Raw genomic sequence first — 104,310 nt, forward strand, 5'->3', positions numbered from 1 at the left:
CATTTCCGGACAGAAGACTAGAATAAAACCCATATCCCAGTGCTGATCTCTTGCATATCTGACATTGAGGCCTCTTCAGACTTGGGGCTGATCCTGAGCCTTGTCCAATATATGGTCATAGCTCTGTAATATAGTTTCTACCCTTTCCATCCTGTTGTCTCTCACTGCCTCCAGTGAAATGCCCTGTACTATTTCTTGGCTCTGGGGAACCCCACCACCATCGAAACAACTCTAACTCTTGAACAAAGGGGATGGGGATTATTATAAGTGACCTCTTGCCTTTAGGGACTTCTTTAGGCCCTTGGCCACCCTATGACAGAAAATTCCAAAGTCAGAAAATGTTTCTGTCCACTTGCAACCCCAGTAAGAGACTGACCATCTGCCACTATTTTATCCAGTTGGATTCTCATCTATTCTGTCCTCTGATGGGAGGTTTCTGTTGAACCAGAACAGCAAGGATGGGACTGCCTTTCAACTGGTGTGTCTATCAGTGTAATGATGGAAGCCTTCTCATAGTGGCCTCATCACCCATCACTGACCGCAAAGTGAAAAACATGCCTTCACAAGTAATGTCAGCCGCAAGGGCTTAGACTTCTTAAGGGTTTTCCATTTTCTTTTTGAGTTGAACATAGTCTAATATAGGATAGGGAGGGAAAGAAAATAAAATATTAACAAGTAATAATAGTACATTCCCTATAATTAGGAGCACAGCTACAGTAGGAGCAAGAAGCAAAAATTTAATACAGTACCTGAACATCTCAAGTAACAAGTCAAATAAACTATGGTTCAATTATTTACATTGAATGAAAAGTGGTATAGAGCATAGATGACCTCAGGCTAGTAGTAAGGTTTTATTGGAACACAGCGATTCTCATTGACTTACACATCATCCGGGGCTACTTTTGTGCTATGATGGCAGGGTTCAGTAGCTGTGAGATTCTGTGTGACACACCAAGTCTAAAATATTTATTATCAAGCTCTTTATAGGAAAAAGTTTGTCAACCCTTGCTCTAAATAATGAATACTTTTCTCTTAGAGCTGACAGGAAAGTGAATTAAACTGGTTTTTCTTTGTATCATAGAAGTAAAGGCTTAACCCCAATTAAGGCATTGGAAGTAGGGAGTAGTTGAAGCAGGGCTTCTATATATCCTGCTAGATCCGAGGGCATTTGGTCCTAACTAATAATAGAAAAAGTAGCCTTCCACCTTCCAACCCTCAGTCCAGTTTACTGTATTAAGAGATTGGAGTCAAGACCCCAGATGATAATAAAGAGTCTCTTTGCTTGCTTCCTTTGGGCAAATACCTCCTCAGAGATCTTGTGGGAAGGTGAAGTGATGAGTCCAAGGCAGAACGGGGCACACCCAGGATGGGGTATACCTGAGTTTCTCAGTCAGATACTGCCTGGTAATACTTTAATCCCATGATATGTTTGTGTGCATTAATGGAGAAAGCTACTGAGTTTGCTTGCTGATAATGAGATAATTTAACTTTATTGTCTCCAAGTAGGCTTATCTCACTGCCACAAACTCAAGGCCTATAGTGTCCCAGCAAATTCTGAGGGATGAGTGTCCATTTCTGATGCTGCCCATTGCCAATCCTACCTCCCCTCCCAAATTCTGAGTGAGAACCCCAGCCTGCTGTAGCAGTTCCATAAAGCTGAGGGGTTGGCATTGATGCTAAGAGATAGGGTAGACAGTTAACTTTTGTGTGTGTGTGTGTGTGTGGTCAATTCTATTTTTTCTTTAATTGAAGTATGTTTTCATTATATTCTACTTAGCTGTATTTTTTTTAATGTTTGTAGTTTATAGTTTTAAAAATTGTGATTAGGAGGTAGGAGATCTTGAGTCTAAAACCAAGGAAACTGGATACTTTAACTTTACAGGGATTTATCCCTACTCCCAAATATAGATCTTCAAGTTTGCCTCATTTGAGTCCTTGGACTCAAGTAACAAGAAGTCAGCTTTATTATTTATTAATTATTGTGCTAAACATTTTATATGAATTCTCTTTTATTCCTTATACAGCCCATGAGGTTATTTATTATAAGGAAAAGTGATGCTAACCTGCTAAAGTTACCCCACATGGAGACAATGGGGCTAAGATTTGTTTCTGCGTTCCATGCTGCACGGTCTTTTTGATGTCAGTCCATTATAAGGGCCAAAGTTTCATATTAAAAATAGCTCCACTTAGAATCTGGAAGTTTCACAGACCGGACAGTGGTAAATCCAGCTTTAAGTCAGTTTGTAAGCTTTCTGAAGTAATGTTTTTCTTCCATAACCATTTGATCTTTAAGGAAATGGGTACCCAGGGTCTTTGTAAATAGATTGAACAACTTCCCCAAGGGGTGCTTTTTAATACAATTCCTTCATTTAACCTTGAAAAACAATATTTGAGATAGATAATTGTTGGGTTTTCTCCCCAGTGGCCATTTTCCTTTTTCCTAACAAAACCCCAATCTTGCTCAGGTATGGGTCATCACCTGCTTAATGGATTAGTCCCCTGCCCTAGGGAGTGACTGTTGGTTAGTTCACATCTTTCATAGTGATTCTGTACCCCTTGCCAGGGATTGGTTTAAGCATGGTCACCAGATGCAACCCAGGACAAAAGACAAAAATGGCAGTCAACTAGGAGGCTTTTGTAAGATTTACTAACTCTTGAAAGAAAAAATAAAAGGCACTAGATGAGGATCGTCCCTTCCTACTTTTGGATGTCACAAATGGGATGTATTGTAGTACTTGGAACCAGAGCAGTTATTTTGTAATCATGAGGGGAGAACCAAGAGAATCATACAGAATCCTGGGAGCTGTTGCACCTTTGAATTTAATCAGTGTTGGAATAACCTGTTCTGGATTTCCGTTATGAGAGATAAAGAATTCATTGTATTCATTATGATTTAAGACATCTTTATGTATTTTTACCACAACAAACTGATTACCTTGACCCTCTCCACAAGACTCTTCAGAGGAAGGTGTAACAGAGAAAAGCAAAGCTAAACGGATGTTCATTCCTTCAAAACAAAGCTCCAAATGAGGTCCTCTGTTTTCTGATTACAGAAAAATAGGAGCTGGTTAAGAGTGGAGTTAGTCTTTCAGTTTGAGGCAGTAAAGAGACAAGGGTTTCTGATATTCCTTAACAAGGGGCTGAGGAAAACTCTGTACCTTGCTAAGTTAAAGGAAGCTACTTTATATCCTGGAGCAGTGCCCTTTCAAGGAGGAATTCCCTGGGTTCTAGGAGCTAGTCAACAAATGTTTTCTAAATAGATGTGTACTCTTTCCTAGTAGGAACAAAAGATCACTCCAAAGAGGCTTGAATCTTCAAAGTAAACCCACTATTAGACAATCTCAGTGCTAACATTTTTCATCCCTACATCTTTTTCACCAACCATTTCTCAAAAGCAATTTGCTTTCTCTCCCGTCTTTCATGAAGACTGGGCTATCTGACCAACTACAGTGCTTGTCTTTATTCAGTCTTTAAATACCTCTTAGAAGCGGCCTTATTTTAAGTGAGGTTTGTCTTTGGTATGCATGTATACCACCCCTGGGAAGCCACGGGGCTGGCAGTCTACTCTCTTGGGATTTCACATAACCTTTAAAAATTTCCAACAAGCGTTGGAATTTTTCATATTTGTATTGTTCTTTTTAATTACTAATTTATATTAGAACAGCTTCCTGATGATTCAATATAATTTCTATTATATCTACTACTTGTATTAGCTTCCTATTGCTGTTGTTACAATTACCCAACTTGTAGCTTAAGATAACACAAATGTATTATCTTAAAAAGTTCTGGAGGCCAGAATTCCTAAAGTCAAGGTGTCAGCAGGGCTGCGTTCCTTCTGGAGGCTCTAAGGGAGCATGTTTCCTTACCTTTTCTAGCTCCTAAAGGCCACCTGCCTTCTTTGGCTCATGGCCTCATCCTCCATCTTCACAGTCAGCACCATAGCATCTTCCAATCTCTCTTGACCTTCTGCCTCACTCTTACAAGAACTCTTGTGATTACATTGGGCATCCTAGGATAATCCAGAATCATCTCCCCATCTCAAGACCCTTAAACATGTCTGCAAAGCCTTGATGCCATATAACATATTCATAGGTTCCTGGGATTAGGACTTGGATATTTTGGGGACGTTATTCAGCCTACCCTACTACTACTTCTATTATTACTACCACTGGCTAAAATTTGATTGTATACCATGAGCCAGGCACTATGCTGCTTTACATTCTTTATCTCAGTTAGTCCACAAGCCACACACTAAGATTGTGTAACTTTCTCAGACAGGCTTGTGACTAAGCCACTGCTCTCCGATGACAGTAATTCACTGCAAAATTGAGTAACAATGATTCACAAAATCTGCATTCCTACTCCTATCCAGCACTGACTTATATATGCCTACAAGTTAATTATAAATGAGACCACAAACTTGTGTTTTTAGAAAATGTAGTCATATGGGTAGAAATTTACATTTAGAAGAAGTTCAGCTACATTTATGAGTGGTTGGAACTAAAGCTTGTAGTTACTGGGTTCAGTTGGCTTAGATCATTGAGAGTAATTCTCATTAGATTTATGGCTGCTACTCCTAAGTGGAACAGTTCATTGAACTCAGCTTAGAAATTATGATTTAAATCCTCAACCAAGATACTATGAAATGCAAACCTTCAAGGAGGACCTTTGTCAGAAAAATGTGGGTTAATGCCCCAAATCCATCACTGCTCCTCAAAAAAATTTATAAACTGATGGTTACACAAGAATTTCATATTAGCATTGAAGAGTCTTGCATTATCATATAGTTGAATAGCACCTGTTTAGTGTTCTCTTGCCACTCAGATCTGTTAGATGCAGTCCTTAATGTGCTGTGAAACACTGAAGGGCAGCTGATGTATGTGGACATAAGGCCCCACAAATGACAATTTGGCACCTAAAACTTGTTATTTTAGAAGGGTTAGAGGCTCTTGAACACTGGGTTGAGCCTCTTAGCTGATTTGATTAAGGCTATTTTAGGACTGGATATAATCGAGATAGACATAAAACTTGAATATAGAAATAGTCTAGCCCAGTGGTTTCCAGCCTGTTGGCTGTAAACTTTAGCAGCATATGGGAGTTATCGTAAGGAGCCCATTAATCCATGTGAGCACTAAACGTTGCCTGTAGACTAAATATATCCTACATATCAAACGTAGATACTGTTGTGATGTTAATATGAATTTGCTTTAAAAGATCACTGAATTCATAGAAACTTTTGGTCATTTTTCATCTTATTAATTAGGTACTTAAGAACAATTAAGCCCATAAAATTCTGACCTCATCAAAGTGGGTGGGCATCTTTGCTCTGGTTTGGAGGATTTAGCAGTGTTCATGAAACACTTCTAACACACAAATCTTCCACATTCATCTAAGATTAAAGCCTTAAAAGAGCTGCCATCTGAGAGTTCTATTCAGGCGTTAGTCTCCCAAAAAATATGCTGAAGAGTGAGTAAAGCAATAAAATAAGACCAACTAATAATGCTGATGAAACTCTTCGATAACATCTTTTTCTACCTATGATGATGATAGCTTATGAGTGAGGTAAGCAAGCTAAGGAAAAGTACTGTTTTATTTCTCTAACTTTCCTGCAATAAGAGTACCTAAGTCAATAAACTAGATGGGTCTGTTTTTAAAACGCAACACTATCATTTCTAAGGAAAATGTTTCTGGCTTTTTTTTTTTTTTGATGTATACTTGATTTACAATGTCGTGCTAATTTCTGCTGTATAGCAAAGTGACTCAGTTACACACATGTACACATTCTTTTTTTATATCCTTTTCCATTATGGTTTATCCCAGGAGATTTGGTATAGTTCCCTGTGCTATACGGTAGGACCTTGTTTATGCATTCTAGATATAATAGTTTGCATCTACCAACCCCAAACTCCCAATCCATCCCTCTCCCTCTCCCTGCCCCACTCCCCCTTGGCAACCACAAGTATGTTTTCTGTGTCTCTGTTTGTTTTGTAGATAGGTTCATTTGTGTCATATTTTAGATTCCACATGTAAATGATATCATATGGTATTTGTCTTTCTTCACTTGGTGTGATAATCTCTAGTTGCATCCATGTGGCTGCAAATGGCATTATTTCGTTCTTTTTTATGGCTAATATTCCATTGTATATATTTACCACATCTTCTTTATCCATTCATCTGTTGATGGACATTTAGGTTGTTTCCATGTATTGGCTATTGTGAATAATGCTGCTATGAACACAGGGGTGCACGTATCTTTTTGAATTAGAGTTTTGTCTGGACATATGCCCAGGAGTGGGACTGCTGGATCATATGGTAATTCTATTTTAGTTTTTTGAGGAGCCTCCATACTGCTTCTGGCTCTTAATTTGTAAATAAACGCTATTGATTTGTACAGCACTTTACAAAAATTTGCATTGTAGGGTCTCAAAGTTGTAACATTCTTATCATTTGTAGTCTTAAAAAACCAAAAAAAAAACCCCTACAAAGATGAGTAAACTAACCACATGAAACCTTCTTACCTTCCTTAAATAAAGGAGGGAAAAAAACCCTGATTTAAACTGACCATATAGGACTGTTTGGGTATTGAATATATTCTTAAAGTCATTTTCAGACCTAGTATAACAAAAATTCCTCCTCAAAGATCAGTATTTCAGGCCCTAATAATTATTTTTATATGTAAGCCATTTACTAAAAGAGGTTAATAGCAAAATGTGGAGTTGGGTTTTAGAATTTATAAATACAAAGGCCCAATATTTATTAACTTTGCACACATAAACCTTCCTGTCTACAGAATTGTATGACACTGGAATATCTTAGTTTGCAGACTCCCCCTGAAAATCTTAACCATAGTTTAAGAGTGAGTTGCAGCTTTCTGAAATGGTGTAAATTACAGCTGTGCCAGTAGGGAGATAGATTTACTGAATGCTTTTCAGTATGTTTTAAATCCATGGAACCATTACAAAATTTAGTCTGATTCCATAGTTCTTGTTTAGTTAGAACATACAATACTATACATGAATTTAAAAATCATTACACTGGAGAGAAAGTACTGTCAGAGAGGCTCACGTTTACCAGTTGGGTCACTTTAGGTTAGCTGAAAGCGGAGGTGCTTGAGAGCAGATGAGATTTTTACACTTCTTTTATTTCCTTCAGCACTTGTTGCAGGGGACAACCTGGTCATAGTTTCTACTACAGCACTTTGCTGAAATAAAACTTGTCCCATTCCCTCAAGCACTTACCTGCAAAATAAAATATTCACTATTCTCTTGTGACTTACGGTTGACTGCCAGATAATGTATTTTTTGCTGATTATCAGAGCACAAGTGTTTAGGCAGCAGTTTCTGGTTAGGTCTGTTCATTCAGTCATTCAATCACACATCCATTCAAGCAACCGACCAGCATTTACAGATCACCCACTACGTGTTGAACGCAGCTGTCTTAAATGGAACCAAAACCACAAGAAAAAGTTTTAAAGAATTACCAGAACTTTTATTTTTGCTCAGTTTTATTAGAAAAATAAATATGTCATAAAGCTTTTTTTTTTCTTTAGGGAGAAAAAAACGGAACAAGTCTCATAAAATCAAATAAGCAACGGTAAGGTATCTTAACTTGAAAAAGATTGGGAATCACTGGTTTACAAGTTACAATTGAATGAAAGGACAACTGTACCAGCCTCAGTTGGCTGCTTCATGCCAATGGCAGCAAACAACAAGATCTACTAGGGCAAAATAAATTACTGTGTGGAAGCCCTGGTAAGTGCTTAAACAGGCCGAGTCACTGAGACATCAGGATAGATAGATCTTGCTTTCAACAACACAGAAGTTCCTGAAGGGTTGTGTGTAAATGAAATAACCACAAACATACTAGGGGAGCTTGGTACCTGAAAGAATTCGTGGTGAATTCTTCTGTGAACAACCACTACTGCTTTTATAAATCCAGGTCCACTTGCTTTACTTAAGGCGAAGTACACCAAGCTGCTGCCTCTCTGAGCTGAGGCAGTGGCATGTTCACCTAACACTGCTCCTGCTGGGCCAGGGGCACAATTTCCAAGTCTGTGTTTCTGTGAAGTAGTGTAAGATACAGAGTTGGCCAGGGAACCCAGCTGCACCTGGCAGAGCAGGCGGAAGGGTGGGAGCTCCACCTTGAACAATATTTCCATGTCAACAAAGACTTCTTTTGAGGGTCTACTTTGTGCAAAGCACAGTAAAAAACCTGACCAATTCAGTTACAGACGTACTTCCTTTCTCTAAAACCTTCGGTCAGGGCCTAGGTCTGGAACCCTAAAATAAAGTAATACTTCTAATTCTCCAGACTGGCTTTAACCAAATTAGATACGCAACTCCTTCAAACTGGGGTGGGATGATAATGAAAGAGACTGAGTTTTCCAATGCTGAAGTTTAACACGAGAATCACATTTCAGAGAACTAGTTAATGAAAAATTTTGCTGGTGACAAACTTTTCAAATGGTTCCTTTTTTTTCTTTCTTACTTCCTCTAAACAGAACTCTGAGTTCTCGGGTAAACTCTGCAGAACAGTTAAAGTCATTGATGTTCTCCGGTTGGGTGACATATTTCAGTCCTGCTGATAGAAATAGAAATTTCTTTCCACCCACCAGAATGTCATGAACTTATCCTACAGCACAGCAGTGATGCTTTGCACAGGGATTAAATATGGTAGTACTAGTTCCACTCAGTTTTAATCTTTGTAAATAAACAGAATCCTCACTTTGCTCACAGCCTCCGTTTCATTTGGCCAAACTTCTACCAGGCTTAAGCCACATGTAATTAGTTAGGCTGTTCAGTTTCTTTATAAAAAATGCTTCCAATAACACTGCTGCCTATATGTACAGGTGTGAATGAAAAGAGTATGCAATCTGTAGTCTTTTCCACACTGAGTACACTAACAACAATTAGTAAATAATTAAAGAATAAGTGGTCATTTTAAAACTTGTGTTTTTCCTTAAAAAAAAAAATTTCACTTTCTAGCAACTTAAAAAAAATGGGTCTTAAAAGTGCCCTATTAATGTCAATGCTGTTCCCCACTCTGGCCCACCCATCCAAAACCTGCTACAAATGCTGGATTGAGTTTATACAAATAATTTATCAGTACCAAGATTTTTCAAATGGAAACAGTGTTACTGACTTCTTCATACTGGATAACAAAATAAGGGTAACTCTGGTCATCATTGAAGATGACAAAAATCTGAGGCTCAAAGAAATTATCCACACAAGAGTCATACAGGTCACTGGTGACACTTCCGGGATTCACGGGAGGGGGCCTTCTCATGCCATGGCTGCCCATCGTGTATCTGCCAGTTAGCACTTTAGCCAGAAACATGAAATGGACTCCTTTGGAGGACTTCTTAGAAAAGTTATGCGAGTAGCTTGCCTTCTTTGCAAAATAACTGCCTTGTCCAAACATTGTAGCATGCTTTCCACAGACTCGAGGGTCAAAGTTGTGCTTGCAGATTCCATCTACCACATCCTGGGATGTTCCATGAAATAAATGTCTCTCATTTATTATTCTGTCACGGCCAAACATTTTCCTGTTCATATACTCCTTTTTCCTAAGGCAAAGAGTGGACAGGGAATTCAGAAAAATGAGTAGATCAGTTTAATAGGCATGATATAGTCATAAACTTCTTTTTATGGTTTCAATGGGGAGGAAATGTTAAAGTAGCTACCAAGGGCAAAATCTCATCAAAGATCATACTAAAAGTTTAAACTTATCTTTTCCACTGCAGACAAGAAAAGCCCTTTCCCTTTTTTCTCCATCAACCATTTGTTCACCTGCTCTCTCTTCCATTTCAAATCTAGTTCTCACATCTTCTCAGGGTGACTTCCTTATCTAATTCCACCAACCTGAGAGTCCCTTAATTCTGAGCTTCCTCGAATCTACATGTATCCCCTCTGAATTACATTAATTTGTTGCTGACTTGAGAGGCAGCATAGTAAAGTGATTAAAAACAAGGCCTCTGGTGCTAGACTGCCTGGGTTCAAATTCCAGCACTGTATCATATTAGCTGTATGACCTGTGGCAAGTTACCAAACTTTTCTGTGACTCAGTTTCCTTTCTGTAAAATGCAGATTGTAATAATCTTTCTTGTAGGTCTGTTATGAGAATTATATGTGAGTTAAAATATATGAACAAATATGACATTAAGTTCTATGCAAGTCTCTACTATTATGTTCTGCATTTGTCATTAGCTACATCAAGAAAAGCTCTCAAACTTTTCATACTGCTGACTCACCTTTTATATTTCTCCCAAAGAAACTGGTTTTGGACTCTCAGTATTTGCAAAATTCTATATTTAAACTCAGGCACAGTCTTATGAAAAAGATTATAAATGATTCGATAACTTTTGTCCTCTGCAGAAACAGGCACTTGGATGAAGTCCTGAGATGGATGCATATACACCCAAGTTTCAGGGTAAAAGTTTGCTGAGGTGACCCCATCTGGGCAGATGATTTGTGATGATGAGGTTGCTTCAAGAGGCGGAGGTGCCTGTGTGGGAACACCACCAAGTGTCCTAGAAGGGAGAGGGAGAACGTCAATGTACAACCTCAGCAGTAAGGTGCTCTACATCAAAACCTCCATCTCACATACAGTGCTCTACAGCAGTATCTAATATTATAATTTGAATAGCTTCAATGCTTGTTTAAAAAAACAACATAGAAAATGCTATCAACTAAAGAAAAAAAAACCTTAGAGCTAACACTGCCTGTATAGAGATAACCTATTATTAGCTTCCCCTGGCCTCCTCCTTGTGGAGAAAACTCTGGAATGTACTGCTGCAAGGCAAGCAAGCAAGTGCCAATTTATAAATATCTTTACTTTCTGAATCCTGGATTCCTCTTTTGCCTATATAGTTATGCTCCGTTTCAAGGGAGGAACAATTTATATACGTTCCTCAAACTTTGCTGTACTAAGCACAAAACGTATCATTGCTAGAGGTTGTGTACATGGGGAAGCATAGTGAGTGGAGGCAAAGTGAAGCAGGGCAAGAGGGAGCTTACAGGGAGATGACAGAAAATATTAAAAATAAAAAGCTTATACTTTGGTTTTTGTATAAAAACAAACAAATCATGGAGTAGGCATTGAAAGTTGGCATTTGCTTCAGTTTTAAATGTCACATATAACAACAAAACCATCAATACAATTCAAATGTTATAGCTTCAGATGTGCTTAAGATGGAGCTAATTACTTTAAGCCCTAGACACTAGAATATCCTTGAACCTTAAATTCAGGTCTGTTACGTTGAAGGATGAGTTTAGACAAGCAGTTACTTATTCCTGCCTGATTAAATGATTTAAATCATTTTTCTTCGCCATTTTCAAAACAGAGCAAAACGGAAGAAGCAGAGAGAAAGATAATCCTGACCCTGAGACCCAGATTCAGGGCTGGGGTACTACTCCACTCATAAGCATACACTGGTCACGGGGAAGCCCTAAGTCTGCCAAATCATTAGGAAACTGAAATTTTCAGAAGAGCTTTGGGACAAAGAGGTTACAACAATAGGTGAACATGCATCTAATCTCCAGGAGGATGTTTACCATCAGCCACCTTACACTAAGCACATACTGTGGACCAGGCACTTCACACCCAGTGTCACTACTCGTCATAACCCCACACAATGGCTTGGTTATTGGATACTTGGATACTGCTGTAGAGCACTTTTCAAATCAAGAAACTGCCAGCACAGCTAGTAAAGAACGGAGACAGCATATGAACCCAGGCCTATCTAGTTTCTAAGCACATACTCCTTGCATTTCCATATATTTCACAATTCACATGTACATATATTTTCTTCTTCTTTGTCTTCTTTTTTTATCTTTAAACAAGGCTTGAAAGTGATGGATGGATACCAGGATTGCAATTCAGGTCTGCCTGATTCCCACTACCATTGCCACTACCCCACAGCCTTTTGACTTTTAAGAGATGGCTTGCTATAGAGGTACAACCTGCCTCCTCTACCCCCCACCTCCTTCAAGTAGCTGCGCCTATGATTAATGTGCCTCAAAGTCCCTTTGTTAGACAGAGACAGAGTTCTGGGTGAATCCAGGGCTTGCAGAATCCCCCAGGTGCTTTTAAGTTCAGGAGCAGATCTAAAGGGGTGCCGTTTTCCCCAACCTTCATGACAGAGGGCACAACACTTCTTCTCTTCTGGAGCATTTTCACAAAGCCCTGACAGATTCCTCCAGAGCCTTCCTTCACTGGTACATTTTTTTGAAGAGAGGCCCCTACTGCTTTAATCAGACTCTGATAGGTCTGTAACTCCTTAAAAAGCCATCACCATTCTAGAGTAATGGTAGGAAACACAGACCATAAGCTGCTTATTTTTAGCTGTTCCCTCTATCCCTGCTCTGCAAAGTTCCCAGTATTGTTAGGGGTTGAAGTTACCAACAGAGGTTTCTGGATTGAAGGAGGAAGGTAAGATTCTCCCAACCACTGCCCAAAATAGGTTTTAGGCTGTCACAGCCATATTGAAAACGTGGCACTGACAATGGAAGAGACTGTTCCTTTTCCTTCTGCTAGCACTCCTGCCTAGAAATCAGTTTCACAAAATGAACGCTTCAAACGTCTCCTTTCCTTTTTCAGGGGACTGGGGAGGTCTATTATTTCCTTACACATGCTTGAAGATGAGCCCATCTATCCTAAGACATTAAATCAGATTTTATGTATTTGGTTAAGCATCCATTCTTACCCATGGATGCTTACTTATAATAAGCCAACATCTTAATTGGGCTAAAACATAAAAATGTATACAGACATCTGTCTGATGGAACTCTACACTCTGGTTGCCATGGGTTAAAAATACATATTCTAAGCTTACAAATGTAGCTTTATTTTCCAAGAATGCTGAGTTTGTATTCAGCTCATGGATATTCCAATGACATACTGCGAGCTTCACACCGTAACCAGCCTTCTTTAGAGAGGCAAAGTCAAAGGCTACGGCACTTGTACTCAAGGGCCTCTGAAGAACAAATTTTCCTAATCCAAGGTCACCTTTTATCATTCTCCTTCCCTCCCCTGGCCATTCTGAGAGACGTTTCCTAACCTAACTTCAGTGATGAAGTAAAAATTAATTTTATCCTTTTTGGGGAGGAGTCAAAGAAATCCTCTCAGGCCGTCTCATGACCATGAGGTGGTTGCACAGGGCAGATGTCCTTCCAGCTGAAATGGACTTCCAAACCTCTAAATCTGATATTTGTGTGCTTATGCAGCCTTAGCTCAAGTATTCTAAGAATATTAAAGAATAAGATCCTTTTTATCAGCCCTATTAAAAATCATCAAAGCACAGGAAAAAAATTTTAACTATGAGGAATGTTAGCTAAATGTGATTGTGGCAGCCATTTTACAACATATACATATATTAAGTCATTACGCTGTACATTTTCAACATATACAGTGTTTTATGTCAATTATATATCAATAAAACTGGAAGGGGAAAAAAAGCAGGGAAACCCTCGTTTAAAAAGAGCCAAGCTTTTGCCGTAATTCATGAACTAAGCCCCTGCCTCACCCTCCACCTCCCTACTCCAGCATTCCCAATTCTTAGGCATCTCTGGTTCCCTGATAATTGTGGCCTTTTTGACACCTATGTTTTTCTTTGACCCTTTGTGTTTGCTAACACTTAAAAACAAAACTTTCTTCCTGGCTAAGATCACAGTCTCTCTAGAAATCTACTTCTGAAATCTGCTTTTTGGAATTAGTCTCCCTCCTCTTTCTGCCCTCTAGGCCAGCCCCAGACTCTAGGACAAACAGGAACTGAAGGCTGCATTTACCCATTCCACCCTGGTGAACTTGCTGCTTCTCTGCTCTTTTCCTCTTGAAATGTCTGCACTATCTCTTTGACTTGCTAAGCTCCTACTTTATACCTGATCATCACTGTTCCAGATAAGAAGACTAAACTAGGAAGTTTTAAAAAGAAAAGAGTGACTTTCTTTGTTCTCTTGTAAGCCTATGTTATAAATAGGAAGGCTATATCTGTGGCATTAATTCTACTACTGCTCATATTATTTTTACAGTTCATACTTTTACAAAACAAGCCTAAGTTTAAAAAAAGGTGGGAGGAAGAGGGTATTCCATAATTACTTAAGATGCAAACAAATCAACTTTCACTATTCTGTAAAACTCCCCCAACAATGCAGCACTTGAATGAGCATTCTTCCTCTCTCACAGAAGCTGCATCTCGCTTGATTGGCTCAGCATGCCAAGCTGCCGGTCTCACTAATGAGTTCTACTATCTCACTAGGAGGACAATATGTTCCTAACTACTGGACGCTGACACTATCTCCAGCTGTGCTAGTGAAATGGCATTTTTATTAGTTTCTAATAATAATAAAAAAAAAACCTTACACTTGAACTAAGAAGAAAGCACATATTTACCTCAAGTTGATATATATATTTCTAAAATCTGCCTTATTAACAAATTGTTTTTGGGTACCTAGCATTTCAGGGATTTTTGTTTATATTTTGTTCTTAATGTTCCCGTTGCAATCTCAGAATTAGAATCATTAACACTCTGCCATAATGATCTGGGAAAAACACACTTTGGCCTTGGAATAAAAAACTACTAGTAAGAATACAAAAGAAGATTTTTACCTCAAAGATCAGCAGAAGAGACCAATATCACCCTAGACCTCCCCAGTTCATAAAACCAAGTAAACCTAGTAGCATTTTAAAAGTCAAGCTCTAAATATGGTGTATCTGACTAGAGTAGATAATGATTTCCCTAGAGATACTACCTTTCAGACATGGCCTTGCTAATGGTAATGTGCCCCAGCTTTTGGGACCTATGGAGATGTGCCACTGGGCTCTCTGGAGAGGGAAAAGAAAAATGGCACTTGGGAAAATGGAAGGAGAGCTCACCTATAATTCAGAAGGATGAGTTCTGTCTTGACCTAAAAGTATGACAGGTAATTTTAGTGCATATTATAGGAAGATGGGGCTTACTGAGCAAATGAGAATGCAAATTATTTGAAAAGGTGAATTCTTCCCATGCAAATTCACTCAAGGAAGAAGAATGGAGAACACCACCTTGAGGGACTCTCTCTCTACTTGCCAAGGCAGTTTACCTGGGCTGGGAAACAGTCCCATAACATGGAAGGGTATCTCAATCTTCCATGAAGGAGGCAAATGCAAACTCTGCCTTATTCCAGATACTGTATAAGTACTTTTAGCTGTGGAAAAATGTTAACTCTGCTTTTCAGTTCAAAAAATTCAATAGGATACTCACTCTTTTAGTGTTGGGTTTTAACTGCAGCTTATCTGAACTACATTTTTTGAAGAATTAAATCTAAAGATAACTCAGAATTTTATATTCTAGAGGTAATAAGTTAGTCTTTTACAGTCTTTTTCTCTTTGGCATTAAGTGTACATTTACATAAAATGGAAGCAAAGATGAGACTTTCTGCTGGACACTTACTGTAAATATGGAAGCAGTATAAAACAGGAACGGAAGAGGGGTCTCCTTTTTATCTCTCTCCTGAAGAATGAGTTGTGAAGAATGTAGTGGTTGTTCCACATCATAAATCGGACCTCTTTCAAACCCCGAGAGTTGGCTTCTTCAATCAATCGAATAACAGACTATGGAGCAGAAAACAGAAGGTAAAGAAAAAAAAAGCAAGTTAAAAAAGCAATAAATGGTAAATAGTCACTATAAAATATGAAAAATGTTAATGTAACTAAAGGTAAAAATAGTTAACTTTGCTATTAACATCAGAAGTGTTTCAATAAAGTACAGTGAGTCAAATTACCTCCTATTACACGTAGGAATTTTATTTTCTTTAAAGATTCAGAATAGAAAAATGCTTCCTGTTCAGAACATGGATTTCCACCTTATGAAACATGTGAAGGATTAGTCTATTCTATTTTGAGGCTATAAGAATGTCCTGGAGATTTTTTTTTTAATATTTCTTAAGGGATTTTCAGAACAGGATTAAAGATAGTAGTATATACAGTTCAAATAAACCAGTTAAGTTCCAAACCCAAGAAACCTCTCTGAGGAAAAACACAGGGACAGTCCAACTATTCTGAGGATACATTTTAAACAGCCTCTTATTCTCTTTGAAAGGTATTAGATCCTAGTGACTACTTAAGAGACAGAAATTTTAACTCAATATTGTGTTTTACACTAATTAACATACTAGGTCATTTTCTTTTGCTATTGCCTTAAAAGAAAACCTAAGGTAGATAAGTCAATTCTCCCTTTTTGTAATACTGGAAATGAACTTAATCAAATTGAAGAAGTCAGATCTTTGGAATGTGAAATTAATCTTTAAGTCCATTTCAGGGCATTTAAATGTGACTCAGAATTCTCACAGGCAAAATAAACCACCATCATTTTAAAACCTCGCTTTGTGATGGATGAACTATTCTTACCATCTCAGACTAAGGATGCATGTGCACATGTGATAGAATTTTAAATGACTGATCTGCCTGACCACAGTTCAGTAAACATTTTCAAGTACTTCTTCCAGGGGCTTAAGGGTGATTGTTTCCCCCTAGACTTCTAAACTGCTAATAGTGTAACACATGATCCAACCACCAGGAGCCAGATATAGCCAAAAGTTACACCAGTGCTCATCTCATTAAAATTACTCCAAAGGCGGCACTGAGTCTGAGTACTTACCACATTTAATACTGGGCTCCTATAGTATAAGATACTGGGAAGGGCTTCCCTGGTGGCGCAGTGGTTGAGAATCTGCCTGCTAATGCAGGGGACACGGGTTTGAGCCCTGGTCTGGGAAGATCCCACATGCCGCGGAGCAACTAGGCCCGTGAGCCATGGCCGCTGAGCCTGCACGTCCAGAGCCTGTGCTCCGCAACAAGAGAGGCCACAACAGTGAGAGGCCCGCGCATCGCGATGAAGAGTAGCCCCCGCTTGCCTCAACTAGAGAAAGCCCTCGCACAGAAACGAAGACCCAACACAGCAAAAATAAATAAATTAATTAATAAACTCCTACCCCCTACATCTAAAAAAAAAGAAAGAAAGAAAGATACTGGGAAAAGCATTTTCTGATAATGGTGGTATTCTATTTATGGGTTACAGATTAATGGAAAGAAATATATTTTCAGAAAAATCAAGAGAGAATAGCGTTACTCATATCAACAAGACTCAATTTTACATCCATAAGTTCTTTGATCTGTGGTTCTGTCTAGTCATCGTTGAGAAGGAACAGTGAAAGACAAAAATTTAAACGCACTTTTGGAAAAAAGAACCTGTAAATACCTCAGGATACTCTCTCCATCCAAAGTGGTCCCTACAGAAGAACTTCCAGACTGTGTGGTAAATAGAGTTGACATTGCTAGAGGGTGGTGTGGACAGCCTTCGTAGTTGGTCAAATTCAGTTGTTTCATACACATTCATGGCATTCAAGTCTGCCCAAAATTCTTGTCCTCTAAAAAGACCCAAGAAAAAAAATGAACTGTTAATAAATAATGGAAATATCTAAACATCTCATGTGATATTACAAATATCTAGTATAGCATACTGTAGAATTTTCAAAGCTTGTCTTGTTTGGAGTAAAAGGATATCATTCCTGGTTTTTTCCCCATTTCGTATATGCCTTAAGACCAAAACGTGCAAGCCATGGAGTAGGGATTGATTCTATCCCTTAACATCACAGGCCTAAACCAATCAACACAGTCCCACCCTCCCTACCACAGTGGGATGAGCCAAACCTGGTCTCAACCAATCAGGGAGTCAGCTCTAAGATGAAGCTGCCACAGAAAGCAGAGAGAGAAATGAACTTCTCTTTTTCAAGAGGCATCAGTTTTCGTAAGTCAACATAGGAATACACAATATTGTCTGATGAAAGACAGGAAAAATAAAATGACCCCAGATGAGGCAAGTACTGCTAATCTACCTACCCAACATTAATATTGTCCTTTATCCTGTGGGTAGAAAAAAAAGTTGACGAAACATGAGAAAAAATAGTTTGGATTACTGTAAAGTTCAGCTATGAGAATAGTTTCGTCATTCTGTTATCTGGTCTGCTGCTGCTTAATAAGCACTTTACGTGTGTGTGTGTGTGTGTGTGTGTGTGTGTGTGTGTGTGTGTAGGTCCTGCTATATAAATCAGAATCACTTAAAAAATTATAAAGGGTGGTCTAAAAAACGTGTTCCTTTTTTAATGGAACTTCATCTAGTGTTTGAAACATCTAAACCGTTAATGGCAAAATGTTCATTTTATTTTTCTCTCTTCATGTATATTTCAAAATTCCCCTAAGAAGACATAAAATAATAACATCACAGATATAAGCAGAGTGACTAAGCTTCCAAATACATTCTTCAACCACAGATTTCTAAATGACTGTCTATAACACACATCCAAATACTCCAGATCCAGTGGCACTCAGAACTGGCTCAGGTGAAATCCAGGTGTTTGGACAGATATTCCCAGTAATTAACATATTTCCTTTCAGTAAATCAAGATTTTGAAAAAGGTATTAATTTTGATCTATGGGTTTTGTTGGTTAGTATGATGCTCCAGACTGCTCTTCGAACATTTGTTTCAAGGACTGTTAATAAGTATTCTAGGCAAAAAGCATTCTGTGGTCAAAAGTTTGAAAAACTTGGTTACACAAAGTTAAACGATTTACTTACTGCAGCCACTCCTCAGTCCCTTTAATATGCTAAGGTAGATATATTGAAGTACCATGATGAGGGCTAGAAGGTACTCTTCTAAACCTATGACAGTGCTCTGTCCCTTTTACTCATGAAGACCTATTAACATCTCTCACTAAACACCCTGGCAAATATGAGGAAAGAAAGTATTTCCCACCCTCCACCCCAATGTTCACAATTTGTGAATCAGGTTCTATTTGAAAAAAGAAAAAAAAAGTCATATACCAACTGATGGTGCCATGGAGCACATAACTTGTAAAAAGCAGTATGTTCCTTAAAAAATTCCTAAAAAGCTTCCCAAAACCCTAATTTCTTGCTTAATTTCAAGTTAGGATTAGGATACCTAATTTCAACCTAACTAGTAGGATGTAGTCTTAAACGGAACATATAATTTTAAGTGTGAAATGGGAAGAAGACAATAAAATGTAGTTTACATCACATTTGAACACTACTTTGTTTAAAATTATTTATGGTCAAAAGGAATACTTAATCCAAAATTTTAAAAAACATTTCTGGGAAATTCTTCAAAAAAGAAAAACACTGAAAACTGGAACCCCTATATCTAAATTAAATTTCACAACAAGTTGCTTTAAACAATTTTTCCTTAACTTTAGGAGAATCTGATGTTATCACTGAGTGGAGAGATATTAACCTCCTTCTCCCTGTTAAGATCATTTCCAGTTTCTAAACAGATTTTCCTATTTTAAGTTTATTTCCCAGTAACTGTTCCCAATTATGAGTTAATAAATCCTCAGTATTTTCTTTCTGGAGTTCTTAGAAGAGCAGTCATTATGTTAATAACATACATTATAATATAAACAGCCAATGCTTTTTGCTATTAAAGTATCAGATTTTATTCTGGACATCTCTCTAGCAATTTCTGTTTACTCCTGTATTATTGAGACTTCATAGATAATGATGTGCATGAGAAAGATATCTAAAACTGCAGCTTTTGCTACGTTCTCTGTGTACTTCAGTCCTTTGGGCATTATGAAATTTTTATGACAAATCCTAATTTACTACAATCAACTGTTCTGTGGATTGATGTATCAAAGTACTGTTTTAGCTCTATTTGATTTTCAATATGCTTTAGTAGACTTGACAGAGACAAAACAACAAATCTGAAAAACATTATCTTTTTATAAGATTAATTTTACCACCTGTTCTCCCTTAAACAGGGAATCCTTAAAAAATCCAACGCCGGGATTTCCCTGGTGGTGCAGTGGTTAAAGAATCCGCCTGCCAATGCAGGGGACATGGGTTCGAGCCCTGGTCCGGGAAGATCCGACAGCCGTGAAGCAACTAAGCCCGTGCACCACAATTACTGAGCCTGCACTCTAGAGCCCGTGAGCCACAACTACTGAAGCCCATGTGCCACAACTACTGAAGCCCGCGCGCCTAGAGCCCGTGCTCCGCAACAAGAGAAGCCACCGCAGTGAGAAGCCTGCACACTGCAAAGAAAAGTAGCCCCCGCTTGCCGCGACTAGAGAAAGCCTGTGTGCAGCAACAAAGACACAATGCAGCCCAAAACAAAACAAAACAAAACAAAAACAAAGCCAAGAGTTTTTATTCTCCTCAATGTGCATCAGTGTAAAATTCATGCAACACGAATGCCAAATGTTCAACATTTACCACTCTTATCAAGCCATTGTTTCATGTTACCAGAAAGCAGTTATGAGTCGTGTGTGTGGAAATGGTGATGGTGAGCTGTAAGGCAATACACAAATAATTAAGCAGATGTAGTCCCTGACTTCCAGGGCTTCAAGAGGGAAATAACTAACAAAATCTAAAACCAAAGAAGCAGTACATTTGCCTATCTAAACTCATCGGTGGCAAGTACACTCTAGGAATGAGAGGACAAAGAATGAGAGGACAAAGAATAGAATGAGAGGACAAAGAACAGAATAATGCAGCATTATGGGAGAGGAGATGGCTGCTCCTCCAGGAATGGATAAAGCTCAGGAAAAGTAAGAGGCTTTTCAGTATCAATTCAAGATAGCTTTCTGTAAGAGAAAGAATTTTAGGAATAGTTTAATAGGAAATAATTACCAGTAAGTGAAGGTTGTGTGGAAGAACAAGAAAAAAAGAGTTCTTCCAGTATTTTGCTTGAAGCGTAGGGACAGGGAAGGACAGGAACAGGGAGCTGGAAAAGGAAACCTAAACAAGGGTACATAAGAGATGAGCAAATGTGAACAGGATATATAACAGACACTGTGAGAGATGTCGGGCCATGAGCTAAGGAGGTAAGTCCAGGGTCTCAGAGCCTTAAATAAAGGTTGGAATTTAGAGTATTGAGCAGATTGTGGTAAAAGGTCAAAGTAGTAAATACAGGATGTGTAAAAACTGAGCAACAGAGACAGTGCTAGAATGGGGGTGGAGGTGGGGAGGATATGGCTTCACAAAGGCAAGATGCAATCATCCTGGCAGATGAGAACCCTATCTGACTTAATGGTAGCCCTACTGAGGGATGGCCAGAAAAGAGTGAGTATGGGAGATAGCCACTGCGCAGTAGGATTTAGATTTCGTTAAATATATCATGTGGCTACCATCAATCAATCTGGACTCACCCAAAATATAACCTTATCATGATGAATTAAAAAAAATATTGTGAACAGATTGCTGATTTTTGTTTTGATGGGAAGAATGAACATGAACTGCTGAAATATTAACAATTCTGTGTCCACATGCTTCACCAACAAACATACCACTACATATACCAATACAAGAATCCAGATACAAAACTAATTAAAAATTCTGAAAAGAACACCCATTCTCATAACTTAGATGCTTTCTAACAGTGGTTTTCTTCCTACTTAAATACCTTGACATACCAACATTTCCAACATATATTATTAACACATAGAGCACCAACACCCACACTAAGTCAGAAAGTCTGCCCCACACACCATCATTTCTTCTATGTATATTTCAGATACTAAAAAGTAAAAAAGGCCTGCGATATAAATAATAGAGCCGTAATGAAAACCAAAACTATTAAAGAATAGTTGCGGAATGAAACAGAAATTAGTCAGGACATGATCTCTTTGCTGGATAAATAGTTCTTGGGACTATGCATTTGGGAGCTCAGGAGAGTGTAACCATTTTAGGCAATTTCTCTATAAACTGTCTGAAACCAAGAAAGAAATGTGACAACTGAAAACAAACGAAAGTAATCTTAAGTAGACACACTGATTAGGCACTGGACTACATGTTGGGATAAGAAGATGAAAAAAGCAAAATACCCAAAGTCAGTGGGGAGAGAGACAGACAAGCAAACCCTGTGGCACAGTGTGAAATGTGGCACAAAGGTGGTCTGGAACAATCCAGAGGCAGAGGGCCTAACTGTGCTGGGAAAGGGGTCACGCAAGCTGGTCAAGGAAGGTGTCCCAGAATGGATGAAATGGGAACCAAGTTTGGCCAGCCACCAGGCAGACAATGAGAGTCACCACAAGCAGAGTGACTGACATGTGTAGAAGCCAACCAAGCGAGGCACAAGAGACCCAGAGTGAGCAGCACATGCAGTTCATGTGGGAGGTGAGGGTGTATGTGTGTGTGAGTGGGATGATAAGAGATAAGACTGGACTGGATAGGCTGGCTGGGGCCAGATAATGAAGAGCTTTGTATGCTAGGTTAAGGAGTTAGGACTTGATTCTGTGGGCAGTAGGAATCACTGGTGGGTTTCAAAAAGGGTCAGAGACTTGCTTTTTTATAAACATCACTCCAACAGTAGTGGTATGGAGGACTGATTTGTTTATTTTTGGTAGAGGACGGTGGGGGAAGGGTGGAGACAGGCCCTTATTTGCTAAATATTTATTAGCATGTTTATTATTAATATTTATTATTCTATGCTTAGCCACCTATAGCTACTAGAACTGCATATAAAGCAAATGATGGTAGAGAACTCAGGAGGTAACAGTGGGGATGATTTGAGAGTATTTAAGAGTTAGACTAACTGCATGGAGGGGCTGAAGGGAGTAGAAAGGGTCCAGAATGTGTCCCATGTTTCTGATCTGGATGACTGGATAATGGTGCCATTAAATGAAACGGGACACAGGAGACGGAAAACATTTAAGTGGGAAGATGATGCAAATAAGATATAGAACTCAGACTTCAGCAAAGGTCAATTAAGTATAAAGTTTTCTGGACACTACTCTGTACAGTTTTAACCAGGTGGGTTAGACTTCGGAACCTTGGCTTCCTGCCCATAAAAGTTAACTGGTTTCTACAAGGATAAACCTGTGACCTCAAACTAATCAACACCCACCCTCATAGCTGGATTAATCAGACACAATTACTTATTACTGTGATGTAAAGTGAAAATGTCTCCCCAAACTAAGGGTCATAATGATAGAAGGATAAAGATCAAATGCAATATGGAGAGTATTTAGGCTCTTCTGCTACAGACTTGAGACAGGCATGACAGATGGGGTATGTTTGCTGCTGCTAAAGAAATTTCACAGGCGCACGAAATATAGCTGGCTTTTGATACCTGGCTTTGATGTTTCCAGGAACTCATTTAGCAATGTTGGAATATCTGGCAGCTTATAGATCCCTTCAAATATGTTACAAGGTGATGAGAATCAAAGCCATGGCATATATAATACCAACATACTTTGTGATAGCAGTGTAGTTATTAAACTTCAGAGGACTATGTACTCTTTCTGTTTTAGAAGCATAGTAACTGTCATTTATTCTGTTACTAATTAAGACTTTTGTTAACACTGACTCGAATAAATAGCACAGAGCTATCTGGGGAGGCAATAAAAATTATCTATAAAATTATCTATCTTTGTATGTTGCCTATATACAAAGCAATATCTTTCAATATGTACCAGAGGTTAAAATTCTCTACTTAACTTCTACACTATGACATTGGGCCCTGGTAACAACTGGGTATTTCCCCTTTGTATCCAGAAGTAGTTGTAGGCACAGACATACCTACAAATCAAAATTGGGAGTTTTTTTTTTTTTAATTATTTTGCATATGGCCCTCAGTACTTATGAGCAGACTAAGAATCAAATGTTGACTCACAACTAAACCTGCCCACCTCTAAGGAGACACTGACCTATTCAAGGCAGGATTACTGAGATTTTAGATCACTCCGTAAAACAATTAACATTAAACCTGGTTCATGGATTTACCTCAAAAGATTTTTGGGTAGGTAAAAATATTCCGTACTTTAAGAGTCAATGAGTTTCTGGGGATCAACTTTCTTAGGGCAAACTTCTGGCTGTGGGTGCTGCTCTCTTGGTCCCTCCTAGGACATCTTCGAAACAGGTGAATGAGAAGGCAGTAAGTTAATGAGTGGATGCTGTGTGGAACCACATTTATTTGTAAACCCCATGTTTGATTTACAAATTGTCAGACATATAATCTGTGGTATTAAAGTGATTCTAGAAGTGAACACAGTGAAATAGAAACAAGAGGATAAGAAATAGGAGAAAAAAGGCAGTGAGGTAGGCTTTCTAAGTGAAAGGATACTTGTTTTTAAGCTTTTATTATTCTATATTCTCCAAAAGCATGTGGGGAAGTAAACAAATACGTGTAACAGTTTATTCTCAAAAAATTTTGTACTAAGACACAGCCATGTGAGTACACCTGTTTCCTAAACCCCTAAATATATCATACATTGAAGTCCTCTCTACCCCATACAACCACTTAAAGCAAATTACAATAGCCACCTGAGGAAGAGAACCTACTAGAATACTGTTACGTTGGGCTTTTTTTTTTATTACAAAACTATCAGTTCAAAGCAAAGAATACAAAAGAACTTTTGAATACAATGTGGATAAGCCTAAAATCTTCCATAAATAAAAATTATGCTTATAAGATCAAAAGATCTCACTGCTATTTATGGAGGCACGGGCTTAAATTTGCACACTGAAGACATCAAAAATGTCATATAGCCTTAACTTTTATCCCAGTTCAGTCACATGTCCTGAGACTCCTAGAAGGTAACTTAAGTGAGACATACTTCTCAACCATGGCCTGAAAAGGAAGTGAAACAACTTCTACAAGAACAGCTGGGATAGAAAGCATGCAACAGATTAAAAAGAAATGTATCATGCCTTATACTACCTTAAATTATGCAGTTATTGTTTTTTAGGAAGAATAGAAAATATCCCCTTTAAGTGAAATATTTTTAAAACTGAGAGGTTTCTATCAAGAAAGGAGGTTAATTGTCTCAAAGTAGACAATAAAAAATGTCTGCTGTGTTCTCAGCTGATTAATTAAATTTTGTGTATATGAAATTTGACGTTTAAAGTGGGCTGAAATATATTTACTTATAAAACTTTTCTACATAATTATAAAATCAGTTATATGCAAATGCTAAAATTTCTTAAAAATAACTGTTTTCAAATAACTTCAAACAATTTGGAACTCATTTACACATAAATGAAATACTAATTACAATTATCATAAAATATATCCCCTAATAACCCCTAGTAAGATACAATCTATTAGCTTATTTCTGAATTGACTTTTAAAATTATAAACAAATCCTTTTTATTTAAAATTTTGCCGTGTCTTTTTCCCCAATTAGTACAGATAAACTAATTGATAAGTGACCAAATTAAAAATATACTCACTGATGGCTTATCATGAGAACCCAGATATAACTAAGAGGCTCTTAGCATGAGAGACTTAAATGTATACAAACTATATAAAGAATTTATCACTGAGAGTTTTTAAAGCAAATTTCCGAAAGAAAAATAAAAACTTCCTACAGAAAACATATTAAGAGAATTTTTTTTATTGTCTAGGTTTTGTAAACTATGACCACAAAACCTTTCAAAAGGGTCTTAAGTCAGTAACTTTTCCTAGGGGAGAGAGATTCTACAAAGCCAAGTTTCCTTCAATTTTATCGATTAGTTAAGACAGTCTAAATTAATTTTTAGTAACAAATTAATTGTATCAATAGAAGACTTTACACAAAGTTTTTGATGTGTGGCAGCATTTCTGACAATCCGAACATCAGAAGGCAAGCAAGCAAAGTTCCTCCTGTTTCACATACTCTACCCCCCCCATTCAACGATGTCTTTCTTTTATTACCTCGGAAGGCAAACCTGGTATTTCTCCTGTGCTTATTTTTATTCTCACAATGCCTGGAAATGAAAGAGCGAAGCCAGGTGACAGTCAGAAACCAAAGACCAACCGCAGCAGGAAATTACTTAAAGTATTTTGTGCCATTTGCCCTCCCTATGCCCAGATCAGCTGCAGGAGCTTTGAAGATCACAGGGTGCAGGCAAGATTCTGAAAGCACATGTACTACACTGCAAGCAAAGTTCACCCTGGGACCCCTACCCCTGTCATTCTTCCCTGACTATTCAGTGCTGGTAAAAACCTAGAGCAAAGAAAGTCACACAAACTCTATGGCTATATGTCAAATGAGAGGGACAGTTTAAGAATGTCTTAATCCGAAAAGGAAACAAAAAATTAATGTAATAAAGAGAAATTCCAGTAAATGTGGCTTAAACTAAACATTTTCCAATCTTTATGAGAAGTGCTAAGCTTCAACATAAGACTATTCACAAATTCTTCCTTAAGCTCAGAAGCAATAGCACCAAAACAAAGGATATCTATTTGCATAAGGAATACAAATTTCCCGATCTCTCTCTCAGATAACTTAGTCACGAGGGATTCTAATACACTCCTTACACAACATTTTGTGGCACACATACTCGCAAATCACTGGTTTCTGTAGAATGTGAAAAGAAACACTTGCTCTAGCATTCCCACTCTCATACATGCTTATCCTTTCATTGTGATGACCATGCAAAGGTTCTTTACTGGTCAAGTGGGTGTTACCAGTAAGTAAACAGCAATAGCAGAGAAAGATGGAGGAGACAGACACATTTTGTGGTGTGGTCACGGCAAACAGGAATGCTCAGTTAACTCCCTTCTATGCTTGTCTTAGCAACAGCGACTGGACAGGTCAGCAAGGAAAATTGGAATTTTCATAATCAGAAGTTTATTAATACAAGCAACTTCTAAAATTTGAGTGCCTGATCACAGAATTAGTCATATTTATTCAGAACAAGACTGCAATACTATCTTTTGCACAAATCAAATATATATCAAACTACCAAGCTAAATAAGTGGAATTTATTTTTACGTAAAATCCTTTATTTTCAAAGATTTCAAAATGTATTTCAGAACCTATCCCTTGTAATTTAAAATCCCCCTATTAACAAGGAATTCATCTACATTAGAAATTTGAGGCTTTCAGTTAATGTGTTGGGGACTGGGCTGGATTACGTTTAACACTTACAGGGATTTTAAATAGAGGCCAGTCTGCGCAGTATGATCCCTGATCCCTAGAAAGCACTGCCATAAATACAAAAATAATATTTGGTTTTGTTAAGGGAGTTCCTTCATATTTAAAAACATGAATTGTTTGCTCCTAGAAATGAACTTTAATTAGAAATATTTTATTCTTTTGTACAGTTTCTGTTTATGGTGTTGCAAAGTACAGTTTACCTCAAGGGCTTAAGCTATTACCTAACGATTTCAAGCCCAGAATGAAACACAAAATGGCTCAATCCTCAGCACTCTGGTATCTTCCAAAGATACAAATATCATTCATATTCACTTCCTTTTAGCTTAAGACTCTCAGACTTATTTAAAAGAGAAACTCTACTGCTTTTACAAAGGGAGTTTCTTACAAAACTTACCAGTGTCCAATTTGAACCAGCCTTACAGAAAGTTGTTCCAGGATAATCAAGAATCATCTTGTAACTCAAAAGTACTTAAGCTTTCCTTCCACAAAAAGGCAACTACAACTCACAAACAGGATACTGGTAATTATCAAAGGCTGATGACCTAGGTTAAGAGGATCTCAGGTCCTATTTTAAATGTGATCAAAATTATTACCATCAGACAAAGGATGCAGAATCTGGTGGTCTCAAATCAGGGGATGAGATATAAGAGGCCATAGGAAAACAGTCACCATCTCAAATGGCTGGATTTTAGTAGAATTCCATAAGTAGTCAAGGTTTGTAAGGGCTACATACTGCTTTACACCCTTTAGAAATAGCCCCCCCAAACCCAATATGAAACTAAGGATCACTAAGATCAAAGATGCACACAGATGGAATTTATGAATTTACCTTTGTTTTACGGTAGAATGCAAATCTAGAATCTAGAAATTCTAGTGTAACAATGGAAGTAGTTTTACAGGAGCACAGTAATCAGTCAAAAGTTGCATTTTTTGCACGTTCACATATGCAGAATGAAGTTTTAAACGCTGAATGGAGTTATTTTTTTCTGTTTATTTACAATAAAAAGTAAAAGCTTTAGAGTCAACTCAACAATAAAATGTATAATGAATGTATCACGCAATTATTTTTAGGAACTGTGAGATAACCTTGTAAGTTATCTCCTCCAACTGTCTGATTTAAAAGTTACACATCTTTGCAAGCTTCATTTTCATTACCATGAATATATCAGGAACAGACTGACCCCAACCTGAAGCCAGGTGACAGCTGCTTCAAAAAGTCTAATCTGCTTAGAAAGGGAATAAATGAATGATTGCTATTGATTCCCATGACAGCTCTACACAGACCCATTAACTTCCCTGGATTAGTATAGACAGAAGCCAATTAGTTTTATTTCATATGTAAATAGCATCATAAAGAGGTACAGAAAATAATTCACTGGATTGCTCTCTCCTAAAGCACAAGGCACATTATTTTGAAAGTCACTTCAAACACAGTTCTTGCTTATGGGGCTCTTGCTTTCTCTTAGGCAGGAATTTTTAAAATAAATTCAAACTCATCCAGCTGTGTATATTCAAGAAATACCAGAAAGTCACAAGGCATAGTAAGTTTCAGCTGTTCTCCTCTCTCCAGTATTATCAATAACACATAATGAGTTAGTTCATACATCATCACAGCTGTGCAGGCCAGAGCTAACTTGGCTAATTTAACTATTCCAGTAGAGTTCAGTCAGGAGCTTGCTCTACTTTAGATAATCCACTCTGCAAGTCATATAGAAATGAACAGCATATGCTCTTTATTTTCACTAATATGCAATTCTCCTTGTCTTCTTTCAGAGTTCCTGTGAAGTCTTCTAATGGTATTGTCCCTTGGACAGTTTTTAAAAGAACAAAAACTTCTAAGAGCCACCAGCAATCAAAATCACTCAAAACTAATTAGCTAAGACTATGACAACACTCTAGGCTTAAGCTATAAAATTTAAACTCCTTTTTTATCAATAAGCTTTAATTCTAAAGAGGGGAAAAGAACACTGTCTTCTGAGAAAAATTAACCATGGAGTCAGAGCTTGCAACTTTCTTCTTCATCCTCCCCCCTTTGCAGGAAATTCAGAATTAGAAATAATCACGAGTCATATTTTCACAGTAGGTGAAATTACCTACAAAATAAGGTCAGCACAGTGCCTCTTCCTTATGGGCGATAATAACTAGAAGACTATTCTGGCACACTTTAAAATGAATGGAATGTGAAAACCTATGGTGGTCGCAGTTGCTAAAGGGAGATTTGCACATCCTCCACAATTTCAATTATCCACAACAGTATTCCGCACAGCTACCGAGACCCTTTTAAAACTGCTTAGTCCTGCCATTTAATATCATTTTCTACTAAGGATGAGTGCCTAAACTGTCAGAGACTATGTTTTCTTAATGGAAAACACAACATTCGATGTTGTTTTCTTAACTGCTTATCTGGAATTTGGAAATTCTCCAAAGCCCATCCCGTGTGCAAAAGCCTTAGCATCTAAATATGGGGAGTTCATACATACAACTACTTTCCAGTTGATTTTGCAGATGTACAAAAGGAATGAGAAAGCAAAGTGGAATGGTATAATTTGGGGTGAAGGCAAAATTGGAAAAGAGTAATTAAAATAATTTCATTATAATGAACCAAGTAGGATTTTATTATTAAAATCCTGTTTTTACATGTGTTTTTAGTATCTAAGCATCTTGACTAAGGAGTTGGAAGGCACCTGTGAACTTATCTAGCTCAACTTTCCTTCCATTCACTCTTGAGAATAAAATGAACACTGCACATCTAATTTGGATTAAATTAGATGTTAAATCCATTTGCAAAAACCAAAGAATTTTATCTACACAGTTTGAAACTATGAACTTTTGTCTCTGCTAGAGACTCAGTACTATGAACTTTCCCCAAGTTCCACACAATGAACTATTATGGGTATAGTATATAATAATGATTTACCAAGTCATATAAACTGCTGAAAACAAGTGGGATAAACAACTGCCATTCATTATTCCTGAATCTAAAGACTGGTTCGACTTGGGCATATACACAGCTGAACACACACTTCCTGGTTATGTGCAATCTGCACAGATAGACCAGCTTTACAGGCCTGACCACAGAGATTAATAGCTTTAGCCAAATAATGTGGTAACCATGTGAACCTGGGCTGCTCCAGCTTGTTTGTGAATCTCTCAGCAAGGCTCAACATGCCGTTATCTGCATCTTGTTGCCAGGAAACACAACATCGCTTTGGAATACAAGGAAAACCAGGTTGCAATGACTACAGGTCAACTTCCCAAAAGCCTAATTTTTGACATTTAGCTATCTACAATCTTATAACATTTCTTACTGTAGTCCACAAAGAACTTCACTTTACTAGTAATTAACTGTTAATACTTTTTGCCATTTTTATCAGGGCAGAACCACGTATAATAATTCACTCATACTTCTCCTCTCAAGTGTCAAATAAACACTAATTTACTTCCTTAAAACTGATCTGGAAATCAAGCAGTCACTGCAACTAGTTTATAACTGATCCAACAATGAATGCGTATGGGCTTTTATCTGTGTCTATTCTTCAGCAAAGAAATTTTACCAAAGGATAAAATACTCAGTGTGCTGCTATCATAAGAGTTCCTGGATTTTCTGGGAATCAAAATATCTGTCTTGCCTTGCTCAAGGTAACAGAACGTAATGTGTTGGACAATAATCCTGCTAGTTTCTTCCTGAGCGATTCAAACAGAGAAACTTAATGTACCAAGATGCTGAAGTACTTAGCAGACTGGAAATTTGCTTTATAAGAGTGAAGTGGGAGGCCACTGTTCTGCACAGTTTTGCAATCTGGAGATGGAAGGATTAGAGTGGCTTTGAGAGTATATAAAATTAATTACCCTTGACATACCAATCAGAATTGCTAGCTCATGGGCAACAGAGATTTCGGACAATACCTTATTAAAAAGATTTTTAAGACAAAATGGAAAACATTTTTCTCTCTTCCAATGCTGGCTAAAAAGAATAAGTCAGAAGTACTTAGCTTTGTTACAGGATCTGAGAATTTTGCTACCCAAGCAAGACAGAATCTTGAATGCATTTACATTATCAAGAGAATGCATTTATGATCAGGAGAACTACATTTTTGATATAAGCTTTACTTTTATCCGAAGAGGTTTTCTACATAATAACGCCTTTAAACTTGGGCTTTATATTGTTTCTCATCTTGTTCCATATGTCGCTTTTGAAACACAAGACGCAAAATTCCAGTCTCATGGTAATTAAGTTGCTAAAAACACACATAGATCTGTGTACTATACAACTGAAATATTCAAAGAAAACCACCTAGCTAATACTAAATGGGAGCAAGAGAAGTTAAACAAAGACCAGGTTACTGTAATGCCAACAACGCTCTGGCACTGTTAGAACACAGAAGGTTAACATCAAAACTAATAGAATTAGACAACATAAAAATGGTTCACTGCCACCATTTGCCTTCTAACTCTCCAGACACTTGGGTAGTGTAACCTGACTTATTTGTGAACAAAGATGACCCTCCACAAAGTTTTTCTCCCGAACTTCTGGGTTAGGATGGTCAGCCTACTATTTTAAGTCCCTTTATACTACAGAAGAAACAACTTAGGAATATAAAGATCAATGCTTATTATACAGCCATTTTTGCACTAGCAACTTTACATGTGCAAGTATTATTTTCTCCACTTTCAAGTTCATTAAAGAAGAACTGAGATGTGGAAATCTCAGTTCCCTATCAGTACATAATGCTTGGACATCCATAAAAGAACCAAATTATTTATATACATATCTTGCCTACAAAAACATGAGAATAACTTTTTTTATGTAAATGACAAACAAATATGTCCATTAACATAAATTTTCCCTTCACTCACTGTTGTAAGACTCTTTCAGGTTTAAAAAAATACCCTGAGTTGTGGAACAATTTATTTTATCTGTAAGATAAACAGAATAATAAAATTAATGGTAAAAAGCTTTAAGGAAACTAAAAAAGATTTAACATGTTTGGGCATGATTCAGAAGTTTGGGAGGTACTTCGCAATCATTCACAGAAAAATTGTTTGGACTATTCAAAATGTAAAAAGGGCCACAAAAATCTCCAAATAATACTATTTTCCTTTAAAAAACAGGAACTACTCAATATACAAAACTTTAAAATTAGATAAGTTAGGCATTCGTAATTTATAAGATTCTCCGTGGATTTTCTTTCAAAAGCAAGCTCTCCTGTATGATTAAAATAGTATTTGATTCACAACACTCAATGTATATGCAACTTCTCAGTCACACACATATTGCACAGAGTGACATTTGAATTGTTCAAATCATAAAACCTTCATTGTCTGGTTAGATAAATAGCCTGCATTCAACTGCCATGAAAAATCAGGATAGCATACAGCCAAAAGAATAACAGTAGAAAAAAAAAAAAAAACCTGTTAGGTTACTACTGAAAGAAACTACCCTACTAAAGCCTCTTTACCTTCTCTATAGGATTTAATAATAGCTTTAAAGTAGTTATAAATACATACCCATACTTCATTCTCATTCTATCATTCTCTGGGTTACAGTAAAATCTTTCCAAGTGCTCCTGGGAATCATTGGATACACTCTGCCACTTCTGAGTAGTTGTCCTCTTGATCTGCCAATGATACGGCAAGACCGTGTGGTGCTTCAAACAATCCCTGCCATAAATACAAGTGCCTTGCAAAAAGTCCATGCAAATTTCAATTCCGTTCTCTTGGTGAGTGTGGTACTGTAGCTGGTTCACCAGCTCAAACACAAGGTCAAGGGAGGCCTCTTCACTTTTGTCCTGAAAGAGCTCAGTATTCAACTTATCACTGGTATCCAAAATGTACTGGATTGTAAAACTGTTGTCTTGGAAAACCCCTGGAACGTAATCCGTGACTTTGTCTATGCAGTCAGGACTAGCAGGAACATCACTTGAAACTGGGTGCAAAAGGTCAGCCTGGAAGTGCCCTGCTGTAGAATCTGCCACTGTCCCACTGATGGTTTCTGGTGGAAAGCTATGATCCTGGATTGGAACCACTTGTTCAGGATCATCAGTGGTAGGATGGGCTTCTGGTATCTGGCCCCCGACATTTGTTCCATCAGGAATCAGGACAGACATACTGTCTTCTGCTGGTGGACACGATGGATTGATTTCCAAAGGTTTTTTCACCATAGATTCATGTAAGCTGCTCTCTTCTGCACTCTGATTTCTAGGTCTAAAAACCCCATCAAGTGAACCAGATTCTAACAAAGTATTTAATATTGGTCTCAAAGACCTCAGGGTTCCGGCTCCCAATCTCTTCTGATCCTTTTTCTTAAAACAAGTCTTCAATGGAGTGATCTTCTCAGAGAGTCTCATTTGGCATGAAAAGTCATCAGGAGGAGAGGGAGGCTGCACTACACAGTCTGGCTCAGGTTCGGTGGTTTCCATTTCCATGATGTGGATTAGCTCCAATTGCTCCTCAGTCTAAAAAATCCTACCAGGAAAAGAAAGAATATCATTTACAAGCTGACAACAAGCGAATCCTATTCATTCATCAACGTGTTTTGTTCTAGTCTCTAAGTCCCTGAAATCATTCCTCTTATGCTGTATTTCACCTTTACAGGTCAGTTTTAAATTTTACTGAGAAATCAAGGCTCCAAAGCAGCCAAGGTTATTCAAAAGCCCACAACACATAAGGTGAGAGAGAGATAGTATCTTCCAATAGGCTCTTGACATTTATTTGTGGACTTAATATACGACTTGTAATTCTGCTGGGGTATGAATGTTTACAGTAAGTCTAGAATGGGGTGGAGGGTGAGGGGTAGAAATAAGTGCATCTAACGACAGTGGGGAAACCACATCTCTACTGCTTTGTGGTTCTCTTCACAGTTGTTTATGTATTGCCTATCTCATGAGGTGACAAAAACTATTTCTTTGTTAAAAAAAAAAAGTTTGTCAAACGCAGGAAAAACTGCAAAGTTAACTGTGAGTGAATTTGGGGTATAAGGATATACTCAGGAAACAGGGGCTTCTCAATCGAAATATTATATGGGAGAGAGCCTACTGAAGCATTTCTAGATTCAGAAACTTCCAATATATTCCCCAAGGATGTTAAGGGTCTACTTTTGCAATCCCCAAACATAACCACTACTGGAAGAAGAATATCAGGGCTTGTTAGTAACAGAAGCTACATCACCAACAACCATTGCACACTGTTTTAGAAACCAAACACAACTTCCTAATACAGAAAGGGGCCTCCTTCTCTTCAGAAAAGTTACATATACGCATTTTTTCAAAAAGACAAATGAAGGCATAGAAAAATAACACAAGAAAAAAAAAACCACCAAATTTCAGATCCCTAAAGAACTACTCAGTGACTAAAAAAGTGCTTTCTTCAAAGAATCAGACCCCTTGAAAGAAACTGGAACTTAAAGTAAAAAGCAAAGAAAACTTTGTAAAATGATGAATGGTGTCTCCTCCACAATCTAGCATTCATTAACTAATTCTGAAAATATTTACTGAGCATTGTGCCAGGTGGTAAAGGGGTGGTGATGAGCAATTAATCTTCTCCCTTGTCCAACAGACTGAAAGAAATCTTTGATGCAAGGACTCGTGACTTCATCAAGTATGCATCCCAGGTACCCAGTACAGTGCCTGGCACAATGCACATAGTGGGTGCTCCACAATATTTTTTTGCTGAATTACTGAAGAAAAAGCACCTATTAAATGCCTAGTTCTGTGAGGCTTTATGAGTCAACAATAGCGACAAAATGATAAAACTGAGTACCCAGAAAAATGAATATTAAAAAGAACTAATTGGAGAGATTCATAAATGTACATTTGTAAAAAGTGCTTAATGATCAAACTCAAAAAAAGTAAAAACACAGTATATAACAAAGTTTTTTTTTTTATAACAAGGTTTTAATGCACACAGTAAGTACAAAAAAAAGGTAGAAAAAGGAAAGTTCAATGTGAGCTGGCATTGTTAGGGAAAGCTTCATGAAGAAGGAGAGACTTGACATAAGACATAAATCAACTGGAAAGCAGCCAAACCAGGCGTTATTATTCATCATTTGGTGCTCTTGCCTCAAGGCACAATTGGCACAGATTGTGGTATTCCCTCTTCACCACACCAAACCGGCCTGTGCCTTCCCCCACACGCGCGCGCACACACACACACACACCACTCCTATCACACCCAATCAAGGCAAAACAGACGAAACCCAGTTCATTTATACGGGTGCATACACACACGCCACAACTTTTCCTATTTTTGCCCTCTGTCAACCTCAGAAATAAAACCGAGAAAGGGGCAGAGAACTGGAGGAGTGGCTGGAGTGGGGAAGTCACTAGAACCTAGTTCCTCAATTAGTTTGCATAACAGAGAAATAAAGATTGGAAGGACACCTTCCTCCAGTCCCCGCTGTAGGCGACCTACCGCTCTACCCTTCAGCTCGTGATGCCCCCGGTTCTCGCGCACTCCCGACCCCTCGCACCATCCGGGGAAACTGCCTGCTCCAAACTCAGCACTCCGGCCGGGCGCAGCGCAACGCTCGGGTCCGAGCGACGCCTCCTGCCGGCCACGGTAGTTTGCTCAGCTCGGGCCCCCGGGCCGCACCAACTCCGCGCAACGCGGCCCATCCCGTGTCTTCCCGAGCATCCTGCCCCCGCCTGCCCTCACACTCCCGGGCCAGCCTCCTCCCACCCAACGAGAGACTCCCGCCCTGGCTGCCCTCCCTTCCAGAAGCCACTCGTGGCGCCTTCCACAGTTAATTTCTTTCTCTCCTCGACCGACCTTCCCGCGAAGACCGTCCTGCGAGGCTCGGAGGCTCGACCCGAGAAGAGCCGAGGAAACGCGGCGGGCGCTTCTCGGGCCGGCGGGGAGGAAGGCGACGACTTCAAAGTTAAACTGAAATCAGCTTTCAAACTTCTGGGCTGCAGCCGGAACACGGGTCCTCCGGAAGGCTCCTCTCAGCGGCCGTGCCCTCCCCCTCGATCTGCGCCCCAGAGCGCGCAGGGTCTGCCCAGCGGGGGCAACCGCACAGACGCACCCCCGAGTCTCCCCGACCCAGTGGGAATGGGGAGACGCCGGCGCCCCAGACTAAACCCTTCAGCGAATTAACTCCAATTTATACACCTGCCAGAGGCCCGAAGTGACTAAGAAGTGTAAACCAATGCCGTCCTGATATTGACGGGATCCGAGTGAATTCAGTACAAAAAGGCAGTCTAAACAGCACTCACCCCGGATCCGTGAAAGCCGGCAGCGAGGCCGGCGACCCCTTCCGCGCCCGCCTTCCCAGCGAGGGTCCCTCTTCGGCCCCTCAGAGCCCACCCGGAGCCCTTTACCTGAACAGGCAGCCTGAGAAAACGGACCACAGGAGCCGAGTCGCGGTGCCGCCGGCTTACACTGTTCGCGCCGGGGGGGGGGGGGGGGGGGGGGTGTGTGGGGGTGGGCGTGGGGGACGGGCTCGGGAGTCTAGGGGTCGCAGGCCGGAGACGCGGCGAGCGGCGCTCGGGCCATTCCGCCGCCGGGAGCGCAGAAAACCGCGACTGCACTCCCGACCCGGCTCGCTCGCCTGTCACCTCGAGCTCTGCTTTAAAGTGGCTTCCGGTCGCCTCCTCTCGGCAGCCCCGTCGCGGAGGCGGAGCCTGAGAGGCAGGGGGGCTGGGGTGGGGTGAGGGGACCAGGAGCTCAGTGGGTGACGGGTAGGCGGCCCGCCCCGCGTGCGCATGCGCGCTTACTCGCGGGGAGGCGCGCTCGAGGTGTGCGTGCAGCGGCCCCGTGCTCCCTGGAGGGGGCGTGTCCTTTCGCCGCCAGCTGGGTCCCGGAGGGTCTACGTCCGCAAGCGTCTGGGATCGCGTGGCTGTGAGGAGGGGAGGTTCGCACCGTGCGGCGGGCTCCACCTACCTGCAGACAGATGGAGGGTCACTTTGTTCGGAGGAAACTCAGGCACCCGAGGGAGGATGTGAAACGGAACAACCCGTTTCTGTGCGGTTGGCTTTGTTTATTTGCCTCCTCACTAGAGGCCTCCTACCCCTGACGCCACCGACCCCGAGAGGAGGCGATCAGCTGCTATGGCCGTTGCGGCCAGACGGGGTCGCCCGCCCCGTTCCGCACAGGCAGGCCCTGCGGCGCACCATGGCCTGCGATTGCCCGACCTGGTTGCACGCATTCCTGTTTCACGGGAAACATTCTCAGCATTGCAGAAGGGAAACCTAGCTTTGGGTTTTGACAGTAGAAGCACGTATATGTGTCTTAAAGGCCACAAACACGGTAGAGACTTGTTTATTCATTCAACAAATTTGTCGAGTGCCTATTGCATGCCGGGTGAACTGTAGGCTTAGACTACAGCCCTGATCAGCCAAGACACCTTGCCTGTCCTCATGGAGCTTTCGGAGCACCATGTACTCACCTCTAAAATACACACCACCTGTGAATTTTCCATACTTTCTGGATTGTAAAATGCCCTGGATGGTGAGTCTGTTGAATAATTTTTCAGCGGTGGAGGAACATACACTACGTTAAATTCATATAATCGCCATATATGTGTGTGTGTCGGGCGGGGGGAGAGGCCCTGGTCAAAATCAAAGAAAATTAATCACGACTGTATCCCCAACAGCTGGCAGAAAAAGGAACACAGCTCGCAAAGAGATACTCTCTTCATGTGGCCTGAAATCTAAAGTGGCTTAATTCTGTAACTTGGAGGCATTCTGGGTTGAAAAAGTCAGCTATTACCTTACCAAACATGGAAGCCTGTAAAAAATAAGAGGTTGTAGTAATAAATATTAGGGTTCCAAGCCTTTCTTAAACTGTTCTAAACCAAACTGAGTGACATATCAGCAAAGAATAGATTAAGGGTAGTATCCTACCCCAGCAGGCTTATTACAAATGGCATCAGGGCAGGTGCCTTGATGCCATTTAAACTAAGGTGAGAATGATATGGACAGAATTCAGGGACTACTAAGTAAAAGTCAAGAATTTCCAGGCTTTACAAATTGTATTGAGACAAAATCTTGATGTGTGCCTACTCACATATGGAATTTCCTAGAATTTTACTGTTTGCTTTCTATTTGTTTCATCTGTTCTGTGTTCTTTTCTTTCCTTTCATGCCTTCTTTTGAAGTATTTTAAATTCTATTCCCTCTCAACAATTAGGTTACTTGTTATACATTCTTTATTCTTTTAGCAGTGTTTCAGTTATTTATTGCTGTGAACAAATGACCCCAAAACTTATGACTTAAAACAACAACTCTTGTTTGCTTATGATCCGGGATTCTCTGGCTCAGGAATTCAGTCAGGACGTAGTGCAGATGGCTCATCTCTGCTCCATATCTGGAGTCTCACTTGGGGTGTCTCAGATGGCTGAGGCCTGGCTCAACTAGGGCCACATGTCTTGGGCCTCTGTTCTGGCCCTTGGCTGAATTCCCTGGTTTTTCTCTACAAGGCTTCTTCATGTGGCTAACTTGGGCTTCCTCACAGCATGGACCCCTCTTGGGGTTCCAAGAGGGAGCATTCCAAGAAGACAAGCCTCACTATGCAAGCCTTTGCTTACGTTATGCTTAATAATGTGTTATTGGCCAAAGCAAGTCACACTACCCGGCTCAGAGTCTATGTGGGAGGGGGACTGCTTGAGGCCATGAATATTGGGAGATGCTTAGACTAAGAGCAGATCACCTTAATCCCCAATCAAGGATTAATAATTAAAAGTTACTCCCAGGATGTAGCTCTTTGGAATCCAACTTATTTTTCACCCTCCACTCCCCAGTTACTCCCCTTGAGGCAACAGAGAACTCTAGCTAGTTCTCAACCTTTCCATTACTGTTTTCAGAGTGTCAATTGGCCCAAATGGAAAAATGGCACCAGATTCTGGACTCACCACTCGTGGATCTAGACTTCTCAGACTGCTAGAATTTTACTTCTCCAGAAAATGTATCTTCCACATTGTCTGCCTCAGATGTGATCCCTGGAATATAATGGAGTAGTAAGATCCTCCTAAAGAACAGAACCAGGAATTGACTGATTAAGCAAGGGCGTGGAATCTTTGCTCTTTCCAACAGGATAGGAGATGTTCTATGGACCAGTGACCACTGGGTGTTTCCATCTTCGCCTTTCTGAATAGGAGTTTTACCAACATCATGTACCCTGTCTATCCATCATTACTTAATAGGAGTATTGAGGCAGATAACTTTTTAAATTGGTGCCGGTGCATGAGGATCCACACTCTTACTGGGGAGTACTCCACATCATTGGGACTCCTGAATCTTGGACTCTAAGCTCATTGCAGAGACTTTGGGATTTTTTCTTTCTTTAAAGGAGGGGATGAGTATTCCTTATATGAGAAGAAGGGAAAGACATTGCTTGTTACCTCTTTCTTATTAGAAAGATCCTGACACTTTTTTTTTGAGGAGAAGGGCTAGCAATGTGCCTAGCCGCAAATGCTTTTCCCTAGATCCCATACACTTTTGGGTGGCCATGGATATAGTTCTAGACACACGGTGAAGATGTCTAAAAAAGAACTTTTTTTCCTAATGTAGATATACCCCAATTCATTTCTTCCTTTTTTTTCTTCCTCCTAGAATATTAACATGAAGATGGAGATGGAACCTCATGACAAGAATGAAGGTGAACATGATGTGGAAAATATGAAGTCTATGCTAAGGATCCTGGAGCAGAATGAGAGGAGAAGCCTGGGTCATTCAGGCTGCAACAGCCCTAGAGTGGCTACCCGTGGACTTAGTAAGTCTGAAAAATAAACCCCAATTTGGTTAAACTGTTTTCTGTTATGTGTAGCTAAACATATTCTTGGCTAATACATAAACTGTCATAAGTTATCTTCTAACTAGTCTTCCTGCTTGCAGGCTCTACCAGTTAGACAGCAGCAGCATGATCTAGTATGTCAGAAATATAAGAGCTATCACAAAGCAATACATCAACTCCTATAGCATTTGCTGCCAATTCCAGATATGCCAAATTATATGATTAAGAAATACATGTTTATTAAAGAAAAAATAGAAAGTAGAGAGGAGACATAAGACTACCCATAGTTGAAACTTCTCAAGTCCCATTTTAACATTTTCCTATAGTTATGCTGTCTTATTTTATTCACAGGTTTTTCACAATAACATTACAGTGTATTCCTATTTTACCTAACACTATATTATAAGCAGTTTTCCATGTTAACACATGGAAACAAATAGCTTTTAAACAAATAGCTGTTTAACATTCCAAGTAACTATAATAAGTTTTACCTAACTCGTTTCTTGTCACTGAACTTAATTCACTTTTTAAAAAAATCATTCATTCACTGAGTATCTACTACATTCAAGTCACTGGATTAAATATTATCCAGTAAGAAGTGGCTCCTATTTGAACGCTCTTCACAACTACAAAAGACAAAACATAACATTCGACATATATAGCATATGCATGTGCACACTTTCTGTATGTGGCCCTAAGCCATTTAATTGCTTTTAAATATGCTTATAGGATTGAAATATTCTAATTACCTTTCCATGTACTCCTTTTATTGATCATTTCTGTTATCCTTGTCTGCTGGATTTGCTTTAGCGTGACTGATCAGTGCAGTATAGCACTTCCAATGAACAACTTATGTAAAAGCTGAGACCACCTGAAATTTCAAGTGACCAAAGACCTCCTGTTTTCATTTTTATTAACAGAATACGTGCTTCAAAGTGTTAATAACTCTTTCTTCCTTTCTGTTTTCACAATTATCAGTAATACTTAATTCCCCAACAACCTTCTGGTGGAAAGATAATCATTTCTGGTTACCACACCAAGAAGGAAACTGACTAGCATGACTCAGAGAGTCATTAAAGACCTGAGATTTGAAAGGAGAGGCCTTGGCTCTTAGCAATGCTGTTCTGAGAACACAGCCAATTTGCATAAATGGCAGATTGACAATTCCTTATCTGTGAGTGCTAAGTCCAAGCTATAATTTTTTCTATGTACATAAGGAAAACTGATTTTCTAACTCAAAGTGCATGTATGTACTGTATTCAAAGTGAAAGAAAAGACGAATTGATATTATGCAACTGAATTACTGATGTTTTAAAACATAAAACCTATTATTGAAAATTCTGTCTTGATGTTGTTACTAATGGGCCAACTCCTGGAATGTATCTGAAGGAAGATTTCCTAGTTTCCTGAGAGGCAGTTCTGCACCCTTGGATCCTAGAGTAAGAAAAGATTTTGGCTGAAATGTATTTACCTCAAGTGGGTCTTAAATATGGTGTTGGTGGGAGAAGACTGGAAAAAGCTACTAGAGAATATGTCACAGCAACTAAAAGTAGAGAATTTCATCAGCATGAATGGTGAATTAATTCAAAGCTCAGAGGTAGGTTGGTTTACAGCTTGACATGAACATGCCTTGATAAATGTAAACTTAAGATTCATATTTTCATAAAGTGACAGAATATTCGCTTTGCAGACCATTTCCAAGGTTTAAAAATATTTCTCATTTATAATCTTTTTCTTGAAACTTTTTTTCTCCACCTCTGATGAGGCAACAAGGTACGTATGTCTAGGAAAAGTGAAGGCTTACTAGAAAATGATACAGATAAAATATGAATAGGATGAATTCTAAAACGCTTATGCCAAATCACCAGCTATTCTGTTTAGCCAAGATTTGTATTTGTAAACTGCCCAATCATCTGCTGGACTGTTCTTATCTTCACAGGATCCATGACAGCCAAGTGTGCTCTTTCATCCCCTTCATTTTGGACCTGTTGAGTAATTCACACAGCACATAATCAAAGTGCTTTCTGATGTAACTGGTTTTGGTCTATATGAAATGATTCCTTCAGAGAAGTCCCACATTTTTTCCAGGCCATTCATTCAGTTTATTCATTTATTGGGTGTATATGTACCAGGTACTAGTTATGCAATGATGACTAAGATAATTCCTACTTTCTGTCAATTGTTTGTGAACTGACGACCCAGATCACCTGGGAAAGTTGGCTGCAGATTCCCCAGCCCCACCCTAGACCTCCTGAATCAAAATCTCAGAGGGCAGAGGATTCTGCACTTTGAAGATGTTCTAGGCACTGCTGCTTTAAGAGTTCAGAGTTTAAAACACTCTGGGGTTGGGGAGGTGGACTTGGAGCAGGGGTAGGTAAGTGCTGGGAGGGAAAGGAGATGTGGAGGGTATGGCCAAACAGGAAAACAAATAAATGCACTATAGTGTGGTAAGTGCTATAATAGAGTTACACCTGCAAAGTGCTAAGAATACATAGTGAGGAAGAGTTAAGCCTGACTATAAATTGTCAGAGGAGAGAATTACCAAGATTTCTTGAAGTATCTAGAATCATTATTCCTTAGAATGTTAAGCAACTCAATTGTTTCTTCTTGAAGTACTCCTAAATTTAATAAGAAAAAGTTTACTTTTTAAATAAGTGAATTCCCAAGTAATTAAAGATGATCTTGAAAATTGTATGCAGAGATCATCTGAGTTAACAGCATTTCTACTGTGTAAATTTATCCTAAGGATATAATTAGGGTTATGCACAGGTTTGATTACAAAGCTATTCCCTGCAGCAGATAAATTGTGTCCAACTGCTCATTTTCATCAAGTCCCAGAATCTGTTCTCCATGGACAACTTCCCTGTCCCTACTTTTTATATTGTCTTAAAACATTCTGGACCATAAATAGTTCCCAGTCTTGCTGTTCAGGCTCTGTAAAACCAGTACTCTATCCCTACAGTAAACACTGTTTCCAGTGACAAAAACAGAATTTAGGAATTTAATTCATCAGTAGCCCTGGCCAGCCACACTGGGCAAGATCATGTACAGAGCATAAATTTTAATGCTAATGTCCAAACTCAATATGATGATTTTGGCAGATTGGACATCCTAGCCATTCACTGAAAAGAGATAGCTCTGAAGTGCACTTGCCTTTCACCTCTGACTCCTCTACAGGCATATAGCTCCTAGACCATAGGTTTGCAACTTGGCTGTGATAATCACTTGAGCCACTGACTATATATATGTGTACACACACACACACCCTATATGTATACATCCGTTTCTAGTCTCTACACAAGACCAGTCAAACCAGAATCTCTCAGGTGGGGCTGGTACGTTGAATATAGACTGTCTTATTTATCTTTTCCTCTCTGGTTCCCAGGAGAGCACTTGACATTATCGGGTACTTAATGTCCTATTCACTCAACCCATTTACTGAGTATTTATGTTCTAGACATTTCTAAGTGCTAGGGATACTAGAGAATAGAACAAATGGTTAACTCTTATCAAATATTCTAATGGGAGGAGACAGACAGGTGATATCAGGTAGTGGTGAAAGCTGTAAAAATAAGACATGTTAAGGGTGGACAACCACATAATATATCACACAAGGACACATTGAGAGTAATTATTCACAATTATGTTAAGACGATGCCAATAAAACCAGGACTGTCCTGGATAAATCGAGATGTATAGTCACTCTGGGTAAGATGGTGCTTTTTAAAAATGATGTGCTGTTCAGGAAAGGCATTTCCTAAAGGGAAACATTTAAGCAGAAGTCTGAGGAAGATAAAGGAGCTAGCCATGAGGATATCAGGGGAAGAACATTCCAGGTAGATGGAATAGCATCTGAAGTAGAGGCAAGCTTGGCATATTAGAAAAAAAATCAGAGAGGCCAGTTTGATTGGAGTGGAATGAATGAAAGGAAGTTCTGCTGAAGAGGTCAAAGGGGTGGCCAGAGACCAGATCTCATATCTTTTAGGCCCATGGTAAGGAGTTTGTACTCCAACTTGAGACAGAAATCTATATAATTTACATTTTAAAAGGATTACTCTGGCTACTGGGTGTAGTAGAGCCTTGTAGGATGGCAGTAGTAAAAGCAGGAAGATCATTTATTGGTGTAGGCAAGAGATTATGGTAGCTTGGACCAGTGTACTAACCGTGGCAGTGGCGAGATGTGATTAGATTCTGGAAGCATGATAAGGGTAGAACTGAGAGGATTTGCTGTTGAATTGGACACAGTTTATGAGGGAAACTGAAGAACCAGGGATGATCCCTCAGTTTTCAGCTTAGCAATTAGGAAAATGGAATTGTCATTTATTGAGATGGGTGAAGATTGTGGAAGGCAGGCTTTTGGGAGCAAAGGGAAACAAGAGTGTAGTTTTGGACACATTAAGAGGAGATGGTTAGGGGCTTCCCCGGTGGTCCAGTGGTAAAGAATCCGCCTTCCAAGGCAGGGGACACAGGTTCGATCCCTGGTCAGGGAACTAAGATCCCACATGCCATGGGGCAACTAAGCCCATGCGCCACAACTACTGAGCTCACATGCCTCAATGAGAGAGCCCGTGCACCACAACTACACAGCCCACACGCCCTGGAGCCTGTGCGCCACAACTAGAAAGAGAAAACCCGTACACCACAACTAAAGCGAAGCCTGCATGCCACAACGAAAGATCCGATGGGCCTCAGCAAAGATCCCATGTACCGCAACTAAGACCCAACGCAGCAAAAACAAAGAGGAGATGGTTAGTAGATAAGAAGACTAGAGTTTAGGAGAAAAGTTGGGACTGTTTGCTATCATATCTAAGAATTTCCCCATTTCTAAACCTACATGGTGAATACATTGGTTCCTCCATTTGACATAAAGGTTAATTAGGAGGGCCTAAATATGTGTCTTTTATTTTATTTTATGTTTTTTAAACTTAGGGACCCTGGTGGGACTAGGGCTAGCTTTTATTTTACTTTTTTAAATATTTACTTATTTATTTGGCTGCGCTGGGTCTTAGTTGCAGCACACGGGATCTTCATTGTGGCATGCGGGATCTAGTTTCCTGACCAGGGATTGAACCTGGGCCCCCTGCCTTGGGAGCACGGAGTCTTAACCACTGGACCACCAGGGAAGTCCCTAAACGTGTGTCTTTTAAAAAGAGTACTGGGCTGCATTCTTCATTTGTAGATGAGGGAGATTTATTTTCACAAAGCCTGAAAGTGAGGTGTTGCCCAGTGGTGTCCACTCATTTCATATTTCTCCAGCTGAGGCAAGCTGTAATCCCTGTAAATCTAAGCTAATTTACAGTTCCTATTACCTAACTTGGTCAATGAAGACCCCATTTGGGGAAGCTGAGTAAGAAATTAGAGTCTAAAGAAACAGTTGACACTTGTGTGTTCTATGAGTTTACAGAAAGAAAAATCTCCAAGTCAAGCATATTACAGTATGAAAATTAACAATTGGTACAGGTGCATACAAGTTTCTAGCAATGTAAGCCTAAGTCTGGTTTTAAAACAGAAATCTATAGTATCAATTAGAGTTCCCATTATTTATTGACTTCTTGCCTACAAAACAGCTGTCTTTTATTTTCAAATGCAAAACAGATGGAAATTTACTCTGTCAGGGAAATCTATATTAAACAAAATATTTGCAACATTATTTGCCGTATTATTTTGACTTCATCACCTGCCTGAGACTCTGACTTTTTTCACTTTCTGAAGACTTAACTAAATTGGAAATCAAGGATCTGAACTGGCTTTTTCTCGATGATTATTGAAACCTAGGAAAACTCTTGGTTTCAAAGTTTTGTAAAGTCATCAAAAAAACAGTGTGTCTTTGGTTAAAAATAATGTCCTATAGACATGAAATCAGTGTGACCATAAGAGAAATGGAAACCGAAACTGTTTTTTTATCAGACTTCAAAGTTAAAAGCCAGGAAATTTTAGCTGCATCAACGAAACCCTACATGAGGACCTGTTGGTAAAAATAAGTGGGCTAATTGCATAGATAAGTGACCCAGAAAAGGACTTGTTGATTGACAATTATTTTTATTCATTCTTCTATCTTATTGAATGCCTGCCACAAACAGTTGCTGAGTGTGCAATGGTGAGCAGAACAGACATGATCCCTGCCTTCATATAGGATATGGAAGATGACAGGTTTTACTTGAATCGTCACTCAGAACGACCTAAACTTACAAACCTCACTAAGTTCTTTGCAGAAGAGCATGGTGCCATCACTGAGACCTGCCTAGGCTGGGAGAGCCAGGGAAAGCTTCCTTGGTGAAGAAACATTTGACTGAGCTCTGATGATTAAGTAAGCATTAACTAGCTCAGAGGGAGATGGGTGGGAGAAACGAACAGCGGTCAGGAGATGGGAACGGCAAGTGCAAAGCCAGAATTGTGAAGGTGTGGCATGCAAAAAAGAGTGAGTGGGTTTGGAAAGCAGAAAGTGAGAGGGAGAATGGCTGGAGATGATTTGGGGATGTAGACGTTCAGGCCTAATTAACAATTCTGCAGAAAGATAGGCAGTCACTGAAGTGTTTAAATTAGAAAGATGATGTGACCATACTTTATTTTTAAAAGTCAACTCTGGGGTCAGGAGAACTTCCACTTCTAGTAATGGATTAGGTAATTCAGGCTAGCACCTTACCCAGAAAACCCACAAAAGCTGGGAAAAAAATACTTTAAAAATTACTCCAAGAGCTAACACAAAGATTTAAGGTAATAAGACCTGAGAGAAGAAAACTCAGAGGTGAGCAGAACATTTCAAGCCACTTTTTCCAAAGAGGTGGCTAAGAAGCTGAACAGAACTTTTGACAGACTAGCAGGGATAGGGGTATAAAAACTGAAGTTCAGGGAAGGTCAAAGGGAGTGACGCCAGGTTTTGGGTTGGGACCCAAAGAACTGCATTGGGAGTGAGGGTAAACCAGAAATAGACCAGCCCTCCCAGCTTCAAATCCTCTCAGGTTCTCCAATTGGATTAAAATGATCTAGGATTGCTAGTGTCCTTAACCTCTTGCCAGAAGCAAACATAAATCCTCCTTGGAGAAAGATGTTATTGTAGGCCTCCAACTATTTGTACAATTATCCAAATGCAATATCTGGCACTCAATTAAAAGCAACCAAATAAGCATTCCAAACGAATGGGATATGTCAAAAGACACAGAAGCCAGATTAAAGGTCCTCCTACTAGCCAAAACAGGGCAATCTGAAAGATAAAAATAACGATGGCAATTCATTATAGCATACTGAATGAAAAAGGATCCATGAGTCAATTAAAATACTCAAAAAAAAGGCAGGGGGTGGGGGTAGGGTGCAAGAGAGGAAGGAAAGCTCTTCTTTACAGAAAAATGTCAGGTAATAAATGTAGATGGATTGATGGGATTAGAAAATCTTCATTTTGTAACCACCAAAATAATAACTGAGAAGGGAAGGGTTATCAATGGATGTTAACACTACTGGGCGAAAGGCTGGAAAATATTCACATAGTCTCTAAGTACCTCCTTATACAGTACTCATTAATAATTAAAGGAAAGAGGTAATCTGACAAAGAAATCTCACACACCACCTTAACCCAATGATAAAACTTAAATGACTACGAACAGACATTATATACCTTGTGATACGATGAACAAAAGAGGACAAACCATCATCTATGTAGTATTCTTGTCAAATGTATACATCTGTTGATGTATACAGGAGAATGAGACCTTAAGATATCATAACTTTGTTTTCTCTGAATTCAAGTTTATAAACTAGTTCATGAGACAAGCCATCCATGAAAATTATATTACAAGAATTACTTTGTTTGCCAAGAGTAAAACAACAATATTACAAAGATTTTCTTCAAATGCCCACCTGGTCATCCAAGACTCTAGCCCTCCTATATGAACTTATCAGTAGAAAGAGATACCACTGAAAGCAGTGCTTTAATGAAGACAGAGTTTGATATGGAAATCTCTAACTTGCCTGCTGAGCTATAAGGCAATTTAATTCAACAAAAAATTAGAGACTCTATTATGCCCTGGGAACTGGCTGAGCACTGGGCATATATCTCCACAGAACTTTGCTAAAAGGCAAATCTTCCCCTGGGAGATGTGCCTTTTTAAACTGCTGGTAGTCAGTTCACTTTGAATATGAGGGTTTTAAGTCTTTTCTTGAGAGCAGATTTTGATTGGGATAGAGAATGTGCAGGCATTTGAGCACCCAAGGGGTGAAAAGAGAGACTCTCCTAGAAACAACAGAATGAAGGGAATGGATGATGGAATTTCAGTCAGTCATAAGAATGTGTGGCAGGGTTGAGGGAGTTACTTAGAGTAGATTGGTTTTGTTTTTTTTTCAGAGAAGAGGATTGGTTGGTTACTTGGTTAAGGAGAGAGAAAGGAATAAAAAGGAGAGAAGGACATTACAGAAATTTCACCATACCTTACCATAGCTACCTGGGCACTGATTGGGAAATGGGAGGAGGGCAGGTGAAGGAAACAAGTTCTAGAACATAAATATCTAGATCTAAGCATGAGAGAACAATCACACAAATCCAAGTAGTGGGACACTCTACAGAACTCATTAAAGAATATGAATGTCAGGAGAAGAAAACAAAAAAAAAGCAGCAGAACTATTCTACGTTAAAGGCAACTAAAGGCTATGTTTGGCCTTTATGTAGCCATTGGATTTTAAAAAATGCTACAAAGGATATTATTCAGACAGTTGGGAAAATTTGAATACATAATGAATATTACATATGGTATCAATGTTAAAGTTCTTGAGAGTGGTAAGAGAGGTATTGTGATTACCTAGAAGAATGCCCCTGTTCTTAAGAGATAGAGATACATGTTGAAATATTTAGGGGATGAAGCATTATGATATCTGCAGAGTACTTTCAAATGGCTCAGGCAAAAAAAATATATATATATGTATACATATATGCAGTCCTCACTTTGCATGGTAGTACAGGACTCAGAAATGACTGTGTAAAGTGAAACTGTGCAAACTTATTTTTAATAATCAATGGGGAAAATTACCACTGTTGCATGACTTTTAAACAGTTTTGTCAAAACACTATGAACTCTTATGGTCAGTTATAAATGTAGGAAAATGAAATACTAGTAAAACTAATTTTTATTTAGTATACTGTAATTTAAACCATTAGAAACACTGAGGATTAAAATATTTTCTTTGTAAAACACTGAGAGTAGTTTGAACAGTTCTTCTGATCATATAACTAACTATATAGAATCTTCTCTGTGCCTTTGCAAATTGTCATACTCCTTTCTAAGTTTGGATCAGCTTGCATCCTTTTATCATTTGCACTTACAATGCTGTGAAATATCTCCAGAAGCTCTTTTAATGTGAAGTTTTTGCTAATGTCACTTCTCCCGGGACATCTTCATCCTTTTCATCACAACCACTTTCCTCATTAATCTTGATAGGTTTGCCTTCACTAAGCTCCTCTGGCTGCATATCTAGAGTGTTTCTAATGGTGGCAGTGTCAATATTCCCAGTTCTGTCTTCTACAACTCCATTTATGTTTGATTGGAATTTCACTTTTAGCATTATCACTTTTAATTTCTTTCCTGCACTTTCATCTTTTTTGATCAGTATCCATTTTTATAAAATGTCATGTGAGTTTATCACTGAGACACAAGGAGGCAACACAATTGCATGCTTTGCTGTCTGCATGAACTGAGTAACAGATGTGCAGTGACCAATCTGATGGATTTTTGAAAGAAGTGTCATGATTGGTCACTGTCACCGATCATCATGGGCATCTGTTCATTATGTAGCTATTTGAAGCTCTGGCAGGGAAGTCTTTACGCAATTACAGTTAGTATACCATGGTAACTGAAATTTGAATCATGTCATTGTGTAACTGCCTCTGTGTGTGTGTGTGTGTGTGTGTGTGTGTGTGTATACACCTATTTATGTGTGTGAATCTCAGTAAAGTATATATAGGGGTCCACTGCACTATTCTTGCAGCTTTTCTGTAAATTTTGAATTTATCATAATAAAAGTTAGAGCAGGATGGGGGGAATAAGCAGTTCATGGAGGAGACAAGACAATGAAATGGAAAATCTGGAGAAACAACAGACAACAAAAACAGACCAACAGGGAATCCAGAGAATAGAAAAGGCTGTGGAACCAAACTCCTTGGGTTTGAATCCCACTTTACTCATCAGCTGTGTGATCTTGGGCAAGTTATGTAATCTCTCTGAATCTGTTTCCTCTTTAAAAAATGGAGATAAAAATACTACCTACTTCAGAGGGTAATATGATGACTAAATGATTTGCATATATGAAGTACTTAGCATAATAGTGATGCACAGTACTTTATAAAGTGTAAGCCGTTACAGGTTTGTTAATCTAGGGGAGACTTTAGTATATTTAGACACCGATAGGAATCCAGATGGAAGAAGGGATAATTAATGGTGTATGGTTCCTAAGAAGGTGAGAGGGAATGAGATCCAAAGAAGAAACAGAGGCATTGGTCTTGGACCAAAGGGGGAATATCTCTATTTTAACAGGAGGGAAAGAGAATAGGACGGGTGCAGTTGAAGGTTGGGTGGCAAATTTGCTAGGGAGAAGGTGTTACAGTATAATGACTCCTGTGTTCTCCAAGAAATATAACAGAATTGTTGGCAGTAAGGGCCTAGAGCTAGTGACCTTAAAATTATAGTCATACCAACTTGCCCTTTTGTGTTTCTAAAGTGTGGTGCACAGCTGCCTGGGTGCAGGCATGGAGGCTGTAGGCTGTTGAGTTCATCCAGGATGGAGGTTTTTCCAGATTGATATGAGGAAAAGATAAGGAGACAAGGAAATTTATGGCATTGGCAAGAGGATTACCGAGAGTAGGAACCATGAAATCTAACCTGTGATGCAGGGAGGCGGGAGAAGGCTAGTGGTGAAAGTAAATGGGACCACGAATTAGGGAAGGGTTCCCTTAAGGTCAAGGAATGGTCCTAGTGAAAATTGTTCAACAAATGAACTAGCCATTTCCTAAATTAGGGAGCAGTGTGTGTGTAAACAGGATGTTCAGTTGGGGCTCTTTCTGTTTTAGTTTTGGCCTAAAGACTGAGAAGAAAACAATAGGTGCTATAATGAGGGGCTATACCACCAATGCAGAACTTGTAAAGAGGGGTCAAACTGGTTTTGTGACCTTTAATCCACCCAACTGGAGTTTGTATAAGCACAAGAGCTGAAAAATTGAGAGAAGTTTTCTTTGGAGAATTGTTGGAATACCTTGGCTTTTTCTTTCCGTGCCCACACCCCCGCCAGGTGAAGGGAATGGTTCTCCTCTCTTCTTAAACCAAGTGAGAGAGATACTTTAAGGAAGCAACCTGAAGAACTTCAAATGTGCCTCCTTAAGTTTGAAAAGTGTAAGGACTGGTAAGAGAAGCTCTGACCAAAGGGGAGAGGGGGGAGTGGTAAGGCTGCATTGGGAGCACCTCTCCCAGCGGTGGGGTAGGGGTGGGTATTTCTCCTAGACCACGTGGGGGCCTGTGGGAAGAGGCAGTCTGGAGCTATCTCAGATTTCAAGATGGGCTGGAAGGAGCTGCCACCAGATAGATGGCCAGGGGCTGAGGAAGGAATTGTAGGAAGCCAGTAGGAGGCAAGAGACATTGCTTCCGCACATTAATGAGATAATGCCGACAAGGTCCAGGGTGTGGCTGTGGGACAGGCTGGCTCTGAAGGAGTGAGTAGAAGGTCACTGAGGGTGAAGAGGTCAAGAAATGAAAGGTCTGGTGCTGGCAGAGTCATCTTTGTGACTCTGATGATAACGTACCCACGATGTTGGCAAAGGTTGGGGTAAAGACTGCAAGCCATATGTCCAAGGCCAGTGGTTCTCAAACTTGAGGGAGCCTTAGAAGATACAGAGACAGGCTGGTTGAAGTAGGATAGGGCCTGGACTTCTGTGTATTTTTACCGAGTTCCCAGGTGATCTGGAATATCCAGAAGAGTTTGAGAACCACTGCCCAGTATTTAGTGCAAAGAACAGAAGACTGTTCAGTATATAATAATATCTACCAGAAGAAAGGAAGAGAGGGTAGTTTAGCCAAATAGCAGGGCCCCCTGGAAGCAATTTTTTGTTAGAAGAGGGTAGGGAAGTAGTGGTCTGGAAACAGTAATGGGGACAACTAGCCTTCCAACTCATTATCCATAACTATCACTTTTCTTTCCCCCTTTCCTCCCTCCCATCCCTTCCTTGATGTGAACATGAGTGTTGTGGGCTGAATTGTGTCTCCTCAAAAAAAAAAAAAAAATAGGTTGAAGTCCTTATCCCTAGTACTTTAGGCTGTGAACTTAATTGGAAATAGGGTCACAAAAATTTGGAAATGGACATAATTAGTTAAGATGAGGTCATACTGGAGTAGGGTGGGCCCTAATCCAACATAATTAGTGTTCTTGAGAGACGGCAGCCACATGCAGACACAGAATGCCACATGATGATGAAGGCAGAGACTAATTATGCAGCTGTAAACCAACAAACACCAAAGGTCACTGGCCAACCACAAGAAGCTAGAAAGAAGCAAAGAAGACTTCTTCTGCAGGTTTCAGAAGAAGGCATGGCCCTGCCAACACCTTGATTTGGGGCTCCTAGCCTTCAGAACTGGGAGACAATACATCTCTGTTGTTCTAAGCCACCCCTTTGTGGTACTTTGTTGTGGCCACCCTAGGACACTAATACAATAACGAATACAATGAGATAGTCCATACATCATCTCTATTACGTTCTACCCATGTTGTGTCCCTGTCCCCTTTGCACTGAACTTACAGTCTCTCTCAGGACACTGAGGACCCACATGTAAGTCAATGGATGTCCTATGAACAAGGAAAAGTTCACTGCTCGACATGCTTAAGCTGAAATACAATACACTTTGTGCTCTTGGTGGAGCAGTCAGCCTCCACACTGGCTTCTGCACTTGTTATTGACAAATGACTCAGTTCATATAAGATGGGTGGCTTATTTGAGTAGGTGTATGTTAAAGTTATTTTGAAAAAAGGAAAAGGAGTCTGTAAAATATACCTGCATGCAACTCTCACAAGAAAGTGTTCCCATGAGGAATCTTAAAACAGTCTAAACCAAAGTGCTGAGAAAAGTTCTCAGTAATCATATACAATGGGTTCCACTTCCAAAAGTCCTCCCACCTCCTCTGATTTTCATAGCTATTTTCTCCTTCCCAACACTGAAAGAAAGTCTTGGGCCATGGAGTGGCTCAAGAGACCACACTAACTGACCCAAGAAAGATGAAGTTCTTGATTTATTTAGCAAAGGCTACAGAAACCAAGCAGAAGTAAGGTACCACTCAGAGCAGGAACAGAGAGAGACAGCATATCTCATTCAGCTTTCTCCAACCTGCCACGGTCATGCCTCTGAAATGTCAGATCAAGACATATCTTGTGGCCCAGAAATGCTACTTCTAGAAATTTCGCTTACAGAAAAAAACTGTAGGGCCACGGAAAGGGCTAAGGTGGCTTGTAGATTCTAGAGAGAGGATGGAGTCAGTAGCTACTAGCTGAGGTGAGTAGTTCAAGCCTCATGTCTGGAAGAGAGGTTAGATGCTAAATCTCTTTTACATCAGGACCTTGAGCAGGGACAGTACAAGGGGACCTGGTATGTTAAAAGGGCATCTGGGCCAGAGATGCCTGTCCCAGCTTTGGCTGCACATACATGGTTCCAAAGTTCTCAATTCATAATCCAGCCTCCTGTAAGATATTATCACTCAGATGTTCTGTAGCAACCTGAAGCTCACCGTACCTAAAAACTTAGTTTATTTCAGCCCCATCTCCCTTTCCCAGATCTGTCTCTTTTTTTTTGAATTTCCTTTTTATATGCTATCCTAATCTCCCCAAAGACTTATCTGCTTGTACTGTCTTAAATTGCTCACCTCTGTCATGCTCTCCAAACTACCTGGTTAAGGCCTCCAGTGACCTTGGTGTTGTCCAATCTAATGGTCACTTTATTATCCTCACGCTCACTTCTCAGTAGCCTTCAAGCTGCACACTTCTCAGTTGACCATTCTCTTCTCTTGACCTCTGGTACATTACACATCCCAGTTTCCTTCCTATTTCCTTTCCCCGTTCCTTCTCTATCTTCTTACACTATCCTCTTCAATCTCTGAAATATGGAGTCCCGCTAACATATCTTTAAATACTATTTTAATTAAATAAATATACATTGTATATAAATATTATATACGCTGATCAACCATATATCCAGTAGGCTCCAGATTGTAAACATAATTACTAACTTGCCATCTCTCTCTCAATCTCTCTCAGGCATCTCAAACACAACATAGCCCCAGTCAAACTCTTGATTCTCTTTCAAAGTCTCCCAGCTCTACCTGTCCTCCCCCAGTCTTCCCAACTCAGACAGTGGTATATTCAGTTTCATGCAACTGTGCAAGCCAGAAACCTCTGCATTTCCCTCATCTCCTACATCTAACTCATCTGTAAGCCCTATGGTTCTACCTTCACAAAAAATCTTAAATGTATTTCTCTTTACTCCTCTTCTACCACTTTGGTCTAAGCCAACACCTGGCCTCTGTGCTGATTTCTCTGATACACCTCTTGTCACCCTCACCCCAACCCCAATCTCTTCACCCAAACAGTCAGAAAGTAAAATTTTAAGAACTTCATACCGTGGCCTACCAGGCCATGCATGATGTGGCTTTCGCTAGCCTCTTCAAGCTCATCTCATTCCTTTGCCCACAGAGCTTAAACCTCTTGTCCTTTCAGTTCCTGGGACCAGCCCAGCTCTTTCCCAGTTTCAGTTTTGCATAAACTGTTCCCTTTTCCTTGAACACTTTCAGCCTACTCCTTTTATGTTTATTCCCTTTGCCTAATTACACTTGACATTAGGTACCGTAGTTGACACATAGTAGTCTTTGAATCAGTATTTGCCGAATGAGGGCAACAAGTGGATCTGACTAGAAAATTCTACCAACAATCCATTGGTCAATGAGTAGGACAAGGGGAAACCACTTACTCTATGCCAGAAAATGCCTGCTAGAAAAACAGGATGAAGTTCATAAGGATATCTAAGACTGGTGCTTCTTTTCCTTAAGGATTCTATAATCTCATTGGACACATAAGAAAGTAACCAAAATACTGAAAGAACAATATTTAGCTAGCATAAGACACTTTAAATTCTTTCAGAAAAATGTAAGGTATAAATCACAAATTAATAATACTCACTAAAGCAGCAGTATAGAAAGGTGACTAATTGCCAAGTGATTAGTATAGATTTGTGGTTCCCAACGTTTTCATCACCTCATATTTGTTTCATTATGCTTTTCCCTCATTAATTTTTTAAAAAATATGTCTAGTAAACAAACTATATTTATCATATGCAATAATATACTTTTCCATTTTTAATCATATGTAATGCCTTAGTTAGACATATATAACCCCTAATTAGAGCACTTAATCAGCATGCTATAAAAATATGCAAGCCAAAATTACAGCCAGGTAGCTCTTATTATCGACTGAATTTTCATTGGGCTTTTTGAAATATTTAAAATATCTTGCAAAACTCCCTTCAGGTATTCCATTCAAAGGTTTAGCCTATGTACTTTGTAAAGAAAATAATACACTTTATATCTAGCTTTTTTCTTCATAAAAGTTTCCCTGTGCTCTTTGCTGATTAGTAACTGTAAAGTGAATCAGATTCTTTGAGGGAGAGAAACTCATCATTGTGGTATTTTGATAATAAGTTATTCAAGGTTTAGATAGTCTACCAGCCCCCAAATACGTAGCAGACGGCAAAGCATTGCTCTACGTCACGGCAGATGCCACCACGGAATCTAATACGCCTCCTCTTTTCTTCAATGTTTGCCATGAAGCAGTAGAGACAGGAATGGAGAAGAAAGAAATGAATAAAACTTTCCTTTTTAATGGAACTATTGGGTATCTTTTAATTCTGTCTTTATGATAGGAAGTAACACTACATGCTAGTCAAACTGATTTGACCACTAAAACTGTTTTTCTTCTGTACTTGTTATGTAACTTTAATCATCTTAGACACCAGGACATGAATTCTTAAGTAATTTCCACCAAGCGGAGGAACAACATGTAAGTATTTTATATCCATAAAATGAACACTTCTCCATGTGCTTTAGAAGTGTCAGAAATAAACCAATGATATTTTTCAAGTGGTCATTTTGACAACATTTCCTAAAAACTGACCACTGCAGCAAAATCAGTGTTTCTATACAGGTGTTCAAGATATGCAAGCAAATCATATTACAACATTTCTAAAGAAGAGGAATGTTAACCATAAAATTATCAAGCAACTTAACACCGGAACTCAAGATATTTCAATTCATAATTTTGCTAACAGGTGCTGATTCTTCTATATTTTTATAGCTTTTGTGTGGGAAGCAAGCTGTAGTTTAGTTGGTGGGAGTTTTATGTTACTAGACAAATGCTTGATAGATCAAGTTTTTTGGTTCTTAATGCACCCTATGATGGATCCAAATTTCCACTTTTTTCCTTCAAGTGATCACAAACATCCCCATCTTCAGACCTTAAAGGCCGTTACAAATGAACATTTTTCTCCACATTTTAACCACAGACAAAACTGCAGCGACTCTTCTGAGGTTATTTGTAGCCTCTGCAAACCTGGAATCCAAAGCTGTAGGTTCTTTTTCATTAGATACTTAAAATTTTTTCTTTTATTGTGGTAATGTGCTTAACATAAAGTATGCCATTTTAACCATATAGTTCAGTGGCATTAACTACATTCACAATGTTGTACAACCATCACCACTATCTATTTTCAAAACTTTTTCATTATTCTAAACAGAAACTCTGTATCACTAGGTATATTTTATGCAACATGTTGAATAAGTGCTTATTCATTAAATAAATAGTTCATCCACTAAAAAAATATTTATCAAGTTTATCATCAGGTTTATCATCCCATGCTTGATGCTGGAGACGAACAATAAACACGGATGATGAACAAAAATGAACAATGGAGGGAGTGGCTCATTTTTGAATATTTGTGCCTTTCTGTGGATCATCCTGTGACCAATGAAAATATCAGTAATAATATTAATATTTGCTGTCTGATCTAAGCGCTTTCTGTATGTTAATTCATTTAATCCCTACAACAATCCTATGAGGTAGATACTATTATTATCATCCTGATGCTACAGATAATGAAACAGAGGCAAAGGGAGGTTAAATAACTTCACCAAAGTTATATCACTAATAAGAGTTGGAGCTGGGTCTCCAACCCAGGCTGATAGGTTCAGTGTGTGTACCCTTGAAGCACTTCTGTAACTTTTTAAAACAATAAGTTTTATTGGGGTATAATTTCCATAAAATAAAACGCACCTAATTTAAGTTACGGTTTAATGAGTTTAAACAAGTGTATACAACCATACCACAACCACAGTCAAGAAACAGCACACTTTCATCACCCTAACTGTTCTGTTGTACCATTTTGCAGTCAATGCTTCCTAGACCCACAACCCTTAGTCTTAGGCAACCACTCGTGTGTTTTCTGTAACTAGATTAGATTTTTCCTTTCTAGAATTTCATATAAATAGAATCATACACTATGCACTCTTTTGTGTCTAGTTTCTTTTGCTCAGCATACTATTTGAGATCATTGATACCGTTGTGTGCACTAGTAGTTTCTTTTAATAGCTGAGTGATAGTCCACTGTATGAATTTTCCATAATTTATTATTTCATCTGTTGATGGACATTTGATTTGCAGTTTGACTACTATGAATAAATCTGCTGCAAATATTCATGTATAGGTATATACCCATACATATTTTCCTTTGTCTTGGGTAAATACTTACGAATGGCATTGATAGATTGTATGTGTATGTTTAACTTTTAAGAAACTGCCCAATTACTTTTCAAAGTCGTGGTAGCATTTTCTGTTTCCACCAGCAATGTATGACAGCTCTAGGTGCTCAATATCCTTGCCAACAGTTGGTATTTTTGGTCTTTTTAATTTTAGCCTTTCCAATGGATATGTTGTGGTGACTCATTGTGGTTTTACTTTGCACTTCCCTGAAGACTAATGATATGAAGCATCTTTTCATGTGTTTACTGGCCACTCATATACCTTCTTTTGTGAAGTTCAAATCATTTGCCCCTTGTTTTATTGGACTGTTTTATCTTCATACTGCTGAGCTATAGGAGTACTTTGTATATTCTGGATTCTAGTCTTTCATCTAAAGTGTATTTTGCAAATATTTTTTCCAGTCTGGGCTTGCCTAAATTTGTCTAAGAGCAGAGGTTTTTCATTTTGACAAAGTTCAACTTTTTTTTCTTTTAAATTGTCCCTATCCTTGTTTTAAGAAATCTTTGCCTATCCCAACTTCAGAAAGACTTTCTCCCTTGTTTTCTTATCCACTCTTTTACAATTAAGTATGGTGTTAGTTGCAGACTTTTGTAGATGTTTTAGCTCAGGTTTAGGAAGTTTCTACTCCTGATTTGCTGAGAGATTTTGTCATAAATGAAACATTTGTCAAATGATTTTCTGTATCTATCAAGATGATCATATTGTATTTTCCTTTATTTTGTTAATATGGTAAATAACATCAATCCATTTTTGAATTTCAAATCAATCTTATTTTCCTGAGATAAACCTCTCTGGATCGTGACAGAGTCTCCTCTTAACACTGCTGGATTCAATTTGCTAATATTTTGCTAAGGATCTTTACATATACATTCATGAGGGATACTGGTCAGTGATCTTCTTATAATGTTTTTAACAAGTTTTGATATCAGTAATCCTGGCTTCATAAAATGAGTTGGGAAATACGCCCCCCTCCTCTCTTTTGTGAGGGAGTTTATATAGAATTGATATTATTTTTCTTTAAATGTTTGGTGAAATTTACCAGTTAAGCTATTCACATCTAGAGTCAGGCCCAGATTAGGGCCTAACTTTAATATTTTAAATAGATATTAGGAAAAAAAATAGATATTAGGAATTCAATTTCTTTAATAGATATGAGGCTAAGCAGGCTTCCCATTTCTTCTCGAATCAATGTTGACTGAGTCTTTTAAGGAATTTGTTCATCTCATTTAAGTTGTCAAATTTATTGACAAAGGTGTTCATATTAATTTATTAAGCTTTTGATATTTATAGAATTTGTAACGATGTCCCCTCTTCGGTTTCTAATATTCTTCTTTCTTCTTGTCTATTGATTTTATTAATCTTTTCAAAAAACTAGCTTTGGGTTTAACTGATTCTATTAATTTCTGCTCTTATCCTTATTATGTCTTTCCTTCTGCTTACTTTGGTTTAAATTCTCTTCTTTTTGTAGCTTCTTAAGTTGAAAGTTTTGTTGATTTTACACATTTCTTCTTTTCTAAAATAAGGTATTAAAGGTATAACTCTCCCCCTAAGCACTGCTTTTGCTGCATCTCACAAATTTGGTATGTTATGCTTTCATTTTCATTCTATTCAAGATGTTTTCTAATTTCCTTGTGTTTCTTCTTTGATGCATAGGTTTAGACATGTGTAGTGTAACTTCCAAATATTTAGGGATTTTCCAGATATCTGTTACTGATTTCTAATTAATTTACCTTGTAGTCAGAGAATATCCTCTGAATGATTTGAATTGAGACTTGTTTAATGGCCTAGAATCTGGTGTATCTTGATGATTGTTTTGTGTGCACTTGAAAAGAATGTATTCTGCTACTGTCGGGTGGAATAGTCTATAAATGTCAATTAGGTCAAGTTGGTTGTTGTTCAAGTAATCTGTGCCCTTAATTTTCTTATTCAATAGATTGTTGAGATAGTAGTATTGAAATCTCTGACCATAACTGTGGATTTGTCTATTTTGCCTTGCCATTCTGTTAATTCTCACTTCATGTATTTTGAAGCTTTGTTACTAGGTGTCATCAAGGACACTCCACTCTAGCTGGACTCAAATGTCTTCCAGGCCTATGTGAGCACTGGAATTGGTTTACAGCTCCCCAGTCATTATATGAGCTCTTACAATAAGCCAGATACTGTGTTCATCAATGAGCATGGGCTAGATTATGTTCTGATAACAGGCAACCCCCAAAGCTCAGTGGCTTATAACTTACAACAAAGCTTTCTTTCTTGCTCATGCTACATGTTCACTGCATGTTGCCTGCAACTATCTATTCTACATTTTCTTTGAGACTCAATGCAATGCAGCAGTTGCTCTCTAGAACATTGTTTGTTGTTATGCAGAGGGAAAAGAGAACATGGCAAGCAGTGTCCTGGTTCTTAAATCTTCTGCCTCAAAGTGTCATATGTCACCTCCATTCATATTTTATTGGCTAAATCAACCCTCATGGCCAAGGCTGATATCACTTGGATTGGGAAGTCTAATCCTCCCCCAGGAAGGAGCACCGAATGTTTGTGAACAATAAAATAGCCCACCATACTATGCTATGCATTCAAACACTTTCTCCTTTAATTTTCATAACAGCCTTCTAGAAATAGGTACTATTATTATCTCCATTTTACAGATGAGGAAACAGAAGCTCAGAGAGTAACCTGGCAAAAGTCAAACAAGAATCAAATGGCAGGGCCGGGACCCAGCTTGTTTGACCCCAATATAATAGTGCTATCCTGCCATAAGAGAAAAGGAGGGGAAGGAGCAGGGGAGTCTGGGAAGGAATGTAGCAGAGAGGCAATGAAGGGAGACACCAAACGTAATTGCAAACAACTTCCTACGGAACTCCAATCCAGGGATCAGAAAGGGGTAAGGGGAAGGGAATGGAGAAGGCCAGAGACAGGAGAAAACTCTTCTCATCTCAGTTCTTCCCAGTCCACTTCTCATCTTATGTCCATCCCGTTACACACACCCCTATCTCACACTAGCCCATGAAAGCCCAGCTCCTGCCTCTCCACATTCCAAAAGGCCCTAACCCTATTACCTGCATTGAGATTCCCCCAAATCCCAATCTATTTTTTAAAATGTATTTATTTATTTGGCCACGCAGCATGGCATGCAGGATCTTAGTTCCCACGAACAGGGATCGAACCGGCGTCCCCCGCAGTGGAAGTGCGGAGTCTTAACCACTGGACGGCCAGGGAAGCCCCCAATATATATACATATGTGTATATGTGTGTGTGTGTGTGTGTGTGTGTGTGTGTGTATATATATATATATAATTTTTGTTTTTGTGCTACGCGGGCCTCTCACTGTTGTGGCCTCTCCCGTTGCAGAGCACAGGCTCCAGTCACACAGGCTCAGCGGCCACGGCTCACGGGCCCAGCCGCTCTGTGGCATGTGGGATCTTCCCGGACCGGGGCACGAACCCGCGTCCCCTGCATCAGCAGGCGGACTCTCAACCACTGTGCCACCAGGGAAGCCCGCCCCCAATATATTTTAACTGATTATTCTGTTTATGCGGTACCCCCATCCCCCAAAATGAATTACTACATAATTCAGCATTTATCAAAGATATTACCATTATTTATGCCTGGCATATTGTAAAAATCCCAACATTTGACACTTTTGTATTATTGTCTCTGGAAGCACGTATGTTAGTGATTTGTACCTGACCTTCGAACCAAAATCAATCTCCAAAGCTTTCTGCAGCAATTCTATGAGAATTGAAGGTGGATATAGCTCATTAACACAACTTTAGAATTACATTAAAAAGAAAAACTGGAAAATGTTATTGGCGTGTATTAAAAAGGCTTTAAATCTATGTTATATAGAATGCTCATAAAAAATATTAGGTCCTTATTATAGAATATAGGAACTATCTCAGAAAGAAACAGATGCTACATTCAAAAGGAAATAACTAGTAAATACATGGAAACGTATTCAGTCTCACTAATGTAAAAGAAATGCAAATTAAAACAACAATGAGGAACATTTTACACTTATTAAAGGGGCATACAACTCTTAAAATGTCACTACTTGGTCATGGGATTTTTTTTTCCTTCAGTTAGACTGTTATAATCTTAAAGTGCTGGTAATGCTCCTTCTTGAGAACCATGTAATAACAACATATAACAAGCTCATATGGGTTAAAGGTCATAATATTTAAGCTATATTTTCCTGAAATGGACCTTGACCTTGTCCCAGCATTCTAGTGGGGGACGGCAGCTGCTTGATAAACCTCTGATGGAGTACTGTCCATCTCTGATGGAAAAGGTGGAGCCCATGGGCAGGGCTCTCAGAGCCCCTTGGTCACAGGGTGACATCAAAACCTCCTCACATCCAGTCTTCTGACCTTTTATCCTACCTCTTGGAATGTAGTCTGAAGAAACAGCCCACAAGGAAAAAATGTGAAATAAAGATTAGCTGCTACATTGATTATTATAGAAAAGATTATAAAATAGATGTCTGACAGCAGGGGAATAATTTAAAATATGGTGTAGTAATTAAAATTTAAATTAGAAAAAGACTACACAGCAACACGGAACATGCTTCTGAGAAGGTATGAACTGAAAATGGGAGAATGAACTCACTGCAGTTTTTTCACAAGGGCTGGAAGGGAGCAGGGTCAAATGAAAAGTCAGCTCTGCTGAGGCAACAAGATTCTGAGCAGAAGTTCTCTTGCACTTATTTAGATTTATTGTGTAATACAGATAGAATATTTATATAATAAGAAATCTATTTTTAGAGAAAAGGAGAAATAGGACACTATGACCCTTTTCTACTCTGCTTCTCATTGGAGGCTCCAGGATTTCATTAAAATGCAAAACTCAAAATCATCCTCATTTCTGGCATATTCTGATAAATATATTATAAGCCTACTCTGAATTTGAATTGGTCATCCTCATGGGAGGGTTTGCATGTGGCTAAATAGTTCTTCTATTAATCCAATTAGCTCAGAAGGCAATAAGGGAACATACACCTATTATACTGTCCACTTTTTAAGGTTTTTAAATTACAGGGTATGATGCTGAGTGTTTGTAAAGTCAGGAAGCATGGGAGAAACTGACCTTTTAGGGCATAGTCTTTACATTTTTAAAAAATGCTCAATATGGTTTTGTTTTCAACTATATGCCGGGTGAGGAATCACTCCCTTTAAAGAAACAGTGGGTTTAATTGTTAATCTGAAAAAAGTACAATAAATACAATTTTGTCTGCCTTTCCAGATTTTTGGATACGTCTGTAGTGTTTTTAGTGCACTTTTCAGATTAACAGTTGGGCCTACTGCATTACATTTAAAGATGCTTCACCTGAGAAGGGGTTTGAAGGTTGAAGAAAAACATTCCGCATATTACTTGGAAATGTAACTAAAATACTGTTTACAAACAAATTTGGCTGACATTTTGAGCACCCTGTGGTGTCTTACCCTTAGAATTGCATCTCATCAATGGCAGAAATAGAAAAGCCAGACACACAGTCTCCCAACCTGGGGGTATGGAGGTGTGGAGGGAGGAGGGCGGGGGGAGGAGGAAGAGGTGTAGGGGTTGGTGGCTGTCTTGACGGAGGAAAATTAGGTTTGAACAGAAGCCTTGAAATTAATTATGGGCTCACTGATCAATGGGAATGAGATTGAGGGGAGTGAAGAGAGGAGGGGAAAAGAGCAACGTGCCCTCCATACTTCTGGGAACAGCTTTCTTAGTATCCCACAGTGAGACTGAGGTAAAGTCGCCAGGTAGATGAAGCTCTAGACACTTCTCTCTTCTCAATAGCTCTCCTAGCCCTCAGAGGTGACAGTGGGAAGTGTGTGTGTGTGTGTGTGTGTGTGTGTGTGTCGGGTGTGTGTCGGGTGTGTGTGTGTGTGTGTGTGTGTGTGTGTGTGTGTCGGGTGGGTGTGGAAGCCGAGGCAGTGGTATGAGGAAGGAGAAAAAAATCTCCGAGAAGATAATGAGGCTGCTGAGTGTGGGAGCCCAGAGCAGGAACTATCCTGGGGCTTGAGGGAACAGGAAGCCATGTGTATAAATGTGTGTGTGTGTGTCTCTTTTTAGATCTTTTCATTCAGGAGGCATCTCCCTGGAGACTGAGGAGATGGTAGGAGTCCCCTGGGGTGCTGTCAGCTCCATTTGCTGAACTTGTAAAGGAAGTACCTCCAGCCAGCCCCCAGGGAGAGGCAGGGCTGGGAGAAAGGAGTGGGGAGGTGAGAGGGGCCTCTGACCTGAGTAAGTTGGGAGACATTTCCAGACGTGTCTGCCTGCTCGTTCTCCCAAACTCACTGCACTAGCACCCTGGTCAGGAGGGAAAACTGTACTGTCCTGTGGTGCTCTCCAGCTCTAGGATAGTTGGAGGATTGCTCCGCTAACTTGTGTTCTCCCCTTCCTTACTCCTGGCCAAACCCCAAGGCCCTCAGCCTCAAAGGAGGGCCATTCCTAGGCCAGTGCTGATGACAAGTCCAGGGAGAGCGGTTGGAGGGCCAACACCTTCCCTCCAGGGACTTCACAAACTCTGTATCCTGTCAGACACTCTCCTCCGCCAGCCCACCCCACCCTTCTGTGTGTCCTGGCTCCTCTCAAAGGCCTGACTCCCAGAGGTTTATTTCTGACCAGGAGCCACTAGGGCAGACGAGGTTTGTGGGGTTGATGTGTCATACCATATATTTGTAACAGCCTTCTTGGCTACTCTTTTTCATTGCAAATGTAAAGTAATCCATCTGCAGTGTTGCTTCTGTGGTCCTATTTATATCCCCATTTCTGGGGAAAGTGTGCTCCATGTTGGAAAGAACCCAAAACCCTTATAAACAAACATTTGGAACACGAACTCTTTAAAGAATTTTGTCTCCAAGCCTCTGGAAATGCCACTTATTTACTACAACAAGCATGGTTTGTGTACCTTATGCCAGGTTGAGACACAAATGGGGCCATTGCTACTGGCGCTACGGGATGGTTTTAGGTTGTACACGGACCAGGCAGCAAATGCCACTGACTCACATAGTGAGAAAGTTATTACCACTTGAATTCTCTCTCCTTCTGATTACACCAAGGAGGAGGTCTCAGCCGGGAGCTAACAGATCTTTAACACCATACTGACACTCGCTTATTGCTATTATTACTGTTTTCACAGGTGTAGGCTCAGAGCTTTTGGCTGGTTTGCTTGGTACAGAGGGCAGAATTCCAGTCTGTATCTCTGCAGCTGGATCCAGCCTGCAGACACGATTTGCACTGTACCAAATGTTTTTTTAAGCCAACATTTAAAAACTCAGGAAATTTTGCATAAAAATTCAGATTTCTAGCGTCTGTTGAATAATGAGAACATCTGGCACTACCAGGCCCAAATTTCTTCATGGCAACAACTGGTTCTCCTCTTTAAAGAGCACACGTGCTCTCCAGTGTGCCAGTCTCCACCACTCCCTATTGTAGTATACATATTGTTCATTTCTATTACCTTCCCAGCCCCTCTCAGCATTTGAGTCTTAGGCCTATTTTAGGAATTTTATGGCTAAAAGGTAGATCATACTCAAATTTGAGTTGTAAGATGAGGTATTCGGTCTTCATTATATAGGAAATACAGAGCTATTCATTTTTTAGCAGGGTGGCCAAGCCCTTAAAGCTACTCTTCCAAAAATGATTCTGTTATTTGACGTCACATCTGACAGAAGGAGGGGAAGAAACTGGAGCGGGGTGAGAGGTGCTGGTGAAGAAGTGACTTCAAACCTCATTGTAGATGGGAGCTGGGGCCTCTGAGTGGACCGAGGTGCTAGGAGCTGGGCCTATGGGGAGAAAGGAGTGGGCCTGGCCTACCTGGCTTTTAGACTTTTACTTAAGAGCAGGGTTGGGAGCCTTGGGCAGTGCAGGGGCAAGCAGGGAGCCACAGCTGGGCTGGAGACGCAGTGAGGTGAGGCTGGTGGATCAGAGCCGGGAGCGACTCCTCGAAGCAGAGATATAAGGGGAGGGGGTCCTAAATAGGGGCCTGCCAGCAGGAAAGGAACCACCAAAGAGGTCAAGCTGGTTCTGGCCAGGCAGGCAAAGGTCATAACAGGGTGGTTGCTGTGAGAATGGAAATAGCTGAAAAGACATTAAGAGGCACTTCAAAGGCAGATTCAATAGGACTGGTAACTAATAGGAAAGAGAGTCTGAAGGAGGAATAAAAAAAAGGACTCTAAGACTTCTAACTTGGAAGCCAAGGAAACAGTAATGCTAGTAACACATATTGCGTAGAAAAGTGAGGAGAGGGAGGAAAATTTTAAGTATTGAATATATGAAATATGAGGTGCCGTCCCGTCTACTGGGCATTGGAAGGACTGGAGTTTATAGAGATCCAGGCTGAAAGTGAACAGTAAGGTATCATCTGCACAGAGATAAGAGATGAAGATGGAGAAAAGGCAGAGGGAGTGAGAGGAGAGTAAGGAGTGAATCTTGGGACGTATTTATATTTAGGGAGCCCGTGAAAGTACTGGGAGTGGTCTGAGACGGAGGAGGAGAAACATTTAGCTCCATGCTCGTCGAGGGGCCCGGCCATGGTGCTCAGGTAAGTCAAAACCTTCAAGGACCAAAGTGAATGAGGACCAAGAAACAGAAGCAGAGCCAAAGGAAAGTGTTTTCCGGAGAGATCTCCACATTCATTCATTTGACAAATATTTGAGAACCTGGCCCTTATCCAGGCCCTGAGCAAACTGAGGTGGGCAAAACAGAGACCCCATCCTCATGGAGCTCACATCCTGCTGCTGGTGCAGATGGACACCACACAGATACTGACGCCATCTCCGTTACAAAGAACAATGAAGCGAGGTCCGTGGATAGGAGTGACAGGGCAGCCCAAAAAGTCCTCTCTGAGGAGGTGGCATTCAGATAAAAGCCTAAAGCGAGGGAGTGGGCCATACCAGTAGCTGAGGGAGAATATCACAGGCAGAGGGCAGAGCAAGGGCCAAGCCTGAGTCTGGCACACGCTTGGCGGGTGTGAAAGCAGCAAGGAGGCCAGAGTGGTCTCCTTGGAGGGTTGAAGCAAGATAGTGACATAGTGTTATTTCACTCTGAAAAGGACCACTCCAGGTGTCTGTCTGCCTGTGGCTCAAAGGGCAGGGCCAGGGAGGGGGCAAGAGGGCAAAGAGGCAGTCAGGAGGCTCCAGCAGTGGTCGAGGTTTGGAGTAGAAGGCGCATGGGATGGATGGTGGAGGGATGGAGCCACGGGAGAGGGAGACCTCGCAGGAGCTGTGGGCAGGGAAGGGACAGAACTGAGGGCACAGGTGGAGGAGGGAGGCTGTTACACGCAAGTGAAATCATCTACCCTTGGGGCTGTTTAGAAGTTCTGAGGCACAAAGACAGGGTACTCCGACCTCCATTTCAACCGCTTGTTTTTTTTTCTTGCAGATCCCTGTGGAATGGCTGTGGATATTAGGGAAAGATGAATTTGGCGGCTCCCTTGGGGAGGAACCTTGATTTTGTGTTTCTTGTGTAAGACAGGAAAATGTTGGCCTCTCCAGACCTCAAGTATAGGTCAGAACAGAGGGTGGCTCACCTCAGACTAACTAGAGTTTTTAAAATAACGCCTCATGACATCTCCTCCTCAGCCCGACTCCAGAGTTTCCTGGACTCTGGGTACCACCATGTGGTGGTCCCGTGTGGCCCATCCTGAGGGTCACCACTCTCTTGTCCTCTCTACGGTAGGCAGCTTGGTCCGTCTGTCTCTGCGGTCTGCACACTGGCCACTAACTCAGTGTTCCCAAAGTACTGCTTGGATCACATCAGGTTTTTTTCTCAAAAACCTTCTTACTTAGCAAGCTGAAGTAAGTGCCTCTTCTGAATGGCCCAGCCTACATCTGTGTCCCACTGGTCTCCTACTCAGACCAGGATCCAGCTGAAATGTCTTTGCTTGTTTTTCTCCACGTGTACACACACACACACACACACACACACACACACACACACACACACACACACACACACACACACATTTTCCTACCTCCATGCTTTTGTTCCTGCTCTTCCCCAAATACTTTGCCCATCCTTTTCTGCCTCTAGAAGACCTACTTACCATTCAAGATGCATCTCTAATACCACACTTTCTTCTTCCTCTTTTTTTTTTTTAGCTATGCCAAGCATCATGCGGGATCTTAGTTCCCCGACCAGGGATCAAACCTGCACCCCCTGCAGTGGAAGCACGGAGTCTTAACCACTGGACCACCAGGGAAGTCCCCGTGCTTTCTCTATCAAGTCTTTTGAATGTGACCAACCTCCTTAAAGTCCTTCCACAACTCACAGGATTCCTGTGGTGCTTGCCAGGTCCTTTGCATCAGGTTATCTGTGTGCTTTTCTCAGTCTCTCCTCCCTCCCCACATCAGTCCGGTGCTTTAAGGGCAAGGGCTCCCTTTTCCTCTTGTTTGCCTCATCTGAGGTCAGTAGCACAAGACCTTGAACACATCAGACAGTCAACAAACACTGACTTGGACTGCTTTTCAGATGAGACAAGCAAGAATTCTGAGAGAACTCAGAATGGGGGGAGAGTGACTGGTGAGCAAACATGAACCAGTGTTGGAATGTGCCTCAGGCGAAAATGGAGGGGCGCCGAAGAGACGGACGCGGGTGTGGTGGGCAGCCAGTCCCCCTCTCCAGCCAGCGGTGATGGTGACAGAGGCGCACGCCTGCAGACAGGACTGCAAGGTCACCCTCCCACACGTGGCCCTGCTGTCTGGACTGGCCACCCAGGGTCCCCTAGACAGCAGAAACTATGGGTGCTCTCACTGGAGACAGTTCGCTCTCCCACCCTAGGCTCTTGTAGTGGCTGGCTGAGGCCCGCTCACTGGGCATTTTTACACAGCAGCTGCAAGAGCAGAACAACTGTTGACGCTACTCTCCACTCTTAATTTGTGTGTCTACCTCTGGCTATAAGGGCCTTGGTCCACCAGACTAGTTCAGACTCCCTCCTCCTCATTTATTATGGTTCTCTGTTTTTCACCATGAAATTACCCCAAATCTGTGACCTGCAGCTAACCATCAAAATAACTGGGCACCAAAAGACTCCCAATCCTACAAACAGCCATTTCAGCTGAGAGCAGGAAAGAACCTCTATTATTTAACTCAGTGCCTGCCCCCCACTCCCCCACCACCCCCAATAGGCTGCAATGCAGAATCGGCTGCATACATTTCCTGGGCTTCACCTCTGGAAATCCTGATTCAGGAGGTTATGGTGGGGCCCGGAATCTGAATTTTAACACTCCTCTGGGGCGATTCTCACACGGCTCTGGGAATGCTGATGTGACCTCGCCTCTCATCTTATAAATGAGGAATCCGAGGCCAGAGCACTTGGCCACCTGGTCCAAGGTCATGCTGCTGTTACTAACACTTCCCTAACACTTCACAGGGTACCTTATTTCATGTGATCTTCCAAGAACCTGCGAGGCTGGTGTTATCACAGGATCAGCCTCAGTTCACAGAGGAAGGAAAGCAGCTGTGGGACAGGCAAGTGACTTATCTAAGGTCTCACTGTTAATGAACAGATCAAATTTGCACCCACATTTCTTGAGCCCCAGTCCTGCCATCTTTTTTTTTTTTTCTCACTGTTTTGGCCTCTCCCATTGCGGAGCACAGGCTCCGGACGCGCAGGCTCAGCGGCCATGGCTCACGGGCCCAGCCGCTCTGTGGTATGTGGGATCTTCCCGGACCAGGGCACAAACTCGTGTCCCCTGCATCGGCAGGCGGACTCTCAACCACTGCGCCACCAGGGAAGCCCTGTCCTGCCATCTTTTCACCGAAAAATAAAGGTCCTGAGCCCAAGCAGGAGGCGGACGGGGCTGAGTAGCAAGGATATTCCAGATCAAATTCCAGATAGTTCTAGCCCCTTATTGCTTGATGTCACCCAAAAGAAATGAGTAGTATACAAAAAATACATCAACTTACTGCAGCGTTTACAATCTTTACAATGACAGTTTAACCTTTTAAACAGATTTTTAACTATGAAACTGTTCAAATATACAAACTCAGAAAGAATAGAATAATAAATTCCTATTTACCCAAACTCCAGAGTCAACCACCATCATGATTTTGCCACAGTTGCTCTATCAAGCCCCTTTTATTATTTTTCTTCTTTAGTCTTCGCTGAAATTCTTAAATACTTTTAAAACAAATCCCAGACATCATGCCATTTCTTCCCTTCATATTTCTGGATGCATCTCATCAAAACACCCAGGGTTGGGCTTCCCTGGTGCGCAGTGGCTGAGAGTCCGCCTGCCGACGCAGGGAACACGGGTTCATGCCCCGGTCCGGGAAGATCCCGCATGCCGCGGAGCGGCTGGGCCCATGAGCCGTGGCTGCTGAGCCTGCGCGTCCGGAGCCTGTGCTCCGCAACGGGAGAGGCCACAGCAGGGAGAGGCCCGTGTACCACAAAAACAAAACAAAAACAAAAACACCCAGGGTTTGTGTTTGAAGGAGGGTGACTCTGCAAAGAGCCAGCTGGGCCCTCGCAGCACAGACTCCAGCGAACGCCGCAGATCTGCCTGGGTGCGCTGTCTGGGCTGGCTGCACTCTGGCACCACGTGTGGGTTCTCAGTCATCCTGGCTAGCAAACACTTTTTTGGGCTCCCTCCAAACCCTCTGACACATTTGAGTTTTGATTTAATCCGGTCTCGGTTTGCCAGTGGCTGCTGAGTGCCACCTTGCGTGCTTCAAGACTGTCAGAAAAGGAAATAGGGAAGTAGCCTCAAGACAACAGTTACTCAATTCCTGGTTCACAGGTAGAATTTGTAACTAATCCCCTTCCGCAGCGAGACAGGACATCTAATCTTGCTGCCGTAAATCTGAGACAATCACACAGAGGTCAGTCGGAGTCTCTAGCCTACATCAGACAGGAAAGTGTGGTCATTATTTTTAACAAGTAGCAACTACTTGTTAAATATTTGCCTGATCTGTGCTGGGGTGCCCACCAGCCACACCAAGATGACAGGTAATCTAAGGCCACCTCTGCAGCAGGAGGGCAGTGTGACAAGAGGGCCCTTTTATGGTTCACTTGGTGAAGGCTGTCCTGCTACAAGCCTCCAGCTGTTGCCATCAGTACTATATCTATGAAATCAAAAGCCAGAGCCATGAAACGTGGAGTGAAACACGTGCACCTAAGCTTTAGCCTGGACCTTTGGCTCTGCCTCAACCAAAGTCATGTGCGACTTCCCTTAGTCTGCCTGGCCAGCACCCCCACCTCCCTGCCGACCCTAACGAGGCATCCTGAGGAAGCTCCTGAAGTTCAGGCCACTCAGACTCCTCACCATGCATTCTGCTGACGCACCATCCAACACAGGCTGCACACAGGAACCACAACTTTGGGTTAAGTTACCCACACTTCTATTTCTGGGAGACCGCAGCCTATATGTGTCCTAAAATGCTTTCGGGAAACAGGAATAGCCAAGCTCAACACATATTTTTACAAACACCTACTAGTTTCCACTTTTAATTGAAGTAATGGATACTTGACTGCTTTGTAGCTACAGGAGGACCTCAGTCCTGGATTCTGCCACTAGCACGCTATCTGACACCCTTTGACTCACCTAATTAAATTCTTCTCTCACAAGATCACATATCTGTTTTCATGTGGGTGAACAGGGACTGAGACAATCAGTGCTGTAGTTATTTTTCAACTCAGAAGGGAACCGATGTCACCTGACACCAAGATGCAGACCCCAAACTGAAATTAAACTGTATGTTGCATAATTTATAAATAAATGTGTCTGTCTTTACGATGCTAGAACCACCACTGAAAAATTAGATAATTTAGTTGATTGAGCTGATTGTTTTTTATAAAGGATTATTTGGGGTTTCCTCTTAAAGATAGACATCATCTGTTAAATGTACCTAATCTGAATCAGGGTGAGGCCAAGTGACATGCCTAGGACACAAAATTTAAGGAGGCACTCACTGGCAGGGGCTTGCAAGTGTAGGATCCACGGCTGCGTGACACTGAGAGTGAGTGTCTCTTTAAATTTCCCCTTGGGCTCCTTACTAGCCTCACCCTAGTCTCAGCAACACGTAGTCTGTGGCCAGCTGGGAGCAAAAGTTACCTTGTTAAGTTTCAGTTTCCCAGTACAAATCTGGGCGATTCCAATTCAGAACTTCTGGGGTGAGGTTCAGGAATCATTTAAAATAAGCTTCCTCATGTAGTACTGATACGTAGCCAGGTTTGGGGTCCACTGATGTAATATTTAGGATACCACAATTAGAAGGTGACATTCCCTTAAAGTTAGCATTAACTCCAACTATAAATACTGGATCCAATTCTGAGTTTTCTCCGTGTAGAAAGTACTGGGAGATCTGATTCTCTATCAGTAAGGATAGTGTTCTGCTGCAACCAACATAAAATCCTACTAACAGTGGCTTAAGATGTAAGGCCAATTGGCCCGAGGCAGGGGAACGCAATCAGATTCACAGGTTGCATCAGACCGAAACTCTCCAGACCACCCAGTTCCAGAAACTGACATGGAGACTTTCCGGACCACCCAGTTCCAGGGACTGACCAGAGGACTTTCCACCCCGCCCAGCCTTCCCGCCTTTCGAGGGGCGGGACTAACGGGTCCCAAGACTGATGCAACCGGCACCAGATATTGCCACGATACCCGAAGAGACCACCAAATAAGGAATACCCTGCGCCCTCCCAGATTCACCACACCCCTTTCCCTTCTTCCCCTATAAAATCTTGCCCAACCCTCGCCCGGATGTGACTTCTCTGGCCCCTTTCTCTCGGACAAGTGAACCTTGCCCGGGAGCGCTCCCTAATAAAGCTCACTTGACGCTTTCCTCTGTTTCGCGGTGCCGTTTGTTAAGATCCGACCTTACATAAATAAGTAGGGATTTATTTTCTCCATAACTAGAAGTATGGAGGTAGGTTACTGCTGGTATTGGTCAGCAGCATGCTATAATTGGGGTCAAGGTCTCTGAGATTCTCTTGGGTTTGCTTGTCTCATGGCCCCCAGATGGCAGCTACAGTTCCAGGGAGGGGGCTCCTACCTTCAAGATGGCGACGGAGGAAGACGCAGAAGTGCACCGCTAGCCTTAACCGTTCTCCCGTATCAAGAAAGTAAAAGCCTTCCCAGAAACCACCTCTTCCCAGCTCTCTACCAGGTCTCATTGGCCAGAAGTGGGTCACATGACCACCTGTTGTTGAAAGGGAGGCTGGGAAATCAGGGACCAGGCTCTTTGTAATGGGCGTAGACTAGTGCTTCCCAAAGTTTAACAGGCGCTGGAATCACTTGGAGCGCTTGTTAAAACACCCCCAGAGATTCTGATTCAGTAGGCCTGGATTAGAACCTGAGGATCTGTATTATTTAGAGTTCTCAGGTACAAATGTATGGATACCAAGGCGGGGAAGGGAGGGGTGGGATGAATTGGGGGATTGGGATTGACATATATACACTGCTATGTATAAAATAGATAACTAAGGGCTTCCCTGGTGGCGCAGTGGTTAAGAGTCCGCCTGCCGATGCAGGGGACGCGGGTTTGTGCCCCCGTCCGGGAGGATCCCACATGCCGCGGAGCGGCTGGGCCCGTGAGCCATGGCCGCTGAGCCTGCGCGTCCGGAGCCTGTCCTCTGCAGTGGGAGGGGCCACAGCGGTGAGAGGCCCGCGTACCGCAAAGGAAAAAAAAAAAAAAGATAACTAATGAGAACCTACTGTATAGCACAAGGAACTCAGTGCTCTGTGGTGACCTAAATGGGAAGGAAATCCCAAAAAGAGGGGATGTATGTATACACATAGCTGATTCACTTTGCTGTACGGCAGAAACTAACACAATATTGTAAAGCAACTATACTCCAATAAAAATTAATTTAAAAAATTAAGTTCTGGGCTTCCCTGGTGGCGCAGTGGTTGGGAGTCCGCCTGTCGATGCAGGGGATACGGGTTCGTGCCCCGGTCCGGGAGGATCCCACATGCCTCGGAGCGGCTGGGCCCATGAGCCACGGCACCGCTGAGCCTGCGCATCCGGAGCCTGTGCTCCGCAACGGCAGAGGCCACAACAGTGAGAGGCTCGCGTACTGCAAAAAAAAAAAAAAAAAATTAAGTTCTCAGGTGATGCAGATACTGCTGGTCTTAGCTAAACACTTTGAGAACCACTGACTTCTCACCGATGGCTCCCAACCCTGGTGGTGCATTAGGAACACCTGGAGAGCATTTCTTTTTTTTTTTTTTTTTGCGGTATGCGGGCCTCTCACTGCTGTGGCCTCTCCCGCCGCGGAGCACAGGCTCCGGAAGCACAGGCTCAGCGGCCATGGCTCACGGGCCCAGCCACTCCGCAGCATGTGGGATCCTCCCAGACCGGGGCACGAACCCGCGTCCCCTGCATCGGCAGGCGGACTCTCAACCACTGCGCCACCAGGGAAGCCCTGGAGAGCATTTTTAACGGTATAAGTTCCCCGGTGCCACCCCCTACATGTTCTGATTTAATTTGTTGGTGGGGTCCAGGCATTCCTAATGTCAAAGCTCTGCAGATGATTCTAATGGTACTCAGGGATGGGAACCACTTTTTCAGGTCAATTATGATCCCTAATCTGGGGCTGTTATTGAGGTTCTAGTAGCAAGGAGGAAGGAGGGGAGTGTGATAGGCCAGTAGCAGGTTCAGACAGGGGTTCGAAAACTTGTCCACAAGTTCAAATCACTTGGAAATCTTTTAAAAAGTCCGAAGTTCACAACATAACCCAGACAGTTAAATCACAATCTCTGGAGGTGGGACACAGGCACCAGTAGTTTTTTTGAAGCTCTCCAGGTGATTCCAATGTGCAGACAAGTTTGAGAAACTCGCAAGTTTAAGAACCACAAGTTTAATCCCACAAGTTTGAAAGCAATGTAATACGTAGGCGTGAAGGGAGGTTATTCAGATTGGAAAAGAGAAACCTGAAGATTTATTTAATTATAGTTTCCAAATGTGTGAGAAAATTTCACAAAGGATGCTGTTGCACATCTGAACTGAAGACCAGCAAGGAGGAAATAGGATTAACCTGGTTAGAGCCTTTGGCTTCAATGCAAAGAAAAATTTCCTAGCTGCAAATTATTTCAATTACAATTATTACAATGAAATGTGGTACAGGGAGAATGGGGTTGTGCAATCCTGTCATTTAAGAGCTATAAAAATAGTATAGATTCTCATCTGCTTGGAATGTTTTAGTGTCATTCTTCCTGAAGGGGAAGAGGTGGATGAAATGACCTGTCTAGATTTCTTCTTTGAAAATTTTCCATTTTACTCCTCTTCTCCTCCTTTCACAGCTCAACTTAGAAAACAGGCCTCCGCATTAATTCAAAGAAACATAACCTTTGTCCACCGAACTCCTTGAATGGATAAAATATCTGACAGCTAGTAATGGTTTGAGATGCCACTAGCTCAGGCTGTTTGGATCTCTAAAGTGCTATTTTGAGCTCCTAGATGACAAACATACTGCCAAATAGAGAGGGTCATCTGAATTTGATTTGAATGAGTTCTTCTGTTTGAAATATAAATGCTCAAGGATGATACATCATCATATCTGAGCCCTGCTACACACACACACACACACACGACCAGAATAGTTATTTTCATGCCACACAGAAATAATACATGTGTTTAAATATAGCTACAATGAAAATGTGTTTTCCTCTGTATGTGAGAATGGCACTGGCTATTGTCAGGAGGACATGCCCCCTGAATTGTCTTTTTCAGGGCTGGTAGTGGATTTACCCTGATCATACCTAACCCTGTTACCAGTAATATGTATCAGTCCAACTGCTGGGGTTTCAATTCAGAAGAAAAAAATAGAACGAAGCAAATCCACATGCAATGGATCTTAGGTTGACGATCAAAGATTTAGGAGTCTTGTTCCCACACTTTGCTGCACCTTAGAATCACCATGGGGGGCCACTGTGGAAGCCAGGCATCAGTGGTCTTTAAGATCCCCAGGTGATTCCTATGTGCAGCAGTTTGAGAACCACTGCCCTAGCGACCTTCATTATGGGATCTAAAATTTCTGATAAAAAGAATGTCTCTTAGGTCTCGTGTCAAAAGTAGAGGTGGAATTAGGTAAATTTTTCTCTTTGCTGTGTGTGACAGAGATTAATTGTCCCAAATACTTACTCTTCCTAATTCCTCCCTCATAAAAGAACTTATAATAGTTCTCTGACCACGTGGCCATGCAAAATAAAGGCTGCTTTTCTCAGCCTCCCTTGTAGCAGAGTGTGGCCCTACATCTCAATTCTGGCCAGTGGGAATAAGTGGAAGTGGTGCGTGCATATGCCTGGACAATCCTTAAAGGGAATGTATGTATTCCTCTCCCCTTCTACCTTCTTGCTAGCTGGAATGCAAACATAATAGATGAAGCTCCAACAGCAAGCTGGACAATGAGATGACTTTGGGAAAACGAAAGCCACACAAAGCAAAGAGATGGATGGAGCCTGGTTCCCAGCACTGCAGAGCTTGATACCCACCCTAGACTGACCGACCATCTCTGGGCTTCTTAATGGATAAGAAAAATAAACTTCTAAGTTGGTTGTGGCACTGTTTCTTTTCATTGCAGCTGCACTTAATTCTAACAGACTCAGTGGTTCTCAAATTTTGGTTTATATCAGAAACACCCATAAGGCTAATAAAGCACATTGAAGTTGGTGATTCCAATACCTGAGTTTGCGAACAACTATTCAGATCTCCCTGGGAGCTAGAGAGAGGCACGGTGAGGGTAAAACTTTGAAAAGTAATGAGTGCTAAGATTCATTTTGAAAAGCAAATCTACTGAATAAAATATTTAGCAGTAGAGTGTAGTGATTAAAGACTTCATTTCAGGGGATAAATAGACCTAGACTTAAATCCTGGACTTGCCACTTACTGGTAACAAAGTCAAGCCAACTTAGCTTTTTTAAGCCAGTTTCCTCATTTATAAAATGGGCCAGTAATAGTACCTACTGCTGGTAGTATCATGAGAATTAAATGAGATAATCTAAGACAGTGCTTAGTATAGTAAATGTCACATAGTAAAGGCTCATTCAGTGTGGGCTGCAGGGAAAAAAATGAGGGTAGAATTTATGATCTGGCTTTGAATTACATTTTAGTACCTGACTATTTGGTTCTACTTTGTCCACTGTGGTAGCCACTAACCACATATATCACCACTTCACACTTACTAGGATGGCTACGATTAAAAAAGATGGTAACAGGGCTTCCCTGGTGGCGCAGTGGTTGAGAGTCTGCCTGCCGATGCAGGGGAAATGGGTTCGTGCTCAGGGCCGGGAAGATCCCACATGCCACGGAGCAGCTGGGCCCGTGAGCCATGGCCGCTGAGCCTGCGCATCCGGAGCCTGTGCTCCGCAACGGGAGAGGCCCGTGTACCGCAAAAAAAAAAAAAAAAAAAAAAAAACGAGAAAAAAGATGATAACAGGTGTTGGCTTGAATATGGAGAAATTGGAACCTGGATACATTGCTGGTAGGAACGTAAAATGGTGTAACCACTTTAGAAAGTGGTTTGGCACTTTAGAAAGTGGTTTGGCAGCTCCTCAAAATGTTAAACACAGACATCACATGACACACCAATTCTCTTAGGTATAAATCAAGAGAAACAAAACCATATGTCCACACAAAAACTTGTACACGTTTTTGTACCAGTGTTCATAGCACCATTATTCACAATGGTCAAAAAGTGGAAAAAACCCAAATGTCCATCCACTGATGAATGGGTAAACAAAACATTCCATACAATGGAATATTATTTGGCACTAAAAATGAGGGAAGTATTGATACATGCTATAGTATGGATGGACCTTATAAACATTATTCTAAGTGAAAGAAGCTAGTCACAAAACCCCACATACTGTATAATTTCACTTATATGAAATGCCCAGAATAGACAAAGCCATGGAGATAGAAAGTAGGTTAGTGGCTGCCTAGGGCTGGGATGGGGGAATGGGAATGACTGATAATAGGTATAGGGTTTCCTTTTGGGGTGATAAAATGTTCTAAAATTAGGTAGTGTTGATAGTTGCACAACTCTGTGACTGTACTAAAGACCATTGAGTTGTACCTTTAAATGGTTGAATATTATGGTATGTGAGTTATATCTCAGTAACGCTGTTAAGAACAAAACATGGCATGCCCCCCAAAAAATATTTTTAAAAAGTAGCTTTGTAGGAAAATAAGAGAAATATAAAATTTGCCAAGGCATCATCATATAATGGAAAGAACATTGGCCAAGGGTCAAGACCTAGATTTTTGATCTGCAGTCACTACTTACCAACAGCAAGGCCTAGGGCAAATCTCTTCACTTCTATATTCAGCCTCTTCATCTATTAAAGGATGAGGTTTCCATTTCTAATATTTGGTGGCAATGATATCTTTCCTGTTGACCTGATAGAGCAGCTGTTGCATCAGATTCTCAAGGGGTTTCATGATCCAATGCACAGAAGAGCTGCTGCTTCTGGCTTCAGCCCTGTAAACTGCTTACTGGCAAAAATCTGATGAAATACCTGCAGGAGAGCCCCAGGTTGCCAGGCCAATGAAACATCCCTTTCTCAGCAGGAAGTGCATAGTATATTCCCAGAGGAATCCTGCAGAGAGAGTGGGGATGGTGTTCTAACTCAGTTTTTCTTTTTTTTTTAATTTAATTTTTATTTTATATTGGGGTATAGTTGATTTACAATGTCATGTCTAACTCAGTTTTAATGGAAGCATTTGGTTCAGGCTATGTCCTTCCCTTGCAGACCAAGATGGGTGTGAGGGAGATAAATAAAGCGTGCTTCAAGTTGCTTCTGCTCAAAATTATCCTTCTTATACTATATCAAGAACAAAACAAACAAAACAAGAAATCTTACCAATTACAGACTCATCTCAAAAAAGAATAACTATGGAAGGGGAAGGGACATTTGTTCCAATCCTCTCATCTCACAGACGCGGAGATCAGTGACTGGGGGTTTAAGTGACTTGCCCACGTCCCGTTTTCCGTAGACTGGGACTAGAACCCTTAACTGTAAACTCCAGTTCTGATGCCTTTTTCTTTGACCTAATATAATACATCTTCTTAGCTGAATTTCACAGAGTGGGAGAGGGAAGGAAAAGCCTCACACACACCTTAGTTTTATTTAATTTAATTAAACAATCAGGACAATTAAATTACAAGGGCATGTTGAGCGAATTAAATCTCAGCCTTTGTCTGAAAGAATTACCTCAATCAAGTATTAGGCCAGAGTTTCCAAACTCTTTTGTTGAAAAGTTGGTATGCCTCCTGCCTCAAAACTCTGTCCTTGGGGCTTCTCTGGTGGCGCAGTGGTTGAGAGTCCGCCTGCCAATGCAGGGGACACGGGTCGTGCCCCGGTCCGGGAAGATCCCACATGCCGCAGAGTGGCTGGGCCCGTGAGCCATGGCCGCTGAGCCATGGCCGCTGAGCCTACGCATCTGGAGCCTGCGCGTCCGGAGCCTGTGCTCCGCAACGGGAGAGGCCACAACAGTGAGAGGCCCACATACCGCAAAAAAACACAAAAAACAAAAAAAACCTCGGTCCTCTTCCCTTCTCTAGGTTCACTTCATTGGTCATCTCCTGCTGTTTCACTACTTTAAATAGTAGGGCCTCTGCCTCACTCTTCTTCACAGCCCACAGTAACTCCATCAGGAAATCCTATTGACTTGACCTTCAAAGTATATTCGGAATCCAATACTTCTCCGCTATCATTGCTGCCATACTGGTCCAAGCCACCATCAACTTTCTCCCCTGGATTTCTGCCATGGACTCCCAACCATTCCCATGTTTCTGCTCAGAATACCAGGCAAAACAATGCTTTACAGTGTAAATCAGATAACGTCACAACTCTGCTCAAAACCCCCAATGGCTTCTCATAGAAGTCAAAGTCCTTACAGTGGCCTCCAAGGCCCTACGTAATCTATCTCCCTCTTCCCACGTCTCCTGCTCATTCCGCTCCTGCCACAGGGGTCTGCTTGCTATGAATTGAGCAAGGCAGGTGGACTTACCTCACAGGCTTTGCTCTAACTGGTTCTTCTGCTGGAAATACTTTTCCACAGGATTAAATACTGAAATATATTCAACTTTGTTAAAAAAATCACAAAAATAGGGCTTCCCTGGTGGCGTAGTGGTTGAGAATCTGCCTGCTAATGCAGGGGACACGGGTTCAAGCCCTGGTCTGGGAGGATCCCACATGCCGCGGAGCAACTAGGCCCGTGAGCCACAACTACTGAGCCTGCGCGTCTGAAGCCTGTGCTCCGCAACAAGAGAGGCCGCGATAGTGAGAGGCCCGCGCACCGCGATGAAGAGTCGCCCCCGCTTGCCGCAACTAGAGAAAGCCCTCGCACAGCAACGAAGACGCAACACAGCAAAAATTAATTAATTAATTAACTCCTACCCCCAACATCTTCTTAAAAAAAAAGTAACTGTTTAATAGTCTCTTAAAAAAAATCACAAGAATAAAATTAGATGCAAGTCCTTAAAGGGGCCCTGCAAGTTAGGGATCTTGAAATTTCAGCTTCACTAGCTTTACGGTAAATCCACTTCTTTTTCTTTTTTTTTCTCAGATGTCTGCTTGGCTGACTCACTCACCTCCTTCAAAGTTTTGTTGTAATCTTGCTTTCTCGCTGAGGCCTGCCAAGACCTCTCTGTGTAACACTGCAACGTGCTCCTTCTCTCGTCAACATTTTTCCCCACAGCACTTATCTTTCAACATACTATATAATTAACTTATTTATTAGATTTACTGACCCTCCTGCACCACCTCGATAGACTGTAAGTTCCAGGACCCCCGGTCCCCAGAACAGTCTTGGCAAAGAATAGGTGTTAATAAACAGTTGTAGAAAAAATGAATTGCTATTTCTCTAACGCCATTTTAAAAGCAATTGAAACTCCTAGGCCTGATATAGTCTAGGCACTCAGTCATCATCTTGAAGAATAAATTAATTTTAAAAAGCCATCATTGGATAAACAACAAGTGCTACTGTATAGCACAGGGAACTATATTCAATATCCTGTGATAAACCATAATGGAAAAGAATATGAAAAAGAATGCATATATATATATATAACTGAATCACTTTGCTACATAGCAGAAATTAACACAACGTTGTAAATCAACTCTACTTCAATTTTTTAAAAAAAGCAACAACAACAACAAAAAAGCCATCATTGCTTACTATTCATCCAGTATCTCGCATGTGCAAGCTCTTTTTTACATTCTCTTGACAGTCCCACTAGGTAGGCACTGTTATTATTCCATTTTACAGATGAAAGAACCAAGTTTAAATACGTTGCCCACGGTCATACAGCTCAGAAACAACCAACTGGAATTAAACCCAGGTGTGTCTTATTCCAAAGCCTGTGATTTTTCTATTTTGTTGGTAACAAATGACATTAAAAATTCAGTTCCTGGGGCTTCCCCGGTGGCGCAGTGGTTAAGAATCCACCTGCCAATGCAGGGGACACGGGTTCGAGCCCTTGTCTGGGAAGATCCCACATGCCACAGAGCTACTAAGCCCGTGCGCCACAGCTACTGAGCCTGTGCTCTAGAGCCCTTGAGCCACAACTACTAAGCCCGCACGCCCAGAACCCGTGCTCCGCAACAAGAGAAGCCACAGCAATGAGAAGTCCGCGCACCACAACTAAGAGTATCCCCCGCTCACGCAACTAGAGAAAACCCACGTGCAGCAACGAAGACCCAACGCAGCCAAAAAAAAAAAAAAAATTCAGTTCCTTTCTGGCGTGGCTGAGCCAGGCAGTAGGAAAAACTGCCTGAATTTGAGATTAATGCAAACTCCAGTAAGTACTTACTTTGAGACCCTGAGCAAGTTTCTTAACCTCTGAGCTTCAGTTTTCTCCTCTGTAAAATGAGTCTCACGAAGCCTACTTTGAAGGATAGATAAGAGAAGTAAAGGAGATAGTGTTTGTATCAAGGCTTTAATGAGCATTTAGTAAATATTTCCCGCGAAGGATTTGAAAGAGTTTATGATTAAACACACACGTTCATAAATAGCATTTGGAAGAGCATGCGAGCCAGTTGCTATGGGAAAGTCAGTAGCCAGGCTTTTCTGGAGCCAAGCACACAGGGTTGGGTTCAGGAGAACACTGTGGGAGTGGGGCAGGGAAGCCCAGCGTTGCAAACCACAAGGCAATGAAAGAGACGCTCTTCTGAAGTTACATTTTGTCCTTGCCTCCCACAAGCTGGCTTGCTCACATCTTTCCGTTAAGACCCTGGAGTAGGTCTTTTTTTAACACTGCACTGAACAAGTGTCACAGGATGTCTGAAGTTTCCTGGAATTGAGTCATCCCATACAAATTCAAATATTTGAAGTGCTAAATGAAAGAAAAGCTCCAACCTCTTGTTATATTTCCGCCAAGCTTCTTTGGGAACAATGGACGAGGAGAGCCAATCTGGCAGTGTGAGGTGTGGGAGAGGTTGAGCCAAAGGCTATAGGAGGGCCCGTAGGTGAGGAGGGACAAGCTAGCACCCCCAAGGCTCCAATTAACTCGGCTGAGAGCCCAGGGCTTGCTTCATGCACCCCAGAGGGGCCCACATCTTACACAGACCCTGGCATAGGGCAGCATTGATTCAGGCTACTTATTTTCTTCTGGAGACGTTTTAAATATTTTTTAAATTAACAATTTAATCTTATGAAAGATGAATTAGCATCTGTAAGATATTATGAAAGAAAAATTTAAAAACCTATGACCCTAATGTGGCAACAATGAAAAATATGTATTTTATTAACACTGGGTCCTTGTATCTAATATATGTAACATTCTTGGTTTTCTAGCTCATAATGCAGGGTTCTGTTATTGAGGAAGGTGGGGCAATTGGATTAAGTCCGGCTATGAGTAGCTGCGTCCTGAAAAATAACAGTTTAAACAAGATAGAACCTTATTTTTTTTTTCATTTAAAAGAAATCTTTAGGAAGTCAGTCCAGGAGTAGCATGGTGCTCTGTGGTCACCAGGGAACAGAACTCTTTGTGTCTGTCATCCTTGGGCTGTGGCACTTGATGGTTGCTGGAGCTCCTCATTTGAAGCAGCAGGAAGGTGACAGGGAAACTGAAGGGTGTACCCCTTCCTTTTAAGGAGGCTTCCTATACATTCTACAGTTGCAACTTTTTTCTGCTTCCATCTGATTGGTCAGAACTTAGTCACATGGCCACACCCAGTTGCAAGGGAAGCTGACAAATGTAATCTATTAGCTGCCTGTAGGGTGGCCAGAGAAAAATTAGGTTTTGTTATAAGGAATGGAAGGACAATATTGGGAGGCTATTCACAATCTTCTTCCACTTCCTTTCTAACTGTAAATTGTGATGAATAACTGAATACTCCCAGTGTTCTGAATATTCGGTAAGAATCTGTATATAAATTAACATATCTAATCGTCATATAGTCAACAAAATGCCACAGGATGGGAGTCAACAGACATCTAAAATTATGAAACAAAATGGCATACAATAACAACCCAGTACGTGGGTTCAAATTCTGATTCCTTTTCAATTGAGTCATCTCAGCTGACCTACAGTGGCAGTGAGTAAAACCCCAGAAAAGTATTTAGAATATTTTAAATCTTTGAGTTAGTGATATTTTTGTGTAAATTGTTTAGTAGCAAGTTTTAAAAAAAAATCCTTGGGCCGTTTTCTATATATGATTTTTTAAAAGATATTTGATAAGCTTAGGAGAATGTGATGATTAAATGTTTAAGTCTGATCTATTAGATAAAGAATTGTTTAAACTCTAAGAAAGATTTTGTTTGTGAGATTTATAAATCTGTACTGTTAAGTGTTTGAGAGAGTAAAATGTAGTAAATTCATATTTGAAATGTCTAAAGGAATCTCATTAACTATGTAGGAGGTGTTGACCATTTAAGAAATTCTCATTTATTAAATTTATGAATGAACTAAACATTAATCAAAGAATGAGTTTTTTTGATTTTTAAAAAGATATGTTCTGGAACTTCCCTGGTGGCACAGTGGAATCTGACTGTCAATGCAGCGGCCACGGGTTCGAGCCCTGGTCCAGGAAGATCCCACATGCCGCGGAGCAACTAAGCCCATGTGTCACAACTACTGAGCCCGTGTGCCATGACTACTGAAGCCCACGCCCCTAGAGCCTGTGCTCCACAACAAGAGAAGCCACTGCAATGAGAAGCCCGTGCACCGCAGCAAAGAGTAGCCCCCGCTTGCTGCAACTAGAGAAAGCCCGCACGCAGACCCAACACAGCCAGAAATAAATAAATAAATTTCTTAAAAACATATATATATGATCTAATATATAGCAGCATAAAAATATAAAAGTACTATTTGAAAATAGTATTTAATGGCTTAAAAATGAAAACTTTCAACATAGTGAATATTAATTAAAATCCAAGTAATTGGGAGTGTTCCTTTGCACACAAAAAAGCCCTCTCTATCATTAAAAATTCACCAGCAGTAAATGTCCATCAAAAGAAGAACAGATAAAGAAGATGTGGTATATATATACAATGGAATATTACTCAGCCATAAAAAAAGAATGGAATAATGCCATTTGCAGCAACATGGATGGACCTAGAGATCATCATACTAAGTGAAGTAAGTCAGACAAAGACACACATATTGCTTATATGTGGAATCTACAAAAAAGATACAAATGAACTTATTTACAAAACAGAAATAGACCCACAGACATAGAAAAACAAATTTATGGTTACCAAAGGGGAAGGATGGGAGAGATAAATTAGGAGTTTGGGACTGACAAATACACACTACTGTATATAAAATAGATAACCAACAAGGACCTACTGTATAGCACAGGGACCACTACTCAATATTTTGTGATAAACTATAAGGGAAAAGAATCTGACAAAGAATATATATACATACATACATATATATATATATATATATATCTGAATCACTGTGCTGTACACCTGAAACTAACACAACATTGTAAATCAACTCTACTTCAATTTGAAAAGGAAAAAAAACACCAGCATGTATTATTTCCCCCATTTCACAAATGAAGGAAGTGAGGCTCAGAGTAGTTAAGTAATTTGCTGTATGTCCCACAGTGGGTTTCATGACTGGGATTCAAACTGAACTTTCCAGTCGTATCTCAGGCAAGGCTAGAGTTCTGTTTCCAGGAAGGAGCTCAGGGCCTCCTGGCTCAGCAGCAGCTAGGAAGCTGAGATTCAGGTGGACTGTCTTTCTCTCTGGCTAGAATTGAGGTACCTGGCTGAATGCCTCTGCACTGTGAACTTCCAGGATCCCTCACAGGAGTGATAGAAACAAATGCCATATTTGTATCATTTTGAGTTAATTTGTTTAATTGAAAATTAATATATACACATAGTAAAAAATCCAATAAAAGTTTAGAAAGTACCAGAGTCTATGAAAAGTAAGCTCTTCTAATTTTCCTCACTTTGGACCCCTGTAGTCCCCCTCTGCAGAGGCAACCACTGCAAATAATTCTTTGGGCATCTTTCCAGAAACATTCCATGCCTATGCTAACTCATTCATAGCCATGTGTACATACTTCCCACTTGAAACTTTTCACTGTATACTCTCATATTATTTGAATTTTTTTTTATCATGTGTATATATTACTTTTTCCAAAATAAATAGGTAGTTTTGCCCAGTTTATTCAGTTGGGTAGGAAAGCATCTTTCAAACTCTGTTTTTTGGATCACAAGACAGTTCATGGAGATTCTCTAGGCATACCTGGAATCACACCACAGCTCTCCAAACTGCTCACGGATAATGCCAATCCAGAAGAACAGGCACAGTGATGGAGGAGGTTGTGCCTGGGCGTGCCTTTGAGACAGTTTATCTGTGGTTATTTGTCCTTCTGTCTCTGGTACTTTGTTCTCAGCACACAGTTGGATCACTGATGGATCACTGATGGAGGCTCGGATAGCTCTGGTTGGCTTCAGGGTTCCAGACCTTTCCGAGGTGAGTTCCTCCGAGCTCTGCTGTAATCATAGATGTACAATAACTTTTTTTTTTTTTAATTTATTTTATTGAAGAATAGTTGATTTACAATGTTATGTTTATTTTTTCCCGTTGCGGAGCACAGGCTCCGGACGCGCAGGCTCAGCGGCCGTGGCTCACGGGCACAGCAGCTCCACAGCATGTGGGATCTTCCTGGACCGGGGCACGAACCCGTGCCCCCTGCACCGGCAGGTGGACTCTCAACCACTGCGCCACCAGGGAAGCCCGATGTACGATAACTTTGAAAACCATGAAGCTCTGTAACTGGGCTTGAATACCAGGGAGGAGAGAAATCCTTGTCATGAGAAAAGGAAAATGGCTTGTCATGAGAGAATCTTGTAGGAATTGTTGCCTGGATACTAGCAATTATCAGTTAAGCCAGTGTTTCCCACATGGTGGGCATTAAAATATGACCTTTATCGTTTGGGGCTATATTCAAGTATGACTCTGCTGTTACTTACTAATTTTTCTTCCAATAGATTTTTATTTAAATTAAATGTATGAAACTATTGTTCACAAAGTAACCAGAACGTTATTGTTTAAATGTCAGTCAGGTCACATCATCCCTCTGCTCAAAATCTTCCAATAACTTTGATCTGTTTTAGAACATACATCGTCTGCAAGGATCTTTGTGATTTGTGCCTCTACGTGCCCTCCTCACCTCATCTACATGCTCCATCCCCATCACTTAGCTTCATCCACAGTGGCCCCCCTGCTTCTTCCCCAACCTGTCAAGCTCATTCCAGACACAGTCTTTGCATTTGGGGGTGGCTCTGCCTGGAAGGCTCCTCCTCTAGAAGAGCATTGATACATTGCACAACCTTGATACATGCTGGTCAGAAGTAGCTCTTTCTCAGAGACAGTGATCTGACCAAATAGCCCCAAATGACACTTGCTTGTCATTTTATGCCCTTTACCCTGCTTTACTTTCCTTCTTAGCGTTTATTACCACCCAAAATATTATACAATTATTCATGTCTTTAATTATTACCTATCTCCCCTGGCTAGAATGTAAGCACCAAGAAATCAGGGGGCTTTACTTTTTAGTTCACTATTGTATTCCCAGAACCTACCATGGAGCCTAAAACAGAGTAAGTGCTTAATAAGCAATTGTTGAATGGAGGGACAGATAGAAAAATGGAATACATTTGATTTCTGAGGTATAGACCCTATTATTTAATAAAGGAGGCTTCACAAATAAATAGGATGAATGGATTAGTCAATAAAGGTTATAGAGAAAGCTGACTAGCCTTTTTTTAAAAAAATGAATATAGATACTGTCACCATCATACAACTAACTAAATATGGATTAAAATGTGGATAATTTAGAGAAAATAATTTTTTTATAAATACTAAAAATATAGCTGAATTTTCTTCTGATTTTTCATTAGGAAAGAACTTTCTAATCTAAAAACAGTGGAAAAATAGCAAATGAAAAGTTCACTACATTTGAATTCATAAACTTAACTTCTTTAGGATATTTATTGCATTAAGCATTATTTATTTGTTTTTGCATTTCTCAGGGAAATGCAAATTATAATCACAATGAAATACCACTACACATCTATTACAATGGCTGAAAAACAGAACCCCAAAACAGGGAATTCCCTGGAAGTCCAGTGGTTAGGATTCCGCGTTCTCACTGCGAGGACCTGGGTTCGATCCCTGATTGGGGAACTAAGATTCTGCAAGCCTCGGGGCACAGCCCAAAAAAAACCCCAAAACAAACCCAAAACAAAACTGGCAATACTGAGGACCAGCGAAGATGTGGAGCAAAGGAAATTTTCATGAAGTTTTGGACAGAATATAAAATGGTAGATCCATTCTGGAAAATAGTTTGGTGGTTTTCTTATAAAGTTATTCACTCACCTTATAGCCCAGTGATACCACTTTGAGGTATTTACCTGAGAGAAATGAAAATTTACGTTCAAACACTTGTATGTGAGTGTTTATAGTGGCTATATTCATTGTTGACAAAAACTGAAAATAACCCAAATGTCCTTCAACTGGTATTTGGATAAACAAAATATGGGATTCCATACATATTACTCAGCAATAAAAAGGAACAAGGTATTGACATATACAATAACATGGATGAATGTCTCAAATGCCTTATACTAATTGAAAGAAGCCAGACTTAAAAGGCTATATTCTATATGATTTCTTTATATGACATTCTGGAAAAGGCAAAACTATAGGGACAGAAAAGAGATGGGTAGTTGCCAGGGGCTAGAGGCAGCAGAAGAGAGGAGAAGGGTTGACTACAGAAAGACATGGGGAAGTTTTTTGGAGGTGATGGAAATATTCTATAAATTGAATGTGATGCTGGTTACCCAACTGTATGTGTTTGTAAAAATCCACAGAAATTTATACTAAAAGGGTGAATTTTACTACATGTAAAATATATCACAATAAACCTGACTTAAAAAAAAAAAGAAATTTAGAAGGTAATCAAACTGGAAAATGTTTTCTAAAAAGCATGACAAAGACTTTGTTATAAAGCAGAAAGTAACACACCGTTGTAAAGCAATTATACTCCAATAAAGATGTTAAAAAAAAACGTGACAAAGTATGCATATTGTTAATAGATAAACAGTGCGTAAAATTGATGAGAAACACTAGTTGCTAAATAACAAAGGAAAAAAGTGTTCATTCTAACTAGTAATCAACTAATTGAAATTAAAGCACATTGACATATGATTTCCCACATTTATTCTCTTCCTCCACTGCCTTTTTTTAAGGTTAATACAGAATATGGGTAACAGTGTGGAGGAATATATATGCTCACACAATTTCAGTGAGAGTGTAAATTGCTTCATATCTTCCTGGGAAGTAGTCTGGAAGACTGATATCAAGAGATGAAGAAGAGTTCATGATTTTTATTACACTAATTTTACCTCTAAGAATCTGTCCTAAGGAAATAAACTGAGGCGTGAGAATAGTTTTGTGTATAAAGATGATTGACACAAATTATTTACAGCAGCAAAAAGTTTGGAACAACTTAAGTGTCTATTTTAAGGTAATGTTCAAAATAATTATAGTTTATTCATATGAAGAAATAGTATAAGGTAGCCATTGAGAATGATGTTTTTGAAGAATTTTTAACAGAAAAAGTGCTTATGAAATAATGTTAAGAATATAGAATAGTATAAAAAGTATAATCTCAACTGTGTAAAAGTATTCATACATAAAAAAGTTCAAGAAGTCAGTTTGCTAACATGTTGGCCATAGTTATCTGGGGTAACTGACTTTATTTTCTTTCTTATTGGCTTCTGTTTTTTTCTTAAAAATACCCCAAAAAAATGTTCTTGTGAAAGAAGCATTCTAATGCTAAGGGGACTCAGCAGACATCCCTGACCTTGGGTTCCAGACCACTGGTGTTACTGTTCCACAGAAGCTTGAAAATTTATTGTTTGTAGGTTTTGCCTCCAAAAACCATAAACCATAATATTTTGAAATAAAATATAGGGACTTCCCTGGTGATGCAGTGGCTAAGAATCTGCCTGCTAATGCAGGGGACACGGGTTCGATCTCTGGTCTGGGAAGATCCCACATGCTGCGGAGCAGCTAAGCCCGTGCACCACAACTACTGAGCCTGTGCTCTAGAGCCCGCAAGCCACAACTACTGAAGCCCGCGCACCTAGAGAGCCTGTGCTCCACAACAAGAGAAGCCACCGCAATGAGAAGTTGCAACTAGAAAAAGCCCGTGTGCATCAATGAAGACCCAATGCGGCCAACAATAAATAAAAAATAAATAAATTTATTTAAAAAAAGAAATAAAATGCAATAATGTTTGGGCTATATTAGATGTTTTCTTAGAAATTAAATTATGGCTATTTATACTTCTGTAGTTAGAGTTCAAACTTTTATTTTATTTTTTGGCCACACCGCGAGGCTTGTGGGATCTTAGGTCCCTGACCAGGGATCGAACCCGGGCCCTTGGCAGTGAGAGTGCAGAGTCCTAACCACTGGACCACTGGGGAATTCCCAGAGTTCAGATTTTTAAATATGAGATTCAAGACTCTCTAAGACCTCACTGTCCATTATGGTAGCCGCTAGTCACACGTGGCTAGTGAGCACTTGAACTGTGGCCAGAAATAACTGAGAGGTTCTGAAGGCCTCAAATGAGGTCTTCAGAACACCACATTTTGAAGACTTCAAATGAAGAGAAGAATACAAAATATATCATTAATAATTTTTTGTATTGATACACGTTGAAATGTTATGCTGTATATATAGTTTAAATAAAACGTATTATTAAAATTAATTTCACCTATTTCTTTTTACTTTTTCAATGTGGTTACCAGAAAATGTTAAGTTATATATATAGGTTGCATTATATGTCTATTGGGAAGAGCCGTTTTAAAATCTGTTCTCAATCTAACCTTTGAGCGTCATTTTCTCCCTCATGTTTGCACAGGAATAAACGATGTAGACCCTCTTCTTCATTCCCATAAGATAAAATGCTATTAGTTGGGCACTTTTTTGCTGCTGTTTCCTCAGGCTGCAGTGCCTTTCTCCATCTTAATTCATGTTTAAATCCTATTCATCCTTAGGCCCAACTAAAATGCTGCCATATCAATGAGGCTTTCTGCATTAAATAGGGATCCTATTCAGCTGCATGCAATAGAAACCAGTTAGATACCTCTATCAAGTAGGTGTTTCTCTTTCTCTTGTGTCCAGAGGTGAGCAGTTCAGGACTTGTGCAGCAGCTCCATGATACCATCAACCTTCAGGTGCTTTCTGCCTTGGCATGGGGCTTTTCTATTCATGGTCACTTTATAGTCACAAGATGGCTGCTCCACCTCCAGCCATAAATCTGCATTCCAGGTGGGGAGAAGAAAAAGAAAAGTAAAAAAGAGGAAGGGAGACATCTATAATAGGAAAGCAGACTTTTCCAGAAATCTTCAGTGGACTTTCACTTGTTTCTCATTGGCCTGTATTATGTCAAACAAAGATCCCAGTTTGCAAGAGAGAGAGGAATTACAGTTCTTTTAGTTTTTCCTGTTGTTGCTGCCCTTTTTGTTGGCTTTGGTTTTGATTTATTTTTTTTTTGCTGGACACATTGCTGCAAGGACATATTAGTAAAGAAAAGGGGATTCTAGTAGTGCCTGCCCACATCTTTGATTTTAGTGGTCAAAATTTATTTCCCTGGATACACACTGAAATTTTTTTCTATTTTTGCTTCCCCCTTCCTGAGGGATTTTGTTTCGCCCATAAACAGTTTTCCTTCAGGCAAAGAACGCAATCATTTATCACATTTTTGATTTTCTTAATTACCTTCACATTCTAGTCTTGCCTCTGGGGCCTTTTTATTCGTTGTGCACGATGCCTGGAGTCTAAGAGCTTTTCAGGGGTCTGAATATTTTAAACCTGAAAAAAATGTATTGGCTTCTAAATGCACAAAGAAAACAGTGATATCAAAACTCATTAAATATTTAGTTAAGTGTCTCTGAACTATATAGTTATGTTCATACATTAATTGTTAAATTTAGTATTCACAAAAATGTTATTATGCTTGAAATATATTTGCAGATTATGGTGTCACTTTCCTGAGTATGCATACTGATTACACAGAAATCATAGCCAACCAGAAATGAAATGATTTACTCCAAGCTTTAGAGGACATTACAGTACACTCTCCACATCCTTTCCAGCCAGATGATCAATCCAAGCCTTTCACAGGACCTGTACTTCTGAGTGAGTGATTAAGTTGGGAATGGAGAGGTCTAAGCCCTTTGGGCCAATGAAATATGAGTAGAAGGGTACTGGCCTTCTCTCCCCACTTCTGGTTGTGAATAGGAAGGATTTTGCCCTTATTGCTGTGGACAGCCATCTATCTGGGAACCATAAAGAGACCTAGGCTTAAGACAAAGCCCACACTTGTGGTGTGTGGAACAAAGAAACAGAAAAGATGTGGGCCCTTGAAAACATGGTGACTCCACTAAATCAACAGCCCTGAAGTCTCTGACTGTCCTCTGGACTTCCAGGGGTGTGTGCTAGTGAAGCTCAGTGTTCTCTTCAATACCAATCTCATTTAAAATAAATGACATATTTAGGTTTAGGAATCATGCAGATCTCGGAATCTCACCCCCTAGTTTATTGGAAGGACCATGAGGCTCATGGATTCAAATCATTTACTCAGCGTTTGCTGCATTCGTTTGCTAGGGCTGCCATAATAGAACACCACAGACTCGGTGGCTCAAACAACAGAAACTTATCACAGTTCTGGAGGCTGCAAGTCCAAAATCAAGGTGTGGACAAGTTTGGTTTCTTTTGAAGCCTCTCTCCTTGGCTTGCAGACAACCAGCTTGTTGCTGTGGCCTCATGTGGCCTTTCCTCTGCTCAAACTCCTCTGGGGTCTCTCTGTGTCCACAGAGAGGCACCCACCCGCAAAGCCTCATTTTAACATAATCACCTCTTTAATGTCCCTATATCCAAATATAGTTGCAGGTACTGGGGGTTAGGGCTTCAACATGTGAACAGGCGCAGGGGGGTGAATAATTCAGTCCATAATGGTTGCGCTGAACTTTCTTTACACAATGCCAGATGTCAGACTAGGATCCATGCTCCCTGACTCCTAGGTGTGTTTTCTTACCACAGTGAAAGGAATATCGAATTTCTGTGTAATATCTGTATGGATTATGATGAAAATTGTTAGAAGGAATCAGAGTAGCATTTAGAAAAGGGTGGAGGTGAGATTTAGCAGGAATGTGGAGGCTCCAAAAAGCCGGTCTGACCTGCCAGCTTGAGAACCCAATTATACAGAGAGGGCATCTTGATTTTATGATCCAGAAAAATGGAACATTTCCACACTATCTAATAATAGAGAATTGACTGGCATATCCATCCACTTGCAGCCTTAAAAATTATGGAGTAGATATAGGTATTTCTTATCATGGAAATATAAGCATGATGCAATTTTTAAAAAATTTACAAAGATCACACAACTATATGGTATGTTCTGCTTTTAAAACATACATATATGTACCCATGTAACTACTGGAATATACACATTAGTGTATCAGTATTAGTACTGGATACTTGGATTATGGAAAAACAATTTTTCTCTTTTGATTTTTTTTTCTGAAAAAATTTAAATAAATCTGGAAAGTTTGTATATTGACTACTGAGAAAGGTCTCCATATCTACAGGTCACATGTGGAGACTTTTTTTTTGGCTAATTAAGCTGGCAGCAATGAGCAGCAAAGCAGATAAACTCTGGGTACAAGAAACTGCAAACCAGATGCTTTCCCAAGAGCTCTCTCCATTTGACACAGAATTCTTATTTCAAGAGGAATCATTTCTGCTTTTTCTTAGGGCTTGGCACCCTGCCTTGCCTCTCTGTAAAGGAGGGAAAATGTCTTTTATTTTGTACTTCCGCCTTTTCCAGTTGCTGTGGGAAGCAAAGTCCATCCTCCTTTGGAGGCAGAGGCCAGGAGCTGCATAAGCATGGAGAGCCACGCTCTGGAACTGACGCATGCGTGGTGCGCAGCTAAGACATCCACGTGTGGAGCCTGCAGAACTAACGAGTACACGCACGCCTGGCCCGGTTGGCTCCCTCTTCCACATGCCAGTGAAGTGTTAGACACCAGTAGCAAGCCATTGGGGTTGTTGGGCAATCTCTTTTCCTTGTCTGCTTCTCCACCCTGAGCGCATACCCTTGCCTCTGGCAATAGCCTTATAATTATCACGTGATCAGCACATGCACATCACAGTATACCGAGTGTTTCACGCATGCCATCCCTTCTGGAGAAGGAGCAGTGAAGAGGCTGGGAGCGCAGACTTTTAGGCACCTGACAGGGACAGGCATTAGAGAAGGGCCCTGTACTTGGCTTATGGTTTGAAGCTTTCTGGAATTATTTAATGACCATTTTCCCATAGCTTTTGCCTCCTGGAGTTTTCCTCTTGGCAAGCTGAGGCTAGAAAGCGAGTCATGACATGCCCAGTGTGGCGGAGGAGTGGTACCAGCGTGGATCTGAGGTTTCATCAGTCTTCCTGATCCCTCTCAGAACCTCTGTCCCTGAGTCACCAGCACTAGCCCTAGGAGAGGAGTGGCAGGGCGCTGGGAGGAGGTGACCCATGTGAGCATGAGTGTGAGTTGGAAACTGCATGGGAGAGCTGCTGGCTGTTGTGCATTACTTTACCTGCTGCTTTAGGATAAGCAGGAGCCCTCAGAAGTAAAAACATGTGGCTTTTTTTTTTTCTTGGACCTTCGGAAACCCAGTGATAAAATAGAAGAGTAACCAATGAAACTCTCTCTGAAGCACTAATAAGCTTAATGCTAACTGCAGTAGTATTCCTGGAGGAAGATGCTATTTGATTTTCAGTGCCTTTAGTGTTGCCATTTTTTGCTTACAAAGAAGTGAGATAAATGAAAGCGATGGCGCAGATTAAGTAAATTCTTTTGTGGGAAAAGCCTGAGCTCTCATATGCTTTCAGTTATTTTAGTCTCTTGATCATATCAACTGATACTTAGCATCTTGTTTTCATAAGTGGACAATGTTATAGTTTATTTCTATTAGCAATTAGGAATTACAATGTAGATGCCAGATCAGTAGTATAGAAATTAAGTACAGATTCGCCCTAAGGCAACTTTAATTTTATTGGTCAACGACATGGTGAGTAGTAGAGAAAAGATTGTTTGAAATATAATTAAGTGAATGGAAGCCATTGCTGTACGATTCTAATGGATGTGGATTCTTTGTAGGAGAATATATCTGTCGTCATCTACAGTGAACATTTATTTAATTTCCAATCTCCTAACTGGGGCTAGGAACTTCACAGAAGGAAGATCATGGAATCAACACTAAGTTGTTGAGTGCCAGCTCTGTCTAGGATACTGCTCTGATCACCTCCTATTCACCCCGTCATTGAAGGAGGGATTCCTCACACGAAGTAGTACAAGATGGCCAAACATACCACACCTGGCCCTGGACAGATGAGATGGACAGCAGGTTATTAGCCACATATACTCACAGCCTGTGGGAAGACATCACACACCACGTAGGGCCACGTGGGGGTTGCTCTTGGGAGTTGAGTAAACAAGCAGGGGCGGGAGGAGGTAGGCTTTCTATTAACCAGAGGGTAGGGTGACCCCTGGTTCCGGCGGGAGGATGTGATTGGCTAGTTTGAACAACTTCATGGCTGACAGGGAACTAATATCCATCAGGTTGAGGACCAGGGGGAATGAAGCTGGTGGGGTTAATAGGGGAACTACCCAAGTGGGGTGCCTTACCCACTGGGTGGGGGACATCTGGCAAAAGCAGGAGAACTTATGGTTAGGCTTCTGGGGCCCCATGGGGCTCGAAGATGTCAAGGTAGCCCATGAAATTTTAGGCCTTACGCTATAGATACAAAAGAAGAATAAGACATGTTTCCTGACTGAAAAGAGCTTGAATTCTCCAGGCCGGGGTGGGAGTTGGGGATGGAGGTGTGGGAGTGTCAAACCGTTGTAAATGGTTCTGTCGGTAAAAGCGCGGGAGGACTTCTGAGCATATCCAGGAAATACGGTACAGTGACTGCGACGGGTAGACTTCATAAAAAAACACAGAGCTTGGGACTTCCCCGGCGGTCCAGTGGTTAAGACTTCACCTTGCAATGCAGGGGGTATGGGGTTCGATCCCTGGTCAGGGAGCTAAGATCCCACATGCCTCGTGGCCAAAAAAACCAAAAAAACATAAAACAGAAGCAATATTGTAACAAATTCAATAAAGACTTTAAAAATGGTCCACATCAAAAAAATCTTTAAAAAGAAAATATGGAGCTTGGCTAGAACGTCAAAGGTGGGTAAGATGCACAGTTAGTCGGGAGCCAAATCAGGAGTCATTTCAGAAGAGGAATGAGATTAAAAAGTTCTTGCTTATGTTTAAAGAACATTCAGTTCACGTATTTGACATATACTTACTCGGGGGCACAGACAGCACAGAGGATAGGGTAAGGAAGAAGCTCTAAGGACAGTGTGGGCCTTGCCTGTCAGGCTGTCTGGTCCGAGTTGGGCATGAACTATGGGCAGTGGTGTCCCAGGAAGGCCAGAGCCTACCCTTCCCTGAGGGCCTCAAATGTAGACTTTGGCTATAAGCTCCAATGAGGTAAAACAAGCCCAGAAATACAGCAATGGGAAAAAAAGATGTTCAATTTGTAGCTGTAATTGTTGCAAATATTTAAAATATGCCACAATTTCAATACCTTTTTCAGCATTTATTTTATAATACACCAGGACCCTGAAAATAAATGGAAGTAGGCCTCAACTTCAGAAAGGCCCTACCGGCCAGATGGCTCCCGGTGGCATCCAGCCCACCTTGGTCAGGGCCCATCTCTGCACTCCCTCCCCTTGGGTCCGTGCCAGGCATTCCCATCTCAGAGCCCCCGGAGAACTCTGGGCCTATTCTCTCCTGTGGAGCAGTGGGTACTTAATGCTCCAGCCAACTGAGCTACCCAGCGTGTACGGGCTGCCACAAACAAAGACAGAAGCCTCTAAATTACTGAAGGGAGCACTGTGTTCTTCCCAGTACAGGGCAGTCATTTTTGGGTTGTCCAGTACGAGTGTGTACCCTCTAAGATATTTATCAGAGACTCATTTCACCTCTTGTACTTGGCAGCCAAAGCACATTGATGCATGCTAACATGTCCTCCGGTTTGCTCTAATTTTATATCCCAAACACCCCCTGAGAGAAAAGATAAAGGGGTGTTCTTTGGCTCCAGGAAATTCAGTGGGACTTAACTTTCTTTTCCTGAATGAATATGTGCTATGTATTATTTATTTGTGAAACACCAAACAGTTTAGCTGGGATGATATAAAGAAAAAGAAACCTTGCCATATCTTCAGGAATCAACAATGACAACAACGGAAAACTTCAAACATGAGAGAGAGAAGAGAAAACCTTTCATGGATACAATTATCCCAGTTGGCAGCAATCAGGTCCAAAAGCTATAATACAAAATAGCTCCAATTCTCATGGCAAGAAATGAACTTGTTCCAGAATAAATGGCTGTATAGATGAGTCCAAAGAGTTCCAGCACAACCAAATTAATAGTTTGAGTTGGGGGAGGGGTGTGTGTGCGCAAACATCACATTAGCCATTCTGAGAACTGTTTGCAGATTTTAAAGACAACTGTAACTACTTTCACGATGACCCCATGGGTGATGATGTTCTCAGGTCTGGACATCAGGAAGTCTTTAAGTATGTACTAGATCAGTCACAAGGAAGCCACGGTGACCCTAAACGCAATTATGAGTTCAGTTGACACCTCAGTAGGAAAACAAAGTATCCAAAGTCTGTTAAAGACTCACTAAAGCATATAATGTCCTGGAACAGGGAATCATTGTACTGTACATTCTTGCAGGAGGTGGAACATTTCAGATGTGTTCTTTCAGACGAGATTATTTGGGAAACGAGTGTCTAAGAATCGTAAGACTGAGATAAATGCCCACTTAAATCCTGAAGAAATTCTGATTTCGTCTTTGGATTGTGGTTTTCTTTGGAAGCCTGAGTTGCTTTTGAACCACAGTGCATACTTAAAACTGACCAAAGGGGCTTTCACATGAATCTTGGGGAGATATAAATGTGAGATTAGAGGATACTGGACTCTGAAGTAATGTGGGAATTGCTAAAACACTAGTTGAGGCCCTGGATCTATTACTGTCTCTGCTCCCGACTGGCCTGGTGAGCTTTTGAGCCATTCCTCCTGACTCAGGAGGTACTATGGTTTCCTCTTTCTCTCTCACTCATAAAAATATATTATCTGGAAACTAAGGTAGCCATATGAAAGAGGAAAGAGTAATCACACAAACAAATGCACACAACTTCATTCTGAGAGTACCAGAAGGTTCATTTGTAAATCAGTACTTGTACATTACACATGCACAAGCACGCACACGTGCACACACACACACACACAAATTCATTTTTAAAATTAGAGTATTACATTTGCAGAAATGCATTTGTTTTAAATCCAAATATCTTATTTACTTAATGGCCTGTAAGTGGCTACTTTAGTGTGTCTGATGAAAAATACATGACCATACCTGAAAAAGCTTACGTCAGAAAAGAGCCCAGATTACTGACACAGCACTATGCCCAATGTATATATATTTAAAGCACATAAACAGATAAACTTCAGTTTTTTTGTTAGAAATGTTCATTGAATAAGTAGAAAGAGCTCAAAACAAATATAAAAAAAGGACCTGCATTAAAAAATCATCTATGTTCAATTCAGTTATTCAAAAATGCTTATCTTTAAGTCAGCAGTATTTAATTTTAATTTGGAAAATGTCTTAAATTTTGACAGCATGCCTGAGTGAGAATGTGCAAATCATATACAATCCCCATGGAGATGACCCGGTGACCTTTGCATTTTATTTAGGTCAGTGTGGCCAGCAGGGCCTGCTTCTTCCTCCTCCATGCAAATGCTGTGAAGAGAAGAAGAAAACTGCAACCAGACAGGAGTGAGGAGTGGGGACGTAGGAGAAGCCCAGCAGGGCGGGGAGCCGGAAAAGCCTGCCCTGGGGAGCCCCAAGGCTTTCTGGGCCTGCAGTGGTGCAGCCACAGACAGACTGTTTAAACACTGTCCGCGTGCCTGGGTGGTGCGGTGGGTCCACATGGCTACCGCCTGCTCCCCCAGCCTCATGGGTGGACATGTGTATCACCCAACATGTGCTTGATGATTTCTACTCATCAAGGGAGTAGAAATACAATTCTAGTTTTCTCAGATGAGGACTATTAACAGTTATCTCATCTCCCAGCTTTCTGCTTGGCCCCCGCTCCGGGCCTCCCTCTCTGCCAAATGATGCTGGGTGAGATTTCAACACTCCCATCCGATCCCCTGGCTCCTCCATGAGGGCCCTGGGCTGACTACCTAAAGGGCGAACCCCTTAGCCTGACATCCAAGCCCCGCTGCAAGCTGGTCCCAGCCTTCAGCTCTGGCTGTGGATCCCCTCCATGCATTTGCAGCTGCACAGTCTTCTACAAACGTACTTTTCCTTTCCTTTTATTTTTTATTGAGGTATAATATGTAGGAAGTTCATTCATCACAAGCGTATGGCCTTACGATTGTCACACACGTCTGTATCCATGGTTAACCACAACCAGACCGAGACGTAAAACATTCCCTCCACGCTAAGTTTCCTGGCCTATACACACCCCACCCATCACCCTGGGTTTTGCCTGTTTTTAAACTTTATATGAATAAAATGATACAACATGTATTACTTTTTGTCTGTCTTCTTTCAACATAAATGCTTGGGAAGTTCACCCGTGTTGTACAAATATTTAGTTCATTTTGTCTTGCTGAGTAGTATTCCACGGTATGAGTACATCATAATTTATCCATTCTCCTGCTGCTTCGTCATATTTCTCTTTTGGCACTTAGCATAGTGGAAGGTTTGAAGAATAAGGCTCACGGAGGCATAGCCACTGCCTGGGAGGTGGTTTCCTGAGGCCTCAGGGGGCCTCGTTCTAGTCTGAAGAGTCGGATGTGAGCCTCTATTGTGAGATGACGCAGAGGGGCCCAGAGCAACTGCGTGCTCGGGACTCAGAAAGTCAGCACCCATTCATTTATTCAGAATGAGAAACGTGACCGTCATATACTCAGGTGAAGACATTTCATCTATTTTTAAATGGTTCTGTAATATTTATGTAGCCTTTCTTCCAAGGAACTATGAATACATTTAAATAATGAGTCGCCTTCCGAGGAACTATGAATATATTTAAATAATGAGTCGCCGCAACATCCTGGGAAATAGACTGTTGGAATTTACAAATGAAGAATTTGGGACAAACGGAATAACTAAGGCTACCCAAGGCAAACTAAGGGAAAAAAACAAGGAAAAGGCATCAGCTTCAACCATACCTCTGCTTCGGTTTTCCTCAGTCCCAGCAGGCGGGGCCGTCAAGTGGTTAAGGCTTCAGGCTCTGGGCAGAGGGTGTGGATTCAAATCTGTGCTCTGCTCCCACTTCCGTGACCTTGGGCAAGTCACACCGCTTCTCCATGCCTCAGCTATGCCACCTAGAAGAATGGGGTGATAATAGGAGTTCAATGAGCTGACAGACAGAGGCAGAGTGATTTGAACAATGCTGGAATGTAGCAAGCAATTTAAAAATGCCAGCTATTATTATTGTCTTGGTTTCCATAAATTGTCACTTTCCTCATTCTCAGAAAATTGGATCACATTTAGGCATTACTGACTACTAAGGCCTCAGCTTGAAGTCATGATGATCAAACCATCATTTTTAAATTCCCGAGGGACAGGCAGTTCTAGAGAAGAATCAGTGTCCGCGATACTCAACAGGTTCTTTTGATGGCAACTAGAAGGAAATTAGGAAAAAAAGACCCAGCATTAGTCAAAGCATCCCAAGGTGATTAGAATGTTTTAAATAACTATATTGTGTTAGGGAAACTGGTTTATATATCGGTTCTGTTTCTGTTTTTTCAAATACTGTTCTAGAAAGGCAGGGAATCTGAAGCATTATTAAAGCTGAGGGCTTTTCTGGGATTTGCTAAGGAAAGTTCACAATTCAGGGCTACTAATTAAAATTAATTCTACTTATTGTGCATAACTTAGGTCCTAATGAGGTGAGAAACTGCAGTAAAATAATTAAAGACTGAAAATATCTTCTCTGAATAAAAACAAAACCAGGGAGGCTTTATATTCTCAATTCTACCTTGTTTCTCTTCAGCCGAATTTGGATAAAAAGAGAGCAGCTCTGAGAACAGGGAGATGGAAAATCAAAACAAAATCTTTCATGTAATTAGTTTATACAATCCAGGTAGGGCAAATAGAGCACCTGTGAATGGTAGAGAATGAAGTCTTGGCAGGCATTGAAAGGTAAGCCACTCAGGGACTTTTAGCTCAAGACCAGTCCAAAAGTAAAAGTGCCCAGGAAAGGATCTGATTCCAAGCCAGAATGACGCAAATGTGACAGTTAAGCTTGAGTGTCAGAAGAACCCAATTACATTTTGATACGCATATCGTCCAAAGGTTACTCTTAAAGAATAACTTGTATTGACGAATGTGTTCAAGTTTCACACTTATAATGAGAATATTTTTGGATAGACAGCAAGAGTAACAAAGAAAGAGAAATACTGAGAGACAGAGAGTGGGGGGGAGAGAGGGGGAGGGAAGGGGGGAGAGAGGGAGAGAGGGAGAGAGGGAGAGGGAGAGAGGGAGAGGGAGAGGGAGAGGGAGGGAGATGCAGGAAGTCAATATCTCCATGTGTTGGATCTTCAAAAACATGAAAGGCCCATTGGGACTTCCTGGAAAAGGCAAATTCCAGGTTGCCAGTTCTTGGTAAGATTTGCGTTACATACAGTGAGTGGGTGGGGCATTGGGTCTCCTGGAACTGAGATCACAATCTGGGGACCCTTAACTGAAATCTGCCATTTTTGATGATCTACACTGGGTTTAAAAATATTTTTGAACCCTAACTCTCACAAAAGAAGATGTCACATTTTTTTAAAATCCCAATTTCTGGCTTCTCTCACAAACCCTGAGGTTCCGGCAACACTGGACCAGTGTTCCGGCCCACCAACAGCTGGCAGTCACTGAGTGGCGTCTCCCACTCATCTTTTAGCTGCCAGGCCCTGGAGGATTTTGAGATTTCACCCTTACCCAGGGTATTTATGTTGGTGGAGGGGTCTTAGGGGTGAAGAACAGTAGGACCTCTGGAAAATCTTTCTTGAGGCAAAATATATCTGTTTGAAAGCAAACAGATGGGAGTATTGTGGGATCTCTTTGGGAACCCTAATGGACAGGGCTTTGCTCTACCTGTAAGACGGCACCAACAACCTCTCGGGTCGCTATCAGGGTATAAATATTTGGATAACCACCTCCAGACTGAACTTCTCCAGGCCAGGGGACTCATTCTCCTTCATCATTCACATCCCCAGTTTAGCACAGTGCATGGCACAACGTTGGTGCTTAACAAATATTTATGGAATGAGTAAAAGATCAGATGACTTCATGTTCTCCACCCTCTAAATTGAGTACATGAAGGTATTTGCTTTTTTTAAAAAAATAAAAGTAGTTCAGTTCTCTGGGTGTCATCTCTTTCTACCGTATACTGTACATCCATTCTATGGACCGTTATGACCCTCAGGAAGTTCACCTCCTGCTAACCCGCAAACTAGACAGGGAAATTACTGGGCCACCTCTAAACTCCCTTCCAGCACTTTAAATGAGCCTCCCAGGAAATGAGCCAAGAGTATACCAACTGATGACCAGCTGCTCTGCAGGGAGGAACACAGGGGATTTGTTGCTTGTGTATTTGAGCAATATAGCATTTAAATCAGGGCGCACCCAGTCTCCACAAACTCAGTGAATAATTCTGTGTCAGCCAGCTGCTTTTGCTTTGTTAAAAGGAAGCTGTTTGTCAGTGTTCCAACGTCTTTGGCCAGATTTTCCCCAGGATAATGATGAGCAAATGTTGGCTGTTTATATATCCTGCTTATAAATCAGGAATTCCAAACTCAGAAGCCTACAGGGCCAGGCAAGTAGTAGACATGAGTGAAAGTTGCTGGTACAGTCAAGAGGGACGGCCATTCCACCCCTCCAAGTAGCTAAAGCTAATGCAGAAATCTGGGTCCAGTGTCGCTAGGTCTTCTGATTTTTTTAAGTGAAGCCGGGCATCTGACTTATACAGACAGTAAACAACACAACGAAAAAAGGCCCAATTGAGCAGGCCAGATTGAGCCCTAAACCCTCAGGTTTTTGAAATCTCTTGAAATCTTGGCTGTTTAGCCAAGTAGGGGGTAAATTTCGCTGGTGAAGTCTTTTATGATAAGGAAGACACCTAAGGCACCTTGGTGGTCTGTGCAGAGCAATAGAAAATCTCCTCCCCACCAGCTACAAGGGGCCCTAGGATCCTCTGAAAGGAAACCTAGCTTTTACTTTTTTCTTGGATTTATTTTTAATGAGGCATTTTGGAATCGTTACGAAAAAAGAACCACATAAATGTGAAGTAGTTAACTCACAGAACACCCATGTGGGAATGAATTGGTACTATCAGCCAGAGACAACAGCACAGCTCCTCTGCCAGAAGCTGAAACTGTCATGCGTATCTGTACGTGTATGTGTGTGTCCATGTGTGTGTATTTTTTTTTTACCATAGGTGGTTAATATTTATTTTAAGAATGCTTTTTTATTCCAAATCAGGTTTTAGTAGTTATTTGCCTTCATCAAATAACCATGGGACAGAAATGCGTCCCTTGCCCAGAGCTGTTTTGTTTTGAATGTGGGGAAGGAAATGGGAAAACTTTTCAGGCTTTGATCCCTGGACCAGATTACTTTCTGACTCACAATGAGGCCACAGAAAGGACATGTGAATAGAACAGACACTGAAAACCTTCACTGGCCAAAGCCATGGCAGTGGTGCGGGCTCCTGTAGCTTGATTTCTTCTGTTTGATATTAATAATGAAAATAAAGACAATGATACTATCATTTCCATTCTGCCTGTGTATCTTACTTTGTGGGGGAAAAAATGTGACTAAAAGCCAAGCCAATTCTGCTTTTTCAATGTTCATTTGTAAATTGGAGATATTAATCACTACCTTGTAGGATTTTTGTGAGCATTGATAAGTTTAACATTTATCGACCACCTAGAAGAGTACCCAGTACCTAGTAGAACTGAAAAGACAGCAGGTAGTAGTACTGCTATTATTAATACTTTACGCTTTCATTTATGCTTTATGACCTTGCTGCTCTGAGTGTGGCCTGGGATCAGCAGGGTCAGCACTCTCTGGGTGCTTGTTGGAAATATAGGATCTCAGTTCCTTCCCCAGACTTACTGGCTTAGCCTGTTCGGGCTGCTATAACAATTTAGCACAGACGGGTGGCTTATTTCTCACAGTTCTGGAGGCCGCCAGTCAGAGAGCTGCATGCCAGCTTGGTCAGGTTCTGGGTGCGTGCCCTCTTCCTTGTTTACAGAGGGCGGTCTCCTTGCTGTGTCCTCACATGGTGGGAAGAGAGTGAGCTAGCTTTCTGGCCTCTTCTTATAAGAGCACTAATCCCATCCATGAGCACTCCACCCTCACGACTTAATTACCTCTTAAAAGGCCTCACCTCCAAATGCCTGGGGATTAGATTTCAACATATGAGTTTTGGGAGATGCAAACTTTCAGTCCATAACACCTACTTGAATCAAAATCTGAATTTTAGGAAGATTGCAGGTGATCCATGTTCCCAGTCAAGCTGGAGAAAGCTTAGCTTTGTAAAGTGTACTTGGTACGTTTTATATTTTAAATATCCTTAAATAGTGTCCTTAAACTTGAATTCTTTTGTACCATCTACACCATGCTTGCTGTCTGTTTCATCTTCACCACTGTTAATACACATTTTGAATAGTCCTAATTTTTAAAAAAAGACTTTAACTTGCTCCTGAACAATGATTTAAAAGGTTTGATATCCTAGTTATATTTATTTCTAATATAGATTGAGATAAATAATTAGCTATTAAGCAAAAACATGTCCTCATGCACCAGTAAAACCATCCTGGGTATCCCTATGGCAGAGGTCCCCAACACCTGGGCCGGGGCCTGGTACTGGTCCGCAGTCCGTTAGGAGCCAGGTCGCACAGCTGGAGGTGAGCGGCAGGCCAGCGAGCGAAGCTTCATCTGCCGCTCCCCAGCCCTCCCCACCGCTCCCCAGCGCTTGCCTTACCATCTCCCCCTCCCCCATCTGTGGAAAAACTGTCTTCCATGAAACTGGTCCCTGGTGCCAAAAAGGTTGGGGACCACTGCCCTATGGCACACACACAACATCTTTTAGGCAACATTCTCCCAGGAGGTCTCACTATTTGTAAGAAGGTTGTGCTCAGTGATTTAATAAAGTGAAGGGTTTTTTTTTTTTCTGATCCGAATAATCACTCCCTGGTTTTTCTATTTTGTCAATTTAAACTGAGGCTGCATAATGTGACAGAAAAGATTTTACTTTCTAT

The 104,310-nt window shown here is 40.8% G+C and overlaps 1 protein-coding gene and 2 long non-coding RNA genes across 7 annotated transcripts; 1 reads left to right on the top strand and 2 right to left on the bottom strand.

Annotated features, from left to right (window-relative positions):
- Positions 1-7,466: 7,466 nt before the first annotated feature.
- Positions 7,467-36,345, bottom strand: TIPARP (TCDD inducible poly(ADP-ribose) polymerase). 4 transcript variants are annotated; one of them, XM_027113419.1, is made up of 6 exons: positions 36,231-36,345; positions 32,422-33,378; positions 17,234-17,402; positions 15,428-15,588; positions 10,250-10,528; positions 7,467-9,565 (listed from the first exon to the last, which is right to left on the bottom strand). In XM_027113419.1, exons 2-6 carry the CDS (start codon positions 33,336-33,338, stop codon positions 9,118-9,120), a joined length of 1,974 nt encoding a protein of 657 aa, XP_026969220.1. In that variant the 5' UTR covers positions 33,339-33,378; positions 36,231-36,345; the 3' UTR covers positions 7,467-9,117. The 4 variants fall into 4 exon arrangements, with proteins under 4 accessions (XP_026969220.1, XP_026969202.1, XP_026969210.1 ...); XM_027113401.1 differs by having other exon boundaries at positions 7,619-9,565; positions 17,210-17,402; positions 36,126-36,234; XM_027113409.1 differs by lacking the exon at positions 36,231-36,345 and adding an exon at positions 35,680-36,032 and having other exon boundaries at positions 7,619-9,565; positions 17,210-17,402.
- A 220-nt stretch (positions 36,346-36,565) lies between these two features.
- LOC113623868 (uncharacterized) lies at positions 36,566-40,979 on the top strand. Its single transcript, XR_003434100.1, has 2 exons — positions 36,566-37,359; positions 39,461-40,979. It is a non-coding gene; the product is annotated as an uncharacterized LOC113623868 (long non-coding RNA).
- A 105-nt stretch (positions 40,980-41,084) lies between these two features.
- On the bottom strand, positions 41,085-103,414 carry LOC113623862 (uncharacterized). 2 transcript variants are annotated; one of them, XR_003434099.1, is made up of 3 exons: positions 103,223-103,414; positions 99,229-99,384; positions 41,085-41,626 (listed from the first exon to the last, which is right to left on the bottom strand). It is a non-coding gene; the product is annotated as an uncharacterized LOC113623862 (long non-coding RNA). The 2 variants fall into 2 exon arrangements; XR_003434098.1 differs by lacking the exon at positions 41,085-41,626 and adding an exon at positions 97,493-97,789.
- Between the last annotated feature and the right edge of the window lie 896 nt (positions 103,415-104,310).

This window comes from Aethalodelphis obliquidens, unplaced genomic scaffold (genome assembly GCF_003676395.1).
Source record: "Aethalodelphis obliquidens isolate GAN/ISIS:26980383/991018 unplaced genomic scaffold, ASM367639v1 scaffold1, whole genome shotgun sequence".
Classification (NCBI taxonomy): domain Eukaryota; kingdom Metazoa; phylum Chordata; class Mammalia; order Artiodactyla; family Delphinidae; genus Aethalodelphis; species Aethalodelphis obliquidens.

Excerpts from the sequence above, each read along its gene's own strand:
- TIPARP (XM_027113401.1), bottom strand. The coding sequence starts at position 33,338 with ATGGAAATGGAAACCACCGAACCTGAGCCAGACTGTGTAGTGCAGCCT. Across the intron at positions 10,529-15,427 it reads ATACTGCTTCCATATTTACA|GACACTTGGTGGTGTTCCCA; the intron begins GTAAGTGTCCAG and ends TCTCCCTTCTAG. Across the intron at positions 9,566-10,249 it reads CTTTGGGAGAAATATAAAAG|GAAAAAGGAGTATATGAACA; the intron begins GTGAGTCAGCAG and ends TCTTTGCCTTAG.